Source organism: Oncorhynchus mykiss, chromosome 1 (genome assembly GCF_057628025.1).
Source record: "Oncorhynchus mykiss isolate SJ-2025 chromosome 1, ASM5762802v1, whole genome shotgun sequence".
Classification (NCBI taxonomy): domain Eukaryota; kingdom Metazoa; phylum Chordata; class Actinopteri; order Salmoniformes; family Salmonidae; genus Oncorhynchus; species Oncorhynchus mykiss.
In genome coordinates this window covers 63,823,718-63,967,896 of record NC_143022.1, presented here as the reverse complement: position 1 = coordinate 63,967,896, position 144,179 = coordinate 63,823,718, and the positions used below count along the sequence as shown (strand labels likewise).

The following is a 144,179-nucleotide window of genomic DNA, read 5'->3' as shown; positions in this document are numbered from 1 at the left end:
CACACCACTAGAGCGATATCTTCAACCACCAAATTTACATCCTGAGACAAGGCCGAGTATAGCCCACAAAGATCTGTAGTATAGCCAACCCAATCTGTAATCTGACTACAATATTTTTGCTGGTAATGAAACAAATTACAGTTAGTTTTTCGTAATACTTACTAGCGTTAGTGAGTTCAGTGTGTTGTAGCTAATTAGCTTTCTGTCTTTTAGCGCTAGCAAGCTTCATGCATTTACATGACCACTAACGCATTAGTGCTGCCTGCTATAATTATCGAGCTCAATGTGTTGTAGCTAATTAGCTTTCTCTCTGTTAGAGCTAGCAAGCTTCATACATTTACATGACAACTAACTCACCACTAAGAGTAGTGCTGCCTGGCTGCTCGTGTCAGCTAGCTCAATGTGTTGTAACAAATAAGTGTTCTGTTAACGCTAGCGAGCTTCATACATTTAACATTAAAGTAAACTCACGTAAACTCGTACATCGCCTTGTTCCGCACAATTGCCCTTATTTTAGCGCCCCAAAAACATAATACTTCCAGATCAACTGTAAAGTCAATACCATTGTAAAGCACAATTTCTCCCCTTTCCAACAAAATCAATTACATGACCTAAACGCTGCCCGTTTCTGCATAATTCAAGCAGGCAATGAGCCTCGTCGGGTCTTTTAAAAATGGCGGGTGGGGAAGCGAAACTAATGCGTGATAGTGAAAAGGAGAGATGTTGTCTGGGAAAATAGCTTTTTTTCACTCGATCTGTCCAAATCTGTTCAACAATCACCTTATCGCCTCTAAAATGTAAATAAAACTCTATAAAGAGTTTATATAATGTGTCATTACATACCTATTTGAAGGTTTGTGTCGAATTTGAATCGGGTTTTAAGGGCGGTGCTAAAGTGATCTTAGAAGTAAACAGCGGCTTTGAGAATGATGATCGCATGCATTGATGATGAAAAAAACATGACACGTCAAAATGTAACGGAGGGTCAGTTTTTTCAACTTCTCCAATACTATAGAGACATTACCATGTCGATCAACGCTTGAATAAAAACCTAGTTCACACCCCAGATTTTGACGTCAACACAGTCGCTACAGTCCCATTAGTTTTCTTTGTAGCCTTGTTTGAATGTTGCAGTTGCGCACATTTGTACGGAATGGGGTGAGTTTACGTTACCACTAACTCACTACTAACATGCAGAGCACACCGCTCGCGTCGCAAAATACATTTACACATACATGTTAACATTGCAACCATACTGCTCGCACGCGTCAACGAGCATCTGCGTAGCCAGGCGCAAAAAATAACTTGGTTCTATTTGGTACACTCGATGCGCTGCAACTCCATTCTCTCACATCTCTTCATTGGTTTTTAGGAGCATATACTGACGTGGGTGATTGAAAGATGAGTTGAGGTCCACAGTCCAGTTGGTTGTGGTAATGCACCTCAAAGTTGCTTGACAACCGCCACATGAACTCCAAAGAAGAAGAAGAAGGAGGAGAGAATACTAGAAACAAACTAGTTCTTTTGTTTTATCTGTGGATTAATTGTCAGAGTAAAGGACCTTGTGCATTTCAGGTAAAATAACAACCCAATGTTTACATCCCACGACAAATTAGCTAGCAACAGCAAGCTAGCTAGCTAATTTGCCATAAATGTTTAATGCTTTTCGACCTGTCCTCAAATGAATATAATAGGTTCAGTGTTTGTTTCAATATTTCAACCTGCGTGTTCTGATCGCGTCTGGTGTGGGTGGACAAAATCAACTTGCGCACATTGGTGCATGCGGACGCACGCACGCGTGCAGTCTGGTCAATATGTAAGAGTAGTGCTGCCTGCTAGTGTTAGCGAGCTTAATTTGTTTGAGTTTATTAGCTCTCTGTCTGTTAGCCCATAGCGAGCTTCATAGGTTCCTACCCACTGGGCACACACTGGTTGAATCAACATTGTTTCCACGTCATTTCAATGAAATTACATTAAAACCAACATGGAATAAATGCTGAATTGACATCTGTGCCCGGTGGGTACTAACTCATTAGCCTGTCTAGGCATACATGTGAGATGAAACGCTGCTGTAATCTGCACTAAAATCTGATAATCTAATCTCTTTGAACAATATTTACCCTTGAAAGATTTAACAGCCTTGAAGATGTTGTTGCCCTGCAAGGGTCAGAACTTCAGTTCACTTGACTCATAAGAACATGAATGCAATCACACACACACACACACTCCTCACACAGATGAGTAGCTTTTTCATTAAATTTTCATTTTTATCAAGTATAGATTAAAGTTGAAAGCTGTGTGTGTGTGTGTGTGTGTGTGTGTGTGTGTGTGTGTGTGTGTGTGTGTGTGTGTGTGTGTGTGTGTGTGTGTGTGTGTGTACAACAGTGTGTGACAGGAGGGGATAGGCCTCCACACTAGAACTTAATTTCCTCTCAAATGACCAGGGAAGCAGCACCTGTTATTACTGAGTTAGACACAGACACGGGCATGCAGGTCCACACACACACACACACACAAGTCTGTGGTGAATTTTCAAAACTCTTAGTACAATACTCCAAACTGGTTTCACTTGTAACGCAGGAAGTCTAATATTCAAAAGTTTTTATTGTGCATTCATTTTGTTTGTAGACATCTTTAACCACACAACCACTGATTATAAAACATATCTTTACTGTGAAATATAATGAGAACATTGGTTAAATCACTAAAACACAACATAATGATCTTGTCTCAATTTAGTTATTTTAACAACCAGTTAATCCAATAGCAAAAGAAAATAGGATACTGTAGATGTTTCAAAATTGCCATTTGAATGTATTATGTATGCTACAGTACTGTAAATTACAGCACATTACGATGTTTTCACATTAGACAATACACCCATTAAAATTGAGTAAACTTTACATTTCCATCATTTCTATCCCATGTGTGATCAAAGGTATGATCATTGTAGACATATTTCACAATGTAATCAATTTAAAGAAATTAAAGAAACATAATTTGTAGCGGGCACTAGTTTGCATCAAGCCTGTCTTGAGCATTTGGCTGGCCATAGGTACTCATCGAAATACATCTTCGATCTCTATTGTATTTTACAGTGTTGTATTGCACTTATGTATTGTAGTGGTCCTGTACGTGACTCAACTTTATATGTTTATACTTTACAGGTACATTTTCATTATGTAGTTCTCAAAATCTGTAGTCGACAAACCAGTTTAAAATCTATAGTTTACCAAACAGTTTAGAGATGACCAAATAAGAGCAGTCAGATTAAGTGATAGTAAAATGTATTTTAACAAATGAGAAGTGTCACACCCTGATCTGTTTCACCTGTCTTGTGCTTGTCTCCACCCCCCACCAGGTGTCTCCCATTTGTCCCCATTATCTCCTCTTGGTTCAGAGTCCAAGGCGATGGAGACGTTCATTGAGGACTCTCTGGCTGCAGGGGGTATCCGTCCTTCTGCCTCCCCCGCCGGCGCAGGGTTCTTCTTTGTGGAGAAGAAGGACAAAACCCTGCACCTGTGTATCAACAACCGAGGCCTAAGTGATATCTCAGTTAAAAACCATTATCTGCTTCCACTCAACGCCTCTGCTTTCGAGCCTCTCATTAGGGCTACGATCTTCTCCAAGTTGACCTCCAGAATGCCTACGGGATGGAGACAAGTGGAAGACCACCTTTAACACGGCTAGTGGTTCACTACGAATACCTGGTGATGCCACTCGCACTGACCAACGCTCTTGCTGTGTTACAGGCCCTGGTTAATGACATTTTCCGTGACATTTTGAACCGGTTTGTGTTCGTGTAACTCAATGACATCCTAATTTCCCCCCGCTCGGCTCAAGAACATGACCTCCATGTCCAACAGCGTCTTCTGGAGAACCAGCTGTTCGTCAAAGCTCCACCATCTCCTTCCTTGGATACATCATAGCTGCAGGCGACATACAGACTGATCCTGGATAGGTGAGAACGGTGGTGGATTGGCCGCAACCCAACTCAAGAGTGCAGCTGCAAAGCTTCCTGGGGTTCGCCAATTTCAAGCAACAATTCACTACATCCCCCATCCTAATCCATCCCGGCAGTTTGTGGTGGAGGTCGACACCTCGGATGTCAGATTGGGGTCTGCCATGTCCCAACGTTTGGCCCAAGACCCAAAAGCTGCATCCCCGCGCTTTCCTCTCCCATCGTCTCAACACCAGGGAAAGGAATTACGACGTGGGTAACCGAGAACTACTCATGGTGAAGATGGCATTAGAGGAGTGGAGGCACTGTTTGGAGGGGGTGGATCACCTATTCATAGTATGGACAGATCACAAGAACCTGGAATATCTCTGCACTGACAAGAGCCTCAATTCCAGGCATGCTCGATGGGCCCTGCTATTCACTCGATTCAACTTCACCATCTCATACCGAAAATGTGAAACCGGATGCTCCTTCACGCCTCTATAGCCCCGCTTCTACACCATTGAACCCCGAGACCATTCTCCCTACCCCTGTCTCACAGCTACACTCATCTGGGGTATAGAAAACCAGGTTCGTTCCCAGGGGGTGCAGCGTTCCCAGGGGGGGCCCGGCTAAATGGATGTTCGTCCCGGACTATGCCCGTTCCCGGGTTCTGGAATGGGCTCATTCCTCTCGACTGGCCTGACATCTTGGCTCCAGTCGGACCCTGGCATTTGAACGACAACGTTTTTGGTGGCCCACCTTTGTTCCTGACTTCTCCGCGTTTGTCACAGCCTGCACAGAGTGTGCCCGGAATGAAACTCTGCGACAAGCTCCGGCTGGCCTCCTTCAACCTCTTTCCATTCCTCATCGCCCCTGGTCTCATATATTCCTGGACTTCGTCACAGATCCCCCTCTATCAGATGGCAACATCTTATCCTCATGCCCATTTCAGTCCCCTTCCCAAGTTACCCTCAGCCAAGGAAACTGCCAAGCTCATGGTGCAACACGTCTTCCGGACCCATGGACTTCTGGTGGACATGAACTCCGACCGCGGTCCTCAGTTCTTGTCCCGGATATGTAGGGTGATCTGCACTCTCATTGGGGCATCGGCCTGGCTACCCTCCGATTTTCACCCCAATCTAACGGCCAGTCGGAGCAAGCCAATCAGGACCTGGAGATGACTCTTTTTTTTTTGCCTCGTCTCCACCAACCTCACCTCCTGGAGCCAGCAACTCGTGTGGGTGGAATACGCCCGAAACATCCTTCCCTGCTCGGCCACTGGTCTCTCACAGTTTTAGTGTGCCATGGGCTATCAGCCTCCGCTCTTTCCTGAGCAGGAGGAAGAGGTCAGCATACCCTCGGCCCAGATGTTTGTCCACTGCTGTCGCAGTACCTGAAAGAGAGCCCTCATCAAGACCATCTCCAGGTAACGGCGACAGGCCCGGCGGAAAAGTGTTGGGTCCCCGCTAGGAACATCCTGGACCCAGCCCTCATTGTTGAGTTCCGCCACCGGGACCCCAGTCAACCAGGTATGTGCCAGGGTACGATGCCAGGTGATGCCCCTAGAGAGGGGGGGAGGAGGAGGGGGGGGGTACTGTCACATCTGTCTTGTGCTTGTCTCCACCCCACCAGGTGTCTCTCATTTGCCCCATTATCTACTTTAAATGTATACCTGCGTTTTCTGTTTGGTCGTGTCCCATTAAGTCCTACCAGCATGTTCCCATTCCTATGCTCTAGTTTTAGTTTTTCCTAGTCTTCCCAGTTTTTTCTATTCTTCCCAGTTTTGACCATTCTGCTTGCCCTGACCTGACCCTGAGCCCCGACCCTGTTCTGTACCTTTCTGACACTGCCCTGGAATACTGACCTCTGCCTGCTCTGACCCTGAGCCTGCCAGCCTTTCTGTACCTTACTGAATCTGCCCTGGATTACTGACCTCTGTCTGCCCTTGACCTGTCGTTTGCCTGCCCACTGTTTTTCAATAAACATCTGTGATTCAAACTGTCTGCCTCTGGGTCTTATCCTGAGACCTTTGAGACCCCTTTCTTAAATAATTCCCTATTTCTTCTCAAATAAGTTACATTGAAAATAATTGAGGTTCCACACCTTGTTATTCGATTTTCAACATTGCAGAACCAAATTTATTTTTGTAAACTTAAGCTAACAATATTAATTTAGAAAATAAAGACATGCCATGGACAACATTATTGTCACCCAGGAGCTAGTACTTGGTTGTACAGCCTTTGGCCAAGTAAACTGCAGACAAATGCTTCTTGTAACCATCCATGAGCTTGCTACAGCTTTCTACTGGCAATTTGGCCAACTCTTTAGCAGCAAACTGCTCTAATTATTCAATGTTTGACTAGTGCCCTCCACCAACTGCTATCTTTATTTTCCAAAAACAAAATTGGTCTGTAAAGCCAAGTAACAAGGTGTGGTGACCAAAAGTATTTTTACATTTCAACTTATTTTTTGAAGAAATAGGGAATTATTTAAGAAATGTGCAGAGGTGCCAATTTATTTGGCCGCAACTGTGCCTGAAATATTTTGTTCTCTGAACCAAAATATATAGTTTGATGAAAAACCATATTCCTCCAGAGGAAATGAAACAATTTCGGGTAAAAAGTTATTATAAAGGCATTTCTAATTATAGAAAACATAAGTTGGGTGAGGTTCTGAACTTTATGCCTACCCGAGAACTTCAGCCTGGTAGGCATATCACAGTTCCTATCTTATGAAAGAGAAGCCAAACATCCCCATGACCTGCCATGACTTGCCTGTCTAATAAAGATCCTGTGGCTGTTGCTAAGAGGAGAGTAACGGGGGAGGATGAATATGAATCAATACTGCCACCTCCTGGATATTAAGTCTAACAACTCACAAACCTTTGAATACTCCTGGGGCTGTCTCAATTCTCTACTGTAACCTCCTCTTCTTATCTCCTTTCCTTTTGTCTTCACTGATTTGAAATCACAGTAGAGGTGAAAGAAATAAAGTTGCCTTCTCAGTGCAGAATCAGATTAAGGAAAGGAAACGGGGACTGCTGAGAAAGTTATCAGTAGTACTACTGAGAATCAATCATTTCTTCCATTTTGTTTTACTAGGCAAGTCAGTTAAGAACAAATTCTTATTTACAATGACGGCCTACCCCAGCCAAACTATTAATCCAGTCAATGCTGGGACAATTGTGCGGCCAGTTGTGATACAGCCTGGAATCGAACCAGGGTCTGTAATGATGCCTCTAGTACTGAGATGCAGTGCCCCTCGGGAGTGCCACTCGGGAGCCCCATCCTTCTCTCATAAATGAGAAAAATCCATACAATTCTCAGGCTTTTAACTGATCTGAAGCTGGGACTGGAATAGCACTATGTTGACCCTGCTCTGTCCTGAAGATGTCTGTTAGGGCTATTGATAGCTGCATTGTGTGCATGAACATAGCAATGCACAGTCAGAACCCAGAGTAGACAGAAAAACCTCAATCAAACTCTGAGATATCGCTTTAAGAACAGTTCGAATGGTTACAGATCGTGGAGGCCGATAGGAGAATTGGACAATGTCGACTGTAGAGATACAAAGTTTTTCTGTGCATCATGCTGTGGCAATCATTATAGGCATTTCACAAGACTCTAGTGATAATATAAACAATAGTGGTGAAATATACTTTGGCTGGCCCTATACTGAACTGTGTTTTCTTTTAATACTACCGAAATTATCTCAGCAACCATTCAATCTTGGTATTGTCGCTCTGGATTTTATACTAGTGTTACTGTAATTTAATTATACCAATGTGTTTTCATTAATTGAATTCCCTTAATCTATTTTATGAGAATTTGTAAGATTCTTGTTTGCATACAATAGACGGAGACCAGTCCTTTCAATGATAGGTAACAGAATTTATTCTCGGAGCGCGCTCCCACGTTACCATGAGCAACAGTTTATATACAATAACATGACGTCATTTCATTGCTTAAAAAAATGAATCTCCTCCTCTCGACCGAGACAAAGGGAACTTTAAAAGTTAATTCAAAATTAATTCTGACCCCCTAGCACATACACAGGACACACAACAAAACTGAATTAACTTTTGACTCCTCACCATTATCGATTACCACTTAGCTGACAGTTCTAACTAACAGAAAACCTAGGAATGCACTCACTGTCTTATCTTCAACACCCCAGAGCTCAGTTTCGTCGGTTCAACCATAGGTTAACGACCCTATCTGCTTACTTAACCCACAACCCATTCCTTTCTCCCTAGTTGGAATGGTGTTCATTAACTTGAATTACTCCTTGTCAGTGTCACACAATCCCTTCTTATGAACTCATATTGTTAATTAGATATAATAAAACAGAGTATAAGTTTACTTAGTTACAGTTCTATTTAAAATGAGGATATTGTTTATTAATTTATTCATAATATTTTTAACAACTAGGTTCTTAGGGACAAAGTCACAGATCATCTCTATCTCTCCCACTCTTTCACACCCTCTGTCTCTCACTCTCTCTCTCTCTCTCTCTACCGAACCCCGATATAGCTCCTGTCTCCATCATAAGAGCTCCCTGCCTGCTGTTGTTGTGGTGTGTTGTGGGCAGTGTCAATTCCAGAGTAGACTGCCTAATAAGGTAATTTGACCCGGATGATAACAGCTTTTCCTGCTTATAGGAACTTATTGTGCTATTGGTATCACAAGCATGGCTCACTAGGGATATGTTGTCTGAGTCGGTACAGCCACCGGGTTTCTTCATGTGTCGCGCTGACAGAAACAAACCTTATCTCTCTGGTAAGAAGATGCTCAAGTTCTTTTGTTAACCTGACTTAAAATTCCTTACAATCAAATCACATTATCTCCCAAGAGAATTCTCTTCGATTACAGTCACAGTCGTATATATCCCCCCCAAGCTGATACCTCAACAGCACTCAAGGAACTTCACTTGACTCTATGTAAACTGGAAACCATTTATCCTGAGGCAGCGTTTATTGTAGCTGGGTATTTTAACAAAGCTAATTTGAGAACAAGGCTACTTAAATTCTACCAGCATATTGACTGTAGCACCCGCGCGGGCAATACACTGGACCACTGCTACTCTAACTTCTGCGATGCATACAAGGCCCTCCCCCGCCCTCCCTTCGGCAAATCCAACCATGACTCCATCTTGCTTCTACAGTCCTATAGGCAGAAACTCAAACAGGATGTACCCGTGACTAGAACCATTCAACGCTGGTCTGACTAATCGGAATCCACGCTTCAAGATTGTTTTAATCACGCGGACTGGGAAATGTTCCGGGAAGCCTCAGAGAATAACATTTATTTATACACTAACTCAGTGAGTGAGTTTATAAGGAAGTGCATTAGATATGTTGTACCCACTGTGACCATTAAAACCTCCCCTAACCAGAAACCGTAGATAGATGGCGGAATTTGCGCAAAACTGAAAGTGTGATCCACTGCATTCAACCATGGAAAGATTTTGGGGAATATGGCCAAATATAAACAGTGTAGTTATTCCCTCTGCAAAGCAAATGATGGGGGTCACCTTGGGGTCATGATAGGGGCTGCACCTAATAATTGATTATGCTTATGTTGTATTAATAGAAGGGGAAGGCTATAAGACCCTCCTCCACTACATTTATAGGGTCCTGGACCACAGATTAGCAGTATATGCATTATAAGGTTTAATACTGTTCCACAGTTCTTTTCTAGTCTCTGCCTCTTATAAGAAACGGTCTGAGCAGATGTCTGAGCCACTGGAGTCAAAACAGGGTGTCTGTGAGAAAGCGCCTCAAGGCTAAAAGAGATACATAGACACAGACCCCTGCATGGGAGATAAGAGACAAGTCAGACGTGAATGGAATGGAAAATGGAAAACTACTGCTGAGCTCTTAGAAAACACTGGACTATTGTTCTCTCCTGCAAGTTTGTATAACTGTATATGCATGGGCTTGGTCTGATGAGTAGAAGGTGTTGATGTAGGCAGTTACATCACTAGGGGTTGAATGCAAGTATATTTAAGCAACTTTGACCTTTTTTATATTGCAGAACTTACTCTGAAACATACGTGCTGTGTTTCCGTTGTCAACTTCTGTCTGCAATTGCATTAATAAAGGTTTGATTTACTTAACGTCTTACAGCAACTGAGACGCCAGCGTCTCACCTAGCCAACAGGAAATGGAAGTGCGCAACGCCAAATGCTAATAGTACTTCGATAAAACTCAAACTTTCATTAAAACACACATGCAGGGTACTGAATGAAAGCTACACTCGTTGTGAATCTAGCCAACATGTCAGATTTTTTAAATGCTTTTCGGCGAAAGCATGAGAAGCTATTATCTGATCGCATGCAACACCCCGAAATACCTGAAGGGGACGTAAACAAAAGAATTAGCGTAGCCGGCGCTACACAAAACGCAGAAATAAAATATAAAACATTCATTACCTTTGATGAGCTTCTTTGTTGGCACTCCTATATGTCCCATAAACACCACAATTGGGTATTTTTTCCGATTAAATCCGTCCATGTATACCCAAAATGTCCATTTATATAGCCCGTCTGATCCAGGAAAAAACAGCTTTCCAAAACGCAACATCATTTTTTTAAATTAAAAAAGTTGCCTATAAACTTTGACAAAACACTTCAAACTACTTTTGTAACCCAACTTTAGATATTTGTAAACGTTAATAATCGATCACGGAGCGATCTGTATTCAATAGCAGCTACTCTTGAAATCATCGTCCATTGTCTCTCTCCCATAAGCCTCTTCCTGTATACTGGATGACAGGAAGGGTCTATTTCTCATTCCACCAAGGATTAAATCCAATGAAATTGCCAGTACTGGCGACATCGTGTGGAAGCTGTAGGAACTGTCAACTGGTCGCTATCTATTGTCTCTTGCCATAGACAATTCAGAGACTGGCGGATGAATCCTTTTTTTTTTGTGACCAGGTTTTTCTTGGGATCTTGCTTGCTGTTCACGTTCTGTTATAGTCACAGATATGATTTAACCAGTTTTAGAAACTTCAGAGTGTTTTCTATCCACACATACTAATCATATGCATATACTATATTTCTGGCATGAGTAGCAGGACGTTGAAATGTTGCGTGATTTTTAACAAAATGTTGAAAAAATTCAAGAGAGCTCTAACTGTATATGCATGGGCTTGGTCTGATGAGTAGAAGGTGTTGACGTAGGCAGTTACATCACTAGGGGTTGAATGCAAGTATATTAAAGCAACTTTGACCTTTTCTATATTGCAGAACTTACTCTGAAACATACGTGCTGTGTTTCCGTTGTCAACTTCTGTCTGCAATTGCATTAATAAAGGTTTGATTTACTTAAAGAAGATATTGTCTGATTGCTGATTTCACCCATAAGCCAATGATTGACAAGGAACAAGGAACCTACCCCGACACAATCAAACAAGCTAAATTCTCCAGGGTATGTTGTGGCATTTAGCTAGTGTGCTGTTAGCCTGCATCTCCCTATCTAGCATAGTGTTAGTTAGGACCGTTAGGACACATGGCCGAATCTGGACATGTGCTGATTAGTAAAAGTGCATTCAGTCAGCATGGCGTTAGATAGCACGTGGTCGGAATTGCATATGTGCTGATAAAAGCTGCTTGTTGGCTGGCTTGGAAATAGTTTGATAACCTGCATAATAGTACAAAGGAAATATGTTTGCTAGCCATGCTTCTAATTAGTATTGGTTTTTAAACCCTTCTTTTTTCCAAAATATATGATTTAAAAACGTAAGAATATTCTAAAGATTAATTAGCCTAGTGTTGCAAGTAGTAATGTTAGTATATATTTTGTTATTTCACAATTGTTAGTTTGGGTTTAATTAGATGTTATGTTAAACAAACCATGTTATGAAAATGAATTTCGCAGTTAGTGAACAGGTTTTCCTAGTCAGCACTTATATCTTGAATGTTTTATCAATTTCAGAATAATTTGTTAATAATTAACATATTAACTAATGTGAATAAAAAATGTTTATGCAAACATTCTTTTTTAGATTCTTGGAAATCCAAAAGCATTATTCCTTCAATGGATGAAGTGGAACTATAAGTACTGCAGATTTGACACATAAAGTCAACGCATCCTTACTGGACATTACAAATTGAAACATGGACATTATGCAAGAACCTGTCCATTACCATGTATCCATCAAGACTGTCTGTGCTCCTTTAAAACCGAAATAGCACTCAAGAAGCATTTGACTCAACACCGAAGAAATGTTCATGAAACAGTTACAGTTGAATAAAATGTGACCTCTGTAATTTTTCTGAGCCCTGTAATGTTAAGCAGTACTTTTCTCGTTTCGAGAAGTCGTTTCAACAATAAGGATTATATGCAAGAAGAGATTCAGAAAATAAGTCCTGAGTGGGTAACTGTTGATGCAGCAATGGGGACTACTTTCTCATTAAGAAGAAAGGAGATTGTGGAAGATGAGCCCCTTGTGATTGACATCAAATCTAGATGGCCAGCGCTGTTCACAGACAGACAAGTAAGTGCTTATTAAAATTTGCAAAAGATCCAATTATATTTTCTGTGATTGTTGAAAATAATAATATACCTAGTTTTTCATACAGTAGCTCAAGAGCTTGTCTCCCTTCCGACCTTTGTGCATGTGATTAGAGGACACAAGGAACTACATAACTTATTAATGTAATACGCTTTCCAAAAATGTATTCCTTTTATCTGTAGTGCTCTTAGGCTGGGTGTAAAAATCATTACTCTGACTGTTTATAGGTCACAAAAATGCGGGTCTCTATACAGTCTAAGCGTTTCACTCACATTTTCTGATGTCAATTATAGCTATAAACCATTGTTGTTTTCAAAGTATTTCTGTCATTTAGTTTCATAGCTTGACTCTGAATCCCTTAACTTGATTTAACAATGAGCACAGTGGCAGTCACACGCTGTCATAGATACATTTTAAATGATCCCAAATGAGACATAGCCAGTTTTCATGTTTCCTAGCTATGTATATTTTAATCACATGCGTTTTTCAGTGTTAGTTTCAGTTTAAACTGCAAAATCAAGATATATTTCCCACAAATCAGTATAAGTACTGTAGCTCCATTACCATGGTAACCCTTTGGTCTGAAAGTGGCAGCGAATCATTTTAATCACTTTCCTACATTAAATGCTTATAGTTTTTTTTAACAAGTGTTTGAGTTTTGTAGCAATGTTATTGGCTATTTTGCTTGATGGCCTTAGTGCCCTGGCAGATTAGGCACCCCCTTGTCCCTAAAATTCCTTCCCTGGTATGTTATGATCTTCAAACAGGTTGTTCTGGAGTTCATGAGACTGGTGTCTGTGGACCTCAAGAAGACATTTTAAGGACTGGACAGTCATCTTTCCAAGCTCCTTGATTTCTACCGGCCATGAGTGGTGGGGGGGATGGAGCTCAAACACCTTATGGACAGTCTTGACAAAGACGTAGGTTCAACTATATTGACATACAGTTATTTCCTATGTTTTGGTGTATTGATAATAGCTTATTTTGAGGATTTTTATTACAGTCAATGGGAAAATTCACAATGTAGAGTAAATGGTTTTACAGCACCTGTAAGTGTAATTACACTGTACTTTCAATGCAATTACATTTCAGCGGATATATCAAAATGTCAGTTATGTTATAAAGAAAAGTATCCTAACTACAATGTTCCTACACAGGAACAAGCAACTGAATGTAAAGTGAAGCACATTGATTACTCATGTGATTACTATGTTGCAACAATGTCAGACACCCAATACATTACTTGTATTTGTGATCAATGGAAGTCCATCTCAATCTAGGAAGAATGTTGGGACAGCACCTTTAAGTGTAATTACTATCTACTTTCAATATTATTAACCATTTTGCAGGGTATACCACTATTTAAATTTTTACAATGTCATTATAAAGAAAACCATTTTAACTACAATGTTTCTACACAGGAACAAGCAACTTAATGTACAATTAAACGCATTGTGAATTACTCAAGTAATTACTATGCAGTTGCAACTTAGGCAGACACCCAATATAGTACTTGTAGTTGTGATCAATGGGAATCCATCTCAATCTAGGAAAAACATTGTTTACAGCACCTTTAAGTGTAATTACTTTGTACTTTCAATATTATACACTTTTTCAGGGTATATAAAAATTTCAGCTATTACAATGTTGTTATAAAGAAAAATTGTAACTACAATGTTTCTACACAGCAACTTAATGTAAAGTGAAACGTACTATAAATTACTCATACAATTACTATGTACCTACTATGTTAGAGCTATGGCAGACACCCTATACAGTACTTGTAGTTGTGATCAAAGGGCATCCAACTCAATTTAAGAAAAAATGTTGTTACAGCACATTTAAGTGTAATTACTATATACTTTCAACATTAGTCAATATTTTGCAGGGTATATCGACACTTGTTATTAGAATGTAATTTTAAAGAAAAGCATCACAACTACAATGTTTCTACACAGGAACAAGCAACTTAACGTAAAGTGAAACTATGTGAAATTATGTAGTTACCACGTTACAACGTGACATTGATTGTAGTAGGTGAAGAATGGCAATACACTTTCTTGAGGGTTGGTGCATAGCCTGTTGATCAGACAGTGATATGTTTGGAAGCAATGGAATCCAGTCTCCCGTTTCATGTGATATCAAACATTTTTACATGGAGTGACCCAAAAAACACTAGCAACAACATGCTTGAAACATTAATTTGCTGTAGGATCGTAGTTCCAAAGACATCGTATTGGTTGATATTAATTAAAAGTTGAGATTCTGTTGGTTTTGACAAAATAGATCAAATCAAATCAAATTTTATTTGACACATACACATGGTTAGCAGATGTTAATGCGAGTGTAGCGAAATGCTTGTGCTTCTAGTTCCGACAATGCAGTAAAATTGTATGTAATGAAACCTAAGATGACCTGGGGTACTAATGTAAGAAATAACACGAAAAAAAAAAAAAAACTGCATAGTTTCCTAGGAACGCGAAGCGAGGCGGCCATCTCTGTCGGCGCCGGAAGTTACTCCAGATCTGGCAGGGGTTGCGTGCATTTAACGGTCTGGTATTGACCGGCAAAGTACCCGGCAAAGTACCCGGCACACAAATGCAACCACACTTGAAATTGGTTGGATATTTATATATATTTTCTTCCTAATAACAAATAGTTGGAATTGAATGTCCTTGGGGCACTGTGCAACAAACAACTCATCTGTAAGTATTCTATTCACATTGAAATGAAATGGAAAGGTCTCACTTATAACTCGGGTAGTTCATCACTGTGGGCTCTTTTTTGAAAGATAACATTGGCCCTACTGATGTGACAAACAATGTCTGATCTCACAGCTTGGAATGATCTTGACAAAACATTTCCTCTGGGGGGTGCATGCTAAGAGTGAAAATCTCACAGCTGATACGAATTGGATGTCTTTGAAGAGTTGAGAGAGTACACCTTATTGTCTTTACCCAATCAGCACATCCACTCAATAAAATGGAGATGCTTCTTCAAACTTTTTTTTTGGTCCGATTGCCCCTTAGCCTCCAGACCATTCCCTTTATTGTCTGCCAGGCTCTATTCCATGTGTTGCTTGTGACATCCTGTGTGAGGATCCACAGAGTTGTTTGTGTGGCTGACTGTCTGGTGATTGTAACCCAGCCTATTCAGAGACCTGACATACGCTCTCCACAAGTCACTCACAAGTCACTCAGAATGGTGGGACCTCTTCGCACATGTCGTCTGATGATAGAGATGAAGGTTTCCTGTGAACGGCTTTCCCACCATTTTAAGAACTGGGTGTCTGTTGTGTTTGACCTCCATCATCCCAAACACCCAACCCTGTCTTCTCCACGTTGGCCCCGTCCTTCCACGACTGTACTGAAAGATAGGAACATATTGCATACAAGTGCATATTGTTATTTTGTGACAGGGAGTTGGCCAGTGGTTAGTCACGCCTTGGAATGGCGGGCATCAGTATATCCATGGGAACTAGCGTAATGTCACTTATGACACAAGCTAAGGTCTGATGGGAAAGGTTGTATAATGTTGAAAGACCGGAAACATGATCCTAAGAAACATCACTGATTATGTGTCCGAGAGCACAGATATGTATGTATTCATCAAATAATTCAGTATATGAAATGGGTAAGCCCTCTATTTTTTTTTATCCATATCATTATATCTGCTGAGGAGTACTTTAAAAGGCAACTGATTACTTTAAGTTAAATATATCAACAAATGATCTCTCAGTTGCCAAGCCCAGATAATGAATGTTACTACAAAAAAAAATGTATAATGCTGTACCTTTCTCTTGTGAGAGAACTTGGATTAATCTATCACCACCAATCTCCGTAGAGAACTTGATCCAATTTGGAAACCCTTCCTCCTCTTGAACCTCCTCAGTGTTTTATTGCAGACCTTCAATAATGAGAGGTAAGACAAATGATAGTGAAAAGAGAAGACTTGAGTGCCCCAGGGAGGCATGGCCATCAACAGTTATAAGAGGGGCACCGAAATGAAATCTCACTTAGGGTTCTAAATCGTCTTGAGCTGAAACTGTGCCTGTCTCATGTGGAAATAAACTTTATTGGATGTTGTCACAAAATAACAGAGTTTGAGTTTGTCTGTTGTTGCTACTTGCACTTTGATGCACTGTAAACATTTTAATATTTGATAAAACACTCAGGTTATATTCAGTCAGCAAAACAGGCTTTTTAAAAATTAAAACAAATTGAGTAATAACTGACATATTGACTATCAGAATAGTTGTTAGTTGCAGCTCTAAAAACAGTACTCAAAACACATTTGTAACAGCTTTTACTTCATTTGCCTGAATAGTGTAGGCTCACAAGAATAATAAATTAGGGCAGCAACAGTGGTGCAAGACACCCCAGTCGAGCCTTTCCACAGAGGGTTCTACATGGAACTCAAAATGTCTCTACCTGGAACCAAAAAGGGTTATACTATGGGGACAGCTGAAGAACCCTTTTGGAACTCCTTTTTTCTAAGAGTGTATCTAGCTGTTGTTCTAATGCAATGTTCAAATTGCAGCCACAACATGATGAGCATGTAGTCAAGCATCTGAAGACCATCGAGGATTGGAAAGCCTGCTTTGGATGAGCAAGCTAGAACAACAACAACTAGCTATATCAGATAAACATGTTCAGGAAAAGCAGGGAGAGAGAACTAGTAGTAGTAACATTATTATTTGAAACCTCACATGCGCTTAATCTATATCTGTGTTATATTTAAGCAATAAGGCACCTCAGTGGTTTGTGGTATATGACCAATTAACCTTGGCTAAGGGCTGTTCTTAACCAAGACGCAATGTGGAGTGCCTGGATACAGCCCTTAGCCGTGGTGTATTGGCCACAAACCACCAAGGTGCCAAATTCCTATTAAAAACTGGTTACCAACGTAATTACAACAGTAAACAAGTAATATTGACTCATACCCGTGGTATATGGCCTGATACCATGGCTTGCTATCTTGCTAACTGTCTCATGTTGTACCGATCATCAACATGAACAAGACTGACTTCTGTTGAATTGTCAACTGGTCTAAATTTTGGATAAGAAGATGTTGCTGTTCAGAATGACATGTTTATGACTGTTGATGTTCACAGGAATCTCCACATGCTATGTTGAACGAGCACCACGGAGGAAGGGGGGGGGGGGGGGGAGGAAAACGGACAGCTTCTTTCAACCACCCCTTCACCAAGTCATACAATGTTTGCTTCATGAACAATCGTTACATCAGAAATAAATACAGAATTATTTTAGTTTATTCTGTTTCTAATGTTTTAGGGTCTATAGTATAACGTGTTGTTTTGAAGTGTTTATTAAATATCGATTCAGTCAAGACTCTCTTATTATTTTATGTTTGCTAAAATAATGTATGTTTTGTCCTGTTACTTTTTACCGACTGATACAGTCTGATTAGTTTCGAGGTAGACTACGATCGGGGAAATGTCTACTGTAAATGTCTACTACTCTTTTTTTAAATGTTGATGAATGAAATTATCACCGGTTTTTAATAGTTGGTTGCTACTGTCTGGTGAGGAAGTGGGCAATATGGAATACATTGGAGGAGGAAGGGAGAATTCATGAGAAATCAGAACTTGGACAATGTCATGGAATAAGTAGGTAAATGTACAGCCTATCAATGACAAAAGAAACAGTATAGAGGTAGCCTTAAGATACCATTAGATATTTGCATGTTATGTACTGGACAGATGACTAGCCAGCTCTTCTCAAAACATTGGATTACCAACTTGAGCAGTGACGTCTCAGTTTGCAACACATTTTCACATATACACTGAACAGAAACACAAATGCATCATGTAAAGTGTTGGTTTCATGAGCTGAAATAAAAGCTGCCAGACATTTTCCATACACACAAAAAGCTTATTTTGCTCAAAGTTTGCACCCTGGTCCTTCCTCCACATGTTTAATCCAGCCTTGGTGGTTTGGAAAGTATAGTGACTATTATTGCTTTAATTTATTTATCAAACAAATGGGGTTTTGGAAAAGTAGGTACTTTTCTCAAAACAATCAAATCTGGTGGATGAAAAGTGTCAGATTTTGTTTTCACATGGACTTAGAGCTTGATACTTCAGACAAGGCAAAGTTATGGATAGCTAATTAAAATAAAAAAAATACCTTTGTGCTTTTTTTCAATACATAAATGCTTAAAGAAAAACAGCAAAACGTTAGCTACCAAATAAGTTGTTCTTGGCAATTATCCAAAAACAACTACAAAAACGCCATTCCTTACCCAAGGTGTAATGAACGCATGTAAAAATGCCGATAACAAGTGTTCTAATCACCTGTAAAATGCACACTGAACAGGTGTAATGAACGCGTGTAAACATGACCATAACAAGCGTTCTAATCACCTGTAAATGCACACTGAACAGGTGTAATGAACGAGTGTAAACATGACAATAACAAGCATTCTAATCACCTGTAAATGCACACTGAACAGGTGTAATGAACGCGTGTAAACATGACCATAACAAGCGTTCTAATCACCTGTAAATGCACACTGAACAGGTGTAATGAACGAGTGTAAACATGACCATAACAAGCGTTCTAATCACCTGTAAATGCACACTGAACAGGTGTAATGAACGAGTGTAAACATGACAATAACAAGCGTTCTAATCACCTGTAAATGCACACTGAACAGGTGTAATGAACGCGTGTAAACATGACCATAACAAGTGTTCTAATCACCTGTAAATGCACACTGAACAGGTGTAATGAACGCGTGTAAACATGACCATAACAAGCATTCTAATCACCTGTAAATGCACACTGAACAGGTGTAATGAACGCGTGTAAACATGACTATAACAAGCGTTCTAATCACCTGTAAATGCACACTGAACAGGTGTAATGAACGAGTGTAAACATGACTATAACAAGCATTCTAATCACCTGTAAATGCACACTGAACAGGTGTAATGAACGCATGTAAACATGACCATAACAAGCATTCTAATCACCTGTAAATGCACACTGAACAGGTGTAATGAACGCGTGTAAACATGACCATAACAAGCGTTCTAATCACCTGTAAATGCACACTGAACAGGTGTAATGAACGAGTGTAAACATGACTATAACAAGCGTTCTATTCACCTGTAAATGCACACTGAACAGGTGTGCATATACCTTAGGGTGCTTTTTTAATCTTTTACTTTTAAATTGCTATTATTTTGTTGTTGTTTTATCCTCTTATGTTTCTTGTGTAGGAAATCATTCCTTTTTTATTTTCATTGTTTTTTCCTGTGAAGTGCATTGTGTTCATGTGTTCATGCATTGTGTTCACATTCATGTCTGAAATGTGCTATATAAATAAAGCCTGATTTGATTATTTATTCTGTTCCAGAATAAATGGGCTTTGGAATGACCTAGGTTCTTTTTCCACTGCAGCTTCCTCAACAGTTTATTAATTCCTTTGTAGAAACAATATTTTCATCCGGGCTTTGTGTCTTGGAAAGGGTAGTGACTATTAATACATTCATCTAATAATCAAACAGACGAGATTTTGGAAAAGTAGGTACTTTAGTCAAAACACCCCCATCTACTGGATGTATAGTGTCATTTGAATGAGTAGGAAATCACTATTCAAGACGAAGGCTGGAGGAACATGTTGTTACGATAAAATAATCAATACAAAATGGAAGGGATTTGTTTTCACATGGACATAGCTTGTTACTTCAGAGGCAAAAGTTTTGATGTATATAAATTAAAAAAGATAAACTGTATTCGTAGCATTGAGCTCTAGAATGGCATTTGTTTGTCATTACAGGGAGTCTGTGTAGCGCAGTCAGTCAGTCAGACCCATTTCTGATATCAATGACAGCAGAATTTTGTTGTATTGCTCATAGTAAAAAAAAAAAAACATTATGAATGAACATAATAAAAATAGCATGAACAAAGAAAATAAGAGCCAAATTATTATTTTTAAATTTTTGGGGGGCGGGGTGAATTAGCTTAATATTGCGGAAAGTTTGTTGCTTCCATCGATGTAATTGTCTGCATCATGTCCAATCCTCCATATCGTTTTTTGGTAAATATATATATATATCCATATACATTCACGAACAGTTGAAGTCGTAAGTTTACAAACACAAAAATACATTTAAACTCAGTTTTCACAATTCCTGACATTTAATCCCAGTAAAAAATCCCTGTCTAACGTCAGTTAGGATCACCACTTTATTTTTTAGAATGTGAAATGTCAGAATAATAGTAGAGTGATTTATTTCAGCTTTAATTTATTTCATCGCATTCCCAGTGGGTCAGAAGTTTACATACACTCAATTAGTATTTGGTAGCATTGCCTTTAAATTGTTTAAGTTGGCTCAAACGTTTTGGGGAGCCTTCCACAAGCTTCCCAATATGTCCACATCATTTTCCTCCCTCATGATACCATCTATTTTGTGAAGTGCACCAGTCCCTCCTGCAGCAAAGCACTCCCACAACATGATGCTGCCACCCCTGTGCTTCACGGTTGGGGTGGTGTTCGTCAGCTTGCAAGCCTCCCCCTTTTCCCTCCAAACACAACAACTGTCATTATGGCCAAAACGTTATATTTTTGTTTCATCAGACCAGAGGACATTTCTCCAAAAAGTTTGATCTTTGTCCCCATGTGCAGTTGCAAACCGTAGTCTGGCTTTTTTATGACGGTTTTGGAGCAGTGGCTTCCTCCTTGCTGAGCGGCCTTTCAGGTTATGTCGATATAGGACTCGTTTTACTGTGGATATAGATACTTTTGTACCTGTTTCCTCCAGCATCTTCACAAGGTCCTTTGCTGTTGTTCTGGGATTGATTTGCACTTTTCGCACCACACTACGTTCATCTCTAAGAGACAGAACGCGTCTCCTTCCTGAGCGGTATAATGGCTGTGTGGTCCCATGTTGTTTATACTTGCGTGCTATTGTTTGTACAGATGAACATGGTACTTTCAAAGCTTTTGGAAATTGCTCCCAAGGATGAACCAGATTTGTGGAGGTCTACAATTTTTTTTCTGAGGTCTTGGCTGATTTCTTTTGATTTTTCCATGTCAAGCAAATAGGCACTGAGTTTGAAGGTAGGCCTTGACATACATCCACAGGCACACCTCCAATTGAGTCAAATGATGCCAATTAGCCTATCAGAATCCATGACATAATTTTCTGTAGTTTTCCAAGCTGTTTAAAGGCACAGCCCTCAGCCCTCTCACCTCACCTCCCTGGTGCAGGGAGCTGGCTGGATGTACTGGTGCCCCCTGGTGGCCGTGAGTAGAGGTTGGCACCCCTCTCCGGGGGTCGGGCCCCCCTCCCTGGGTCAGCCTCAGCCCTCTCTGGCCCCTCCCCCATATCCCCTCTGGATCGAGATTCTAGACAGTCTCTGAGTTAGAGCATTAACATCACCTGTTAATGCACACTGAACAGGTGTAATGAATACTTATAAAAATGACCATAACAAGCATTCTAATCACCTGTAAATGCACACTGAACAGGTGTAATGAGCGTGTGTACAAATGATCATAACAAGCGTTCTAATCACCTGTGAATGCACACTGAATGGGTTTAATTAATGCATGTAAAAATGTAAAAATGACCACAACAAGCATTCTAATCGTCTGTAAATGCACACTGAACAGGTGTAAAGAACACGTGTACAAAAAAATGACATTTGACACTTGACAAAAGCAAGTGAAAAATTATAATTACAATTGTTAAGACGTGTTCCGGTTACGACGATTTGAACCTTTTGGCCTTCCATACTGTTGCCTGTAAAACTGTGCTGTGTGTAATCCAATTGAGTTCTTAGTGCCAGGGCGAGCTAATAATAGTGGTAATTTACAGAAAGAAAAAAATGTTTCGAAACACCGTAACATTCAAAGGCTGGATTGAGGCACTGGCAGGGAGTACAGTTTGGTGTCTGTAGCTCCTATTTACAGAGAGGACACCAATATAACATCCAATGATCGCAAGGATTATATTGGAGCGTTGTCGAAGAGGGTGAGGACATTACTAAAGGTTCGAGTTCTTCACATATCAAATACGACCAGGTAATACGCTGCCAGCATAAACATAATGTTTGTCTTTCCTTTTAATTCCTGAAGTGTAATTTGGCCTTTGACTATCCCAATAATGGACTAAAAGGAAGCTCCTTATAGTCCAAGGACATTACATGTTCTGTTTAAAGGCGAACTGGCTCTTGAAGCCAAAATAGCCAAATACTCCATCTAAACGTGAATCGATTCTCAATTGTGGTATTGTTCTAGAAATATAAATCCCTCAACTTCCATATCACATAAAAATAAAAGCAAAATACACACTTAATGTACAATGTTTTAACTGTGTTTAACACTGTTGCAGCCAACAGTACTTTTCGGTGACACTTTTGTTGCTTCTATCTTCCATTTACGCTCAGGTGTTCTTCTTCTTTGGAGTTTAACGGCAGTTGGCATCCAATATGTGGCATTACCGCCCCCAACTGGACTATAATATGAATCCATTATACCTTGTGATACAAAATGGAATCACAGGTGTTCGTAGATGCATATAGCACAGGCAGACCACTCTGTCTTCCGTCTGTTTTCTGTAAACTAGCCCTGTAACATGGCAACAAGTCTGTGTGGGAACCCTAACCCTACAAAGGTGTGTCAATTGAACCTTTTGTTTTTTGAAAATTATTTATCGCTGATATGAAAGATAACCCACTGGGCGTACACTGGTTGAATCCACGTCATTTCAATAAAATGTTGACCCAACTTGGAATAGACGTTGTGCCCACTGTGCCCAGTGGGAAGGTCCTTATTCTTCCAAAACCACACCACATGCGTTGCATGTTGATGTTCAGACCAAGCGTCGGGGCTCTTAATAAAACCCCCCGTGCAGAAGACGCCTTCGTCCAATGACTCTTATGTGTAATGTAATGGAACTGAGAGTCATGATCAAGGGCTAGTCCAGCATTTCCCAAACTCAGTCCTGGAGACCCCAAGGTGTGCACATTTTGTTTTCTTCCCCCTAGCACTACACAGCCGATTCAAATAATCCAAACTTGATGCTGAGTTGGTTATCTGAATCAGCTGTGTAGTGCTAGGGCAAAAACCTAAACGTGCACCCCTTGGGGTCCCGAATTAGATAATTGGATAGTTAGGGCCTGTTCTGTATCTCCGGTTGTAGCCCACTGTATCTCATTTTTAGATTAAAGTACTCCAAAACATTATAAGCTATATGTTGCCATGTCCATGTAGGCTACTTGCCAAATAAAATACAAAAAGGTAGGTTTACAGTTATGGGCTTATGGAGGCTACTCTACAACTACATACTGACTAGTGATGTTCAGTTCAGGAACGATTTGTTCTTTTTGAACAACTCTTCTTACTGACTTGAGAGTCGTGATTGGTTTTTCTGAGTGACTCGTTCATTTCAGTACTTTGTTGTTCTGACCTGCTGGCCACAATGAGTCCTACTGCAGTATTGACACACGCTCCTCCGGCTCAGCGGGTCCAGAGACGTGCTCCGACCAACAAAAGTCTGTCATATTCATTAGCGCAGGAAAATAGATAATTCTGCAGGCAATTTAAAGGAGAAAAATACATTCTTAGAACTGATCATTGATCGCATGGTGCAAGAATGAATTAAATGAATTGATTATTGAATGTTTTGATGGACAGCTTTATAGAACCAGCACATACACAGCCTCTGCTCAACAAACTCAAACTGCAATTCGCAAACTAGATTGTGCGTACCACCCTCACGACAGTCAAGCAATGCATTCTGCCAAATGTCGTTCACAATCTAGTCCGGTTGCGGCTACAACTAGACCTTGACCTTATTTGTATTCCTAGCAATCAACAAATGTACATTGTTTAAAGCACACTTTTACAAGTCTGTTACAAATGAGACCTTCAATAAGCCTTGTAGAAGTCTTGTAAGTCTTGTAGAATCATGACTCTTTTGAGTCTTCAGTTCATTGTTCTAAGGTGGTCCTGGACATTACTAACCCGAACGAACAAAATAAATCAAAAGATTTGTTCTATTGGCTGAACGAGTCAAAAGGATCTGAGTCAGTAAAAAGGGCCAAACTTCCCATGACTAATACTTACTTCCAGTATGTGGTTTTGTAGGTTATCCAGATACTCACCCTAAAGTGTTGAAAGAATGCATGAAAGTACATTTCTGCATCTGACTGCGATTTGATATTCCTCCTAATTTCTGACACACTAATTGAAAATATAATTCAAAGCATGTCTTTGTTATGCACATGAGGTACTGTCAGTGTCATTCTACTACAGTGAGAAGAGTATGGGTCATCTCTCCCGTTCCTAGAAGTTTATACAGCAGCCATTACTTCATGTCATTGTTTGTCATGATATGTGAGATTGTTGGCATGTACAGTGCCTTTGGCAAATGTTCAGACCCCTGGACTTTTTCCACATTTTGTTACAGTGCCTTGCGAAAGTATTCGGCCCCCTTGAACTTTGCGACCTTTTGCCACATTTCAGGCTTCAAACATAAAGATATAAAACTGTCTTTTTTTGTGAAGACTCAACAACAAGTGGGACACAATCATGAAGTGGAACGACATTTATTGGATATTTCAAACTTTTTTAACAAATCAAAAACTGAAAAATTGGGCGTGCAAAATTATTCAGCCCCCTTAAGTTAATACTTTGTAGCGCCACATTTTGCTGCGATTACAGCTGTAAGTCGCTTGGGGTATGTCTCTATCAGTTTTGCACATCGAGAGACTGAATTTTTTTCCCATTCCTCCTTGCAAAACAGCTCGAGCTCAGTGAGGTTGGATGGAGAGCATGTGTAACCCACGAAGATGGCTGCCTAAATATGGTTCCCAATCAGAGACAGCGATAAACAGCTGCCTCTAATTGAGAACCAATCTAGGCAACCATAGACATACATCAACACCTAGATGGTAAACAACCCCATAAACCTACAAAACCCCTAGACAGTACAAAAACACATACATCAAACTGACCTAACCAAAATATAAAAAGAAAACCAAGAATACTCAGGTCAGGGCGTGACAGTACCCCCCACAAAGGTGCGGACTCCGGCCGCAAAAACCTAATCTAAGGTGAGGGTCCGGAAAAGGCGCCTCTGGACTGAGGAGCGACTCTGGCAGCTCCGGACAGGAGGGAGAGTCTGGCGGCTCCGGACAGGAGGGCGACTCCGGCATCTGACAGATGGCTCTGGCAGGTCCTGGCTGACAGACGGCTCTGGCAGGTCCTGGCTGACAGACGGCTCTGGTAGGGCCTGGCTGACAGACGGCTCTGGCAGGTCCTGGCTGGCTGACGGCTCTGGCAGGTCCTGGCTAGCTGACGGCTCTGGCAGCTCCTGGCTGACTGACGGCTCTGGCAGCTCCTGGCTGGCTGACGGCTCTGGCAGCTCCTGGCTGGCTGACGGCTCTGGCAGGTCCTGGCTGACAGACCGCTCTGGCAGGTCCTGGCCGACAGACCGCTCTGGCAGGTCCTGGCTGCCAGACGGCTCTGGCAGGTCCTGGCTGACAGAGGAGGTGGCTCTGGCGGCTCAGGACAGACGGGAGAAGCTGGTGGCTCAGGACAGACGGAAGACTCTGGCGTCTCAGGATAGACGGGAGACTCTGGCGGCTCAGGACAGACGGGAGACTCTGGCGGCTCAGGACAGACGGGAGACTCTGGCGGCTCAGGACAGACGGGAGACTCTGGCGGCTCAGGACAGACGGGAGACTCTGGCGGCTCAGGACAGACGGGAGACTCTGCGGCTCAGGACAGACGGGAGACTCTGGCGGCTCAGGACAGACGGGAGACTCTGGCGGCTCAGGACAGACGGGAGACTCTGGCGGCTCAGGACAGACGGGAGACTCTGGCGGCTCAGGACAGACGGGAGACTCTGCGGCTCAGGACAGACGGGAGACTCTGGCGGCTCAGGACAGACGGGAGACTCTGGCGGCTCAGGACAGACGGGAGACTCTGGCGGCTCAGGACAGACGGGAGACTCTGGCGGCTCAGGACAGACGGGAGACTCTGGCGGCTCAGGACAGACGGGAGACTCTGGCGGCTCAGGACAGACGGGAGACTCTGGCGGCTCAGGACAGACGGGAGACTCTGGCGGCTCAGGACAGACGGGAGACTCTGGCGGCTCAGGACAGACGGGAGACTCTGGCGGCTCAGGACAGATGGGAGACTCTGGCGGCTCCGGACAGGAGGGCGACTCCGGCATCTGACAGATGGCTCTGGCAGGTCCTGGCTGAAAGACGGCTCTGGCAGGTCCTGGCTGACAGACGGCTCTGGTAGGGCCTGGCTGACAGACGGCTCTGGCAGGTCCTGGCTGGCTGACGGCTCTGGCAGGTCCTGGCTAGCTGACGGCTCTGGCAGCTCCTGGCTGACTGACGGCTCTGGCAGCTCCTGGCTGGCTGACGGCTCTGGTAGCTCCTGACTGGCTGACGGCTCTGGCAGGTCCTGGCTGACAGACCGCTCTGGCAGGTCCTGGCTGCCAGACGGCTCTGGCAGGTCCTGGCTGACAGAGGAGATGGCTCTGGCGGCTCAGGACAGACGGGAGAAGCTGGTGGCTCAGGACAGACGGGAGACTCTGGCGTCTCAGGATAGACGGGAGACTCTGGCGGCTCAGGACAGATGGGAGACTCTGGCGGCTCAGGACAGACGGGAGACTCTGGCGGCTCAGGACAGACGGGAGACTCTGGCGGCTCAGGACAGACGGGAGACTCTGGCGGCTCAGGACAGACGGGAGACTCTGGCGGCTCAGGACAGACGGGAGACTCTGGCGGCTCAGGACAGACGGGAGACTCTGGCGGCTCAGGACAGACGGGAGACTCTGGCGGCTCAGGACAGACGGGAGACTCTGGCGGCTCAGGACAGACGGGAGACTCTGCGGCTCAGGACAGACGGGGGACTCTGGCGGCTCAGGACAGACGGGAGACTCTGGCGGCTCAGGACAGACGGGAGACTCTGGCGGCTCAAGACAGACGGGAGACTCTGGCGGCTCAGGACAGACGGGAGACTCTGGCGGCTCAGGACAGACGGGAGACTCTGGCGGCTCAGGACAGACGGGAGACTCTGGCGGCTCAGGACAGACGGGAGACTCTGGCGGCTCAGGACAGACGGGAGACTCTGGCGGCTCAGGACAGACGGGAGACTCTGGCGGCTCAGGACAGACGGGAGACTCTGGCGGCTCAGGACAGACGGGAGACTCTGGCGGCTCAGGACAGATGGGAGACTCTGGCGGCTCAGGACAGATGGGAGACTCTGGCGGCTCAGAACAGACGGGAGACTCTGGCGGCTCAGGAGAGACGGGAGACTCTGGCAGCGCTGGGCAGGAGGAAGGCTCTGGCAGCGCTGGACAGGCGGGAGCAGCTGTAGGGATGAGACGGAGAGACAGCCTGGTGCGGGGGGCTGCCAGCTCAGGTGCGGGGATGTGGCACCGGATAGACCGAAACGTTAAGGCGCACTGGAGATCTTGAGCACCGAGCCTGCCCAACCTTACCTGGTTGAATGCTCCCCGTAGCCAGGCCAGTGCGGAGAGGTGGAATAGCCCGCACTGGGCTGTGCTGGCGAACCGAGGACACCATGCGTAAGGCTGGTGCCATGTATGCCGGGCCGAAGAGATGCACTGGAGACCAGATGCGTAGAGCCGACCTCATGGCACCTGGCTCGATGCCCGCTCTAACCTGGCCAATACGAGGTGCTGGAATGTACCGAACTGGGCTATACACACGCACCGGAGACACAGTGCGCTCCACCGCATAACACGGTGCCTGCCCAGTTGCTCTCTCTCCGGTAAGCACAGGAAGTTGGCGCAGGTCTCCTACCTGGCTTCACCACACTCCCCTTGTGACCCCCCCCCCCCCCCCCCCAAGATATTTTTTGGGCTGCCTCTCGGGCTTCCAGCCACGATGCCGTGCTGCCTCCTCATACCGGCGCCTCTCTGCTTTCGCTGCCTCCAGCTCTGCTTTGGGGCGGCGATATTCCCCTGGCTGTGCCCAGGGTCCTTTGCCGTCCAGAATCTCCTTTCAAGTCCATGAGTCCTGTGTTCTTTGCCGCTGCTGCTGCTGGCCGTTACCACGCTGCTTGGTCCATTGTTGGTGGGTTATTCTGTCACGATCGTCGTAGTGAGGAGACCAAAGCGCAGCGTGATGTGAATACATCTTTTTAATGAAAGACGAAAAAACACGAAGTACACTAAACAAACAAACAAAATAACAAGACGAACGTAACAGCTATCAAAACTGAGTGCAAACATGCAACATCACATACACAATAACCCACGAAATACCCAAAGAAGATGGCTGCCTAAATATGGTTCCTAATCAGAGACAATGATAAACAGCTGCCTCTAATTGAGAACCAATCTAGGCAACCATAGACATACATAAACACCTAGATGGTAAACAACCCCATAAACCTACAAAACCCCTAGACAGTTCAAAAACACATACATCACCCATGAAACACCCTGACCTAACCAAAATATATAAAGAAAACAAAGAATACTCAGGTCAGGGCGTGACAATCCTTGAGATGTTTTTACAACTTGGAGTCCACCTGTGTTGAATGAAATTGATTGGACCTGCTTTGGAAAGGCACACCCCTGTCTATTTAAGGTCCCACAGTTGACAGTGCATGTCAGAGCAAAAACCAAGCCATGAAGTCGAAAGAATTGTCTCTAGGGAGCTCCGAGACAGGATTGTGTCGAAGCACAGATCTGGGGAAGGGTACCAACAAATGTATGCAGCATTGAAGGTCCCCAAAAACACGGTGGCCTCCATCATTCTTAAAGTGAAGATGTTTGGAACTAAGAAGGCTCTTCCTGGAGCTGGCTTCCCGGCCAAACTGAGCAATCGGGGGAGCTCGGAGTTTGCCAAAAGGCACCTAAAGACTCTCAAACCATGATCTGATGAAACCTAGATTGAACTCTTTGGTCAGAATGCCAAGCGTCACGCCTGGAGGAAACCTGGCACCACCCCTACAGTGAATCATGGTGGTGGCAGCGTCATGCTGTGGGGATGTTTTTCAGCGGCAGAGACTGGGAGACTAGTCAGGATCGAGGCAAAGATGAACAGAACAAAGTACAGAGAGATCCTTGATGAAAACTTGTTCCAGGACCTCAGACTGGGTTGAAGGTTCGCCTTCCAACAGGACAATGACCCTAACAGAGCTTGAGAGGATCTGTAGAGTGGGAGAAACTTTCCAAATACAGGTGTGCCAAGTTTGTAGTGTCATACCTGTCGTGACGTGACTACCATTTATGCAATGAGGTCTATTCATCAAATAATTACATACCACATTCAATTATTATGCAATTAAATTAATCATATAACAATTAATTAAGCACCAGTCATTTGCTCCTATTTCAGTCTCATTCTGATCGTCATAATATCCTAGTCTCCATGATGAATTAGCTTACACAAATTTGCTTAATTAGTTATTTACTATCTAATGAAATAATCACACAGAAATACATATGTTAATTTCAGTATGTTAATTCTTTAGGAGTCCTTTATAAACATTCTGGGGGAAAAGGGGCATTTCCCACCTTTTGGTATAATGTCTGTGCTCACGGGGGTGTGGATACTGAATGGGTAAAACTTTACCTGAAAAACAATTCTCATTTCGAAGGCTAAAATCACATTTCATCTTCTCACAAATAGTTTCATATTTAATCATATAAGTAACACAACATTAATATGTAAATCTGATAACTGAGACGTATACATTTGTAGAGTTATCGTTGTTTGGTTACACCATCCTTAATAATATCACAATATCACATGCAAATTATTTGACATGATTATTGTTTAGAGCCCCACCAACCATTTCCCACATTATTTACGTTAGAAATATTGTTTCAATCTCCAACCTTTTGATGACATTCCATATTCAATACTACAGAGCCCAAAGACAGAGTTTCTGCAAGGTATTTACGATCCAGTTATTTACGACATCCCACTCCCCCCTTGCGGGAGAGAGGGCACTGTAGAGCTGACCCACTGTAACTCGATCCTTCAGATCCTCACAGGAGTCTCATGACATACCCAAAGCGCCTCAATGCTGTAATTGCTGCCAAAGGTGTTTCAACAAAGTACTGAGTAAAGGGTCTTTTTGCTTTCTCATTATGTGGTATTGTGTGTAAACTGATAAGGGGAAAAATTATGTAATCAATTTTAGAATAAGACGGTAACGTGAAAAAATACTTTCCTAAGGCACTGTATATCCAACAGTGCACGGTTTGAATCTGACACACTACTATTCTATCACATCCTCTCCTTCTACTTTTCCTGACAGTCTTTCACTGTATTCCTTACACATGACTGTGAATACAGATATGCATCTGTTGGTCACAGATACCTTAAAAAAACTATTTAGGGGCATGGATCAGAAAACCAGTGAGTATCTGGTGTGACCACCATTTGCCTGATGCAGCGCAACACATCTCCTTCGCATAGAGTTGATCAGTCTGTTTATTGTCCCACTCTTCCATGGCTGTGCGAAGTTGGTGGATATTGTTGGGAACTGGAACACGCTGTTGTTCACGTTGATCCAGAGCATCCCAAACATGCTCAATGATTGACATGTCTGTGAATATGCAGGTCATTTTCAGCTTCCATGAATTGTGTACAGATCCCCGCAACATGGAGCCGTGCATTATCATGCTTAAACATGAGGTGATGGTGGCGGATGAATGGCACGACAATGGGCCTTAGGATCTCATTGCGTATCTCTGTGCATTCAAATTGCCATTGATAAAATGCAATTGTGTTCGTTGTTTGTAGCGTATGCCTGTCCATACCATAACCTCACCGCCACCATGCAACCTTTTTTCACAACGTTGACATCAGCAAAACCACTCACCCACACAATGCCATGCACGCTGTCTGCCATCTGAAACCGTGATTAATCCGTGAAGAGCACACTTCTCCAGCATGCCAGTGGCCATCAAAGGTGAGCATTTACCCACTGAAGTTGGTTACAATGCTGAACTGCAGTCAGGTCAAGACCCTGGTGAGGATGATGAGCACGCAGATGAGCTTCCCTGAAACGTTTCTGACGGTTTGTGCAGAAAATCTTTGGTTTTGCAAACCCACAGTTTCATCAGCTGTCCGGTTGGCTGGTCTCAGACGATCTGCAGGTAAAGAAGCTGGATGTGGAGATCCTGGGCTGGCGTGGTTAAACTTGTTCTGAGGCCAGTTGAACGTACTGACAAATTCTCTAAAACAACATTGGAGGCTGCATATGGTAGAGAAATGAACATTCAATTTGCTGCAAACTGCTCTGGTTGACATTCTTGCAGTCGCCATGCCAATTTCATACTCCCTTAAAACTTATCTGTGGCATTGTGTTGTCACACATTTTAATGTAATGACTCTGCTGTTTAGTCAGCTTCTTAATATGCCACATCTGTCAGGTGGATGGACTATCTTTGCAAAGGAGAAATGCTCACTATCAGGGATGTAAACAAATTTGTGCACTCAATTTGAGAGAAGTGTGACTCATCACCTGGATTCGGGCTAATGTACCAACATTTGAATAGGTGTTTTTTACATTGGATAAAAGTAGAGACTCACCGCTACAAAATGGTATATTGTACACTGCATTTTTGAGGAACAAAGGGAAAGTAATTCTGCTTTGAAAGTTGATAAACTTGTAAACTTACTTTTGAGAAAATGGCCTTTGAATGTTTTGGTATGTAGTGAAGAGCTCCTCTTTCTCTAAAACCATTCAGCATCGTTCATACCCTCTTAAGATTTAGCCCCACAAATGTAGTTTCGCTCCTGCAGCGTTCAGAGCGCACACTTGACGCCCTGGCCAATGATTTGTTTACCACTGGATAAAATAAACAGTCTAACCAGGTCTGCTGGCAACAATTTCATTCGCTTTTTATCTGATGTTTACTGACACTGGATATAGTCAATGAGTGTTGTACACTTTAGCTTAAGACATGTAGCTAGCTAGGTAAATAATGAACCTATCTAGGTAAAAAATGTGTAAGATCACACATCATGTAACGTTAGCTAATGAGCCAGCCAGCTAACATTAGCTAATTAAACAACAATGAACATAGTGCAAATCATGTCGTGACTACCCTACATGAATCTGCAGGTAGTCAACTAACCAGGTTCAATGCTAGTTAGCTAACATTAGCCTCTAACTAGCAAAGCAAACGGCTCTGGGATATGAATAATACACGTAACGTTAGCTAGGGAGCCAGCCAGCTAACGTTAGCTAGCAAGCTGACAGTACACTTTAGCTTGAAATGAACCCACTTTCTGTCAAAATTAGAAACGTGTAAAATATGACAATGTAGCTAGCTATCTTACCCGTATTACCCATCTCCTTGTCACGGGTGCCATGCCATGGTTGCCCTTAGTTTGAAGACGTAATCCGGTGATACAGTTGAAGTTGGAAGTTTACATACATGAAGGGCACTTTTTGGCATTTGCTGTATGATCGATGAGAAACTCCATATTGCAAATGTACAATCCCTTAATAGACGTCCGCAAATGTTTGTCAAATGTTCGGATGGTGGCAGGCCGTGCACCGGGGCCAGATCTTCCGGTAAGTCATCGAACAAAGTCTCTCAGACATTCGGTTTCTGTTTTATAAAATGTTCAAATTCTGGTCATTTTTCCACTGTCCCGGTAAATTCCACCAGATGGCGAATGGAATCTTATTGCAAAATGTACAAAACATCACCAATCACGACATGGCCATTTCTCCTAAACGGAAAAGACTTTGAAGACGAAACTTGGTAAGCATAGGTTTGGACTAATGGGCTGTTAGCCCTGAAAAAGATGGCGTCGAGGCCTCAACGCTTTTTGAGTTAAGGCCATTTTTCTGGGATTAAAGGTCAAAAATGACAATAGAGCGCTAATTTGACTGCTTCACCCCAAAGTACATGAACCTATGAGGTCAGGAAAAAAAACGGACATTTATCTATCGTAATTTAAGATAAATCGTACAATGTGATGGTGATGCTCAAAACAATGTTGTTGTTTTTTCAAAAAGTTACGAATCCGTTAAGGTGGGTTTCGGAGCTCTGCGAGATTTCTGTGATTTTCTGAAATCACAAACACTCATTCAACCCTCTGTAAATCAGTCAGTTCTTAACGTAAAGACTTAAAACTCGAAATTCTGTAAGAGACTACCCCAAGGAGAATATGTGTTCTCTTTCAGCTTCCTGTGTCAACCGGAAGGGCCTTAAATTGGGGCATAGGGGCTGTTTCGAAGGGATAAAAAGGTCAGATCTTTTCAAAACTTCCTATGTGTGATTAGGCAACCCTCATGAACTGTAAATCAGTCATTTCTCCCAACAGATGTCAAAGAAAAGCTCTCTCTCTCTCTCTCTCTCTCACACACACACACACACACACGCACACACACACGCACACACAAAGAGCAGGGATGGAGTGACACAGTGTGGGGCTTAAAGACACACAGAGTCTGCAATGGCATTACCATAATCTCTAGGCTGTGCCGAGTTCAACGAGATGCCACGCATGACCGTAGCTCGCTCTGTGAAAAAAAGTAGGCCCATAATAAATCCTGGCCCTAAATTTCAGGTGCTTTTGGGTGACAGCGGGAGAACCGTTAGGGTTAGAAGCACAAGTCCTCCCGATCTGTGCAAGCCTAACCTTGACCATGTGGCATTAACCCTTAACAGTGAAAAGAAGGTGTTTACATCAAACAGTTTGCAATGACTTCTCTCCCCATAGGAATACATTGCCTGCTCCCATAAATTCAAACTGAAGCCTATGTGGGTTATGAATGCCTTATGAACCTCTTAGATAACAATTCATCATTCCACTATGAGGTCTACCTGTGTTGATTCTAAGCTTCCTGGAGCAACCGGAAGTGGTAAAATGAACCCTAAAGGTGTTTTGATGTACCAAACCTGCAGTTTGTGAAAATAGCTGCATTCAACCCAGTGTAAATCAGTCAATTCTTAACGGAAAGACTTTAAACTCGGGATTCTGTAAAACCCTACCCCAATAAGGATATGTGTTTACTTTATGCTTCCTGTGCCAACCGGAAGTCTCTTAAATTGGGGTCATAGGGGCTGTTTCAAATGGTTAAAGGAGTCAGATCTTTCCAAAACTTTCTATGTGTGATTAGGCAACCCTCATGAACTGTAAAACAGTCATTTCTCCCATCAGATTTCCAAGGAAAAGTCACACACACAACAAGGATGGAGTGACAGAGTGTGGGGCTTACAGCCACACAGAGCCTGGAATAGTTACCTTCGTTCGAACTATCAAAGAATAGTCAGACCTAGAGCTCTGAAACTTTGGAAACCTGTTCTAGAGCTCATGAGTGGTGAGTCATGTGGCTCTAGAAGGTTCTCAGACCAAGAAACAGCCTTGTACATTTTCAATGACTTCAATTCGTTTTGACCATCACGAAAATAACGACATTTAGATAAATCGCAAGATTAGGTGCATTGAAACCGCCTCAGACCATAGAGACGGACCCCAACGTTTGTAGGACCCCGTAGCAACGCCCAGAAAAAGTTGATTTTCAGCACTAATTAAGGTCATTGATCGGACACCGAATGACCTATTGAGCCGAAACTCGGGATTCGGTGTCACCTCAGCTAGGCCTACACATAATGTCAGAACTGGATCCGCAGCTAGAACGTAACTACGTGTTTTATGTTTTCGTTATGGTTTAAACCGAAGACGCTGTGAATTTTGGGCCTGCTCTGAAATATGTGATAGTTGGCTTCTAAACGAGTTGGAAAAAGTGGGTGTGGTGTCAGTTTATCAGTTTGGTGTCAGAATGATATCTAATTGACTGATGGACGGTGACTTGCTGGCTGACTTTTGTCCATTTGCAATATGTTTAAACAGTGATAGACCATCACCAAATTGACATTCTGAAATCAAAACCAACGAGCGATGGAGAGGAACCAGAATCACTGCCCCGCCATCCCGAGTTCATCGGGCCAGTCAATTTCGCATTCCTGTAGTTTTTTGAGCATGTCAAATTCGTGATGATAAATACCCATTGAAACATATTACAAATGGACAGCCGGGCGGGCGCCTGTTGATTGGAACGGGTTACCAGGAGCACCTTTTTTCAATGGTTTTAATACCGTTAGGGGGGTGCAAGGGGTCCACGGTTGGGTCGGGAGCACCCCCCACCCGTGCCTATCCAATAGGGGGTGCCCCTGGTCATTTTCAACATTTTTAAAAAAAATTGTAAAAAAACAACAGAATTCCACATCTATCATGTCACCATCGAGAGAAGGAGAGGAACCACTATCACTGCCCGGCCATCGGGCTAGTCAATTTAGCATTTCTGCAGTATTTTGGAGCATGTCAAAATCATGATGGTAAATGCCCATTGAAACATATCGCAAATGGACAGCCTGGTGATTGGAATGGGTTACCAGGAGCACATTTTTTAAAGGTTTTTTTTAAATGCCTTTAGGGGGGTGCAAGAGGTTTACGGTTGGGTAGGGAGCACCCCCCCCACCCGTGCCAATCCAATAGGGGGCGCCCCTGGTCATTTTGGACGTTTTTCAAAAAATTCTTAAAAAACTATTTCTCCCTCATCATACATGACAAATAGACCATCTAGGTTGATTCATGGCTTAACATAGTGGTATATATCATTTGGGCAGTATAAATGCCATTTGGACAAGGTTCACTGACTTTTGGGTTTGGAAACCGACTTCCTAGGATCGTACATGGCAAATGGACATAACATCCTGATTTGGCACTTTCAATATTTTCATATTGCATTTGAACATTTCTTATGGCATTTGGCAATGGTTGACTGACTTTTGACTTCCTATGAAATCATATTGCAAATGGACAAAACATATGCCATGTGGACAATTAAAAAAATATGACAATACAATGTGATAAAAGTATGTTCTTATACATGCATAATTGACAACAACAAAATGGTACAGAGAGCACTTTTTTAAGGAGGTCAGAAGTTTTTTTATTTTTATTTCAAATGTAAAAAATTTGAGCCTTGTGTCTTGGCTTGATGTCCATTTGCAATATGAAAATTTACTGTGGAGCGCGCTTGCCATCTATTGGATTTTTGCTATGTGACACTTGGCATTTGCCATATGGCATTTGCAATACGTTTTGAATGAAACAACGTCCATTTGAGTGCTATTGTACATCGTGTATATGTTTCGTACGGTGCCAATAAGTTCCCATTAATTTTTGTCAATTTCAGGGTGGTATTCCCTTACATACACTTAGGTTGGAGTCATTAAATCTCGTTTTTCAACCACTACACAAACTTATTTTTAACAAACTATAGTTTTGGCAAGTCAGTTAGGAAATCTACTTTGTGCATGACACAAGTAATTTTTTCAACAATTGTTTACAGACAGATTATTTCCCTTATAATTCACTGTATCACAATTCCAGTGGGTCAGAGGTTTACATACAGTAAGTTGACTGTGCCTTTAAACAGCTTGGAAAATTCCAGAAAAGTATGTCATGGCTGTAGAAGCTTCTGATAGGCTAATTGACAACATTTGAGTCAATTGGAGGTGTACCTGTGGATGTATTTCAAGGCCTACCTTCAAACTCAGTGCCTCTTTGCTTGACATCATGGGAAAATCAAAATAAATCAGCAAAGAAATTGTAGACCTCCACAAGTCTGGTTCATCCTTGGTAGCAATTTACAAACGCCTGAAGGTACCACATTCATCTGTTCAAACAATAGTATGCAAGTATAAACACCATGGGGCCACACAGCCGTCATACTGCTCAGGAAGGAGACGCGTTCTGTTCTGTTGTGAGATGAACATACTTTGGTGCGAAAAGTGCAAATCAATCCCAGAACAACAGCAAAGGACCTTGTGTAGATGCTGGAGGAAACGGGTACAAATGTAGCTATATCCACAGTAAAACGAGTCCTATATATTGACATAACCTGAAAGGCTGCTCAGCAAGGAAGAAGCCACCACTCCAAAACCGCCATAAAAAATCCAGACAAAGGTTTGCAACTGCACATGGGGACAAATATCATACTTTTTGGAGAAATGTCCTCTGGTTTGATGAAACAAAAATAGAACTGTTTGGCAATAATGACCATTGTTATGTTTGGAGGAAAAAGGGGGAGGCTTGCAAGCCGAAGAAGACCATCACAACCGTGAAGCTCAGGGGTGGCAGCATCATGTTGTATGGGTGCTTTGCTGCAGGAGGGACTGGTGCACTAAACAAAAGAGATGGCATCAAGTTGGAAAATTATGTAGATATATTGAAGCAACATCTCAAGACATCAGTCAGGAAGTTAAAGCTTGGTCGCAAATTGCTCTTCCAAATGGACAATGACCCCAAGCATACTTCCAAAGTTGTGGCAAAATGGTTTAAGGACAACAAAGTCAAGGTATTGGAGTGGCCATCACAAAGCCCTGACCTCAATCCCATAGAGAATTTGTGGGCAGAACTGAAAAAGCGTGTGCGGTCAAGGAGTCCTACAAACCTGACTCAGTTACACCAGCTCTGTCAGCAGGAATGAGGCAAAATTCACACAAATTATTGTGGGAAGCTTGTGGAAGGCTACCCGAAACGTTTGACCCAAGTTAAACAATTTAAAGGCAATGCTACCAAATACTAATTGAGTGTATGTAAACTTCTGACCCACTGGGAATGTGACGAAATAAATAAATGCTGAAATAAATAATTCTCTCTACTATTATTCTGACATTTCACATTCTTAAAATAAAGTGGTGGTCCTAACTGACGTTAGACAGAGAATTTGTACTAGGATTAAATGTCAGGAATTGTGAAAAACTGAGTTTAAATGTATTTGGCTAAGGTGTATTTAAACTTCCGACTTCAACTGTAGCTGTTTTCTCCATCTCTTTAGCTATCATACTAATTCCACAGATTTCAAAACTCGACCCTCAAAGTGGAGAGCAACACTTATGCAGCTCCACTACACAATACATTTTTTAAAGAGCCGCGTTCGATAGGATTACCAACACAGACTGACCAGCTCAAATAGACTGTAGCCTTCTACTGTATATGGCAGACCAATCCAAACTCCTTTCTCGGCATGTCCAGCCCACTCATTATCTCAGCCAATCATGGCTAGTTAGAAGGTTGCTGACTTTTTCTGTGGCTTAACCAACAAGGCTTGTAATTTAACAATTTTATTCGTATTTACAGATGGCATACAAGTTTGTTATTAAGGCACATGATAGTTCACATGTTCCAGAAGGTATTTCTGCCAAGAAGTCGTGACTTGCGACATACGCCTAGTTTCCTGAAACGAGCCACAAATAAGCTTTCTGTGCATATGGAACATTTCTGGGATATTTTATTTCAGCTCATGAAACATGGGACCACACTTTACATGTTGTGTTTTTTTTGTTCGGTGTAATAAACATATGGGGAGGAAGATGGTTCAGAGGTGTCACCCTCTGTTATCATATTCTCTATTCAGATTTTCTCTCTCCCTTTCGTCCATCCTTCTCAGTCAATCAGTCCATCGAAATGTATTAAGCTATACAGTTGAAGTCGAAAATTGGCAGTACGTCCAACTGGCTTTACAACTGCCAACCACCTGTTATGATTGGCTGGAATTGCTCCCCAGGGAGTGGGCCTGGCTCCCAAGTGAGTGAGCCTATGCCCTCCCAGTCCCATCCATGTGAAATCCATAGATTAGGGCCTAATGAATTTATTTCAATTGACTGGCACGAAGACCGCATTCAATGAGCTGTATACGAGCATAAGCAAACAGGAAAAAGCTCATCCAGAGACGGCGCTCCTAGTGGCCGAGTACTTTAATGCAGAGAAACTCAAATCCGTTTTCCCTCATTTCTATCAGATTGTTAAATGTGCAACCAGAGGGAAAAAACTCTAGACCACCTTTACTCCACACACAGAGACGCATACAAAGCTCTCCCTCCATTTGGAAAATCGGACCATAATTCTATCCTCCTGTTTCCTGCTTACAAGCAAAAACTAAAGCAGGAAGCACCAATGACTTGGTCAATAAGAAAGTGGTCAGATGAAGCAGATGCTAAGCTACAGGACAGTTTTGTTAGCACAGACTGGAATATGTTCAGGGATTCTTCCGATGGCATTGAGGAGAACACCACATCAGTCACTGACTTCATCAATAAGTGCATTGATGATGTCGTCCCCACAGTGACCGTACGTACATACACCAACCGGAAGCCATGGATTACATACAGGCAACATCCGCACTGAGATAAAGGGTAGAGCTCCCGCTTTCAAGGAGCGGGACTCTAACAAGCTTACAAGAAATCCCGCTTTGCCCTCCAACGAACCATCAATCAGGCAAAGCGTCAATGCAGGACTAAGATCGAATCATGTTACACCGGCTCTGACGCTCGTCGGATGTGCCAGGGATTGCAAACCATTACAGACTACAAAGTGAAGCACAGCCGAGAGCTGCCCAGTGACACAAACCTACCAGACGAGCTAAACTACTTCTATGCTCACTTAGAGGCAAATGATGCTTGACAGCACCAGCTGTTCTGGAATACTGAGTGATAACGCTCTCCGCAACCAATGTAAGACCTTTAAACAGGTCAACATTCACAAAGCCGCAGGGCCAGAATGATTACCAGGATGTGTACTGCTAGCATGCGCTGACCAACTGGCAAGTGTCTTAAATGACATTTTCAACCTCTCCCTATCTGAGTCCGTATGTTTTAAGCAGACCACCATAGTGCTTGTGCCCAGGAACACTAAGGTAACCTGCCTAAATGACTACCGACCTGTAGCACTCACATCTGTAGCCATGAAGTGCTTTGAAAGGCTGGTCATGGCTCACATCAACACCATTATCCCAGAAACCCTAGACCCACTTCAATTTGCATACCGCCCCAACAGATCCACAGATGATGCAATCTCTATTGCACTCCACACTGCCCTCTCCCACCTGAACAAAAGGAACAGCTATGTGAGAATGATATTCATTGACTACAGCTCAGCGTTCAACACCATAGTGCCCTCAAAGCTCATTAATAAGCTAAGGACCCTGGGATTAAACATCTCCCACCTGCAACTGGATCCTGGAGTTCCTGACGGGCCGCCCCCAGGTGGTAAGGGTAGGTAACAACACATCCGCCACGCTGATCCTCAACACAAGGGCACCTCAGGGGTGCTCAGCCCCCTCCTGTACTCCCTGTTCACTCATGACTGCATGGTCAGGCACAACTCCAACACCATCATTAAGTTTGAGATGAAACAACAGTGGTACGACGAGACAGCATATAAGGAGGAGGTCAGAGACCTGGCTGTGTGGAGCCAGGACAACAACCTCTCCCTCAACATGATCAAGACAAAGGAGATGATTGTGGACTACAGGAAAAGGAGGACTGAGCACACCCCCATTCTCTTCGAAGGGGCTGTAGTGGAGCAGGTTGAGAACTTCCAGTTCCTTGGTGGCCACATCACCAACAAACTGACATGGTCCAAGTACACCAAGACAGTTGTGAAGAGGGCACCACAAAACCTACTCCCCCTCAGGAGACTGAAAAGATTTGGCATGGGTACTCAGATCCTCAAAAGGTTCTACAGCTGCACCATCGAGAGCATCCTGATTGGTTGCATCATTACCCAGAATGGCACCTGCTCGGCCTCCAACTGCGAGGCACTACAGAAGGTAGTGCGAATGGCCCCGTACATCACTGGGGCCAAGCTCCATGCCATCTAAGACCTCTATAACAGGTGGTGTCAGAGGAAGGCCCTGAAAATTGTCAAGGACTCCAACCACCTAAGCCATAGACTGTTCTCTCTGCTACCACACAGCAAGTGATACCGGATACCTCTGTTATCATCTATGCATAGTCACTTTAATAACTCTACCTACATGTACATATTACCTCAACGAACCGGTGCCCCCCCACATTGATCCTGTACCGGTACCCCCCTGTATATAGTCTCGCTATTGTTAATTTACTGCTGCTCTGTTATGATATTGTGTTTAGAGGTAGGTGAAGGACTCAAGCGCAGGAGAGCAGTCCATTAGGCCAGTCCACAAACATATAGGTCAGGTACAATACCAAAATAAACGCCCTCGACAAAAGAGAAACCAGTTACTCACGGAAGGAGGAAAACAACGCTCCTAAACTTATACACACACTCGGTATAATACGTGAAAATAAATAAAGCGCAACCTCAACGAGCAACATGACACAAATAATCCCGCACAAACCTAAGCAGGCAACACAGAAATTAAAGCAAATGAAACCATTTGTGAAAAAAGCAAAGACAAAACAAACGGAAAAGGACAAAAGGATCAACGATGGCTAGTAGGCCGGCGATGCCAACCGCCGAGCACCGCCCGAACAGGGAGAGGAACCACCTTCGGTGGAAGTCGTGACATGCTCTTTAATTACTTGTTACTTTTATTTCTTATTCTCGTCCATATTTTTTTAAACTGAATTTTTGGTTAGGGGCTCATAAGTAAGCATTTCACTGTAAGGTCTACCTACACCTGTTGTATTCGGCACATGTGACTAATTACAATTGATTTGATTTGATCAAGTATGCAGACATTTGCGCATCTCTAGTCATAATAGGCCTTGCACTAACTTTTTCCCCCTGGCACATTTTCTATCTGGCGTCCGCATTGCCTTCATTGTTGTTTTCCTTACAAATAACTTTGGACATGTTTGCGTTCCTGTCAAAGTAAGTGTCTTATTTTCTGTGTATCGTGTTGCTGTTTCTCCATACCATATGTATGGAGCATAATGTATTTACTGTTTTATTAACATGTTTGGTAACAAATCATGCATAAAGAGTCTTGCATAGATGGTAATAGACACAGATGTGTGTAAAAAAGGTTGTACTGATTATGATGAGCTAATGCTAAGCTATTTGCCAGCTATGTGTGGCACCATTTTTGTTGACATCATACAAGGCATTCTGGTTGTTACGTAAGCGTCTGTCAGACCAAAGATTTTATAATAAAATGAGATGAAGGGACAACTTCTACTTTTTTGTGGACAACTTGGAACTCGGTCAAATCATGAGGTCGGAAAGTTGAAGCTCTAGAAAGAGGCCCAGGTTCCTGAGTTTGAATTCCGAGTTGGATGACCGTTCAAAACGATTTTTCCCAGTCGGAGCTAGTTTTTTTCCCAGAGTTCCCAGTTGTCTTGAACGCAGCATCAGATTGTAACTATGGTACTTCAGGGTAGCCAGCTCAGACCCCCCTTTCCAGAGGTTTTATTTTTATTTAGCTTACAAACTTGTTTGCCCCCCATTTAGTGATAAATATTTCCTGCATATCCCTCAACGATACCTTCCCCCATTTCTTCATCCCATGGACTTGAAAACCACCTACAAATGAAATATTATGGTTTATGGAATTTCTTTTTTTGGGGATGTGTTCTGTGTGATGTTTGGATCATCTTTTACAATTAAAGGTCAAATTAAGAAATAAAGTTGTAAATACCTTTATTTACTATCAGTACAAAACATTGTTTAGATGCTTTTCAGACAACAATGCTGTTTTAGACATGTTTGTTTCTTCATACGTTTTGTTGCTATTGTTCCAATCACATTTGCGATGGTACGCTGCAGGGAACACTCCACAATGATACCCTCAAACACCAAGTTAGGCATACCTAATTTCAAAATAGACCATCATCACTGTCTATCGTGAATGATATTTCTTAACGTTTTACCAGTGAAACTGAATCTGCATGCAAATAATTTGTGTGATTGGCATACCAAGAAGGAGAGTGATGGAGTGCTGCATCAGATAACTTGGCCTCCACAATCACCTGACCTCAACCCAATTGAGATGGTTTGGGATGAGTTGGACCGCAGAGTGAAGGAAAGCAGCCAACAAGTGCTTTTCCAGGTGAAGCTGGTTGAGAGAATGCCAATAGGGTGCAAAGCTGTCATCAAGGCAAAAGGTGGCTACTTTGAAGAATCTCAAATATAAAATATATTTTGATTTGTTTAAAACTTTTTTTGTTACTACATGATTCCATATGTGTTATTTCATAGTTTTGATGTCTTCACTATTATTCTAAAATGTAGAAAATAGTATGAATAAAGAAAAACCCTGCAATGAGTAGGTGTGTCTAAACTTTTGACTGGTACTGTATACATTATATCAATCAATCAATAATTAGTTTGTATGTATTTTTAGATATAGCAATATTGTACATGTGTATTAGTTTCGCCACCATCATTGTTGCAAAAAGAAATACAAGTACAAACATAACTTTAAACCACATATTATTTTAACAAAGCTGGTCCATTGACCAGCACAGCAATTGATAAAACAGGACCATGCTTGAAACACAAGTGGTTCTGAGCTTAATTCAATATTACACAGGTAAGCTAACAGTTACAGAAATCAGAAATGCAGACCGGCTCTAGCTAACTGAGATTCTTGTATTGATTTAATTTTAAAAAGCATGAAAGGGTAGCATAATGGGAGAATGTCTTATTGTGGTGTGTGAAGAATCCAATACTTGGCCTTGAATGCGGTACAAATCACATTATTGTGGAAGCACCTCTAAGACTATGAATTAGGTTGTTTGAGAAGGTTTGAATCCTAAGCAACCTGCCTACACATAGTTTGAAGTACAATACCAACATAGCAACTACAGTAAGTCAAAGCTGTGTGCTTGAAAACCTTGGTAGTGCATGGGTGGAATTTGTGGCGCTTGAGAATTTCCTTTATTTTTCGGCCTCTGACCTATGCCTATTCTCCCTTAAAACATACTTTGTTTTGTTTCCAATAGTCTTTTAGAGTCCAGTCCACCTGATCTGTGTGGCTCAAGGAAAGCTCATTATGTCCAGACAAACTGATTGTGGGCCACTGAGAGGATGATCTGTCACAGATCTCAACAGCTAACAACATCTAACTGATGAAATCCAATCACACTTCACTAAACACTAGTACTGGAAATGCTGTTTGGATGAGCTGGCACTAGGATGAGCGGGCTCTGTTTCTGAGCATTGGCTCAGGGACAGACCATACAGTAAAAGGCTCAGAGGAGAGAGTGTGGCTGAGATTTCAAATTAACAATTGGAGAGGTTTATTTTTGTTTAGTTGCAAATTCTTCCCTGTTATTTACAATGGTAAAAAATATATATATATATATATTGAATATCCTGGTTCGGACTTCCTTGTTTTATCTCCATCCCTGGATTTATTTATTATCTCAGTGGGGTGGCTGCACATCAGACAGTTATTCTTCACTGTCCTGTGCTGCTTAACTGCAGAGGTCTGCTTCAGTGGTGCTGAATCACTGCTATTGGCTGTTTGTTTACTTTTGCACCATCAGACCTCAGTGACAAAATCACCACAGATAGAGGGAACCCTAATTGTTAAAACTTACTGGAGGAACTGTGGAAACTCAGGATACTAACTGTAATGGCTAAAATGTTAATGTTATATGGAGGATATTTAGTAAACAGACACGAGGCCAGAGATGAATAAATATGTTGAGCAGTGCAAATTAAATCAGTCTTAAAGGCATTAGTTTTCTAGACTGATCCCTAGTTGATCACCTGCTCAGTTGTGTGTGTAGTGTGACAGACTGATTGATTGTTTGTTTGATTGATGTGTCTGTCTCCCAGTGTGTATGTGTGTGGTGTGTGTGCAGGATGAGCAGCACGTTTGTGACGCTAGCGGAAGTGTTGGAGTGTCGAGGAGGCCCTCTTCTGGAGGACGAGGTGTGGTCCCTCCTCCTGGGCACTGCAGAGTCCCTGGTCGACGTCTCATACAAAGGTACAGTAATACTACTGATGTACTTACTCACTGCCACTGAGGAATACTAAATACTACTCCTGGGCACACAGTACTGTTCTTTAAAATGACTAATGCTAATGTAGTAACTCAATATACACTGCTCAAAAAAATAAAGGGAACACTTAAACAACACAATGTAACTCCAAGTCAATCACACTTCTGTGAAATCAAACTGTCCACTTAGGAAGCAATACGGATTGACAATAAATTTCACATGCTGTTGTGCAAATGGAATAGACAACTGGTGGAAATTATAGGCAATTAGCAAGACACCCCCAATAAAGGAGTGGTTCTGCAGGTGGTGACCACAGACCACTTCTCAGTTCCTATGCTTCCTGGCTGATGTTTTGGTCACTTTTGAATACTGGCGGTGCTTTCACTCTAGTGGTAGCATGAGACGGAGTCTACAACCCACACAAGTGGCTCAGGTAGTGCAGCTCATCCAGGATGGCACATCAATGCGAGCTGTGGCAAGAAGGTTTGCTGTGTCTGTCAGCGTAGGGTCCAGAGCATGGAGGCGCTACCAGGAGACAGGCCAGTAGATCAGGAGACGTGGAGGAGGCCGTAGGAGGGCAACAACCCAGCAGCAGGACCGCTACCTCTGCCTTTGTGCAAGGAGGAGCAGGAGGAGCAGTGCCAGAGCCCTGCAAAATTACCTCCAGCAGGCCACAAATGTGCATGTGTCTGCTCAAACGGTCAGAAACAGACTCCATGAGTGTGGTATGAGGGTCCGACGTCCACAGGTGGGGGTTGTGCTTACAGCCCAACACCGTGCAGGACGTTTGGCATTTGCCAGAGAACACCAAGATTGCAAATTCGCCACTGGCGCCCTGTGCTCTTCACAGATGAAAGCAGGTTCACACTGAGCACATGTGACAGACGTGACAGAGTCTGGAGACGCCGTGGAGAACGTTCTGCTGCCTGCAACATCCTCCAGCATGACCGGATTGGCGGTGGGTCAGTCATGGTGTGGGGTGACATATCTTTGGGGGGGGCCGCAAAGCCCTCCATCTGCTCGCCAGAGGTAGCCTGACTGCCATTAGGTACCGAGATGAGATCCTCAGACCCCTTGTGAGACAATATGCTGGTGCGGTTGGCCCTGGGTTCCTCCTAATGCTAGACCTCATGTGGCTGGAGTGTGTCAGCAGTTCCTGCAAGAGGAAGGCATTGATGCTATGGACTGGCCCGCCCGTTCCCATGACCTGAATCCAATTGAGCACATCTGGGATATCATGTCTCACTCCGTCCACCAACGCCACGTTGCACCACAGACTGTCCAGGAGTTGGCGGATGCTTTAGTCCAGGTCTGGGAGGAGATCCCTCAGGAGACCATCTGCCACCTCATCAGAAGCATGCCCAGGCGTTGTAGGGAGGTCATACAGGCACGTGGAGGCCACACACACTACTGAGCCTCATTTTGACTTGTTTTAAGGACATTACATTCTTAAAATGGATCAGCCTGTACTGTGGTTTTCCACTTTAATTTTGAGTGTGACTCCAAATCCAGACCTCCATGGGTTGATACATTTGATTTCCATTGATAATTGTTGTGTGATTTTGTTGTCAGCACATTCAACTATGTAAAGAAAAAAGTATTTAATAAGAATATTTCATTCACTTAGATCTAGGATGTGTTATTTTAGTGTTCCCTTTATTTTTTGAGCAGTATACTATACATACTACTTCTTAATATTAATAATATACTAAGGGGATATGGATTTGTGGAGACACATGACTTATTTAGAGACATTTATCAGGTATTACATGTCATTTCCACAGTATGTATTTCTATTCACTTTTCAGGACATAACAGTATGTGTAGCATCATAAGCCCCACCTCCCTGCTGCTCTCGGCCACTGGAACACTGGCGTTTAAGAACTGCACCCTTTCAGATGAGGCATGCACCTTCACCGCGCCAGAGATGCTGCAAGGCCGTGCCTCCTCAACCAAACCTGCTATAGAGAAGGTTAGCATACACCCATTGTACCCAAGCCTCAGCTCCAATTAGACATTTCGTAGGCAAAGTCCTAAGGTCAGCTTACCCTCAACAAATCCTATCTATATATATCAGGTGTAAATGTAAACCTGACATTAGATTTGCCTCTATCACGATGTGGTTTCTGATGTTGACATTAGTAGCAGTTCTGCTGTTGAGCGGTGTAAGTGTGGATTATCTTGGTTCACTACAGACAGAGAGAGGATTTATGATGTAATCCATCTCTCACATGGCCTTGGGCCAGCACCACTAACTAAAAGCATTAGCACTGCTGCAGTAAGCTAAGTCCCTGCACTGAAGCTAATACACAAGGGGGCAGCACTAACATGCTGTGTGTGTGTGTGTGTGTGTGTGGGGGGGGGGGGGGGGGGTCCTGATGCAGTAGATGGCAGCACTAACACAGCAATGAGCATCAAGTAACTTGAAGCAAAGATAACACACACATATCGCCATCCAGTGGTGCTAGAGAGGAAATACATTTCCGTAAGTGCTGCCCTTGTGTAGACAATGCTTTGCCTCTGTAAACCAAAACACAATACACAAAGATACACCATCTGTGGTGTTAATGTGAATTGTTTTGGCATGCAGGTTTTTTTCCCAGAAGGATTTAATGTCTGACTCATATTGAGTGTCACACTCTAATCTCTCTGACTTCTACCAGATGCTGGTGTATTCACTTGGTATGACTCTCTACTGGTCTGTCGATTATCATCTACCTCAGAATCAGGTGGGTCCATACATTACCGTGGCCTTCAACATTAATTTACATCAACATTGAGAAACTTGTTGAACAAAAAAAACTTGTTGAACAACAACTCGTTCTCTCAAGACTTTCTCTCAAGCATGTTCAGTCCTTCAGTGATTCCGGGCAACCCCATCACACTTCTCTTTTTCCCTCCATTGATATTTATACCTGGAGAGTCATTGATACCCGATCTTTCATCTTTATTCTTGTCTCTCCCAGCCGGTCCAGTTGAGTGACCACCTTAACAGCCTGCTACTGAGCATGTGCGAGGACCTGGCCCACCGCAGGGTCAATCTCAACAGTATCTTGGAATCCTGTGAGTCTCAGCACAAAGCCTCTCTCCTGCCTCCGCCCAACAGAGTCATAGGACAACTGGTGGAGGATGTCTTTCACAAAGCTGTGAGTGTGTGTTGGGGGTGGCGGGGTGGCAGTGTGTGGGTGTGTCTGTCTGTCTGTGTAATGCTGCAATTTCACCAGTGGAATGCTTTTCTCTCAGGTGGACCATGGCTCTGTGCCAGAGCCCTTTGCCCCGCTGAGTGGGAGGAGTCAGATGGTCAGAGAGAGGCTTCATGGTAAGGACTGCCTCTAAATCCCTCACAGCAAACCAGGAACATTCCCCAGGACATTAGGCAACATTCCCCTTAAGTTGTAGTTAGTATGAAGAAAAAAATCATTAGTATAAATAACATCCCACAAACAGTCAAAGAATGCTTTGATCACCCAACATTTTTTTGAAGAAAATATTTGAAATTAAATATCCTTGGAATGTTCTCGTAACATTCACAAAATGTTGTTGACAACCTTTTTTTTTAAACTGCCACAGAACGTTCCCCTAAGAATCTTATTAGGATGCCATGGAATGTAATAACACAATGTTCCGGTAATGTTCTGCCACAACATAATGTGGGATCAATAGAAGTGGTTCTGAGGAAACATTACACGAACGTTCTGCTAACGTTGACGGATATGTTATTGTAAACACCCATACTAATAAGCAGGGACTATTACTTCAATGGTCTCATAAAGTTATAGTGTTACGTTACATGATGATGTAAAAACATTCCCAGAACATACTTCAGCAAATATATCTGGATTCAATTCAATTGGTTCTGAGAAAACATTACAGGAACGTTTTGCTAATGTTTATGGAGACATCATCCAAAACAACATGCATGGAACATTCCCGCAAGATTTTGTAATGTTATGACAGGATGTTCTAAAAACTCACTTTAAAGATAATGGAATTAGTTATAAAAACATTGCTTTAATGTTCTGCTAATATTAATCGTAGTGTAACCAGGGCTCTAAATAAAATGTTTAAAAAATCTATGGTAACAGTGGTGTGCCCGACCGAAAGTAAGGAGCTCAACATAAAATCTTGGAGCACAAGATACAGTATGTATATTTTTACATTGACTGAGATATATCATTTTTGTAAGCACATGTGGTGCTCTAGAAACTAATATTTTACCCTGTAAAACATCTGTTTATTATAAAAAGCTAAAATGTTGATACAAAAATCTGTCATTGAAATTAGTCCGTTGTGGAATAATAGTGCTTTTACACAATGAAGAAACCTAACGTTGAGATGCATTACATTGAAAGTGCTACACTGTTTCTTTAAGAGCATCACCGTTTGTGAGTGATGACCATGAAGCCTATCATGCAAGAGATCAGTCATTCATTCATCACTATGATCACTGATTTTCGAAATAAGGTATCCCTTTTTCTTTCGTTCTGCCTCCCCCCAAAAATAAAAAATATTTAGATATACTGGTAAAGTAACCAGGTTGTTAGCTAGCTAGCTAATGATGTAACATGACTGAACAATGTGTAAACAAATACCTGTGAGGGGTTTTGGAATGACCTTTGACATGGTTTATGAGCAATGCCTAAAAATGTACTTTTTGGTGTACCAGCCACTGTAGCAGGTAGATGAAAAAAGTATACGAGCCACTCAGAATTCTTACCAGCCAATACATTTATTCGCCATAATGAAACACACATAAAAAAATAGTGTTTTTGTTTTTCCAGGTTTTGGATTACTTTGGATACTTCCAGTTGTTTTCTCAGATTTGTACTATTATTCAGACTTTTGTAATAGAAAAACAACTCAATTTGATCTTCTAAATCCTTAACAATGCTTAAACCACATCAGTAGACCACTTTTGAGGTTTGGGGAAGATAATTGAGTATCATTTGAGCATGTCAAGAGACAGGTGTTTGTCTGGCTGTGTTTGTCTGGCTGTGTTTCTGTACTGCATGCACAATAGCATAGTTTGCAAAACAAAATACCACCCGATTGATACAAATCATCATGATATCCTATCATTCTGTCAGTTATCTTTGCAGTTAACATTTAATTTGGAACATTTTATGGGAAATCCTTTAGAAATTACTGTTTGGACATCGCCAACTGGCTACACAAAGTAGTAGACACAGGCATTCCCATGCAGTTACATCCTCACAAAGTTGAAAGAAATTCAAATCACTGATGTATTCTTTACACGTCGACTTTGAATTGAACTAATCTGCGCTAACTTTTTCTCTAAGGCACCTATCATTACATCAATTATTATCTGGGTGATTTTTTTCCCTGGTCGCACTGGTTGCTCCCAAAATAAAATGTCAGGTTGCACAGCAAAATATCTAGTAGCATTCGTGACCAAAATGGTCTCACTTTTGCCAAACTTTTGAACAATTTTCATTTCAATCTTCTTACATCATGATATTTTATTAGACTATTGTCAAAACATCGTTTTTTTTTAAAGAAAGTCAAATCAAGTAGATTTAAACCTGCGATCTGACATCTTCCAGCCCTTTAGGCTGCTTAGTGTGCAGCGCCAAAAGTATCCTAATGCTTCCAGTAGATTTCCCTTTACAATGAAATTGATAGAGGGACTGAACTTACCGATTCTGCCTGGGCTTTCTGCTGCTCATTAATTAAGAAACATTTGATTTGCATCTTGGGGGTGTGGTTCGATGTAGGTGTGTTCGCTACATCGTACCCTGACAGTTATTTGGGGTTCACAGCAAATCTGTGAACACCCATTGTTATTTTCTGAATTTTTATTTTTTCTTTCCTTAACATGGTAAAATAAGTCAAGTATTGGTAACTGTCTTTTCTAATTTGGCACACAAACTAGATGCATGAGTAACTTGTCCAAATAAATGGCACCAATGGCCTAAAGGGGGTTCTGTTATAAGCAGTCTCACTTAAACCTCATATCCGTCACCTGTTTGACATAGAGATATGAATTTTATTAAATGTTTTTAAATGTTTTTCAATTCATTTTTTAAAAAGGACCCATAAGGTAAATTTTTTGAAAACCTTTCAAAAACATATTGTGAACCACAAGTCCAAATAACACTTCGGTATATAGACCCATGGTACATGTTTTAACTTCTCAAACTAAGGGATTGGATAAGAGATATTATTATTGATCAGGAAATTGGATTTTACATGTCCATTTACATCCTTTGTAAATCCACTTCACAAAAGCCTATCAATGTGCAACTTTTTAGGGTCATCAATGACATTAAGTTTGGCATCGATATCTTTAAAAACACGGAAAGGATTAACAATTCACTTTGACTATGTAACGCTATTCCTTAAAATAATCAGAACAAATCTTCTCATAGCCTACAAGTCAGATGCACTCCAAATGTGTTATTTTGACTCATCACAATAGTCCCTAATGAGTTTGAGAAAGCAACGTTGATGCAATTGAAGATGGCCACACTATACCAGTAGATGCATATTAGCACATACGCTAATACGTTAAATTATGTTTTTGTCTTAACAAAAATCAGATTTTACGTATCCTTTTAAACCACTGTAAATCCACTCCACATTGGCCTATTACTTGAAACGTGTCATTGTTATCATGGACATCAATGAACCACAATAAATGTGGTTTTAAAAAACAAGGAAACTATTAACAACTGAATGATTACCTACTGCATTCAAAGATAACCAACTACAGCACAAGACTAAACTTTCTCATCTATGAAACATTTGATCCCATTAGTTTTCTGTTCCCAAAACTAGAATCAGTTACAGAGTGGACCAAGTTTTGTAGACCTTACCCTTTGCCAAAGTAATTTAAAAAAAACATTGTGCAAGGGTAAATTTTGTTATTGCAGAATAGGCGTTACCTAATGGAACTATGCAAATATATGCTAGAAAGTGCCAATAGCTTCTCCCTAGCTCGTGCTTGGCTCTGCCCTCCTAGCTTGTTTGATTGATTTGCTCCCATAGCAAACGACATGTTGTGGTCTAGTTTGAGTTAGTTAAAATAATCGTGTGCTTTATTTACAATAGCAAAGCTACACGCTGTTTATCAATGCCCAAATTCACCAGCTAGTAAGGCCAGGACAATACCAGTATTACGATACTTGTAAGTATCGTGGCTAGGAAACAAAAAACAAAGCGGATTTATCTTCTTTAGGAGAACAGCCCTATCATTATGTTGTCATCTATTTATCGTCTATCTAGTTGCATTTATTAATTTTCCAAGCTATAGCACATAATGATTTACCTGGATTTTTTTTTGCGATACTGGTATTGCCCCTGTTATGTTTTAAATGAACCGAGTAAAATCTCACGGACAATTATTCCCAATCTTCTGGGAGATATGTCAAGTGTTTTCTGTCTGTTATAAATGGGGGAGAGATTAGTGGCGTTGAAAGTGTATCCAGCATAACAACACTCTGAGTCACGTGTTGGTTAATCACTCTCTGCAGTAGATGTGATGCTATTATTACAGCAGACTTCCCTTCCGGTGGCATGGCCTCCTTTACACAGGGATCTGTGGCTATTCTTTCAAACGTTGTGCCTAATTTGATAAACCCATCACTGAAAAGTGGACACTATCTCTGCCACTCGCCATGATCTGGGCATGTGTGACGTTCAATTTAACGTCATGGTAGTCCCTATATTGTGCACCATTCGCTACATTCCCTCTCCTACGAGCAATCCCCTGTAACAATAAACATACATGAGTGGTATCATTCCCCAGAGATTCTATTGCCATTTCCTTAATTTATTAGCCACACAGATCTCAGCCCCAGTCAAATTCCATTCCATCTAACCCAAAACACGTTAGTCACTACCACTAATCCACGTCTATAGTTATAAACATACTAAAACATTCTCAAATCAATTAGTCAATTTCCACCAATCCCTCCTCTGGAACAAACATCACACTTATGTTCCACGACGCTTAGAAAACGTATCGACTTGAACAGGGAAGAGAGAAAATACATGTATATTATATCAAAAACCCCTTCATGGATGACCCAAGTGGGTTCTCTAATAACCTCCCTCTCGGAGGACACTAAAATCTAAGGTTTCTAGGGAGAAAAGCACTCCCTAGACCCAATACATTTGAGCAGTGCACCCTCCCCTCATGTTGTGCTCTCCTCACAGCATTGAAGCAGCTCTCTCTCTCTCTTTGTCCCCTTTCCAAATCATAATTAAAACATTTGATGAATTATCCAACCAAAATTTTTAAATGACAGTCCTTAGTGCTTTATGTTGAGTCTATCACTCGAATTCAAGCCCCTCAACTCAGCACACATTGTCATGGTTAGAGTGTGCATTTACAAACGGGACCATATATTACCGGTATTAAATGTTCTCATTACGGCCCTTGTTTGTCCCTGTTTACCTGTCGCGAGTGGCATATTAATGACAGATCTGTATCTCAATACATTTATTACCTAAATTACCATGAATTTCCTAGTGTGTAGACCTCCAAAAGCAACCTGATACTCCAAATAAATAGTTTAGGGCAACCCTAAATCAATGTACGGGCACAGTTGAACCCACCCCCCCCCCCCCCCCCCCCCCCCCTCACCCACCCCACCCCACATCTTCCAAGCACTCATCTTCTGCCGTATCTGCATTTTCTTCTTCAGATAGCGTTACAGTTCATCTTCCCAACGGCACATATGTAACTCATGCCTGTCACAGTTGATGGCCCATGATAATGTCCCGGTTTCAATATCTGGGAAATAATCCCATTTTCCCAAGCTCACAAGTCTCTCACCTGAGCCACCACCACTACCATGTTCTTGGTCAAATGATCCCTTCCATGCATCAAGACACCATGTGTGTTCACCTTTGCATTACTCAAGAAAGGACAGAGCAAAACAACAGTTTAAGACATTTCTGATTCTGGAAATCCAGACCATCTATTCACCACATGACAATGTATTACATTCCCAATATTCTTAATACCAAAATGTATCAGACAAATGTCAAAGACCATTACAACAAACTGCTGAAACAATTTTTCAAATTGGCTTATACTCCCTTATCATACTGGCGACCTCACCACAGAGTTACCAGGTCAAGGAGTTAGAGCGCTAACCCTTACAATACAGCAATACAACAATACAGCAAACCCAAGCTGATGAGATTTGTATCGAAACAAACGAAATGAACAAAAACAACAACAGTACACATTTCACCCAAGGTGGGGAAACCCTCAATCCATTTGGAGTAGCTGTCAACCATTATCCACATATATTTTATTTTTATGTTCTCTTTGCATATTTACCAAGGCCAGGGCCACAAGGAACTGGTAATTGCACCTTTGAACATATGACTCACATCGTGATTCAAAAACAAACACTGCCTATTAATTAAAAAATAAACAAATTAGAATAACACATCAAATTAGAATTACAACTCTTGATAACTCCATAAGGAAATAATTGTGTCCCATAAGGTAAAATAGAGACAGGTGTCCCTCATTCATATTATACTTAAATCTCAGATAACGTCTCGATCATTTCTAGTGAGGTTGATCAAGCTTCACCAGAAAGTCAGGACAAAGGTAATTCAACACCGTCAAGTATGTTCTTTCCCTTTTCTTCGGAAACCATTTAACAACATTTCAAACATTTCCATAATTCGGCGTACCCAGTTTAATACTTTATAAAACTGCAGAATTTCACTAACTGCTCTCTGAAGACAGTATTGGGAAACATTTCAAAGAGAGATAATGACACCCCATCCACTCCTGGAAGAGAAAGTGCACATTTTGTTAGTATTCACTATGCTAATCTTAATGAGCAAACCAAAAGTTTTAATTACAAACAAAACATGATAAGTCCACTGTCTCCCCTCCAATCGTTAATCATTGATTTTAATCCACACAAACATTTATGTATCCTTTACTTTGCATTTATCTTGCCACCAAGTCTAACGTATATGACTGGTCTCTCTTTTCCCCATGATTTTCAGTATCCAACGCACCTCAATGCCCATCATGTTCATGAACAAAAATGTTAAGTTAATTTTGGGTTTGGTAACCCAATGCTGTCGCTTGACAGAATTGCTTAATTAAAACTCCACCAACACTTACTCACCATATTAACTCCAATCTGATTTCTCGTGACCCCTCCTCCCTTTCGTCACTTCTATAAATCTATTTCAGAATAAGACTACATCAAATGTAAATAATAAGACTATATTAAAATGTCTCACAAGATAACACCCCCCCCCCCCCCCCCCCCCAAGGAGTGTTTGGCCTGTTAATTTTAAACCTTTTAGAGTCTAATCCCTTGGCATTTCGCATAGATTCTACAACCCCAAAATCGGCTTCACTTTCATCGCCATGTAAAGTGATCTGGATATTGTTACTGGTCCTATGTTTAAAGACAGTTAGCAGTCGTATCCCTCTTGATGCTGCCCCTGTTACCTTGCTAAATGTAACACTTTTCCCTGTCGTAAATGTAGCCTATTTCTCATCGTAAGGAATCAGTGATATTTGATCCCAGGCATCTATTAGAAAGTTGAGTGAGACGGGGCCTCCTACGTCTCCCTTCACATAGACACTGTCATCTATATGAACCACTATCGATCGAACCGAGGCCATACAACGCCATGTGAGAGTTTCCTGCCCCGTTGCTCTCAAGATTGTTTGCTGCTGGGGCTTTTTCAAAGATGCAAACGCTTACATCGCGGCATTCTCTCTGAATGCAGCGGGTGCAGAAGGCTCCATTACTATTTATCTGACCAACTGCCCCACATCTAACAGGGCTTTGATGATTTGCCCTTTCCTCCGTTTCTTTGTCTTGGGCCATTAAAACCACTGATAGTGACTTTCACTGTAGAGGCATTAACCCCTCGTTCGGCTGCAAAGTAATCGTAAGTCGATTTCACTCTCAAAGCATTGTGCTCTATTTCATCCCAATGAAAATGTTGGTCCACTACCTCCGCAACTGCCGTTTTGATAACAGGTTTCAAACCTGCCATCAAAACAGATGTACACATTCTATCAATGTACCCAGTCTTTTTGCAGCGGAGTACATCTACGAATTTTGGGTTTATCGGTTTGTCTTTTTTGTATTGAGCTTTTGCTTTTATTTTATGTTATTGTCACAATTGCATCTCAGAATTCTTTATTAGATTGGAATTTTCCGTCAGTTTGGCAGTACTTCCAGCCAGCCTCACATCCACAGACTGTGTGTAACCATGCAAGCCCAGGACCTCCACATCCGGCTGATTCACCTGCGGGACAGTCTGAGAACGGCCACCCTGACAGCTGATGAAACTGTGGGTTTCCACAACCGAATAATTTCTGCACAAACTGTCATAAACCGTCTCAGGGAAGCTCATCTGCATGCTCGTCGTCCTCATCAGGGTCTTGACCTGACTGCAGTTCAGCGTCGTAACCAACTTCAGTTGGCAAATTGTCCCCTTCAATGGCCACTGGCACAATGGAGAAGAAGTGTGCGCTACATGGATGAATGCCAGTTTCAGCTATACCGGGCAGATGGCGTCGTTTTGGTGAGCTGTTTGCTGATGTCAACAGAGTGCCCCATGGTGGCGGTGGGATTATGGTATAGGCAGGCATAAGTTACGGACAGAGAACACAATTGCATTTTATTGACGGCAATTTGAATGCACAGGGCTACCGTTAAAAGATCCTGAGGCCCATTGCCATGCCATTCATCCACTGCCATCACCTCATGTTTCAGCATGATAATGCACAGCCCCTGTACACAATTTCTGGTAGCTGAAAATGTCCCAGTACTTCCATGGCCTGCATACTCAGACATGTCACCCATTGAGCACGTTTGGGATGCTCTGGAGGTCGAACGATTATGATTTTTCAATGCCGATACCAATACCGATTATTGGAGGACCAAAAAAAGCTGATACCGATTTAAAGATATATATATATATACACACATACAGTTGTCGGACGTTTACACAGACCTTATCCAAATACATTTAAACTCAGTTTTTCACAATCCCTGACATTTAATCTGAGTAAAAATCCCCTGTTTTACGGCAGTTAGGATCACCAATCACCAATTTATTTTAAGAGAGAATGATTTATTGCAGCTTTTATTTCTTTCATCACATTCCCAGTAGGTCAGAAGCTTACATGCACTCAATTAATATTTGGTAGCATTGCCTTTAAATTGTTTAACTTGGGTAAAAATGTATCGGGTAGCCTTCCACAAGCTTCCCACAATAAGTTGGGTGGATTTTGGCCCATTCCTTCTTACAGAGCTGGTGTAACTGAGTCAGGTTTGTAGGCTTCCTTGTTCGTGCACGCTTTTTCAGTTCTGACCAGACATTTTCTATAGGATTGAGGTCAGGGTTTTGTGATGGCCACTCCAATTCCTTGACGTTGTTGTCCTTAAGCCATTTTGCCACAACTTTGGAAGTATGCTTGGGGTCATTGTCCATTTGGAAGACCCATTTGCGACCAAGCTTTAACTTCATGACTGATGTCTTGAGATGTTGCTTCAATATATCCACAATTTTCCTTCTCATGATGCCATCTATTTTGTGAAGTGCCCCAGTCCCTCTGGCAGTAAAGCACCCCCACATGCTTCACTGTTGGTATGGTGTTCTTCGGCTTGCAAGCCTCCCCCAAACACAACAATGGTCATTATGGCCAAACAGTTCTATTTTTGTTCATCAGAACAGAGGGCATTTCTCCAAAATGTATGATCTTTGTCCCCATGTGCAGTTGCAAATCATAGTCAGGCTTTTTTATGGCGATATTGGAGCAGTGGCTTCTTCCTTGCTGAGCTGGCTTTCAGGTTATGTCGATATAGGACTCATTTTTACTGTGGATATAGATACCTTTGTACCCGTTACCTCCAGCAACTTCACAAGGTCCTTTGCTGTTGTTCTGGGATTGATTTGTACTTTTCGCACCAAGGTACGTTCATCTCTAGGAGACAGAACGCGTTTCCTTCCTGAGCGGTATGACGGCTGCGTGGTCTCATGGTGTATATACACTTGCGTGTACCGATGAACGTGGTACCTTCAGGTGTTTGCTCCCAAGGAGGAATCAGACTTGTGGAGGTCTACAATGTTTTTCTGAGGTCATGGCTGACTTCTTTTGATTTTCCCATCATGTCAAGCAAAGAGGGACTGAGATTGAAGGTAGGCCTTGAAATACATCCACAGGTACACCTCCAATTGACTCAAATTATGCCAACTAGCCTATCAGAAGCTTCTAAAGCCACAACAATTGAAATTACCATTATTTCCAGATCCCAGACTGTAGCCTACCCATCAACTCAAGATGGAACTTTGTATCCAGTCACTGATTGTTATAATATCCTGCAAAATCCACCTGACCTCTGTTGACTGGTCTTCCCTGGCTGTCTGCAGGGACATTGTCACCATCTGATCCTGCTAAGACATGATGAGCATAGTGTTGTGTACTGACTGTGCACCATGACAGTGAAGCCTGTAGAGCCGTTTATACCATGTCAGTGTGAAAAGTAGGGAATTAGCTCAGGAAACTGACAGCTCAATAAAAGGTACATTGCTATACTGACTAATAAAACATTGTGCTGAAAAAAAGTCTGAATATTGGTCTTCAATCGTTTGGCCGCTGGTTTCATTGTTTGATTCAGGTCTAGTGTGATTGAGGCAAAAATAATAGCTAAAGTTAGCCAATGGTACATCATCAAATGGACTTCTGTTGAAATTGGACTAAACAAAGCATTTCCATACACACAACAGCTGCTACCTGACAGATACGCTAGCTATAGGCTAGCTATAGGCTAGCTAGAGCTGAACTGGCTGTGGTAGCTACTAGCTTGCTAAGTAGCTGCTAGTAGTTCATTTATTTCAGTCGAGAGGGGATAAAACATTAGATAACGTAACATTTCAGTTACACTACTAGCGCAGCACTTTAGTTCTGTCAAACAGCAGTTACCTTGCCAGCCAGATCAGTGCAACTAAAGAATAGCCAGTTTCTGCTCTGCTTGTTTTTACAACTTGGAGAAAAAGCGCAACACAGTCAGCAGCTGCATCTGTTCATCTCTCCCGTGTTGGTCCTATACGGCAGCTTTTCAGAAGCGTTGCCTTCACACAGCCTGTTGGCACGCTCTGTGATGTCTGTGTGCTCCTAAATCAAGCTGGCTAAAACTGGAAACCATCCTACCCAACCGCTCTGAGATGTTCGCATGGTCCTAAAGCACATTGGAGCCACGTTTTGTAACTGGAGGGGGGACAAACATGCAAATTCAGAAAGTAGGGGGGGGGGGGCATGTTCCTCCCCGTCGCCGGTGAAAGTTGTGCCCCTGGTAAAAACAGCTCTAGCTTAGTTTAGAAGACAGATGTTAATTTTTTACAGGATAAATACTGTTAAATTACTTTGATGCAGTCGTAGCAAAGATTTTCTATAACTAGTGAAAAACTGGAAACAGTACATCCCATAAAATCCCCCCTAATTAGACCCCCACACACCCCTCCTCGCCATGAGATACAGGCCTTTGAGTCTGGATCTGAGCACCTCCCCGATGATTTTTAGAATACAAAGACATTCTAACTGTTCTGGTCTGTCCCAGAAACCGATGGGATGGGCCTGAGCAAGAACACACATGGGTAAAGCAGTGTTTTGAAAATTAGTCATGCGCCTTGATACTCTCATTGGTTAGAAATGATACAATAGCTGATTACTTTGTTTTGTTCAATACCACTCATTTTGACATCACCTCAAACTACTTCAATGATGGAAGTCTCAGATTTCAGTACAGTATGTAGCGAACAATAGAGCAGCGGAATAATTCAGTTTGAGTCATCAGGCAAGGCTACTGTAAGAAGCTTCAACATTGCCAACATGTCGTAAGCTATTAAATAAGGACCTACCTGATGATACAGTGGGGAGAACAAGTATTTGATACACTGCCGATTTGGCAGGTTTTCCTACTAACAAAACATGTAGAGGTCTGTCATTTTTTATCATAGGTACACTTCAACTGTGAGAGACGGAATCTAAAACAAACATCCAGAAAATCACATTGTATGATTTTTAAGTAATTAATTTGCATTTTATTGCATGACATAAGTATTTGATCACCTACCAACCAGTAAGAATTCCGGCTCTCACAGACCTGTTAGTATTTCTTTAAGAATCCCTGTTCTCCACTCATTACCTGTATTAACTGCACCTGTTTGAACTCGTTACCTGTATAAAAGACACCTGTCCACACACTCAATCAAACAGACTCCAACCTCTCCACAATGGCCAAGACCAGGAAGCTGTGTAACGGCATCAGGGATAAAATTGCTGGGATGGGCTACAGGACAATAGGCAAGCAGCTTGGTGAGAAGGCAACAACTGTTGGAGCAATTATTAGAAAATGGAAGAAGTTCAAGATGACGGTCAATCACCCTCGGTCTGGGGCTCCATGCAAGATCTCACCTCGTGGGGCATCAATGATCATGAGGAAGGTGAGGGATCAGCCCAGAACTACACGGCAGGACCTGGTCAATGACCTGAAGAGAGCTGGGACCACAGTCTCAAAGAAAACCATTAGTAACACAGTACGCTGTCATGGATTAAAATCCTGCAGCGCCCCGAAGGTCCCCCTGCTCAAGCCAGCGCATGTCCAGGCCCATCTGAAGTTTGCCAATGACCATCTGGATGATCCAGAGGAGGAATGGGAGAAGGTCATGTGGTCTGATGAGACAAAAATATAGCTTTTTGGTCTAAACTCCACTTGCCGTGTTTGGAGGAAGAAGAAGGATGAGTACAACTTCATTCTTTGGGATGCTTTTCTGCAAAGGGGACAGGACGACTGCACCGTATTGAGGGGAGGATGGATGGGGCGCATGTATAGCGAGATCTTGGCCAACAACCTCCTTCCCTCAGTAAGAGTATTGAAGATGGGTCATGGCTGGGTCTTCCAGCATGACAACGACCCGAAACACACAGCCAGGGCAACTAAGGAGTGGCTCCATAAGAAGCATCTCAAGGTCCTGGAGTGGCCTAGCCAGTCTCCAGACCTGAACCCAATAGAAAATCTTTGGAGGGAGCTGAAAGTCCTTATTGCCCAGCGACAACCCCGAAACCTGAAGGATCTGGAGAAGGTCTGTATGGAGGAGTGGGCCAAAATCCCTGCTGCAGTGTGTGCAAATCTGGTCAAGAACTACAGGAAACATATGATCTCTGTAATTGCAAACAAAGGTTTCTGTACCAAATATTAAGTTCTGCTTTTCTGATGTATCAAATACTTATGTCATGCAATAAAATGCAAATGAATTACTTAAAAATCATACAATGTGATTTTCTGGATTTTTGTTTTAGATTCCGTCTCTCACAGTTGAAGTGTATCTATGATAAAAATGACAGACCTCTACATGCTTTGTAAGTAGGAAAAACTGCAAAATCGGCAGTGTATCAAATACTTGTTCTCCCTACTGTATGTGACCACTGTGTTGAAAAACAACTAGCTTTTTCTCTAATCTATTGATGATCAGATACTTCAGTTGTAACTGTGGCTCTGTAGCGCTCATGTCTTACAGTTGATAGACAACTTTTCCACTTTTTCAAACATGAACTCTTTCAAATGTTTACATTAGCCTATAAAAATCAAAAGGTTTTGCTGCATGGGCTCATTCCTTGTCTTGCTGTCAATTACACAGGCTGTGTGACCAATATCTTGGTCGACTCATGTCGGCATCTCTGTGCATCAGTGATGGGTTAGGCTAAATAAATACAACAGAATACAGTGCATTCCGAAAGTATTCAGACCCTTTTGACTTTTCCCCAAAAAACGTATGTTAGATATTATTCTAAAATGTATGAAATCGTTTTTTCCCCCACAATCTACACACAATACCCCATAATGATGATGCAAAAACAGGATTTTTGAATATTTTGCAAATGAAAAACTTAAATCACATTTACATAAGTATTCAGACCCTTTACTCAGTACTTACCGCGTCAAGTCTTCTTGGGTATGACGCTACAAGCTTGGCACACCTGTATTTGAGGAGTTTCTCCCATTATTCTCTACAGATCTTCTCAAGCTCTGTCAGGTTGGATGGGGAGCATTGCTGCACAGCTATTTTCAGATCTCTCCAGCGATGTTAGATCGGGTTCAAGTCCGGGCTCTGGGTAGGCCACTCAAAGACAAAGACTCCTCCCCAATCTGAGGTCCTGAGCGCTCTGGAGCAGGTTTCCATCAAGGATCCCTCTGTACTTTGCTCCATTCATCTCCTCCCAGTCCCTGCCAATGAAAAACATCCCCACAGCCTGATGCTGCCACCACCATGCTTCACTGTAGAGATGGTGCCAGGTTTCCACCAGGCGTGACGCTTGGCATTCAGGCCAAAGAGTTCAATCTTGGTTGCATCAGACCAGAGAATCATATTTCTTGGTCTGAGAGTCCATTAGGTGCCTTTTGGTAAACTCCAAGCGGGCTTTCATATGCCTTTTACTGAGGAGTGGTTTCAGTTTGGCCACTACCATAAAGGCCTGATTGGTGAAGTTCTGCAGATGGTAGTCCTTCTGGAAGGTCCTCCCATCACCACAGAGGAACCCTGGAGCTCTGTCCGAGTGACCATTAGGTTCTTAGTCACCTCCCTGACCAAGGCTCTTCTCCCCCGATTGCTCAGTTTGGCTGGGTGGCCAGCTCTAGGGAAAGGTTTGGTGGATCCAAACTTTTTCCATTTAAGAATGATGGAGGCCCCTGTGTTTATGGGACCTTCAATGCTGCAGACATTTTTTTGGTACCCTTCCCCAGATCTGTGCCTTGACACAATCCTGTTTCGGCGCTAACGGACAATTCCTTCAACCTCATGGCTTGGTTTTTGCGCTGACATGCACTGTCAACTGTGGGACCTTTTAAATAGACAGGTGTGTGCCTTTTCAAATCATGTCCAATCAATTGAATTTACCACTGGAGGACTCTAATCAAATTGTAAAAACAGCTCAAAGATGATCAATGGAAACAGGATGCACCGGAGCTCAATTTTGAGTCTCATAGCAAAGGGTCTGAATAATTATGTAATTAAGGTATTTGTGTTTTATATTTAGTTTATCAATTTGCAAAAAAATATAAACCCGTTTTCGCTTCGTCATTATGGGGTATTGTTTGTTGCTGATGAGGAAAACAATGTATTTAATACATTTTAGAATAAGGCTGTAACATAACAAAATGTGGAAAAAGTCAAGGGGCCTGAACGCTTTCCGCATGCAATTGTATGGGGAATTAAAAGAACAGTAACGAAGGAAACTAAAAAATCCTGGGCAGAGCATGCTCTGAGCACTTGGCAGAGCGGGACTGGAGCGAGAGAGAAAGCAGACGTTCCAACATTTTTTCAATCCGCTCCACGCTCCAGCCAAATTCTGCTCCTCTCCAGCTCCACTACTCCACTCACATCCTCTGATTCACATGGCACCAACGGAAACCCTTGTTTTTGTCTTCTGTTGCAAAACCTTTTGCTATGTATTAATGAACTGTCTTCATCTGGTGTTCTACCTGGTTTCACCTGGTATTTTGCTTGGTATTTCACATGGTGTTGTACCAGGTAAGCGTGATCGGTATCCTGACTACAGTGAGGGCAGCGCGGCTGGAGCGGAGAGCAGACGGTACTCTAACGACTCCACCAAGTCAGGTAAAATGCATGTGTTAAATGTTGAATCATGTTTGGTTGGAACAAAATAGTTTTTTGGTAGCACTTTAGTTTACAGTGCTGAAATAACAGGATATGGTAAAGTAACAGTAAACAGGGAAATAAGATGGCAACATCCAGGTAAGAATGCAGGAATAACCCATTAAGTTAGTATGTAGCTGCTAAATAATGATACATTTTCCTTGTTATGCAGAAAATGTGTTACTGAAAACTATCAATAAGAGGCTAATAAGCAGAAGCCATTTCACCTCTTCTTACCAGCACCATCCAGACTTATTAATGTACTTGAAACGATTACGAGGCCCATGCGTGTACAGATAGGATGCATAGGGTGTGTGAGTAGCTCCGTTTTGTACCTACAAAACTGTGGTTTATATGTAGAAACTAGACAAAAGTTTAAAAGCAAGCCTCTAAACGTGATCAATCAATATATCCCGAAGCAACTGGGAGAGTGTGAGCGATTAGGTTTGTACAACAGTGAAGCAAACAGTTGGTAAAACACCTCAGCGCACGAATCCAACAGACCATGGCCTCCTTCAAAAGAAAAGGAAAAGGCAAAGGGCAATTTGGAGACGCAAACCAACAAGCTGCGTTGGAATCGGTTGTCAAAAAAAGTAGATTTGCTCTATAATACAGTAGAGGCTATCATATCAGACAAGCAAAAACGTGTGCATGAATTTACAATAAATAAAAAAAATAGCCTTTTGGAAACAAAGTTGCAAACTTTAGAAGAGGGATTGGACCAGGAAGAGAACAGAATGAGATGTAACAGCATGAGTAGATTGTCCTTACCAGAAGAGAGGAAAGAGGAGACAGTCACTGGGGGAAAATGGGATCAATTCTCAACTGTTTCCCGGCAGTGTTGTAGGTATGGAAGGGAAAGCAAAGGATGGAATTCACAAGCACCGATAAAGCCTTAATCTAGCTGCAAGAAACTTTTCCACTCGAAGGCCTACAAAACATTAAGCATCCATGTGGAACGCTTTTGACACCTTTTAGAGTCTGGTTGTTCTGAGGGCATGTCAATAGGTGTTCCTAATGTTTGGTATGCTCAGTGCATGTCAATAACTGTTCTATGGATGGGTGTGTGTGTGCGCCCATGTGCATGCGTGCTCGTGTATATGAATGGATGTGTGAGGGAGGGTGAATATGAATAGGAAGGCAGGAGAGAATGGGTGTGTGGATGCATAAGGTATATGTTGTATGTGAATTAATGAGAATGGACGAGTATGTGGATGTATGAATGTGTGTAAATGTTTCTGAGAAGAGGGGAGGGTGGAAAAAGAGGGGAGGTTGGGACAGGCTTGGCTTGGGTGGGGGTGTGTAAAGGGGGGGGGGCAAGCTTGGCTTGGGAAAGATGGAAGGATTTATCTATACTACAATGTAATTTTATTTATTTTGCAAACCTGCTGTAAAATTAATAAGTTCTGGCCAAATTAGGACAGGTTGTCAAGCCATTATTATTATTTGTGTGTCGTTATAGCTAAACTCCAATGGTGGTTATTGGTGAGAGTGGCGATGGGCTTTATGCCAGGGATCGGGGGGGCAGGGAGCTGGTTGGGTATCAGACACTTCCGTGAAGTATGTGTGGTGCCTCCACTCATTTCACTTTGTTTTTTCAGTGGACCCACTCTACCTAAGTAGAGCCCCACCAGCCACTATACTTTAATTTAATTCACAAAGTATTATAAACTGACCGCACTAGTTAAGTGGCAGTCTTTCATGTATTTACAATGACATAATCCACAAAATGTTGGTACATTAGGAGAGGAGTTGGCGCTTAAAAGCCCTAAAAAGGAAAAGTGTCTCAAAGTACAAACTAGTATTTGATTTATGTTTTTGGTGTGTTCTTTGTTAAATGTTTGCTCAGCCTACATGTTCACGCATTCTATACAGTACCAGTTAAAGGTTTGGACATACCTACTCATTCAAGGGTTTTTCTTTATTTTTACAAAAAAAAAACATTGTACAATAATAGTGAGGACATCAAAACTAAGACATGGTGATAGGAACTAATAAGCTCAAATTTGGACTCATCAGACCAAGGACAGATTTCCACCAGTATAATGTCCATTGCCTGTGTTTCTTGGCCCAAGCAAGTCTTCTTCTTATTGGTGTCCTTTAGTAGTAGTTTCTTTGCAGCAATTTGACCATGAAGACCTGATTCACACAGTCCCCTCTGAACAGTTGATGTTGAGATGTGTCTGTTACTTGAACTCTGTGAAGCATTTATTTGGGCTACAATTTCTGAGGCTGGTAACTCTAATGAACTAATCCACTGCAGCAGAGGTAACTCTGGGTCTTCCTTTCCTGTGGCGGTCCTCATGAAAGCCAGTTTCATCATAGCGCTTGATGGTGTTTGCGACTGCAGCTGAAGAAACTTTCAAAGTTCTTGAAATGTTCCGTATTCACTGACCTTCATGTTTTAAAGTAATGATGGACTGTCGTTTATCTTTGATTATTTTTGAGCTGTTCTTGCCATAATCTGGACTTGGTCTTTTACCAAATAGGGTTATGTTCTGTATACCACCTCTACCTTGTCACAACACAACTGATTGGCTCAAATGCATTAAGAAGGAAAGAAATTCCACACATTAACTTTTAACAAGGCACATCTGTTAATTGAAATGCATTCCAGGTGACTAACTCATGAAGCTGGTTGAGAGAATGCCAAGAGTGTGCAAAGCTGTCATCAAGGCAAAGGGTGGCTACTTTGAAGAATCTCAAATATAAAATATGTTTTGATTTGTTTAACACTTTGTTGGTTACTACATGATTCCATGTGTTATTTCATAGTTTTAATGTCTTCACTATTATTCTACAATGTAGAAAATAGTAAAAATAAAGAAAAACCCTTGAATGAGTGACCAAACTTTCGACTGGTACTATTTGAATTAAACCAAAAATACTGCATTACGGGAGCAGCTCATTTTAAAGACACAAGATGCAACACCAATCAATCCAAACTCATCTCTCGGCATGTCCAGCCCACTCATTATGGCTAGCGGGAAGGTTGCTGACTTTTTTTGCTGTGGCTAAACCAACTAGGCTTGTAATTTAACAATTTTATTTGTATTTACAGATGACAAAGAAGTTTGATATTAAGGCACATGAAAGTTCAGATGTTCGAGGAGGCATTTCTGCCAAAAAACACATTTTGATAAAAAATATATATTTTACGTTCAAAAGGATCTCCTGTGAAGTCGTAACTTGCGACATACACCTAGTTTCCTGAATCGGGTCACATTTATGTAGTGATAAAATAAATGGATCCAAGTATGTTGGTAATTCATGTCATGTCCGACTACGGCTTGTCATGTGCTAGCTAACAGCAACAAACCCAGATGAGCTAAATGAAAACTTCCTGTAGAGATTACGTTAGCTATATTATAGCTCTAATGCATAATGTTTACTGTTAATGTTTTGGAATAAGATATATTTATTTGATTGTACAGTTGTAGTCTGAGGTTTACATACACTTAGGTTGGAGTCATTAAAACTCATTTTTCAACCACTCCACAAATGTATTGTTAACGAACTATAGTTTTACTACATCTACTTTGTGCATGACACAAGCAATTTTTCCAACAATTGTTTACTGTATCACAATTCCAATGAGGCAGAAGTTTACATACACTAAGTAGACTGTGCCTTTAAACAACTTGGAAATTCCAGAAAATGATATCATGACTTTAAAAACTTCTGATAGGCTGATAGGCATCATTTGAATCAATCGGAGGTGTACCTGTGGATGTATTTCAAGGCCTACCTTCAAACTAAAAGCGTCTTTGCTTGACATCATGGGAAAATCAAAGAAAATCAGCCAAGACCTTGGAAAGATAATTGTAGACCTCCACAAGTCTGGTTCATCCTTGGGAGCAATTTCCAAACGCCTGAAGGTACCACATTTATCTGTACAAACAATAGTACGCAAGTATAAACACCATGGGACCACGCAGCCATCATACGGCTCAGGAAGAGATGAACGTACTTTGGTGCAAAAAGTGAAAATGAATCCCAGAACAACAGCAAAGGACCTTGTGAAGATGTTTGGAGGAAACAGGTACAAAAGTATCTATATCCACAGTAAAACGAGTCCTATATTGACATAAACTGAAAGGCCGCTCAGCAAGGAAGAAGCCACTGCTTCAAAACCGCCATAAAAAAGCCAGACTACGGTTTGCAACTGCACATGGGGACAAAGATCGTACTTTTTGGAGAAATGTCCTCTGGTCTGATGAAACAAAAATAGAACTGTTTAGCCTTAATGACCATTGTTATGTTTGGAGGGAAAAGGGGGAGGCTTGCAAGCCGAGGAATACCATCCCAACCGTGAAGCATGGGGTGGCAGCATCATGTTCGTGGGGTGCTTTGCTGTAGGAGGGACTGGTGTACATAACAAAATAGATGGCATAATGAGAAGGAAAATTACGTGGATATATTGAAGCAACATCTCAAGACATCAGTCAGGAAGTTAAAGCTTGGTCACAAATTGGTCTTCCAAATGGACAATGACCCCAAGCATACTTCCAAAGTTGTGGCTAAATGGCTTAAGGACAACAAAGTCAAGGTATTGGAGTGGCCATCACAAAGCCCTGACCTCAATCCTATAGAACATTTGTGGGCAGAATCGAAAAAGTGTGTGCGAGCAAGGAGGCCTACAAACCTGACTCAGTTACACCAGCTATGTCAGGAGGAATGGGCCAATATTCACCCAACTTATTGTGGGAAGCTTGTGGAAGGCTACCCGGAACGTTTGACCCAAGTTAAACAATTTAAAGGCAATGCTACCAAATACTAATTGAGTGTATGTAAAATTCTGACCTATTACAAATGTGATGAAAGGAATAAAAGCTGAAATAAATAATTCTCTCTACTATTATTCTGACATTTCACATTCTTAAAATTAAGTGGTGATCCTAACTGACCTAAGACAGGGAATTTTTACTCTGATTAAATTTCAGGAATTGTGAAAAACTGAGTTTGAATGTATTTGGCTAAGGTGTATGTAAACTTACGACTTCAATTGTATGTAATGTGTACAACAACTATGTATTCATACTTTGACTCTTCCATATACATCGGATGTCCACCGCCCTCATATGACATCTGCTAAACTGTTTTATCTGGTTTTTCAATGACAGACGGAACAGACAAGGTTACCTTTGACTCTATATAACAAAGGCCAACAAAATCCAGTTCATTACATAGATTAAGGTTATTGAATATTTAAAGAGATTGTCAGCAGATGTGGTTTTTCTGCAAGAGTTACTTCAGAAAAGCAGAAATGTAATATTTAAGGATGAGCACGGTTGGAGAGGCCTATGCTGCCACCTACTGTAGTAACTGTAGAGGTGTAGGCAGTCTGATAAACAATACACCCTTTTCCCTTATGTCCCAGCACACGGACCAAGAAGGACGTTTTCTACATTTTTATTGTACCTTAACATGGTGAAAAATACACATTGATTTCATTGTATATCCCCCCCCATCCTCTAGTGTTTTTAGATATAATTCAAGCTATATAAGATCAAACACAGACTGGAACTAATATTTTAGCAGGTGACCTAAATCACACATTCAGCAAGTTAGACAGACATAGCAATAAAAAAAGGCAAATTCAAGGAGCCTCCAAAGAGGCTGAAAAATGTAATCTCTACAAATATTTTACAGGACACCTAGAGATGGACTTTTTTCCAACTACAAAAGACTGTTTTCTCAAAGTAAGAAAAGCACTTTAAAATGGAGTACATTTTTTTTTGATCTCCAACAATATACTGGGTTAAAAAATACATCATATCATTTGGACATCAGAGCAATGTTGAGGGAATTTTATTTGTGTCCGAAAAGGATACCCCATATGAACTTAAGATATAAAAAACCTTGCAGAAAGCCTATCCAACTGCCAATCTCTTACAAAACATATAAACTATTCTAACCAAGATCTCAAAAGAACTGATATTGGCACAAGATGGAGGGATTATTGGAACATAAGTAATGAATATTATACAGGAGTCAAAATGCACAAATTCTATAGCACAAGGCAGAGTAATATCTTAAGTGTCAAGCTAACAGGACTCAATGATTCATGCTTTCTGGGATTGCTATTAAGTTCAAAAGCTATGGGCGGAATTAGAAAGTTTGCTGTCAGAAGTTTTACTGTATAAATGTACTTTTAATCCGTCTACTTGCATCTTTCAAGACTTGTCAAATGAGGGTGCAGTGAGATACCCAATGGGTTGGTCTGTACTTTTTCTCATCAATCATTTTGAAAAAACATTAGCTTAAAAACTAGAAATCAATTGACCCTCCATCATTAAGACTGTGGATGAATCAAATGCATTATTATTTAAATATTTTAAAAAAGGGCTACAGAGAGAAAAATAATAGTGCAACAGGATGTCATATGGCATAGGGAAGTGGTCACCAACCGTTCCTGAGTCAAGATCACTTTCTGAGTCAAAATGCTCAGATTATTTTTTATACATGACTTAAAAAAGACAAGTTGTTTGCAACATTAACCAATTAAATCCAGTTCTGTAGCAATGAGGTTTGTGCAGTAGGCTATAGACACAAGAAATTATCACTTCAGAATGGCTGTGCTTAAATTACCCTGCCAATGTTGTTCTTCCCAGAACATTCTGAAAGTATATTTCAACATTTTAGGTATATGATCACACTGGTTATATATAGTTTGTAGTATTACTCGTGAGGCACCTTTACTGGACTGATGGCCTGCAACTGATGGTCAGTCTAAGGGGAGGGAGGGAGCAGCGGTGAGATTGCCTCTCATGCAACTCACAGACCCTCCTCTCTCTCCCTCCTCTGAGAAAAAGGGACACAGTCTTCCAGCTGATGGCAAAACTTAAGCTGCACCTCATGCACCAATTCATGTTACCCCTATGACCAGAGAAAGTGAAATATTCCTCGATATTAAAAAAGACACAAGCCGCTAATAATACAGAAAGTTTGACGAAACAGTTTGCTATACTCATTCGTAGCAGCTGCAGTTCTGGTTGTAGTGTGAGTGGAAGTAGGGAGAACGTGCATTTTATGCATTATAAAAGTGTTGAACAAAGTGTTGACAGTGCTGAATAACAACTTAAACATGAACTCACTCATAAAAACAGCAGCTCTTTCCTGTATTCGCTGAATCTGTTTAGTCATGGTTTTATTCTCACATTAAGAACTTTGCTGTGCGTTCAAGGCTTATTTTTAGTCTATGGTGCGAGGAAACTGTGCAGACACGGTGATCTGAGCATTCTGATTGGCCAACAGTAGGCCTATAAGTGCACTTGATTTGCTCTTTGGGCCTGCCGAGTAGGTGGAGCATGAAATGGTTCAAATGGGAACACTTTGCCTTCCCGGCGCTAGGGCTTCTGAATCAAACGCACCTGCCGCCAACAGCAATAAATAAATAAAACATAGAAATGCAAAGCTTTATTGTTGGATTTTTTTTACAGAAATGTTTGTTGATCAACTAGGAATGCCTTGTCAACCAGTTATAGATCACTGGCATAGTCTTACAACCATTACAAATTGAATGGGTGGAAACATGTGGGTCTGAGCATGCGTTGTCTTTTGTCTATGTATGGTTTGTATTGTTAGATTTTATTTTTATCTAAAAAATGGAAGAATGTACTTGGAACTTTTGTAGAAGCCCCAGAACTCATGCTGCACAACATTTCTATTGGCTATACAATTGCGTGAGAAAACAACATAGTTTTGATGGCCTGTATTAAAAAAGGGAAGGATCCCTCAGCTCTCGATAGGCTAGGCCTAATGTATTTATTTCTCAACTTTCCTAATATTAAGCACATTACTTCTCTTTACAACAGGAGTAAAGCCTACCTGGCTGGTAGGAAAATGAACCATGGGAAAGGCGTGATTCATGCGCTACTTAAGTGCATAGATGACATGTATATTTTTTCCCCTGCCCCTGTTTTGAGACTGGTGCATGATAGTGGTCCATTCTAAATCAAAACAAATTTCACACACAAAGTGCATTCGGAAAGTATTCAGACCTCTTGACTTGTTCCAAGTTTTGTTACGTTACAGCCTTATTTCTAAAATGGATTAAAAAAAATAATCCTCATCAACCTACACACGATACCCCATAATGACAAAGTGAAAACAGGTTTGTAGAAATGTTTGCACAAAAAGAAAAGATTACCTTTATTGACATTAGTATTCAGACCCTTTACTCAGTACTTTGCGGAAGCACCTTTGGAAGCGATTACAGCCTTGAGACGTCTTGGGTATGACGCTACAAGCTTGGCACACCTGTGTTTGGGGAGTTTCTCCCATTCTTCTCTGCAGATCCTCTCAAGCTTTGTCAGGTTGGATGGGGAGCGTTGCTGCACAGATATTTTCAGGTCTCCAGAGATGTTTGATCGGGTTCAATTCCAAGCTCTGGCTGGGCAACTCAAGAACATTCAGAGACTTGTCCCGAAGCCACTCCTCTGTTGTCTTGGCTGTGTGCTCAGGGTCATTGTCCTGTTGGAAGGTGAACCTTCGCCCCAGTCTGAGGTCCTGAGCACTCCAACATCTAGTGTGTTCCAACGTCTAGTGTAAAGCCTTCCCAGAATAGTGGAGGCTGTTCTAGCAGCAAAGGGGGAACCAACTCCATACTAATGGCTATAATTTTGGAATGGGATGTTCGATGAGCAGGAGTACTTTTGGTGATTGTAGTTTATCTTTAACAGGTTATTACTACATTCTTACCTGGCCGTTGCAGTTTTATTTACTGTTTACTATTACTTTCTGGATGTTACCGTTATTTCAGCACTGTAAACTAAAGCGCTACAGTTTTGGTTTTTCATGTTTAGTGACTCATGGGAAAAAAACTGTTATTTGTGTGACTTAATTCTGGATTTGCAGAGGAGTAGCTCGACAGCTCTGTGTTTTTCCTGATATTTGTTAATACTGTACATTTGTTGAAGGATGTTCTAGATGATCTTAAGCACTCCTAATGGTTAATTTGCTCTTTACAGTTAATGAGATAAATGTTGCTGTGGAATGTGGAAGCTGCTGACATGCATCCAGAGGGAAAGGTTCCTCTTCTTAGTGTAATATGTGTAAACTGTTGCTTGCAATAGGTATAACAGTATAATGTGTGGCATGTTTAAAATATTTAAGTATCTTTGAACTGAACAAATGTTTGTACTAGGCCTTTTTATTCCTAAAGTATCTGTTCTATCAGTGTCGTTTGGTATTTGTGTTACAGAAAGTTTACTTCACAAACCCTGGAGACAGAAAGCCAGGAGCTCGCCCACCCCTGCATACCCACCGAACATAGACCGGTATATATACCTGGAAATTGCTTACATAGCTAACGAAGCAGATGAACACACACACACACACACACACACACACACACACACACACACACACACACACACACACACACACACACACACACCTACCTGTGGGACTGACCTGTGTGTATCCTCAGACTTTAAACAACCAGATAGACTCTGGGAAATATGCACGCCCTCATCCGTTACTGTATCCTACAGTCTTTGGAAAAAAAGTGCTATCTAGAACCTAAAAGGGTCCTTTTGCTGACTCCATTGGAGAAATGTTTGACGAACCCTTTTTGCTAAGATTATACATGAAAATGGACAAAAATGAATGATTTTATGTTGTCTACAACGAACTTGATAATGAGCAACTAATGCTGTAAAAGTATTGGAAAATGTAACAAAAAAAAGTGTTCTGATTGTTTTGGAATAAGGCACAAGATTAAAGCCTGTTGTGAAGGAAATTTTACTTTGTGAAGAAACAGTCTTGAAAATATTAATCTTGTCTTTCCTTCGCGCTTCATAAAATGCGCCACCGCTTTTCATCGCAGATCCCAACTGGAAAGCTCCACAGGCAGAATCAAAGCAAGTAACGGCAAGAGAATCATAAAAGATGCATATGGGGCAAGAAGAGAGCCCCTGCTTGCAGCACCAAGTGGAGTTTCTTACACAGGGACACGAAGTCCATCTTAAATGAATCATTGTTTATTATCAGCGCGCTGGAGAGGTTCCAACCAACTCAATGCACCAAGTACACATGTTGATCAAGAGCTCTAATGGGGCAGTCCTGTTAGTCCCCTTAAATACTGGTTACAGACACGTTAAATAGGCATAGTTCATAGGGTTGGTTCTGACATGTATCTGGCACCGTCTCCAATCTTAACTTAACAAACATATTCTGGGTGTTCCACCAGATAGTCCTCAGGAGAAGGTCATGACTCAACCACCTCTCCCCCCACCCCTCATATCCTCACCAGACTTAGGCAGAAAACAAGGATTGTTTTTGACACCAAAGACCAGATTAACATTTCAAGACTGTTTCTACACAAAGTAAAATTTCCTTCACACGCTCTTTCTGAACTTTCTATATATATCTCTCACTACTTGTTGTCTTTGACTCTGAGCAACAATGACACTGTCTGAGTGTGTCACTCATCTCCCCTGTCCCCTTCTGCACATTGTCCTTGTTTATTTCTCTCTCTCGCTCTCTCTTTCTCTCCTTCCCTCTCTGACTATCTCTCTTTCTTTGAATCTCTCCATCTCTCTCTGATTATTTCTCCCCTGTCCTTCAAGACTGCCACAGGGTCTCAGACACAGAGAAAGTAGTAGTAGCTGGCTGTGCCAGAGCCCCTACATTGGCGTCCCCTCAAAGGGCGCACCCCAATCCCCCAGCCCCTCCATCACTTTCAGCGACTCCTCAGCCAGCCTCACCCAGAGGAAAGCCAAGGTAAGTCTGTCTGTCCATCCGTACCTACAGCCATACCTACATCCATCCGTCTGTCCGTTTGTCTATGATCTATCTATGACACCCTGTGATGTTGGCTGAGACCCATGGAGTTATTTGCTGGGCTCTGGGGGTAATAATGCACAAGAGCATGCATGACTCTAAATCATAGATTCTATAGACTGTGTACTTCTTATTATTCTCATAGTTTGTCCTATGAGGCATATGGCTCCTATACAGTTTAAGCTAGAATCCCAGTTTCTTAGATAATTTGATTGATTTGTATGTTACTCAAAGTACATTCAAGGTTTTTTACAGGAAAAATAGTTTTTCTTTGATAACTAGGATGTGTACATGCAGCAAAGTGTGTGTGGGGATGAAACGAAGATACAATAAACTAGGTTCAGTCAGCTTAGCCTGTGACGTCATGGCCCCAGTGAGATTGAGGTAGCTGTCACCTCCGATCCAGTTCTGGTTTATCAGACTTGACTTCAGACTGCAGTGCTGCTGAAGCATAGTGACGGTCACAACCAGGGTTGGTGCATCCTACACACAGACTGGAGAGTGTACGGACGTGTGTTAGTGAGTGTGTGTGTGTGTCTGTGTATTGTGGTGTTAGTATTGTTTCTGTGTGTAGCAATGTTATCATGGTGTGATTGTGTATCCGCATTGCTGTGTTTACATCGTGTTGTGTCTTGTCAGGCTCTTGGTCCCGAGTTTATCAGAATGGCTGACGAACCCCAGGTAGTTCTGGAGCTACCCGGATCCATAGTGGTAAGAACATTTACCACAATATTCATGATTTTTGTCCTTGAGTGCATATTTTTGTTGACTACAGATTGATTATCTTTTTTTTTTACCCTCCTTTCTGTTTGTGTGTCTGTTTGTGTGTCTCTCTCTCTCTCTCTCTCTCGCACTCTCTCTCTTTTTCTCTCACTCCTGCGTCTCATCCCTCTCTTCCCACCAGTCTAAGAAGGGCAGGTCTTGTTTGTCTCAGAGGGAGGTCATTGTGGTGTTGCCCAGTGGTCAGTCTGTATTGGTCAGATGTGACATGAAGTCCAGAGGGAGGGACGTGTTCGACATGGTGGTGGCTCACGCTAACCTGGTGGAGCACTTCTACTTCGGACTGGCCTACACAGACGGTAAGAAACTGACGATAGCTTTGTGTCTCATAAACATAGGATCTTAATTTGATCACTCTTTTGTTGCTGAGAAGTTTGCAGGGCATGCAAACTTGTAGTGTATTTAAGGTTTAAAAAGGCATCTAAAGTTTGTCATTTCTACTTTAAAATGTCAGACTTGATTTTCCCTAACTAAAAATGTATCGACCCCTACAAAAAAAATGTAAATTCATTATAATCCACATAATAATTCACATTTCCTGTTGCGGCAGTATTATTTTCCTGCTGTAGCAAGCTGGCTCAAATTAAGATGCTACATCTGTAAATATATCTTTCCTTTCATTTAGATGATGAATATTTCTTCTTGGACCACGAGACGAAAATCTCTAAAGTTGCTCCTGACAGTTGGAAGAAAGTAGTGTCGACCTCTTTTCTTGTTTTTCTAAGGATCAAGTTTTTTGTTGATGATATCTCCTTCATATTGTGAGTCTGCAATACTTTTTTTATTTAAAGTATCTGGAGATTTGGTGTCATGAACTGTTAGTGAAATTCAGTTATCAGTTTTTTCGTTAAAGAACTGTACATTGTTGTGGTGTTCCAAGACACAGAGTGACGCTTCACCAGTACTACTTGCAGCTGCGGAAGGACATCCTAGAGGACAGGTTGTACTGCAACGAGGAGACAGGCATGTTCCTGGCAGCTCTCGCTCTACAGGCTGAGTTTGGGGACTACATGTCTGAGGTAAACTGAGTGAAGCACTGTCTCAGATATTTTATTTTTAAATATTTTATTTTATGAAGTACATAATGGATTACGTTGTCCATAAAACCCTGAGAGATTGTATGGCTCTTAATCAGTCTTCCAGCCAGAGCAGTAGGTTTATGAGTAAGTAGTACATCTCACTGACAGACCTGCAACAGTGGTGTTAAATTATGTGGTAAAGGGTATTGATAGGATGAAGCACTAAGCTCTCCTCTATTGACTTATTGAAGGCTTTCGATACTGTTGACCACTCTTTATTTATTCAAAGATTTACTGCAATTGGTATATTTCTTCAGGTGTCATGTAATTGGTTCAACAATTACTTGACACACGGGACACTGTTTTTTTTTACGTCAGATTTCCTTGAATTTACGAAAGGTGTCCTACTAGGATACATTTAAGGTCCTGTACTTTTTACTGTATTGTCACGCCCTGACCTCAGTATTCTTTGTTTTCTTTATTGTTTTGGTTAGGTCAGGGTGTGACATGGGTGATGTATGTGTTTTTGTACTGTCTAGCGGTTTTGTAGGTTTATGGGGTTGTTTATCATCTAGGTGTTTATAATGTCTATGGTTGCCTAGATTGGTTCTCAATTAGAGGCAGGTGTTTATCGTTGTCTCTGATTGGGAACATATTAAGGCAGCCATCTTCTTTGGGTATTTCGTGGGTTATTGTCTATGTCTAGTTGCCTGTGTCTGCACTAGTATTATTATAGCTTCACTGTCGGTTTGTTATTTTTGTAGTTCGACACTAATCAATCTTTATTAAAATATATAAGATGTATTCATATCACGCTGCGCCTTGGTCTCCTCAATACGACAATCGTGACATGTCTATATGAACTATATTGGTTTATCTACAGAAAATGTTAACATGCAGATGACACTTTTGTGTATGCTATTGCCCTCGCGGTTGAGCTGCTTCTTTCAGTGCTTTACAGAAAGCCTTTGTTGAACTGAATTTGGTACTTAATGCAGGTAAAATCAAGTAAAAATGTATCTGATGGTATATGCATATGTAAACTCGATGGTTCCCTCATTGATCGTTTCCCCGCTTATAAATAGTAAATTGGGCTTATTTTATAGGAATAAGCCATGCCTTAAATGATAGAAAACAAATCAATCGGTCGACATTCATAGCCGTTATAGATTTTTGCAATATTGTCCTTATGAATGCCACTGCCACTGTATGGAAGCCATTGGATGCAGTTTATCATAGTACATTAAGCTTTATTACTGACAATAGGTTCCGTACACATCACTGCATTTTGTATCAGAAAGTAGGTTGGCCCCTCTTGTAGATCGATGCATGTCACTCTTTTTGTTTATAAAGCCCTGCTCCATAAACTTCTGCCGTACCTTACTTCATACGGATGTACGAGATACCAGACCGTCTCGGGGATGGCTAACTCTGGAGATCCCTTCGATCTCCACTGAGTTAGGTAAATCTGCTTTTAGTTTTTTTTTGCACCTTTAGTGAGTAAGGGGGCAGTTGAAATCGGTGAAGGGCCAACATTTTGGGGGGTTCTTCCATTGGAATTATATTGAATTATATTATATATATATTATATATTGAATTAGTATAGTGAGTTCTATTGGCTCCTGTATTTAACATTCGGCAAAAAGAGCTTGCTTTCCTCTTCGAATAGTCTATTGGTATGTGACATGCTAAAAACATGATGTCCAACAAGCTATTCTAGTCTACCTAAGGAGTATTTTTTAAGGATAGGCCAGCGGAGCACAGGTGCTTGCGTAGTGCGCAAGAGACATAAGTTAGAAGCTTATAATGCATAACCCATCATTAATTAAATAAACTAAATATAAGGCTAATACTGCATTGAATGTATTGCTTAAAAGAGGCAGGCTAGGACATATATATATATATATATATATATATATATATATATATATATATATATATATATATATATATATAGGGTATATATCAATCTATAATAGGATTATCTATTTTGGATGCAATTTGAATGGAGTTGATGGAGAGGGAGAAAGACTGCAAGAGATGATTGGTCTACATGTATTGTGAACTGCGCTCCATACTGAGATGGGCTGTCTGTCCCCACCCTGAGCGTTGATTCATCATGCAGAGACCGTAGAGAAGACAGATTTAGACACCGCATATAATTTAACAGTTCCATTTCACGCCATGCTGTTCATATAAATTATTTATTATAATTTATCGGTTCCTTGCAGTGATTTATCCCTGGAAAAGGGAGTGGTTTTGGGGGGTAAATCTTGGTAACCGGGTTCCCGTCATTCAACTCTGTTCAACAATAAACATAAAGTTAAAATGCAGAGACTCCGAGACCATTGAGTGCTTTTGAAGTGACGGGTTGGTGTGAAATCTGTAGCCCATCTCCACTTCGCTGTATCAACACAATGGATCCCGCCCTACATCCTAAAGCAAGGCCTATTTGGCAATGAACATAGGCTACAAGATACTATCGATAAGATAATTCACCTATTACAAACCGAGAGTGTGGTGCCTGGAAAACAACCTCTCGATCAATGTCAACAAAGAAGATGATCGTGGGACTTCAGGAAACAGCAGAGGGTACACCCCCCTATCTACATCGACGGGACCGCAGTGGAGAAGCTTCAAGTTCCTTGGCGTACACATCACTGACAAACTGAAATGGACCACCCACACAGACAGTGTGGTGAAGAAGGCGCAACAGAGCCTCTTCAACCTCAGGAGGCTGAAGAAATGTGGCTTGTCACCTAAAACCCTCACAAACTTTTTTTGAAAGCATCCTGTCGGGCTGTATCACTGCCTGGTACGGCAACTGCACCACCCGCAAGTGCAAGGCTCTCCAGAGGGTGGTGCGGTCTGCCCAAGGCATTACCGGGGGGCAAACTACCCGCCCTCCAGGACACCTACAGCACCCGATGTCACAGGAAGCCGAAAAGATAATCAAGGACATCAACCACCCAAGCCACTGCCTGTTCACCCCGCTATAATCTAGAAGGCGAGGTCAGTACAGGTGCAGCAAAGCTGGGACCAAGAGACTGTTAAACATCCATCACTAGCACATTAAAGGCTGCTGCCTATAGGCATAGACTAGAAATCACTGGCCACTTTAAGGAATGGAACACTAGTCACTTTAGTTATGTGTATATACTGTATGCTATACTATTCTACGGTATCTTAGTCACTTAATAATGTTTACATGTCTTGCATTACTCATCTCATATGGTATATACTGTATTCTATAATATTCTACGGTATCTTTGTCACTTAATGTTTATGTATCTGGCATTACTCATCTCATATGTATATACTGTATTCTATACTATTCTACTGTATCTTTGTCCATTCCGATCATATGTACAGTATATAGTCTTAATTAATTCCTACTTAGATTTCTGTGTATTGGGTATATGTTGTGTAATTTGTTAGGTATTACTGCACTGTCGGAGCTAGAAGCGCAAGCATTTCGCTACACCCGCAATAACATCTGCTAATCACCTGGATGTGACCGATTTTGATTTGATACACACAAACACACACACACTCCGAGGCGTGCTCTGTCCGTGGTGCTGATACAGCGCAGCGGAGATACAGATTTCACGCCAACCTGACACTCAATCATTTTAACTTTTTAGTTAATTTTATATAGGGGCATAAAAACTGAGGTGGCACAAGTTTCAACTGAGGGGTCTATGCCCCCTTTTCCAGCCTCGCGGAACTGGGTCTGTGCACCTTACTTGTGGAATAATCTCCTAGGCTCTCTAAAATTGAATCGAGGACCTTTTTACTGGAGAATGTGTTTGTTTTTATGATTGTGTTTTGCTTTTCGTGTATTGATGTGAATAGTGATGTGTATATTGATGATAATACAGGGCTCATCTGTAAAAGAGACCTTGGTCTCCACATGACAAAAATGAGCATTTCTTATTGGACAAGTCAAGGTAGTCCCTTCCTTGTTTCAGTGACTTTTCTTCCGTTTGGTACCTATGGAACACTACTACACTAGTGGAAGTATATGTCATTGACAGGCCTGTTATCTCTGTTCAGTTGTATGGCAGGAACTACTACCAGCTAGAGCAGTTTGTGTCTAAGAGGATGCTGGAGAAGATGGCTCTGCCCAATCTAAAGGAGGAGTTGCCACGGTTACATGCCAACAATGCCCAGATGCTGCCAGAGGAGGCAGAAACCGAGTACCTAAAAGTAGGCAAGAGGAGAGACAACACACATAAATATAGTATACAGTACTGTTTGCACACACACTCAGTACATTTACTGAATTGAAATAACCACTTTTTTCTAGAACTTTTATTTGACTTATAGGTGTCGAACATCTTCATTTTAACCTTGTTTAGCCCTGCAACATAAAAAAAATGGCCCGCTCTCACACTTGATTATTACTTCCAATAATATAAGCTTTGTAAATTAAAGGCAATTAAAATCAAGCTTCTATTATTGCAAATCATAATCAAGTGAGTGCTGGCCTTTTTTTTTATTTCATCTATTTTGGTTTCAAGCACTCTGTTTACTTGTCTACACAAGAATATTTTGAGTTGAGCACATTCTTCTCCTTTACTACGATTAACCTTGCAGCGTACTTGTTCTATCTCCCCGTCAGATCGCCCAGCAGCTTCCAGAGTATGGGATGGTGTTCCATCGGGTAGGCCGGGAGAAGAAGCCGGTGGTAGGGGAGCTGGTGCTGGGAGTCTGTGCCACAGGAATCATCGTCTATGAGCTGAAGAACCACCTCCGCACTGTCACACGGCGATTCCTCTGGAGGGAGACCGATACCATCTCCGCCAACGTGAGTACTACTGGAATACTAGGGCTGTACTACAACTACTATAGTACTTTACTAGTTCCATTGTAGACCAGATAGTAGATTTTCCACAAGAAATAAGGGTTCGTTGCAGAGGGATTGGGTTCTACCAATAATCTTTTTCATCTGAAGAACCATTTTTGGAAGACGAGGGTTCTTTGAAAAGTCAAAGGGTTCTACTTAGAACCTTTATCATCCGAAGAACCGTTTTTTCATAATTTCATAATTAATAAACATGATTTAAAATAAAATTAAAGTGTTATTTTTCTGTGATGTAAATAAAATGTAATATTGGAATGCAAACTCAAAATGTAATACATTTCAACTCTATATCTAACATGGTACAGGTGTTTATTTTAAATTCTCTAAGATCATAACCATGTGTTTAAGGTGAATACTTTTGTTTCAGGCTACCAAGAATACACTGTATGACCCTGATTTAGCCCACTGCAGTAAAAGGTTCAACTTTAGCCTTCTAGAGTTTAAAAAGATGTGACAATGTTTTAAACTGTACCTAATATGAGAACATTTGTGCACAGCAAATTGGCCAGTATTACCTAGTGTTGATTTTTCAGTGTAACAGAGGTAAATTAACACTCGGTGGTGTAAAAGAACCCCAGTGTTGGTGTGAAAACCAGAAGTGAGTGTGATTTGTGTAATTCTTTACTTTGTGTAGAGTAAAACACTCAGCCACACCCATCATTATTATATTTCCCAGCATGCTCTAAAGCATGCTCTACAGTTTGTTTCAATATCTGTGTTTTTGCATGTGCATTGGTTGATTGCTTGATCTGATGCAAAGATAAATAGCATACTTATTCTAAACTAATTGAATCTGTTAGTAGTTGACTTATTGCCCTCATTACGGAGATGGTTGTTCCAGTCAAGATGGTTTAGGTAGTCTCATTTATCAATCTTCCCCACCCTGGCAGTCATTCTGAATGCAGGTTGCGGGTGATTAAAAGGTTCAATTGTTGTATATCCTCACTCACTCTATTGGCTGGATGCCAATAAGAATTACACATCGTTTTGCAAGCTTGCATAACGTGACTAGAAGGTATGGTGTGGCCTGTAAACTAGGATTTTCAATATTAGGAAGGTGTTCTTAATGTTTTGTACAATAAGTGAATGTCTATTGTCATAAAGAGTTCAATTTTAAAGCCTGGTTGAACCTTTTATAGACGGTTCTAGGAAGAACCCTTTCAAGTGTAAAGGGTTCTCTGTAGAACCCTTTATAGAGGGTTCTAGGAAGAACCAATTACAGGGGTTCTAAGAAGAAACGAACATAGAGGGTTCTATGCAGAACCCTCTGCAAAAGGTTCTACCTAGCATTAAAAAGGGTTCCCCCATGGGGACAAACCCAAAACCCCTACATTGTTCTACTTAGCACCTTTTTTTTGTAAGGGTGGACTGTGCTTTCAGAAGGGTTTGCCATTAACAGCTCCAATGCTCTTGATTTAAAAGGCAACCCCCTGACAGTTGTCTCTCCTCCCCCAGCATCGTAAGCTGACCATAGAGTGTGGTGGTCCCAGTGGTAAGAAGCACAGCTTTGTAACAGAGAGTTCTAAGATTGCGCAGTACCTCCTTAGTCTCTGCTCCGGGCAGCACAAGTTCCACAGCGAGATGAGTTCCAGGCAACTCAGCCACAGCATCGCTCAAGGTACGGGGCTCTTAGAGCACACACAGGCAGGCACACACGCAAACACACACACACACACACACACACACACACACACACACACAATTACTTATTCATTATGATTATTTGTTGTCTTTCCAGATGAGAACATTGACAAGTACCAGTCTATTTGTCGGACCAGTGACTCCCGTATGAAGCGTCTTTCATGTTCTGAGGTTGTCCTGAACAGCGTAGAGTTACCATCCAACCTCGGCCACCGCGAGTCATTAAGTAAGTCGTGTGATGACATCACGGCGAAGGTGGAGGCGCGTCTAAGGCAACAGAGAGTGTTGAGGGAAATGAGCAGAGATCTACCCGAGCCATGCCCACTGTCAGAGATGAAGGAACAGCAGGCCTGGAGGTAACAGTACATAACACGATGTAACCCTACATAACACTGCATGCACTAAATAACACTACATAACAATGAACCTCATCATCTATAACATGATTTTCACTTGAGCTCAAAGGATCCTACATTCCATGGGGGTAACGCACCTCTGCCTCACCTCACCACTGCAATTTGTTTATTCATCCACAAAGGGAGAGACCATCTGCTTATTTACGTTGACTTTATCCCTTGACAATGATGACAATATTTGTGGTGACAAACTATGTGTCGTTGTGTTCTCGTACTCTAAAATGATTTCCAACAGTACAGATTGTTAGTGTAATGATGAACTTTGCAAACCCACGACTGTTGTGTTCCAGTACTCCAGAGCCCATCCCCAGAATCATGTCCAATCCCATGCTACAGAAACATGACTCCACAACCTCCTCTATACAAGGTGAGGACTGAGTACGCTATATACTCTTATCTGAAGAATTTACTATAACACTGCATATGCTTAACTCTCTGCATTAACTTAACTCTTAACTCTAATCTTGGCTTTTTTTTATGAATACACTTGGTATTATGTTTAACCCCTGACCTGTGGGTTATTTTATAGTAGACACTCCAACCAGGGGTTCTCCAGAGAGAGAGATCATCAGTCTGGTCCTAAGGAAAGACCCTAAACTGGGCTTTGGTGAGTAACAGGGTTTTAGGGGTGATTAGGAATTGAAGGGTGCATTTGTAGATTCGTTTTTTTTGCCATAGAAATACAATGACTCTGGTCCTCTGTCTCTCTCTTGTCTCTCTCTCTCTATATATATATTTTGTATCTATATCTCTTTTTTCTCAGGGTTTGTGATAGTGGGGGAGAACAACACAGGGAAACTGGACCTGGGAATCTTCATAGCCTCCATCGTACCTGACGGACCAGCAGACAGAGACGGCAGAATCAGACCAGGTACTGAACAGAGAGCAAAAACAAGTCTTTGGGTGTCAGACAAGATTACGTATCAAGTGAACATAGTTCAAACACACTGCCTTCAGGAAGTATTTTATTGTAATTTTTTTGTCAACGATCTACACTAAATATTCCGTAATGTTAAAGTGTAAGAAAAATTAGAACATTTGTTGAAAAGTCATGAAAAATAAAACACTAATATATCTTGATTAGATAAGTATTCAACCCCCTGAGTCAATACATGGTAGAATCACCTTTGGTTGCGATTACAGCTGTGAGTCTTTCTGGGTAATTCTCTTAAGAGCTTTCCACACCTGGATTGTGCAACATTTGCCCATTATTCTTAACCGAATACTTCAAGCACTGTCAAATTGGTTGTTGATCATTGCTAGACAACCATTTTCCGATCTTGCCATAGATTTTCAAGCAGATTTAAGTCTATACTGTAATTCGGCCACTCAGGAACATTCACTGTCTTCTTGGTAAACAACTCACAGTGTCTGGTGGAAAGCAGACTGGGCAAGGTTTTCCTCTGGGATTTTGCCTGTGCTTAGCTCCATTCCATTTCTTTTTTATCCTGAAACTCCCCCGTCCTTAACAATTACAAACATACCCATAACATGATGCAGCCACCACTATGCTTGAAAATATGAGTGGTACTCAGTAATGTGTTGTATTGGATTTGCCCCAAACATACAGTAACACTTTGTGTTCAGGACAAAAGGTGAATTGCTTTGCCACACTCCAGATACAGACTGTAACACAACAAAATATGGAAAGAATCTTTGGGGTGTGAATAGTTTCTGAAGGCACTGTACATATCATATTAGTATTTTCTTTTATCTTTGGTTGATGGTCAGACTGATATTGTGCTTTGATTGGTTGATTATGCAGGTGGTCGTCTGATTTCTCTAAATAAGATCAGTCTGGAGGGCGTGACGTTCACTGACGCAGCTGTCATCCTCCAGAACAGCCCTGATGAGGTGGAGCTCATCGTCTCACAGCCCAAATGTACGTAGAACCTATTACAACCCTTACACAACCCACCCAAATATACTCTTCATACTCTGTCATTGTCAAATCAAATGTTCAAATCAAATTTGATTCGTCACATGCGGCAAATACAACAGGTGCAGACCTTACAGTGAAATGCTTACCTACGAGACTCTGATCAACAATGCAGTTAAAAAAAATATGAGTAAGAAATGAAAGTAACAAGTAATTAAAGAGCAGCAGTAAAATAACAATAGCGAGACTATACACAGGGGGTACCGATACAGAGTCAATGTGCTGGAGCACCGGTTAGTTGAGGTAATATGTACATGTAGGTAGAGTTATTAAAGTGAGATGCTAACAACAGAGAGTAGCAGCGGTGTTAAAAAGGGGGGGGGGGGGGCAGCAAAGCAAGTAGTCTGGGTAGCCGTTTGATAAGATGTTCAGGAGTCTTATGGCTTGGTCCTGGAGGGCAGGAAGCTTGGCCCCAGTGATGTACTGGGCCGTACGCACTACCCTCTGTAGTGCCTTGCAGTCGGAGGCCGAGCAGTTGCCATACCAGGCAGTGATGCAAACAGTCGGGATGCTCTCGATGGTGCAGCTGTAGAACCTTTTGAGGATCTGAGGACCCATGCCAAATCTTTTCAGTCTCCTGTTGGGGAATTAGGTTTTGTTGTGTCCTCTTCACAGCTCTCTTCGTCATTTGTTTTTATTTCTAGACCTTATCTGGAAGATTGCTGCTTTTCTCACTTGTCTTTTGTGGTACTCAGCATAATTATATATTTTTTTATTTGGTTGATTAGCTTTTTTCACCCTCTTCCATTTGTCTATGTGTGTATTTCTGGGAAAGGGTAAGGGGGATACCTAGTCAGTTGTACAACAGAATGCATTCAACTGAAATGTGTCTTCCGCATTTAACCCCTCTGAATGTGCCTGAAGCTAGGTTTCCATCCAATTGGCGACAAATTTTCATTGCAATATTCTAAAATCTGCATAAAAACATAGTGCGACCTGTATGGTCGCAGTGGTGGGTAATATATGGGGCTTTGGTGACAAAACGGATGGCACTGTGATAGACTGCATCCAATTTGCTGACTAGAGTGTTTTGTAAATGACATCGCCAAAGTCAAGGATTGGCAGGATAGTCAGTTTTACGAGTGTATGTTTGGCAGCATGAGTGAAGGAGTCTTTATTTGTAAATAAGAAGCCGATTCTAGATTTAATTTTCGATGGGAGGTGCTTAATATGAGTCTGTAAGGAGAGTTTACAGTCTAGCCAGACACCTAGGTATTTATAGTTGTTCACATATTCTAAGTCAGAACCGTCCAGAGTAGTGATGCTAGTCATGCGGGCGGGTGCGGGCAGCGATCGGTTGAAGAGCATGCATTTAGTTTTACTAGCATTTTAAGAGCAGTTGGAGGCCACGGAAGGAGAGTTGTATTGCATTCAAGCTCGTTTGGAGGTTTGTTAACCCAGTGTCCAAAGAAGGGCCAGATGTATACAGAATGGTGTCGTCAGCGTAGCGGTTGATCAAAGAATCACCCGCAGCAAGAGCGACATCATTGATATGGTGATGTGGGTGCCGTCTTTTGCTCCATTCGTATTTGGGGAAACCATTGATGGCAAAGAAACCCCTCTTGACTTGCGATGGTGTATGGAAATGGAATGTTACAGTTTATTTAGATGATAATTGCATCCAAAACATTGGTTTATCAAGTGATGCCGATCGGCAAGTTTCACTTGAAAAGTGCCCTTTGTGGATAGCACTTGCCTTTTTAAAGTAAGCCTTAAATCCTCACAAAACTCCTATAACAGTTTTGGGAAACAATGTCTGATGAGCCAATCTGTACTTTTCACTTTCACAGTACCTATAATTTAACAAATGACTGTACTTTATATGGATTTTTATCATAACAAATGTACTGCTGTGGTGAAATGATATGGCTGTCAAGATAATGTTGCATGAATTCATGATGGAAATACAATGAAATCGAAATGATTTAATTATTACTCCCACAATTTGACATTTTCAACATATAGTATATTTTCCCCATTTTATGCTTGACAAGCAGCTCCCTTATTCCACCAGTTGACACTGTGCATATACATGGTCAAGGCTGTGCGTACATTTACGCACACTCTCAATCGAACATTGAAATTATCCCACGCATGGTTAACGCACAGATTTGTCCCTAGGCATGATTTATAAATGAGGCCCCTGGTTTGTTTCTTTCTCTCTCTCTCTCTCTCTCTCTCTCTCTCTCTTTCTTTATTTCTTTATACAGTAACTGTATATAGTACCAGTTGAAAGTTTGGACACACCTACTCATTTTTATAAATTATTTAAAACTATTTTCTACATTGTAGAATAATAGTGAAGACATCAAAACTATGAAATAACACAAATGGAATCATGTAGGAACCAAAAAAGTGTTAAACAAAACAAAATATATTTTAGATTTGAGATTCTTCAGAGTAGATCCATTGCCTTGATGACAGCATTGCACACGCTTGGCATTCTCTCAACCAGCTTCATGAGGTAGTCACCTGGAATCCATTTTAATTAACAGGTGTGCCTTGTTAAAAGTTGGGGTTGGGGTGGTATACAGAAGATAGCCCTATTTGGTAAAAGACCGAGTCCATATTATGGCAAGAACTGCTAAAAAAAATCAAAGATAAACGACAGTCCATCATTACTTTAAGACATGAAGGTCAATACAGTCAATACAGAACATTACAAGAACTTTGAATGTTTCTTCAAGTGCAGTCACAAAAAACATTAAGTGCTATGATGAAACTGACACTCATGAGGACCGCCAAAGGAAAGGCAGACCCAGAGTTACCCCTGCTGCAGAGGATTAGTTCATTAGAGTTACCAGCTTCAGAAATTGCAGTGCAAATAAATCCTTCACAGAATTTAAATTAACAGACACATCTCAACATCAACTGTTCAGAGAAGACTGTGTGAATCAGGCCTTCATGGTTGAATTGATGCAAAGAAACCACTACTTAAGGACACCAATAATAAGAAGAGACTTGCTTGGGCCAAGAAACATGAGCAATAGACATTAGACTGGTAGAAATCTGTCCTTTGGTCTGATTCCAAATGGTCTTAGTCTGAGTCCAAATTTGAGATTTTCGGTTCTAACCGCAGTGTCTTTGTGAGATGCATAGTATGTGAACAGATGATCTCTGCATGTGTGGTTCCGACCGTGATGCATGGAGGAGGTGTGATGATGATGTGAGCTTATTGAGAGAATGCCAAGAGTGTGCAAAAGCTGTCATCAAGGCAAAGGGTGGCTACGTTGAAGAATGTCAAATTCAAATGGCACTCGCACATCTGAGCTATCTTTTTTGCAGGTGCATGGTAACAGTTGAATAAAATGAGAAAGAAGAAGAAACCCGCACACTGCTCTTGGTAGTAACACTGCTCTGTAATAATAAGCTTCAGATTCATTCCAAGATGGCGTAGCAGTCAGACGTATTTGTCCTTCGTCTTGTCGTGTCCCATGTATACATATTTTATATATTTTTCTAAACCCTTACTTCAATATACTCTCCTGCAACCCGCCTCACCCAATGTGGTGTGGACCTGCTTTTTCTCTAAAGTATTTTTCTTTGCCTTTATTACTGGAATCTCTCCAACATAAACCAGCCAGCTAACTAGCCAGCTAACGGTCATCAGCTAACCTCTAGCTCGGAAAGCTCTCGCCAGTTTGTACAACGCGATTCAACCAGAGCATACCGGACCTATTATTCTCTCCATATGCCCGGATTCCTATCGCAAGCTCTGAACCTTCTCACCTTTTGACCTTTGCAGCTAACGTCCCCTGAATGCTCGCTGTCTAGAGCACAACAGACTGTTGGCCTACGAGGCCCATCGAATACATTCCGAAGCCACTAGCGGTCATCAGCTACCTTTATTCCGGACAACTCTCGCCATTCTGTACAGCGCGACTCAAACCAGAGCTAGTCGGACTTATTCTTCTCCATATCTCCGGATTCCTACCGCAAGCTCTGAACCTATTTTTTTAGATAAAAAAAAAATCCACCAGGCATTATCACAGCTAACGACCCCTGAACGCACAGCCGCTAATCTGCGGCCTGCTAGCTATCTAAAGCACATTGGACTGCTGGCTTAAAAGGCCCTTCGGACATATTTCTTCGGCCACTATACATAGTTTGCCAATTGGCCTGGTTTACCACACGGAGCCCTGCTGATCCGTCCGCTGATGTAACTGCACGAGGGGGCCACACTTTCCTCCATCGCGTCATCCTCTAAGGCCTTTCTGTTAGCCTGCTAGCCCCGTGCCGCTAGCTCAAGCAACGCACTGGACTTGTATGATCACCCAGCTACGCATGCCTTTCCCTAATGTCACCATGCCGTGTCGATTGCTGTTTTGTAACTATTGTTTTATTTCACTGTAGAGCCTCTAGCACTGCTCAACACGCCTCAGCTAACAATTTAGTTACACCTCCCACACACGCAGTGACATCACCTGGTTTAAATGCTATTTCTAGAGACAATATCTCTTTCATGATCACTATATGCACAGGTTTACCCCCACTGTATTCACATCTTAATATTCCTTTGTCTGTACATTATGCCTTGAATATATTCTATCTGCTCCTTTTACTCTCTGTTCTGAACGTACTAGGCATCTAGTTCTATTAGCCTTTAGCCGTACCCTTATCCTACTCCTCCTCTGTTCCTCTGGTGATGTAGAGGTTAATCCAGGCCCTGCAGTGTCTACCTCCACTCCCATCTCCCAGGCTCTCTCATTTGTTGACTTCTGCAACCGTAAAAGCCTTGGTTTCATGCATGTTAACATTAGAAGCCTCCTCCCTAAGTTTGTTTTATTCACTGCCCTAGCACACTCCACCAATCCGGAAGTCCTAGCCGTGTCTGAATCCTGGCTTAGGAAGACCACCAAAAACCTTGACATTTCCATTCCTAACAATAACATTTTCTGACAAGATAGAACTGCCAAAGGGGGCGGTATTGCAATTTACTGCAAAGATAACCTGCAGAGTTCTGTCTTACTATCCAGGTCTGTACCCAAACAATTTGAGCTTCTACTTCTAAAAATTAACCTTTCCAGAAACAAGTCTCTCACCGTTGCCGCTTGCTATAGACCACCCTCTGCCCCCAGCTGTGCCCTCGACACCATATGTGATTTGATTGCCCCCATCTATCTTCTGAGCTCGTGTTGCTAGGTGACCTAAACTGGGACATGCTTAACACCCCAGCCATCCTACAATCTAAGCTTGATGCCCTCAATCTCACACAACTTATTAATGAACCTACCAGATATAACCCCAAATCCGTAAACACAGGCACCCTCATAGATATCATCATCTCTAAAGTCTAAGATTACTGACCATTTTGAATCACATCGTACCTTCTCCGCTATGCAATCTGGTTTCCGAGCTGGTCATGGGTGCACTTCAGCCACGCTCAAGATCCTTAACAATATCATAACCGCCATCGATAAGAGACATTACTGTGCAGCTGTATTCATCGACCTGGCCAAGGCTTTCGACTCTGTCAATCACCACATTCTTATTTGCAGACTCAACAGCCTTCGTTTCTCAAATGATTGCCTCGCCTGGTTCACCAACTACTTCTCTGATAGAGCTCAGTGTGTCAAATTGGAGGGCCTGTTGTCCGGACCTCTGGCAGTCTCTATGGGTGTGCCACAGGGTTCAATTCTCGGGCCGACTCTCTTCTCTGTATACATCAATGATGTCGCTCTTGCTGCTGGTGATTCTCTGATCCACCTCTACGCAGACGACACCATTCTGTATACTTCTGGCCCTTCTTTGGACACTGTGTTAACTAACCTCCAGACGAGCTTCAATGCATACAACTCTCCTTCCGTGGCCTCCAACTGCTCTTAAATGCAAATAAAACTAAATGCATGCTATTCAACCGATCATTGCCCTCACCTGCCCGCCCATCCAGCATCACTACTCTGGACGGCTCTGACTTAGAATACGTGGATAACTACAAATACCTAGGTGTCTGGCTAGACTGTAAACTCTCCTTACAGACTCACATTAAAAGCATCTCCAATCAAAAATGATTTCGCAACAAAGCTTCCTTCATTCATGCTGCCAAACATACCCTCGTAAAACTGACCATCCTACCGATCCTTGACTTCGGCGATGTCATCTATAAAATAGCCTCCAACACTCTACTCAGCAAACTAGATGTAGTCTATTACAGTGCCATCCGTTTTGCCTACAAAGCCCCATACACTACTCACCACTGCGACCTATACGCTCTCGTTGGCTGGCCCTCACTTCATACTCGTCGCCAAACCCACTGGCTACAGGTTATCTACAAGTCTCTGCTAGGTAAAGCCCCGCCCTATCTCAGCTCGCTGGTCACCATAGCAGCACCCACTCGTAGCAAACGCTCCAGCAGGTATATCTCACTGGTCACTCCCAAAGCCAATTTCTCCTTTGGTCGCCTTTCCTTCCAGTTCTCTGCTGCCACTGACTGGAACGAACTGCAAAAATCACTGAAGCTGGAGATTCCCATCTCCCTCACTAGCTTTAAGAACCAGCTGTCAGAGCAGCTCACAGATCACTTCACCTGTTCATAGCCCATCTGTATACAGCCCATCTATCTACCTCATCCCCATCCTGTATTTATTTATTTTGCTCCTTTTGCACCACAGTATCTCTATTTGCACATCCATCTTTTGCACATCTACCATTCCAGTGTTTAATTGCCATATTGTAATTACTTCACCACCATGGCCTATTTATTGCCTTAACTCCCTTATTTGACCTAATTTTCTACTGTATTATTGACTGTATGTTTTGTTCATTCCATGTGTAACTCTGTGTTGTTGTATGTGTCGAACTGCTATGCTTTATCTTGGCCAGGTCGCAGTTGCAAATGAGAACATGTTCTCAACTAGCTTACCTGGTTAAATGAAGGTGGAAAAAACAAACAATGTATTCCACGGCCTTCGTCAGAGCTTTTGTGAGTTTTTATATTATCACCACGCATACAAATGGGGTTGGTTTCGAGGGAAAACAAATAAGTGCTACCAAATAAAACTATGTGCGTTTCATAAACATTCAAATAAACTGTGTACATAAAACGTATTAAACACATCTGTAAAACCACAATGAGGACATCGACCTACCAAGCAAGTTTTCAAAAATCTTTGGGTACAGTCAAGAAAAACGTCAGAGTAATCTGAAATGGGGGCATAATTCATATTCACATTTACAACATAACACACATAGGCATTTCATCATTAAGACCTTTAGGAAATAATGTCTGGAGGGTGAAAATCCCAAAACATTCTCTTTTGCTTAGAGTATTATTAATAGCTCCTCCCCTGTCTGATATCTTAACTTTCTCTATGCCACAAAATCGAAAGGTAGAAATGTCATGTTTCAGGTCATTAAAATGGATAATCCTTGTCGTTTCTCCTGATTGAAATTTTATGTTCACAAATTCTCTATTTGAGAGAATGCCGTGGAATTATTGTAATTTTAAATTTCTTCAAAACAAGTAAACTTTCTTGTTTGATTACTGCAGTAATGGCTCAGACTTTCCATGTTGGCGTTTTGGTGGCATTGTCTCTCTGTTTTTAACAAAGGGATTTTTAACTTCTCTATACTGCAGTGCAAGAGAGAGAAAGTTTACGACCTGTCATTAAGTCATAAAACCAGCCCAACTCCCCCTCTCCTGTGGGAGAGAGGGTGGTTTGTGCTATCTGTTGTACTGTGATCCTCACCGAGAGAGTCATGACAACATCATCTTTTTCACACGTTTCCAGCAACTAGGCCAGCTCAGTACGGCTTGGTTTGGCATGGCTCGTTACTGCTCATTAGTGTAAAAAGCACCTCTTTGTCCCTTCTCTCCCATGCAGATTCTCTGAGAGACAGTAAGACTTCTCTGGCCCCCAGTACCATGAGTCTGATGGTGGAGAGGGGCATTGGGTGCCAGACCACCCTGAGTGGAACAGAATTCCAACCAGCCATGGAGGAGCTGGAGGAAGCACTGGCTCTGTCCAACCTGGCCACACCTAAACATGGCAAGAGACTCCACATCCCTGTGGTCCGGATCCTGGATGCTCAGGTAATTCTGGTATATTAATAAATTTTTGTTATGGCGTTAAAGGCCCAATTCAGCCATTTTTATCTCCGTATAAAATCATTTATTGGTAACAATTAAGTAATAGTTTTTCATAAAACATTTCATTTTTTAAATGCTTTTTAGCAAAACAATGTTTCTCAGGCAGTAATTTAGCTAGGACTGTCTGGGAGTGGTCTGAGTGGGGAGGGACCTAATAGGAGGGATATGTAATCAGAAAACTAGCTGGTATTGGAGAGAGAGATTTGGATCTTTTTTTGTTATTGGTCTATTTACAGTGCCTTCAGAAAGGTTGATTTATTCCACATTTTGTTGTGTTATAGCCTGATTCTAAATGAATAAAAATAATGTTTACCCATCTACACACAATACCCCATAATGACAAAGTGAAAACATGTTTTTAGCAAATTTATTGAAAATGAAATACAGATATACGCTATATCTACAAAGGTACACTACCGTTCAAAAGTTTAGGGTCACTTGGAAATGTCCTTGTTTTTGAAAGAAAAACACTTTTTTTGTCCATTAAAATAACATCAAATTGATCAGAAATACAGTGTAGACACTGTTAATGTTGTAAATGACTATTGATCTGGAAACGGCTGATTTTTAATGGAATATCTATATAGGTGTACATTAGAATATCTACATCGGCATACAGGCGACTCCGTGATGCTGGCCTTCTAGGCAGAGTTGCAAAGAAAAAGCCATATCTCTGTCCAGTGTCTGTGTAATTTTGCCAGTCTGAGATATCGCTTTATCTTTGCAACTCTGCCTAGAACGTCAGAGTCGCCTCTTCACTGTTGACGTTGAGGCTGGTGTTTTGCGGGTACAATTTAATGAAGCTGCCAGTCAAACCAGACACTCTAATGTACTTGTCCTCTTGCTCAGTTGTGCACCGGGGCATCCCACGCCTCTTTCTCTTCTGGTTAGGGCCAGTTTGCACTATTTTGTGTAGAGAGTAGTAAACAGCTTTGTACGAGATCTTCAGTTTCTTGGCAACTTCTCGTATGGAATAGCCTTCATTTCTCAGAACAAGAATAGACTGAGTTTCAGAAGAAAGTTATTTGTTTCTGGCCATTTTGAGCCTGTAATCAAACCCACAAATGCTGATGTGCCAGATACTCAACTAGTCTAAATGTAAGGTTCTGCTTTTCTTTTCTTAGTCAACCTTGTGTTCTTTTTCTTTGTGTTCTGGAACGTAGCCCGTCTTTAATTTGTGTTCATTGATTTGACCTGTGTTCGTTTCTCACCTGGTCTCATCAACTCCCTATTTAGTTCAGTTTGAATGGTTGTGAGGCATTGTTTGTTTTTGCCTACCTGTGTTTGACTATTGCCAGCGACCACGATTCCTACCATCTGCGAAGCCTTAATAAACATCTGCTGCGTTCTGCGTGTGAACCTACACCTTTTTCTCCCTAAGTATTCATTACAGAATACCTTACCTAAAAACGGAATGGGTTTCAGCAGAGCTACAGTGGCGCCTAACCCAGCAAGAGGAGCTTATGGAGGAAATTTGACATATTCTCCGCCAGCCTATCCCTACTCCTCCGACGCCAGATATCGTAACCCATAGCCCTCCTTCATTGATACCCTTGCCTGGAAATTATGACGGTTCGCCTGGGAAATGTCAAGGATTTCTGATGCAATGCAGCAAATACATTGAGCACAACCCCACTAACTTCGCCATACCAGGGGCACCTGCTCCTGCTGACTCCATATTAGGGTGTGGTATTCTGTAAGGGGTGCGTAACTGGTGGCAGGGAAGTCAGACGCAGGAGAGCACAACTAGGTAATAGCCGAAGCAGTTTAATTCCAAAACCAACGGCATCAAGAAAAAAACAACTTGGGTACAAAACCCGAAACCCAACATGTACACAAGCACTTACAAACAAACAATGCCAAAAAAAGACATGGGGGGAACAGAGCGTTAAATACACAACACGTAATGAGGGAATGAAAACCAGGTGTGTGGGAAAACAAGACAAAACAAATGAAAAATGGAACGGCGATGACTAGAAGATCGGTGACGTCGATCTCCGACCACCGCGCAAGCAAGGAGAGGAACTGACCTCGGCAGAAGTCGTGACATTCTCTGTTAAAACTGGTCCCCTACAGCCCTCTTCATCCTCCAGTCTCTACCCGCAGTGCGCCCCCACCGTTGGGCGTCGAAGGGGAACCTACCTACGCCATACGGGCCATCCTTGATTGCCTGAGGTCGCATCCAGTCCACTCCCTAGTGGACTGGGAAGTTATGGGCCTGACGACCGGTCCTGGGTCCTTGACCAAGACATCCTCGACCCAAATATGATTCAGGCATTTCACCCTGATTGTCCCGCTCCCCGACCTCGGGGTCAACCCCTGAACAGACCCATTGGACATCAGCCTCGACGCAGAACGTCGGCTCAGTCCACGACCTCGTCAAACCAGCCTGCCGGAACTCGCCCCCGAGGTAGGCGTCCTCTGCTCCCCCGCCTGCTCCATCCTCCTGTGCCGTTGGGTCGTCAGGAGCCTCCCTTGTAAGCACTGTTTCTGTGTGTTCTGGAACGTAGCTCTGTCTTTCATTTTTGTTCATTGTTTTCACCTGTGTAAAGATTTAAATAAAGGTTTAAAAAAATCTGCCAAATCGGTGTCCAAAAATACAGATTTCCGATTGTTATGAAAACTTGAAATCGGTCCTAATTAATCGGCCATTCCGATTAATCGGTCGACCTCTAGTCAATACCAAATTCCAAATTGCCTCTAGAAGCAACGTCAGCACAAGAACTTAATGAAATGGGTTTCCATGGTTGAGTAGCCGCAAATAAGCCTAAGATCACAATGCCAAGCGTCAGCTGGAGTGGTGTAAAGCTTGGCGTAATTGGACTCTGGAGTAGTGGAAATGCGTTCTCTGGAGCGATGAATCATGCTTCACCATCTGGTTGTCCAATGGACAAATCTGTGTTTAGCAGATGCCAGAAGAAAGCTACCTGCCCAAATGCGTAGTGCCAACTGTAAAGCTTGGTGTAGGAGGAATAATTGTCTGGGATTTAGTTCCGGTGAAGTGAAATCTTAACGCTATTGCATACAATTACATTCTAAATGATTCTAGGCTTCCAACTTGGTGGCAACAGTTTAGGGAAGGCCCTTTATGGTTTCTGTTAGACAATGCCCAAGTGCACAAAGCGAGGTCCATACAGAAATGGTTTGTCAAGATTGGTGTGGAAGAACTTGACTGGCCTGCACAGAGCCCTGAACGCAACTATATCAAACACCTTTGGGATGAATTGGAATGCCAACTGGGAGCCAGGCCTAATCATTTCCCGACCTCACTAATGCTCTTGTGGCTGCTCTCGCAGCAATTTCCAACTTCTAGTGCAAAGCCTCCCCAGAAGAGTAGCAGAGAAGGGGGACCAACTCCATATTAATGCCCATGATTTTGGAAGGAGATGTTCAAACAAGCAGGTGTCCACATACTTTTGGTCATGTAGTGTATCTTATTTACATAAGTATTCACACCCCTGAGTCAATACGTGTCAGAATCACCTTTGGCAGCGATTACAGCTCTGAGTCTTTCTGGGTAAGTCTTTAAGAGCTTTGTTATTTTTCAAATTCTTCAAGCTCTCTCAAGTTGGTTGTTGATCATTGCTAGCCAGCCACTTTCAAGTCTTGCCATAGATTTTCTAGCTAATTTAATTCAAAATTAATCTAAAATGGAATAAACAGTTTTTCCCCCTCATCAATCTACACACAATACTCCATAATGTCAAAGCAAAAACAGGTTTTTAGAAATGTTTGCAAATGTATTAAAAATTAAAACTGATATCAAATTTACATAAGTATTCAGACCCTTTACTCAGTTCTTTGTTGACGCATCTTTGGCAGCGATTACAGCCTCGAGTCTTCTTGGGTATGACGCTACAAACTTGGCACACATGTATTTGGGGAGTTTCTCCCATTCTTCTCTGCAGATCCTCTCAAGCTCTGTCAGGTTGGATGGGGTGCGTTGCTACAAAGCTATTTTCAGATCTCCAGAGATGTTAGATCGGGTTAAAGTCCGGGCTCTTGCTGGACCAGTCTAGGACATTCAGAGACTTGTCCCAAAGCCACTCCAGTGTTGTCTTGGCTGTGTGCTTAGGGTCGTTGTCCTGTTGAAAAGTGAACCTTCGCCCCAGTCTGAGGTCCTAACCTGCTCCAGAGCGCTTTTCATCAAGGATCGCTCGGTACCTTTCTCTGTTCATCTTTCCCCTAGATCCTGACTAGTCTCCCAATCCCTGCCGCTGGAAAACATCCCCACAGCATGATGTTGCCACCACATTGTTTCAGCGTAGGGATGGTGCCAGATGTCCTGCAGACGTGACACTTGGCATTCAGGCCAAATAGTTCAATCTTGGTTTCGTCAGACCAGAAAATCTTGTTTCTCATGGTCTGAGTCCTTTAGGCACCTTTTGGCAAACTCCAAGCAGTCTGTCATGGGCCTCTTTCTGAGGAGTGGCTTCCTTATGGCCACTCTACCATGCAGAGATGGTTGTCCTTCAGGAATGTCCCATCTCCACAGAGGAACTCTGGAGCTCTGTCAGAGTGACCATCAGGTTCTTGGTTACCTCCCGACCAAGGCCATTCTCCCATGATTGTTTAGTTTGGCCGGGCTGCAAGCTCTAGGAAGAGTCTTGGTGGTTCTAAACTTCTTCCATTTAAGAATGGTGGCCACTGTGGTCTTAGGGATCTTCAATGCTGCAGAAATGTTCTCATACCCTTTCCCAGATCTGCGCCTCGACACAGTCCTGTCTCGGAGCTCTACGGACAATTCCTTCGACCTCATAGCTTGGTTTTAGCTCTGAAGTGCACTGGCCTCTGTGTTCTCAGTTCTTAACCTTCTAACAGTATTAAGCATGTGTTTGTAGGACTTGTAGTTTTGAAACTGAAATGTACTTAATGAGGGTAGTATACAATGTTATGCGTTGTTTAGAAAATGCCACCAGAGGGCGTCAGAGTTTGATGTTAAAGAGTCTGTGCACACTTTAATGGCATTTGACATGGTTATGATGCCAATCATTTCATTTAACTGTAATATTGTGACGCAGAGGTTGGTAAATTACATAACACCTGTTATAGCACCTGATATGTAGACTCTTACGTAGCATGTAATATCATATTTGTCATGCAGACTGTGTAATAGCAGTTGTTATTAACAGTTGACATTCAATCATATGACAACAGGATGAACAGTCATCTAGAACACCCATTATGACTAGTTTTATATAATCTTATGCTGTTACTCATAACAATTCAAAACTGCTTATGACAAATGCTATAATGTGTTATGTAGCTGTCATAAAGGCTTTATGCCTGGTTCCTCTAGGTTTCTTCCTAGGTTCTGGCCTTTCTAGGGAGTTTTAGCCACTGTGCTTCTACATCTGCATTGCTTGCTGTTTGGGGTTTTGGCTGGGTTTCTGTACAGCACTTTGTGACATCGGCTGATGTAAAAAGGGCTTTATAAATACATTTGATTGATTGATATGCATTCATAAGGACACCTAAAGTAAAGTGTTACAAAGTTCATCGTACTGACCAGGCAGTGTGCCATGGAACAGTTCTGTCGGCTGCCAAACTGCGTAGGATCTAGTTTCGGTGTGATGTCCCTCAGGATCCAGTGTGCAGAAAACTGTTCACAGTTGAGATGTTAATGAGATCGGCCTCAGTTATTCAATGTTTTGTGGGGTAGATTTCGGAATGGGGACAACAGTAGTCTCTTTCCATTGTCCAGGGATGATAACTTATGGACCTGTTGATGACGTCACAGAGAGGAACGCTGATCTCGCATGCAAACTCCTTCAATATTCTTGGAGGAATCATGTCTAGGCCAGGGGATTTATGACAGTTGATGGAGGCCAGTCTACTATACAGATCCCCCAATGAAATGGTGGGCAGTGAGGGGGCTGGCAGGAAAGGAGACAGAGCTGAATGTTTGAGGAGTGTAAATGACTAGGACATCTTGACAAACTTTGTGTTGATGGTGTTTGCGATTGCCGACAAGTGCTGGCGATGGATTCCAGGAAAGTTCTTTTAAAGTTCTTTCGGTCAGCTTATTTTGCTGTGTTGCACATGGATTTTACTCTACAGTCAAAAAAAGTTGTTTTTTTTGGGCCAAAAGTTTTGAGATCGACACAAATATTAATTTCGACAAAGTTTGCTGCTTCAGTGTCTTTTGATATTTTTGTCAGATGTTACTATGGAATACTGAAGTATAATTACAAACATTTCATAGGTGTCAAAGGCTTTTATTGACAATTATATGCAGTTGATGCATAGAGTCAATATTTGCAGTGTTGACCCTTCTTTTTCAAGACTGTTAGGAATTTTATGAATAATGACTACATTTAAATAGAACTATAACTAATTAAACTCTACCCTGTTTTACAATATCCGATTCATAATGTTAGTTCCTAGGAAAGAGGTTATGTAGCATGGATAAGGGGTAATTCGAAATGATAACCATTGTGTAGGAAGGAATGTGTGTGTGTGTCTTAAGTAAGCAAAGAGGTTCATTAACCTATGTGTGAACCGACTCAACTATAACTCTGTGGCGATAAAATAAGACAGCGAGAGCCTCTCCAGGATTTCCGTATCTGGAACTGTCTGCTAAGTAGTGATAAATTATGGTGAGACTTCAGGAGTTAATCCATATATAGTGTGTGTCATGAGTGTGCGCTAGTAGGTTGGAATTAACTTTTGAACCTGCTTTGTCCTGGTCAAGAGGAGGAGATACATTTTAAAAACCTATGACGTCATATGTGATATATAAGCTGTTGTACATGGTTCTATGGGCAGCGCGCTCCGAGAATAAATGCTATTGGCTTTTTTCCGGATGCCCCAAACAATAGGAATGGGGATTCATCAGAGAAAATAACTTTACCCCAGTCCTCAGCAGTCCAATCCCTGTACATTTTGCAGAATATAAGTCTGTCCCGGATGTTTTTCCTGGAGAGAAGTGCCTTATTTGCTGCCCTTCTTGACACCAGGCCATCCTCCAAAAGTCTTCACCTCACTGTGCGTGCAGATGCACTCACACCTGCCCGCTGCCATTCCTGAGCAAGCTCAGACTTCAAGTACGATGTCTTTATGTTGGTGACAATCATGTCAGGATGGCTTCACCTCTGGTGTTGTTCTGAACTACCTGACAGTTTATTATCCAAGGCAGATTCCATTGACACTGAGGCGGTTGAAGTTCCCAAGAGTTGTCCGATGTCTGGGTACTTAGTACGGAGCAGATCAGATGAGGATATTAGATGTTCAAAGAGTTCATCCTGATGTGGTGATTGTGGCGGTGAGTACACCACACAATGTAATAGCAGATATGTGCTGTGCGAGTCTCAGGTGTCTCACGTTCACCAACAAGCATTTCAGATGGTCGGTAACACTAATGAACAGTCTCTGATGTACAGTGCAACACATCCTACCTGGTTGATGCTTGTCTCAAAGATTAAGCCATGCAAGTCTAAGTGCACACGGACGGTACAGTGAAACTGTGAATGACTCATTCAATGGCTCAAAGATTAAGCCACGTAAGTCTTAGGGTGTTTCTCAATATGTATACTACCGTGCTCCGATCAATCAACTCTGAGCATATGCGGTCGGGAACATGAGTCCAAAACAGAACACTCGAAACGGAGCAAGGAGGGCACCTATCGGATGAGAACTCCATTTGTACACATTTTGAATAATGCATTGATGCAAGCTTCAAAGGAAAGTATGCACAGAAATATGACTCAACCACTTAAAAAAAAAACAATGCAACATTTCTTGAAAACAATGGCAGACATTATTTGAGCTGGAGCGAGAGAAAATAAACTCTGACGCAGAATTAAATGTTGCCCATTCACATCTCATACGTTGCCTGAAACGTTGTATCTTGATACATTCATAAATATGAACTGTGTTCATTTTGGCATGTTTAAGTCAATAGTGCAAACTAGCTAGCTAGCCACGAAAAATTGGTTGCCAGCTAGATTAATACGATTCACATATAGCTAGCTGGTAATTATGAAGTAAAAAGTTTGCTTTATGTATATCTTGTTTCATCTCTTTTGCCATTGCCCTGGCTGGAAGCAGGTTCAGTGAATGGGAATGTGCAGCGTGAGGGAATACGGTAGCAACGGAGTGCGAGTGCAATATCAAATGTAATATTTGATGCTTTCTCCGCACTCTCGTCCCCACAAGAACGTACTCAATAGAACACTCGTGGAGAACAAACTCTGAGCATGAAAGTGTAGAAGCACGGTTGTATGAGAAACACCCTTAAGTACACACGGCCGGTACAGTGAAAATGCGAATGGCTCATTAAGTCCATGATATAGCTATAGCCAAGCAGCTGTCGAAAGCTGTGTATGCTGGAAACCCTTGGGTGAAGAGGTCAAGTGAAGGGTTGTGTTGTTCATATGAATTTAGTGTGTTTTAACGCTATTGACAACCTTAACAGAATGGTTGTGTGGTATAGGATGTGATTATTTTTTTTTTGTCCCCGAGGGGAAATTCTTGGAAAATGCTACTTGTTCCAGAGACTTAATGGGATAATAGGTTAGCCGGTCATGTTCGTGGCTAATGGATAACTGGATTAAGGCTGGAGTTCAGGAAATTTGGAATACGTTTATTTGTACGACATTATTGTAAACGAGCTGTAGAATTCACGACGTGATAGCATTCTTGGCATTCGTTCATTTTCTCTCTCTTTCTCTCACACACCCCCCTACCCCTTACCACCTCCCCTATATCTCTCTCTGTCCCTCTCACTGTCTCCCCATTTTCCCCTCCTGTCTCTCTCTTTCTCTCCCTCTCCCTCCCCCTCCAGGAGGTGCGTTCCAGGTCTCCCTCTCTCTGCAGTCTGAGAGCCAGGGAACAGCTTGTGGTGGAGCTGAAGAAGGCCAACGGCAGCCTGGGTATAAGTGTAGCTGTGAGTAAATCTATATATGTTACAGTAGTGCTTCCCAACTCCACACCTTGGCCATGCCATAGAAACAGAATAACTAGAACGTGTACCCATGAGTGTTCCAGTGAAATTGCTTTGTCGCTTCTAGTAATTATATTCCTCATTTCCACCTATAATACTACTACTGTCTCAGTTACACCAATCTACAGTACACATTCTTCTATAGGGTGGAGGTTAGGGGTCAGGCTAGGGTTTAGGTTTAGGGGTCATGATCAAAACAATCCCTAGGTGCCTTTGCCTAGCCCCTACTCGCAGTCTCCTATACTTAATGCAGTATGTTATATGTTCTCTATAGGGGAGTCAACACCCGTGTTAGTTTTAGAGGCAGTAGTCTGAGGCTAGGGCCAGGGGTAGAAGCTATGATATAATATATACAGTACAGTATGGGATACAGTATGGGTTGTGCCCTACAGGGTGGAATGAACACCTGTGTTCGTTACGAGGGGATATACATCAAGAGTCTGGTGCCAGGGGCCGCTGCTGAGCAGGACGGGCGCATTCAGATAGGTAACCAAACATCACTACTCAACCAATACCAGACTAGCTTCACACATTCAAATAGGTAACCAGACATCACTAATCAATCATGTGCGTATGTATGACAGGTGACCGACTGCTGGAAGTTGATGGGTCCAACCTACGAGGTGTAACACACAAACAGGCCGTGGAGTGCCTGAAGAAGACTGGAGAGGTACGATGCACGCACACACTCCATCTTTCTTTAGTCTCGCCTCTCTTTAGTTCTCTCTCCTTCTCTCTTGGCAGTGGCAGGGCAAACCATATGTTTACAGCTGTTGTTATTTTAGCCTTTGCTAATAAGCTTTAGCCTCAGCCTTTAGGCTTGCTGACGTTAGCATGCTCTACACTGACACCTGGGCCACATCTCTAACATAGTGTTGACAGACAGCTTAGCTTAGCCCAGTCACCCCCTGTCTAATCACTGGGTTACGTAACTCCCAGATTCCAGGACAAAAACAAATAACATAACAAATCTAGCTATTTTCTCACATGACTTCACTAGCATAATGAGTCTCTAAACAGCACTGTCTTAACGCTTTCTCCCTATTGTCGGACAGAATTCTGTGATTTTAGCTGTTTTGTTTTTTCTGTGTGCATGATCATTGTGTGTGTATGAACGCTGTGTGTATGTTCACTGTGTGTGTGTGTGTGTGGTGTGTGTGTGTGTGTGTGTGTTAGGTGGTGAGTCTGCTTTTAGAGAGGGAGCCCCAGGTGGTGTTGGGGGCGGGAGCGAATCGCCCCCGCTCAGCTTCACAGAGCCAATCAGGAAGTCTCAGGAGAGACAGCTCCATGGAGATGACCTTGAGTGGCAAGACCAAGGACTACAGCTTTGTCACTGATGGTGAGAGGAGAGGGCACACACATACACAAACACAAAGGCACACAACCAGGCAGACACACACAGACTCCCCCGAGGTGGCTGTGACTTATCTGACAGCTACATTGTGTTGGCTGTCACAGACAGCCCCGACACACCCCCAGTCCCCTGAGAGCTGACACACTGATGCCTTATAGCTCAGTGTGTGTCTGCACGTGCGTGTGTGTCAGCACTGTGCGTATGCGTGCGTCCGTACATATGTACAGACCTCGGTCTTGGTTTTACTGTTTTACACACATTCCAGTCTGGTGGAGGGCTACAATGAAATGGAATGAGTTTAACAGCAGAAAATGCTTGTTGGAGCATGTAAATAATGATGTGAAGCTGAATCACCCTCCCCCTCTCTCAAACACTCTGAAAATAATGATGACCCTTTGCGCTCTTCTCAGACAACACTCTGGAGGTGCTGTTGAAGAAGAGCCTGTGTGGTTTGGGCTTCAGCTTCTACATCAGTGAGTTGAACAGTGGTTGTGACCAGGGCAGCAGTGTGGTGCGGATCAAAACCCTTTTCCAGGGTCAACCAGCCAAGGAGTCAGGACAGATCAGAGAAGGAGACGTCATATTGGCTGTTAATGGACAATGGGTTAAAGGCCTCAGCTACCAGGTACACAATGTCTTTCTTGTACAAATCTCTTTATCTTTGTCCTTCAAACCAGATATGAAGAATTGTGTCCTGTTGGTGAGTGTGAATGAGGTGGTTAGAGTTAGCGTTGTATTGAGATTAGGTTGTGAATGTCAGGGTTCGGTGTTAAATATTTTCATATGTTGGCGTGCCTTGCTGAATCTGAGAGGGGGGGGGGGGGTCTACCGATGAGGCGCAAGAGCGTCACCAATGGCGTTCTTTGTCTTTTTGTATGTTCCTTTAACGAATTATGATTTGGCGCACCGGCATCACAGATTATTTTGACAAGTGATGATTTCGTGGAGGTGGTGCTTAAGAGGAGGCGAGCGATTTTAACCAGAGAGTTTGGGTAGTTCCGTTCGTGTCATCTAGGTATCTAGCTAGTGCATGCAATATTTGGTTGTAGTTTCTGAAAAGAGGTTTAGTTTAGTGTTAGAATGCAGTGCGTCTCTCTGTATGTTAGCTCCGTGCTTTATTCAGCATTCTCTCTCTCTACCTCCTTTGCTCTCTGTGCCACATCGCAGTTAATCCCCTAATCTGATCTATCAGAAATGAACTCTGCACGTCTCACCTATGGCTCTGAACTATGGATTACACAGCGGTCGGACTGAGACGGCAGTGTCGTTAACATGCAAATTAGCTGTTGTCATGGGAATGCTTGGTGGCAAAGGGGTACTGCATGTGTCTGTGGCCCGCCAAAATAACCATACATATTTACGTTAGTGCACAAAGTACGTTGACAAATAAATGCAGCAGATACAGAGAACTCCCGACCAATATGCCCCTGCCCACCCCAGCAGACTGAACCACACACATACCCAAAAATTCCTTGTACTGACCCTTTTACCGCTCATCCACAGAGGGTGTTGTTCCTGCTCCGTGGGCCTCCGTCTGAGGTCCACCTGACTCTCTGCAGACCTGCTCTTGGAGTACTGTCTCAACTGGATGCTGACACACTGGTGAGTACACACACACACACACACACACTCACTCACACACAGAGAAAAACAGGCTCACAGATAAATAGACACATGCACCCACACACCTACACACACTGAGCACTGAGAATTGAGCACTGAGTGGTATCTCTCTCTTTAAATAGGTTCCTTTCTTGTCTCCAACCCGTGGGGTGAGGTCCAAGTCTCTAGACATCAGGCTAGGGGAAGATTATAGCCAGCTGCTCAAGCTACAGGCATACCAGAACCGTCAGTACAACCAGGAAAACCAGGCTCAGAAGGAGCCAATGCAGACATCACAAGCCCAGGACCAAGCCTCCAGGCAGGCCAGACAAACAGACAAGTCCCCTGAGCCCTCTGGAGGTCCGAAGACTCAACAGAGTCAGGATAGTCAAGACAGTGAGATGGACGCAGCTGAGAACCAGCCTTCCTCACCCTCTCCCTCACCCCCTTCCCCCATCTCCCTCGCCAGCAGAAGTGACGCAGGAGACAGTGAAGAGTTGTCGGTTGTGGACGAGGAAGGTTCCGAAGAAATGAGCTCGGCATCTGTCGGGGCCAAGACCAGTACTAGTCCCGTGTACACCAGGTAACGTTGATGTAACATTTTAAGTACAGAACTAATTTTTGATTGCTGCCTTTTAGAAACAGGTCGCTCTTGTAAAATAAATGTTTATTTTCAATGCGATTTACCTGTGTAATTAAAGGATCAATTAAATGCAAATAAATACAAAGACAAACACACACACACACACAACTGTTAATTAACCCTGTATGTACTTCCAGTGGCATCAGAGAAGAGGCGGACGGCAGTTTAACATACTGCCTTATGGGTGATGGAATAACCATTCTGTCTGATAAAGAGTACTTGACCATCAGTTCGACTTCGGACAGGCCCTCTAGCCTTACCTCAAACACCTCATGTACCCCCAGTGTGGCTCCACACACTACCTCTCATGCCTCCAGGACCAGATCCACCCCCCCCACTAGGGTCCGATCCACCACCCCCAAAAGTACTTCCATCCCCCACAGCTTGTCCTCGCAAACCACAAGCTCAACAAACCCCAATTTGTCATTGCAAACCACCTCTGTCCAGCAGACACCAGCTCAGCCCTCCTCTAAGCCTACATCCAGCCTTTCCTCTAGGATGTCTGACCTCAACATCAGCCACTCAGTGCATCCTCTCCAGCCCCAGCATGCTACACCTCCTCTTCCCAGCCTCTCCTCCCATACCTCCAACCCCAACTCCAGGATCTCTGATTGCAAACACAGCATCACCTCCGATCGTAAACACAGCATCACCTCCGATCGTAAACACAGCATCACCTTCGATCGTAAACACAGCATCACCTCCGATCGTAAACACAGCATCACATTCAAGACTACCAATGCCTCCAACATCACTCGTTCAGTCATCCAATACAATCCCCAGCCCCCTGACACATTGCCCCCCTCGCAACCCTCCGCACGCCACCCCTCTCCCCAGCCTCCCTTGTCCTCACTCTCTCCCCCCATTCAGGCTGCACCTCTCCCACACACACACCCTACCTGGAGACAGGAGACAGAAGGGGAGGAGGACGAAGATGAGGATGAGAATGAGGAGGATCCCAGAAAAGTGAGACTTAATGTCAAAGACATTACTTTTTTTTTTTTTTTTTTTGTTTACTCACATCCATAAAATCACTTTCCTAGATGCTGGATTAAAGAGGATAATGTAGAACAAAAAATATATCTGTCAGGAATATTTTCCTGACGCAGCCCTAGTTTTGGGTTGAAATGTTGTCCGATTAAACAACACTTTGGAAGGATATACCAGTGTGCAGATGAATTTTTTGTTCTAGTGACATGTGATTGAACTTTATTCATAGGGATCCCGAGTGGGGCAGCGGTCTGAATCTTGAACCAGGGACTGTAGACTCACTACAGCCCCTAGTTCTAATCCAGGTTGTATCACATCTGGCCGTGATTGGGACTCCCATAGGGAATCCCAATTGGCCCCGCGTCGCCGGTGTAGGCCGTCATTGTAAATAATATATTTTTTCTTAACTCACTTTCCTAGTTAAATTAAGTTGAATTTTAATTAAAAAATTATAAAAACAATGACAAAAAAATGAAATAGCACTTTTCACAACTGCGTTCACAAAAACCCAAGCCTAAACCCTAAAGAAAACAGCAGAGATAGAAAATAGAACAAAGGCCTGGACACTGTCTTTTGTGTTTTCCATCCAGGGCATGATGAAGGAATTTGAGATGTGTGTGGTTCTGACCAAGTCGTGGAGCGGTAGCTTTGGGTTCACCATCACACGCAGCAAACTGGATGCCTGCTACTACATTCAGGACATACTGGACAACCCTGCTAAGACGGACGGACGGCTAAGACCAGGGGACAGACTAGTCACGGTATGCACACACACATCGGCACACACACATGGACAAACACATACACATAGGCACACAGTATCTTTACCTGTCTCTCCCATATTCCCCACTCCCAGGTCAACGGCCAAGATATGACGAATGTGACGGATGAGGTTGCCATGTCGATCCTGAGGTCGTCTCCTAGGAGACTGAGTTTGATCCTGGGGAGGGCGGTGACCAACCTGATCGCTCCACCTTTTCCAGACAACCTGCAAGACATCATACTGCACAAGACACCGACTGGACAGCTTGGTAAAACACTGAATGGGAGCGTGACTATTAGTATTTATCAGATGGGAGAACTATAATATGGGAAGCCAGTGTGAGGGTCTGCGCTCAGGCTGCAATGTATGGTGACCGGTGCGTGGGAGAAAAAAATCTGTGTAGAACTACATAGGTACTCAAACCATGTAAAGGGAAAACCAAGGAGGTCGAGATGCAAAAATATACTTACATTTAATCCATCCTCAAACGGTTATTAAAAGATCCTCGTTGCGAAGTGCTAAACAAAGAAAGGAGCGTACGTTTCGGCTTCTATGCCTTCGTCGGTGCTGTACAAACTCATTAAGGAGGCACGGACTTAAGAAGACACACCTGCTGTGCGTAACAGATGCACAGGTGCAGGGAAAAGGTGCTCTGTTACAATTTCAACCTTTCTGTCTGTATTATATCGCTAATATCTGGATGGTGCTCATTAGGGCACGCCATAGCAAACACTTTGCAATGGAAAACATTCAGTTGTTTAGGTTGTATATCCTCTGGTTACTCTGTTTTCTTCTGTTTTTGTCCCCAATGAACACGTCTCTCAGGTATAAAGCTGACGGGTGGTATAGGCAGCAAATGGCAGGGGATCTACTGTCTGGAGGTGGTTCCTGGTTCACCTGCCTGTGAGGAAGGCAGCGTCCAACCAAACGACAGGATCCTGTACATCTGTGGCCGATGCACCATGGGAATGACTCTGGAGGACGCTGTCAAGGCCTGCGAGACTGCTCCGCGCAAAGTGAAACTTAAGGCCACCAGGTGTGTGGGGTTGCCTGAATGTGTGTGTGTGTTTTGTAGGAATGCATGCATTTTTTTTGTTAAATGATCCGTCTGTTTGCTTTCTTTCTTGTTTCTTGTAGAGATGACCAGCCTGTGACTCCCAAAGCCAAGAGTAATGGTGCGTATAAGATCATGTACTGAGATGCTTTAACCTCCCGGTGACCACTATGTTCAGTTCAGGACTCTCGGTGTATGTGACTGCTGGTTCACATAGAAACAGACACGAACTGAAACACTGGAATGTTGGCTAAGTGTTGCAATGGGTTAAGTTGATGGAATGAGAAGTTTGTAACCAGGCAGGTTGATGCCTCATTGACGAAGTAGATGCTATTCTCAGATCAATCATTACCAGGTTAGATAACCATATTACCTGAGACAGAAGCTTCATGGTTTGGTCTTTCAACATTACGGTGTGTGATTCTGTGTCCTGTCTGTCTGTGTCCAGGTCTCAGTGACCTGAGAGAGTGGAAGAAGGAGGAGCAAAGGGAATATTTCAGTGGGACCTCTCTCTCTCGCTAATATTTGTTATTGGTCTCTCTCCTCTCATCTCTTTGTCTGTGTTTGTAGCCGTAGCCCGGTGCTGACAGACAGTGTGTGTGTGTTTGTTGACGGACAGGGCCTGTGCTGCCACTGCAGGATTAATTATTACAGAGCATCTAAACCTCCACTGGGGTATTAGACCACACACACACACACTAGTTGTTTGTTGACTGTGAGGGGTGAGGTAGAGGGACAAGAGAGGGGCAGTCTGAAAGGCCAGTGTTGTCTACCTGTTCGAGAGGACACCTACGCACCAAAATGGCCACAGAGGAGAGAGGTCAACGTGAGTTCCTGTCCTGTTCTGAATATATCATCACCAGGGGGAATGTTTTACTTTTGTTTGACGTGGACAGCTTTTGCAGAGGCTTTTTTTTGTGTGACTGGAGGGATAGAACATTATCCAAGGTCAAACAGGAATGAATACGTGTTAGATTGATCTTGTTTGATCATACGTCTGTATTGGTTGTGGTACTTTTGCTTATGAATTATTGATGATGTATGTTTCTAATACTTGCAAGTTTTTTTTATTTTTTTATCTCTCAGTAGATTAAGTTACATTGAGCAGGATTCAGGAACATTGAGCAGGAGCTATCATTTACCTTACCTGCCACACTGGCCTTTTGGTTACATAATATAGCAAACCTTTTTTGTCCGTTGAAATGGAAATATTTTGTTCTGTCTCTCTGTTTGTCCTGTAGCTAAAGCCGTGCCCGAGACCACTGGGAAATTCAGACCACTTCTCTCTGTCACCTCCGATCAAGACGTAAGTGTTAGCTCTCACTCTCTGTCTCTCTATCTACCTATCACTCTCTCTCTTTTGCTGTCTCTCTTTCTCCAACTTTTCTTTCTCTTATCTATCATCTTTCTCCAACTTTTCTTTCTGTCTCTTTCTCCAACTTTTCTTTCTCTATCTATTTCTCTCTCTCTCTCTCTCTCTCTCTCTCTCTCTCTCTCTCTCTCTCTGATGACACAGGTTGAAACTAGAGTCATCTGTTCTCTCGGCTTGGGGCCTGTGTGGGCATTCTCACCTGATTCATGCATTAATATTTTACTGCTCAAACACTGCTTACCTCAGCCTGTGGCAGAGAATTGGGAATGTTCTTATAGCAGTCTGGATAAAAGTGTCTACTTAATTGGTACATTGTAATTGCAAGTATCGCGGGATAAGGGCTTCCTAACTAGAATTCTCACAGTAATTTGACTTAAGTGGAAGTTGGCATTCACCCCGATGACTGGATTTGTAACTTCCACCTCTCCCTCTCTCAGAGCTGTATCTTGCAAATATATGTGTGTAAACCAGAGAGAGGGGGTCTGGGCTTTGCTCTGATTGGAGGATGCAACGGAAGTACGCTCAGAGTGAAGGAGATATGCGCTGGAGGCATGGCGCAGCAGGATGGACAGCTCAGAGTGGGAGACATACTGCTCGAGGTACACACACGCTAAAGCCCTGCACAGGCATGCATTTTAAGCCCAAGGCCTACCCATGCCTGCGACATTCAGAACAGAAACTCTAAATCAGAAATAACTTCCTCCGTTAGTACAGTAAATCCATTAGTTGCTCCTCTCTGTCTGTCACTCGCTCACTGGTCACAGCTCGCTCTGCATGCGCTCTACTCATGGCTGCTTTGAGTCTGTGAGTATCCCATAGCAACGGCTCCACTTGGGCTGCTCTGCTCAATGAAGAGACATAAGTGAGCATTTAGCTGTTAGCTATTTTTTGTCACTCTAAACATTTTCTGTGAAATAATCTCTCCTGTCTTATATTTGACGAGGTTGAAGCACTTCGTTATGATCTTAGTCAGATATGACTGTACTGTGCAGCAGAGCACAAACAAAGGGTTCAGCTTCAAAATATTAGTGATAGACGATAGACGAGCCCTGCCTGTACCCTAGTTATTCGGGCTCTGGTCGGGTAGCAGAGCTCTAACGCACACGTGACTTATCAATGACTGATCCATCCATGACTGATGATGTGTCCAAACATGACTTTTAATACAGTTGAAGTCAGACTTTTACATACACCTTAGCCAAATACATTTAAACTCAGTTTTTCACAATTCCTGACATTTAATCCTAGTAAAATTCCCTGTTTTAGGACAGTTAGGATCACCACTTAATTTTAAGAATGTGAAATGTCAGAATAATAGTAGAGAGAATGATTTATTTCAGCTTTCATTTCTTTCATCACCCAGTGGATCAGAAGTTTACATCCACTCAATTAGTATTTGGTAGCTTTGCCTTTTTAAATCCCACAATAAGTTGGGTGAATTTTGGCCCATTCCTCCTGACATAGCTGGTGTAACTGAGTCAGGTTTGTAGGCCTCCTTGCTCTCACACGCTTTTTCAGTTCTGCCCACAAATGTTCTATAGGATTGAGGTCAGGGCTTTGTGATGGCCAACCCAATACCTTGACTTTGTTGTCCTTAAACCATTTTGCCGCAACTTTGGAAGTATGCTTGGGGTCGTTATCCACCCCCACAAAATGATGCTCCCACCCCCATGCTTCACAGTTGGGATGGTGTTCTTCGGCTTGCAAGCCTCCCCCTTTTTCCTCCAAACATAACGATGGTCATTATGGCCAATCAGTTCTATTTTGTTCATCAGACCAGAGGATATTTCTCCAAAAAGTACGAACTTTGTCCCCATGTGCAGTTGCAAACCATAGTCTGGCTTTTTTTATGGCAGTTCTGGCGCAGTGGCTTCTTCCTTGCTAAACGGCCTTTCAGGTTATGTAGATATAGGACTCGTTTTACTGTGGATATGGATACTTTTGTACCCGTTTCCTCCAGCATCTTCACAAGGTCCTTTGCTGTTGTTCTGGGAATTATTTGCACTTTTTAGCACCAAAGTACGTTCATCTCTAGGAGACAGAACGCGTCTCCTTCCCGTATGACGGCTGCGTAGTCCCATGATGTTTATACTTGCGTGCTATTGTTTGTACAGATGAAAATGGTACCTTCAGGCGTTTGGAAATTGCTCCCAAGGGTGAACCAGACTTGTGGAGGTCTACAATTTTTTTTCTGAGGTCTTGGCTGATTTCTTTTGATTTTCCCATGATGTTAAGCAAAGAGGCACAAAGTTTGAAGGTAGGCCTTGAAATACATCCACAGGTACACCTCTAATTGACTCAAATGATGTCAATTAGCCTATCAGAAGCTTCTAAAGCCATGACGGGTTTTTCCAAGCTGTTTTAAGGCACAGTCAAGTTAGTGTATGCAAAATTCTGACCCACTGGAATTGTGATACAGTGAATTATAAGTGAAATAATCTCTCTGCAAACAATTATTGGAAAAAAGACTTGTGTCATGCACAAAGTAGATGTCCTAACCGACTTGCCAGAACTATAGTTTGTTTTAACAAGACATTTTTGGAGTGGTTGAGAAAAAAAGTTTTAATGACCTAAGTGTATTTAAACTTCTGACTTCAACTGTATATTTGTACTAAATATGTGTCCTTGTTGTATTCAAATGTGTTCTAGGTGAATGGTATAATAGTATCAGGTCTGAGCCACTGTAAGGTGGTGGATATCCTCCGTCAGGCTGAGGGAAACATCCAACTCACAATCTGTAGAGACATACCAAGGGCCAACACAGCACCCTGCACTGATGTATCCTTCTCTATGGCCTTCCCTGGAGACAACATGGCCGTCTGTCCTGGATCCAATATGGCTTCCTGTCCTGGATCAAATATGGCCTCTTATCCTGGATCAAATATGGAACCTTGTCATGGATCAAATATGGCCTCCTGCCCTGAAGTCAACATGGCTACCAGCAATGGATCCAACATGGCTCCCTGCACTGGATCAAATGTGTCAGTCTTCATTGAAGCCCGTATGTCGGACAATGTCGAGCCATTCTCCAACCCTTCTGCATGTTCCTCACCTGATGTCCAGCAGGAGGACCTTCCCCCTGGTGAGATAGGGATAGTTAATCCAAAAGTAATATTTGTTTTGGGGTTTCATACTTAAAAAGTGTTATTTTTAGCTATGTTTAGCGAAGTAAATATTTCAATCTACAGGCCTAAATCCTAAACAAAATGTACTTAAAGGCCCAATGCAGCCATTTGTATCTCAATGTCAAATCATTTCTGGGTAACAATTAAGTACCTTACTATGATTATTTTTGACCATTTTAATTGAAAACGAACAAAAATACCTTCTTAACAAGAGCAATTTCTCAAGCTAAAATTGCTCGGACTTTCAGGGAGTGGTCTGAATGGGGAGGGGAAAACTGAAAACTAGTTCTTATTGGCAGATAGGTTTGTAACTCTTTCATATCAAATCAAATTTTATTGGTCACATACACATGTTTAGCAGATATTATTGCAAGTGTAGCGAAATGCTTGTGTTTCTAGCTCCAACAGTGCAGTAATATCTAACAAGTAATATCTAACGATTTCACAACAATACACAAAGTAAAGAAATGGAATTAAGAATTTACAAATATTTGGTCGAGCAATGTCGGAGCGGCATAGACTAAAATACAGTAGAATACAGTATGAGTAGAGCAAAATATGTAAACATTATTAAAGTGACTAGTGTTCCAAATTATTAAAGTGGCCATATATTTCAAGTCTATGTATATAGGGCAGTAGCCTCTAATATATTAACAAATTTACCGTCTGGTGATTTCACCAGGCAGGCCAAAACTCTATCCTACCAAAACAGGCTTAAATTTCAGGCGGCCTTTTCAAACGGCTCTTACACTAAAAGGGCATTAAAAAACTAAAAAGATATTTGTCCTCCGAAAAGGGGTGGTGGCGGGTGGGTTAATATATATTTTTTTAATAAATAAAGAATAGTAGCAGGGTAAATTTGATTCCGATGGCCATCAGGCTGCTGAACAGTGGGACATAGGACAAATGTTGGGCCCAATACATGGTCGGGCAGTAGACTGCCAGTTTTTCAAATTTTCATGTAAAAAAAAAAAAAAGTAGGGCATTACATTTGCACAATTTCACAGTATTATTCCAACCTCATACTGTGGAAATATATGTATAAAACCCAGGAAAATAACATTTTTGACTGCACTGGGCCTTCTAAATAATTGAGTCATACTGTATATAATTTTTTCCTGTGTATTTGATTACAGAGGGGACTTCAGATCCAGTACCTGATGTAGAGGAGGACATTACCCCACTTTCACCCCCCGATGCCTCCTATCACCCCTCACTCCGCCTGCGGACCCTCACAGAAGAGGACATGGCTGGACAGGTAACACACAACACTGTAGCATTGCAGTCTATCGTGAAAATAGGAGCCCCCATACTCACCTGTCACTTCTCTCTCTCTCTTTCTCTCTCTGGTGCGTGTGTAGGAGAGCTGTAACAGTAAACCCTCTCATCAAGCTTGCTGCCTGTCCAGCAAGAGTATGACTAACTTGCTCCATGAAGCCTCGGACAGGTAAGACTGATCTTATCATCCTCTCCTCTTTTCCTCCTCTCCATTTGTCTCTCATTAACAATCACACATTGTTGCCAGTAGGGGAGAGCGGGGTAAGGGGAACCAAAATAAAAATATATACAGTGCCTTCAGAAAGTATTCAGAACCCTTGACTTTTTCCACATTTTTTACGTTACAGCCTTATTCTTAACCAGATTAAATATTTTTTTCCCATCATCAATCTACACTCAATAGGCAAAAACAGGTTAGCGAATTGAGGATGCTTTTCCTATGGTTCATATTCATACCAGCCAGGTAGACTATACTCCTGTTGTAAAGAGAAGCAATGTGCTTAATTATAGGCAAGTTAAGTTAAGAAATAAATATAGTAAGCCTAAAGAAAGGTGATGGGATTCTCCTATTTTTATTAGAGGCCATCACTCTGTTTTCTCACACAATTGCATAGCCTATAGAAATGTTGCGCAACATGAGCTCATGGCCTCTCATGGAGTGTTTGATAAAATGTTTAATTACATTTGAATTGATGTCCGAGTGATTAGAAGGACAATAGTGTGCTGAGTAGCAGGCAGTTTGCAAGTTTGCTCGGCTACTACCAGACGGCGGTTTCAGACGACTGTGTGATCACTCTCTACGTAGCCAATGTGAGTAAGAATTTTAAACATTCACAAGGCCGTAGGGCCAGACGGATTACCAAGTCGTGTACTCTGAGCATGCGCTGATCAACTGGCAAGTGTCTTCACTGACATTTTCAACCTCTCCCTGACTGAGTCTGTAATACCAACATGTTTCAAGCAGACCACCATAGTCCCTCTCTCCAAGAACACTAAGGTAACCTGTCTAAATGTCTACCTACCTGTACCTCTCACATCTATAGCCATGAAGTGCTTTGAAAGGCTGGTCATGGCTCACATCAACACCATTATCCAAGAAACTCCAGACCCACTCCAATTTGCATACCGCCCCAACAGATCCACAGATGATGCAATCTCTATTGCACTCCATACTGCCCTTTCTCACTTGGACAAAAAGATCACCTATGTGAGAATGCTATTTATTGACTACAGCTCGGCGTTTAACACCATAGTGCCCTCAAAGCTCATCACTAAGCTAGGACCCTGGGACTAAACATCTCCCTCTGCATCTGGATCCTGGACTTCCTGATGGGCCGCTCCCAGGTGGTAAGGGTAGGTAACAACACATCCGCCACGCTGACCCTCAAAACAGGGTGCATGCTCAGTCCTGTCCTGTACTCCCTGTTCACTCATGACTGCATGGCCAGGCACGACTCCCAACACCATCATCAAGTTTGCCGATGACACAACAGTGGTAGGCCTGATCACCGACAATGATGAGACAACCTATAGGTAGGAGGTCAGAGATCTGGTTGTTTGGTGCCAGGACAACAACCTCTCTCTCAACGTGATAAAGATAAAGTAGATGATATGGACTACAGGAAAAGGAGGACCGAGCACACCCCCATTCTCATCGACGGGGCTACAGTGGAGCAGGTTTAGAGCTTCAGATTCCTTGGCGTCTACATCACCAACAAACTATCACGGTCCAAACACTCTTAAGACAGTCATGAAGAGGGCACAACAAAGCCTATTCCCCCTCAGGAGACTGAAAAGATTTGGCATCCTCAGATCCTCAAAAGGTTTCAGCCACACACATTGCTGACAGGTGTATAAAATCGAGTGCACTCTCATAGGATGACACCTTTCTAAATAGTCAGTTCATCAAATTTTTGTCCTGCTATAGCTGACCCGGTCATCTGTAAGTGTTGTTATTGTGAAGTGGAAACAACAGCTCAGCCGCGAAGAGGTAGGCCACACAAGTTCCCAGAATGGGACCACTAACTGCTGAAGCACGTAGCACTTATAAATCGTCTGTTCTCGGTTGCAACACTCACTATCGATTTCCAAACTGCCTCTGGAAGCAACGTCAGCATAAAAACTGTTCGTCTGGAGGTTCATGAAATGGGTTTCCATGGCCACGCAGCCGCACACAAGCCTAAGATCACCAAGCGCAATGCCATGCATCGGCTGGAGTGGTGTTAAGCTCGCCGCCTTTGGACTCTGGAGCAGTGGAAACAAGTCCTCTGGAGTGATGAATCACACTTTACCATCTGGCAGTCCGACGAACGAATCTGGGTTTGGCAGATGCCAGGAGAAGGCTACCTTCCCAAATGCATAGTGACAATTGTAAAGTTTGGTGAAGGAGGAATAATTGTCTGGGGCTGTTTTTCATGGTTTAGGCTAGGCCGCCTAGTGAAGGGAAATGTTAACACTACAGCATACAATGACATTCTAGACAATTTTGTGCTTCCAACTTTGTGGCAACGGTGTGATCAGTGTGGAAGAACTTGACTGACCTGCACAGAGCCCTGACCTCAAACCCATCGAACACCTTTGCGATGACTTGGAACGCCGACTGCGAGCCAGGCCTAATCGCCCAATATCAGTGCCCGACTTAACTAATGCTCTTCTGGCTGAATAGAAGCAAGTCCCTGCAGCAATGTTTCTACATTGAGTGGAACATTTTACCTGAGGAGTGGAGGATGTTATAGTAGCAAAGAGGGGACCAACTCCATATTAATGCCAATGATTTTGGAAGGAGATGTTCGGCGAGCAGGTGTCCATATACCACACCCCCATTTCATTGAACCTTCACGAACTGTCACTGGACAACATCTCCCACGTACCCCAAGGAAACTCAACTTACCCTGTCCCTATGTTCAACTTACCCCATACCCCTACGACCATGCTTCACAATAGGGATGGTGCCAGGTTTTCTCCAGATGTGACACTTGGCATTCAGGCCAAAGGGTTCAATCTTAGTTTCATCAGACCAGAGAATCTTGTTACTCGTGCCCTGAAAGTCTTTTAAGTGCATTTTGGCAAACTCAAAGTGGACTGGCATGTGCCTTTTACTGTGGAGTGGCTTCTGTCTGGCTACCATAAAGGTCTGATTGGTGGAGTGCTGCAGAGATGGTTGTTCTTCTGGAATCTTCTACCTTCTCCACAGGGGATTTCTGGAGCTCTGTCAGTGACTATTGGGTTCTTGGTCACCTCCCTGACCAAGGCTCTTCTGAACCGAATGCTCAGTTTGGCTGGGCAGTCAGCTCTGGGAAGAGTCTTGGTGGTTCCAAACCTCTTCCATTTAACCTCTACGGATCGGTCCATGTTTTTTTCTTTCTTTCTTTTTTCTTTTTACCAGATCTAATGTGTTAATTAATTAATTAATTAATTTCACATTTCCACAAACTGCAAAGTGTTTCCTTTCAGATGGTATCAAGAATATGCATGTCCTTGCTTCAAGTCCTGAGCTAGATTTGGGTATGTCATTTCAGGCGACATAAATTGAAAAAAAGGGTCAGATGGAGGCCACTGATTGAGGCCACTGTGTTCTTGAGGACCTTCAATGCTGCATACATGTTTTAGTCCCTTCCCCAGATCTGTGCCTCAACACAATCTTGTTTCTGAACTCCACGGACAATTCCTTTGACCTCGTGGCTTCATTTTTTTCTCTGACGTGGTGTCAACTGTGGGACCTTATACAGACAGGTGTGTGCCTTTCCAAATCATGTACAATAAATAGAATTTACCACAGGTGGAATCCAATCAAGTTGTAGAAACATCTCAAGGATTCTCATAGCAAATGGTCTCATAGCAAATGGAATTTCAGTTTAGTTTTTTTGTAATACATTTGCGAAAATTTGTAAAAACCTGTTTTCACTTTGTCATTATGAGGTATTGTGTAGATTGATGAGGATCATTTTTCATTTAACTTTTTGACGCTACCAATCCCTGTAGCGGGATAATTTTCGTCTGCAACCGCCGAATAGCATAGCGCAACAGTCAAATAATATTACTAGAAAATATTCATATTCATGAAATCACTAGTGCAATATTTTGAAACACAGCTTAGCCTTTTGTTAATCACCCTGTCGTCTCAGATTTTGAAATTATGCTTTACAGCGAAAGCAATCCAAGCGTTTGTGTAAGTTTATCGATAGCCTAGCATAGCATTATGTACACTTAGCATCAGGAAGCTTGGTCACGAAAATCAGAAAAGCAATCAAATTAACCGTTTACCTTTGATAATCTTCGGATTTTTTCACTCACAAGACTCCCAGTTACACAGCAAATGTTCCTTTTGTTCCATAAAGATTATTTTATACCCAAAATACCGACGTTTGTTTGTCGCGTTATGTTCAGAAATCCACAGGAAAGAGCAGTCACGACAACGCATACGGAAATTGCAAATAGTCTTCATAATGTCCACAGAAAAATGTCAAACGTTTTTTATAATCATTCCTCAGGTAGTTTTTAAAATATATATTCGATAATATATCAACCGAGTGTGTAGCTTTTTCCATAACAGCGGGAGGAACAATGGCTGCTTCACTCAATTGCGCACCATCTCACTCTGAGAGCCACCACCTCTCCACTTACGCAATGTGATCCTTCACGATCATTTTTCAAAATAAAAGCCTGAAACTATGTCTAAAGACTTGACACCTTAGGGAAGCCACAGAAAAAGGAATCTGGTTGAAATCCCTTTAAATGGAGGACAGGCACGCATAGGAACACAGAGGTTTCAAAATAAGAGGCACTTCCTGATTGGATTATCCTCAGGCTTTCGCCTGCAACATCAGTTCTGTTATACTCACAGACAATATGTTTACAGTTTTGGAAACTTTACATTGTTTTCTATCCTAATCTGTGAATTATATGCATATTCTAGCATCTGGTCATGAGAAATAGGCCGTTTACTTTGGGAACGTTATTTTTCCAAACATAAAAATAGTGCCCCTTAGCTTCAAGAGGTTAATGAATTGCAAAATAAGGTTGCAATGTTGAAAAAGTCAAGGAGTCTGAATAGTTTCCGAATGCACTGTACAGTTGAAGTCAGAAGTTTACATACACTTAGGTTGGAGTCATTAAAACTCGTTTTTCAACCACTCCACAAATTTATTGTTGACAAACTATAGTTTTGGCAAGTCGGTTAGGACATCTACTTTGTGCATGACACAAGTCATTTTTCCAACAATTGTTTACAGACAGATTATTTCACTTATAATTCACTAATAACTTATAATTCACTAATTCACTTATAATTCACAATTCCAGAAGTTTACATACACTAAGTTGACTGTGCCTTTTAAACAGCTTGAAAATTCCAGAAAATTACATAATGGCTTTAGAAGCTTCTGATAGGCTAATTGACATCATTTGAGTGAATTGGAAGTGTACCTGTGGATGTATATCAAGGCCTACCTTCAAACTCAGTGCCTCTTTGCTTGACATCATGGGAAAATCAAAGGAAATCAGACCTCAGAAAAAAATTGTAGACCTCCACAAGTCTGGTTCATCCTTGGGAGCAATTTCCAAACGCCTGAATGTACCATGTTCATCTGTATAAACAGTACGCAAGTATAAACACCATGGGACCATGCAGCCGTTATACTGCTCAGGAAGGAGACGAGTTCTGTCTACTTGAGATGAACGTACTTTGGTGCGAAAAGTGCAAATCAATCCCAGAACAACAGCAAAGGACCTTGTGAAGATGCTGGAGGAAACGGGTACAAAAGTATCTATATCCACAGTAAAATGAGTCCTATATTGACATAACCTGAAAGGCAGCTCAGCAAGGAAGAAGCCACTGCTCCATAACCGCCATAAAAAAAGCCAGACTACGGTTTGCAACTGCACATGGGGACAAAGATCATACTTTTTTGAGAAATGTCCTCTGGTCTGATGAACAGAAATGTAACTGTTTGGCCATAATGACCCTTGTTATGTTTGGAGGAAAAAGGGGGAGGCTTGCAAGCCGAAGAACACCATCCCAACTGTGAAGCATGGGGGTGGCAGCATCATGTTGTGGGGGTGTTTTGCTGCAGGATGGACTGGTGGACTTCACAGAATAGATGGCATCATGAGGCAGGAAAATTATGAGAATATATTGAAGCAACATCTCAAGACATCAGTCAGGAAGTTAAAGCTTGGTCGCAAATGGGTCTTCCAAATGGACATTGACCCCAAGCATACTTCCAAAGTTGTGGCAAAATGGCTTAAGGACAAAGTCAAGGTATTGAAGTGGCCATCACAAAGCCCTGACCTAAATCCTATAAAAAATCTATGGGAAGAACTGAAAAAGAGCGTGCGAGCAAGGAGGCCTACAAACCTGACTCAGTTACACCAGCTCTCAGGAGGAATGTGCCAACATTCACCCAACTTATTGTGGGAAGCTTGTGGAAGGTTACCCGGAACGTTTGACCCAAGTTAAACAATTTAAAGACAATGCTACCAAATACTAATTGAGTGTATGTAAACTTCTGACCCACTGGAAATGTTATGAAAGAAATAACTCCTGAATAAATCATTCTCTCTACTATTATTCTGACATTTCACATTCTGTGGTGATCGTAACTGGGATTTTTACTAGGATTAAATGTCAGGAATTGTGATAACTGAGTTTAAATGTATTTGGCTAAGGTGAATGTATAATTGTATAACTGTGTAATTCCACCATCACTCTCCAGCAACTAGGTCACTGGCTTTGCTCTGCTACACCTCACTTGTTAGGCCCAATCCATTTGACTTCTTCTCAGCTATCGCTCCTTACCATAGCTATCAATAGCTAATTTATTTGGCGAGTTTCCGATGATATGTGTGTGGCGGTCATTCATTTTACACCTGGCTTTTGGCTTGTTTACTGCATGCATGACTGGGTTCGAAGCAGCAAACATCTCAAATTTGACAAATCACATTACATCATGTGTGTTTGGGTGCTACGTAACATTTCTTCTAAACATAATCAGCGTAACAATTCGATTCACTTGACAACTGTATGTGATGAGTCAACAGAGTTAGTGCAAAAGGGTCAATGCAGATAGTCTGTGTAGCTATTGGCTAACTATTTAACTAACTATATTGTTAAAATACTGTAAATAAATGCAACATGTAAAGTGAAATAAAAGAGCACAGAAATGTTCCATGCTCACAAACGGCTTATTTCTCACACATTTTGTGCACAAATGTGTTTACATCCCTGTTAGTGAGCAAGGTAATCCATCCATTTGACAGGTGTGGCATGTCAAGAAGCTGATTAAATAGCATGGTCATTACACAGGTGCCACTTGTGCTGGGGATATTAAAAGGCCACTCTAAAATCAGCAGTTTGTCACACAGCACAATGCCACAGATTCAACGTGTACGACAGTGTGTTCCGGTTCCCTAGCAATATCAAGCAGCTTCGCACAGCCATTACATGTCGGTAACATTCCACACGCCACAATCAACAGCCTGATGAACTCTAAGTGAGGGAAATGTGTTGCTCTGCACAAGGAAAATGGTGGTCACACCAGATACTGACTGCGTTTCTGATGCACATCCATTATTTTTTTTCTAAATGTACAGTATCTGTGACCAACAGTATTCTCAGTCATGTGAAATCCGTAGATTAGGGCCTAATGAATATTGTATATTTCAATTGACTGATTTCCTTATGTGAACTGCAACTTAGTGAAATCTTAGAAATTGTTGCATGTTGTGTCTATATTTTTTGTTCAGTGTATGTACAGTAGCAGTCTTACGGCTTAGGGTAGAAGATGTTTGGGGTCCTGTTGGGCGGCAGGTAGCCTAGCATTTAAGAGTTGCAGTTGGGCCAGTAACCAAAAGGTTGCTGGTTTGAATCACTGAGCCGACTAGGTGAAAAATCTGTCTGTGACCTTGAGCAAAGCACTTAATCCTAATTGTTCTTGTAAATCTCTCTGGATAGATACGTCTGTTAAATTACTAAAATGTAATGTAAAATGTTCCAAGTGCATCGGTACGGCTTGCTGTGCAGTAGCACAGAGAATAGTCAATGACATGGGTGGCTTTGACAATTTTTAGGGCATTCCTCTGACACCTCCTGGTATAGAGGTCCTGGATGTCAGGGAGCTCAGACCCAGGGATGTACTGGGCCATGCATACTACCCTCTGTAGCGCTTTGCGGTCGGATGCCAAGCAGTTGCCATACCAAACGGTGAATCAGCCAGTCAAGATGCTCTCAATGTCGCAGCTGTAAAACGTTTTGAGCATCTTAGGGCCCATGTCAAATCTTTTCAGCCTCTTGAGGGGGAAGAGGTATTGTTGTGCCTTCTTCACGGCCGTGTTAGTGTGTGTGGACCATGATCATTTCTTAGTTACGTGGACACTGAGGAATTTGAAGCTCTCGACCTGTTCCACTATGGTGCCGTCAATGTGGATGGGGACATGCTCAGCCCTTCATTTGCTGCACTCTACAATCAGCTCCTTTGTCTTGCTGACGTTGATTGAGAGGTTGTTTTTCCTGGCACCACACTACCAGGTCCTCCCTATAGACTGTCTCAAAGTCGTCGGTGGTCAGGCCAACCACCATTGTGTCGTCAGCAAACTTAATGATGGTGTCAGTCGTGGGTGAACAATCGAGTACAGAAAGGGCCTAAGCACGCACCCCTGAGGGGCCCCCGTGTTGATGATCAGTGTGGCTGATGTGTTGTTGCCTACCCACACCCACTGGGGGCGGCCTGTCAGGAAGTCCAGGATCCAGTTGCAAAGGGAGTTTAGTGATGAGCTTGGAGGTCACTATGTTGTTGAACACTGAGTTATGGTCAATGAACAGCATTCTCGTGTAGGTGTTCGTTTTGTCCAGGTTGGAGAGGACAGTGTGGAGTGCAATAGAGATTACGTCATCTGTGGATCTGTTGGGGCGGTATGCGAATTGGAGTGGGTCTAGGGTGTCTGGGATGATGTTGATGTGAGCCATAACAAGCCTGTGTTTCATTGTTACAGATGTGAGTGTGTCGCGTAGAGTAGACCAGAAGGCTAAACTGCAAAACCTTACCTCTATCAAATAAAACGATGGAGGAGCCGCAAAAGTATACATTATGGGACAGCTAAAAACAATGCTGCCCCATCAACAGCAGACGACACCATTCTGTATACTTCTGGCCCTTCCTTGGACACTGTGCTATCTAACCTCCAAACGAGCTTCAATGCCATACAACACTCCTTCCGTGGCCTCCAACTGCTCTTAACCGCTAGTAAAACCAAATGCATGCTTTTCAACCGTTCGCTGCCTGCACCCGCATGCCCAACTAGCATCACGATGGTTCCGACCTAGAATATGTGAACATCTATAAGTACCTAGGTGTCTGGCTAGACTGTAAACTCTCCTTCCATACTCATATCAAACATCTCCAATCTAAAATCTAATCTAGAGTCGGCTTTCTATTCCGCAACAAAGCCTCCTTCACTCACGCCGCCAAACTTACCCTAGTAAAACTGACTATCCTACCGATCCTCGACTTCGGCGATGTCATCTACAAAATAGCTTCCAATACTCTACTCATCAAACAGTGCCATCCGTTTTGTTACTAAAGCACCTTATACCACCCACCACTGCGACCTGTATGCTCTAGTCGGCTGGCCCTCGCTACATATTCGTCGCCAGACCCACTGGCTCCAGGTCATCTACAAGTCCATGCTAGGTAAAGCTCCGCCTTATCTCAGTTTACTGGTCACGATGGCAACACCCACCCGTGGCACGCGCTCCAGCAGGTGTATCTCACTGTTCATCCCTAAAGCCAAATCCTCATTTGGCCGCCTTTCCTTCCAGTTCTCTGCTGCCTGTGACTGGAACTAATTGCAAAAATCGCTGAAGTTGGAGACTTTTATCTCCCTCACCAACTTTAAACATCTGCTATCTGAGTAGCTAACCGATCGCTGCAGCTGTTCATAGTCCATCGGTGAATAGCCCACCCAATTTACCTACCTCATCCCCATACTGTTTTTTTTTTTGCACACCAGTATCTCTACCTGCACATGACCATCTGATCATTTATCACTCCAGTGTTAATCTGCAAAATTGTAATTATTTGCCTACCTCCTCATGCCTTTTGCACACAATGTATATAGACTCTTTTTCTTTTTTTTCTTTTTTCTACTGTGTTATTGACTTGTTTATTGTTTACTCCATGTGTAACTCTGTTGTTGTCTGTTCACACTGCTATGCTTTATCTTGGCCAGGTCGCAGTTGTAAATGAGAACTTGTTCTCAACTAGCCTACCTGGTTAAATAAAGGTGAAAAAAAAGAAGAAAAAATAAATAAATAAATATAGCCCTATACAGTTTGTTGAGTGCGATCTTAGTGCCAGCATCGGTTTGTGGTGGTAAATAGACAGATAATAATAATATAGTTGAAAACTCTTGGTAAATAGTTTGGTCTGCAGCATTCTAATTTAGGCAAGAAAAAATACTTAAAGATTGCGAACTAGCTGTTGTTAAAAAAAGAGACACACACCTCCCCCTTAACCTTACCTGAAGCTGCCGTTCGGTCTTGACGATGCATAGAAAACCAGCTCGATGTATATAAGCCATGTCGTTGTTCAGCCACGACTGAAAAACACAGGATATTGCAGTTCTTCAGGCGCCATTGATTGGATAGTCTTCGATTGAAACTTGTCAAGTTTAGTGTACATTCATCATTAGAACGGAGGATAGAGGCAATTGTATTTACTCGCCGACGTAGACTCGTCAGGGAACCCTCTCGTCTGCCTCTCTTGTACCGTCGCTTTCAAACCCCATTAGGGCCTGGTCCAGAATGAGCAGTACATCCATAGACTCAAAATAGAAGATGTTTCCATGATACGTTAACTGCACTGTAAGCACTCTGTGTTCATATTGAAGTTGTGTTTCAGTTGTCCTCGGAGTACACTGTGTACATCTGTAGTGTCATACCACACTCAACGTTTCTGGAGTGTAGACTAACTTTGACCATAAGGAGGCAGCAAAGAGTCACCGATGAAACACAAACTTGTGCTGCCTATGATGATACTGTATAACCATATCACAATGGGATCTCCTGGTTGAATAGAGGTTGCCTTGATAGTTAGTATATCAGTAATGATATATCATAATATAATTATTGATAAATAATTTGATATCAGATACAGTATAGAAAAGCTGCTATTGCATCTTAGGTGCAAAAGGTGCACGGAAAATAGGCTCAGCATGATTTCAACCCCCTATGAAACACTATAAATGGTCTGGTCTGCCTCCCTACAGAAGAGTAGAAATGGTCTCATCCCTACCCCCTGATTCCCCCCCCCCCCCCCAGGAACCAAATCCCTGTGATGCCATTGGACGAAACCATGATTGGCAGCAAAAACAGCCAATCAGATGGCTGGAGCAGCGAGGATGAGGATGATGAGACATTTGAAGCTAAAGGTCAGGAGACCATGTCACACTTCCCAGGTACAGGGTCAGGGGAGGGTGGCCGGTTCAAATCCTACTCTGACAGGAAAATGTGTTTCCGTTGTGCCTTTGAGCAAGGCACTTACCCCTAAACTGCTCCAGAGCGCTGCACCATCGGCTATTATTTTTATAACACTGTTAAATTTGAAAACCTAACTACAGTGCATAGGTCCCATATTTATAATCATGAAGAACTTATTCCCCCTCCTCTTTCCAGGTCCACCTATAGTATCAGAAGAAGAGTTGGCCAGACTAGCCATGATCAGTCCAGCTAAGACCAGTCAATACGCTGGGTCGAGAGTAAAAGCCCTCATACAGATTCTACAACATCAACTAGACCAGCAAGAACTGGTCCGAGAGTTCATGGTGGGTAGACACTATGTGTTCCTCATTCATGCACATGCGCACACACACACACACACACGCATGAAAACACACACACACTTTTGAAGTATGTTAACCATGTCCTGTAACTTGGTCTGCCTTTTCAATAGCAGCAGGAAACATTTTCAGTTGGTGTTGTTTGTTTCAGGCCTTGGAGCATCTAAAGCCGTCTGATAACTGTCTAGTGGGGAAAGCTCCGGAGAACCGGGAGAAGAACCGCTATCGTGACATCCTGCCCTGTAAGTCCCTGTTAAACCGGTTGAACTACAGTCCCTTTCATGCCTCTGTGTAGTCTGCACTAGAACCATCTAATCTGGGCTGGAGAGGACAGCTGCGGGAAAAATTGACACAAGACGTTTTAATTCCGTAATTTTCCGGTTGTAAGATTGCAACCTAACGGTCCCTGTTTGAACCAGATAATGACGGCTTTTTCATGACGGTATCGAGACGTCATATTTTGTTTGTTATCTGGTCATATAATAGTTAATAAAGATAAAGACATATTTTTATGGTGGCTAAAAGACGCCAGCAACACGTCCTTATACAACCAGTAAACAACCTAAAGGGTATACTACAAAGCAGATTCAATGAGTTAGCCAGTATTTCTGTATTTTTAAGTGGTGTATCTTGAAAACTTTATTGCTGTCATGCAAAACATTTTGGGACTATATCAACAATGGACTCATGAAACAAATACCTAAATATGGTTTTGGGGTGGAATTTTCCTTTTAAATTTGATAAACAACCAGAAATAACGATTTTATTTTCTGTTTCAATGAGAAAGCTAAACATAGGAGTTCAGGGTTTTTGAGTCAATTAGACCATGTCCGTTTCAAACTCAAGGCCATCTTTCTAAAAAAAATTACATGTATTTCAGAATATTTTGACAAGTTAGCTGGTTAACTAATTTATGCTGCTTTGTAGTGTACACCTCTGAACATAACGATATAATAATGTCATTTCAACCAGTTTTGCTAGCTGGGCAGTGGTCACTCTAGTCTTATCCCTTATTTTATGAGTTCCCATATTTAGTATATTTCTTTCCTCTCTCACACTCTCACACACTCCAATTTCCGTGGTAATTTACTCTGGTGACTCTTACCCACTCTAGCTTGTGCCAATTGCTTTCTTGTTAACCGTGGAAACGTGGAAACGTTCGTAATGACCTCTCAGCAACACTCCGTTGTGGATTTAACTCAGTGTCTCCACACTTACATCACAAGAAAGAGAGGAAAGTTTACTTTTATTTTAGTGGGTGTGGATTTTTTTTGTGCGATTGAAAACGAACAAAAAAAAAGATTTAATACAGTTGAAATGTTTACAAATTAGATGTGCTGAAATGAAAGCATCCACACTCGGGTTATAGTGATATTATGTCTGCTCTCACAAACAATGTAAAGTATGTACAGATAAGTGTAATCTACAGTCAAGTGTTTAGATTTTAAATCTGTGGGCATCCTTCTCTTGACATGGTTGTTGTCACGTTCTCTTGCATAATTCAACAACAGTAATTCATTTGGCAGTCTAGACAGCCCAGGTGAGTGCAGATAGGGGTGTCGGCGGGGAAAGTCGGCGATGAGGGCCGGGTCTAGGATGTCTTTAGCGGGGACCCAGCACCTATCGTCCGGGCCATAACCCATATGTCGATCAGGTACTGGAAACCCCTGCCCCGTGGTCGAACACTCAGGAGGCGTCTCACCTTGTACTTGCTTCTCGTTTTCCAGCGTCTGTCCTCACACCCTCTGTCATTATTAAAGTAATCACCAATCACTTTAATAATGCCACTTTAATAATGTTTACATATCTGGCATTGCTCATCTCACATGTATATACTGTATTTTAAACCATCTATTGCATCTTGCTTATGCTTTCTCTGTCATTGCTCATCCATATATTTACATGTACATATTCTCATTCCAATTCTTAGATTTGTCGTGTATTGGGTAGTTGGTGTGGAATTGTTTTTGTTAGATGTTGCTGCACTGTCGGGAACCAGAAGCACAAGCATTTCGCTACACTCGCAATAGCATCTGCTAACCATGTGTATGTGACCAATAAGATTGGATTTGATTCTCTCTACTCCTGCTCTCTAGACGATAAGACGCGTGTTCCAGTGGGTGATAACCAGGACTATATTAACGCCAGTTATATCCGTATGGAGGTTGGCAGTGAGGAGTTCATCTATATCTCCTGCCAGGGTCCTCTGCCCTCCACCGTGCCCGACTTCTGGCAGATGGTCTGGGAGAACAGGTCTGTGCTGATTACTGTGTTGTGAAGTTCACATACAGTGCATGACATTAGTGTATACACAATCGTTTTTCGCCGGGCATCGTTTCGACAGAAGACGTTTTGCAGGGGAAAATTAGAAGTTCTTATTGTCCCATGTAGTCCCTCCCTGTTTCAGTCCGTTTTCTTCTGTTTGGTGCCTAATGAACACGACCTGTAACTAAAGTCCTATGGCATGAATAGTACAACATGGTTAACAACCCTCCTTCCCCATTCCCCAGGTCTGATGTGATAGCCATGATGACCCAGGAGGTGGAGAGAGGCAGGGTGAAGTGTCACTGCTACTGGCCAGAGAGGGTGAGCTGTCCCCTAGATACAGGGCGCTTCCAGCTCAGCCTGGAGAACCAGCAGATCAAGGAATACTTCCACATCAAGATCATCCGCATGGTGGAGAAAGAGGTGAGGGGGAAGGAGGGACGATCGAAAGAGGGGACAGCTCAAATACAATCCACTCACAGATGTGCCGGAGAGTATTCTAAAAAAGAAGGGAAAAAAATGTAAAGCATGAATTAGCATGAGTACAATGTGTCTATTTTTTGTGTCTACTAAATCCAGCGAAAGTCATTTTGAAGAATACACTATCTGTCATATCAATTACACTTTTCGTCAGCCACTGTCATCTCTGCTGTCTCTTAGAGGGTTTAGGCACTGGTCTCCTTTATGACAAAAACACATTTGTAAAATTTTTCAATTTGCAATTTGATTGGTTGATCAGTTGATTGACATCTGCTCCCTCCTCCTGTTCCAGTCTGGTGAGACCCACTTTGTCCGTCACCTGAAGTTTATCCGTTGGCCTGACCACGGTGTGCCGCGGAGTTCAGAGCAGCTGGTCAGATTTATCCGCTACCTCCGAGCAGTCCACCATAAAGGACCTGTCACTGTACACTGTAGTGCTGGGATAGGACGAACAGGAGTACTGATCTGCACCGATGTCATCCTGAGTCTCATAGAGAACGATCTCCCGGTGAGTTCGAACACATAGGTGCGCACCAATGATGTATACACACTAGATTGCTGATACTATGTATTGGCCAATGAGAGTCTTTGAAGCCACCATATTGGTACTCCTCAGAAGGAGCCAGTCCTCCATAGGAATTAATAGAATCTGCAGTATTTCAATTTAATGTTTTAATTTAATGTATTTCTTTGTTGTAGTGGAGACGTTAAAAGTATGCATTAAGATGTCTGTAATATAATATATTAGCAAACATAAATGTAGTCACAGGATCGGACCCTTTAAAAAAAATGTTTTTTCCTAAAAGGGCATACCCAAATCTTACTGACTGTAGCTCAGGACCTGGAGCAAGGCTATGCATATTCTTGATACCATTTGAAAGGAAACACTTTGAAGTTTGTGGAAATGTGAAATTAATGTAGGAGACTATAACACATTAGATCTGGTAAAAGATAATACAAAGAAACAAACATGCGTTTTCAAAAAAAAATAATCTTTGAAACGCAATAGAAAGGCCATTATCTCGCTTAGGAGTCTAGGTACAATTTAGCAATTTATTTTTATACTGATCCAATGAACCATTGCATTACTGTTCAAATGTTGTATCAAGTCGGCCCAAATGTGCCGAATTGGTAAATTGATACATTTTCAAGTACATAACTATGGAGAACATACATTTTTTATTACCATATCATTTTTGTAAGTTTACACAATTCCAGGAATTATATAAATTATGGATAATTGGCTTCACTAACCTTCACACATCTAGATGGGCGGGGGCACAGCAGGGGTTCAAACTGTAGAACCCAGTTCCTACATTTTAATATCAAAACAGATTTTATCAAGCAAAACTATGCTATGTTTTATTTCTGGGATCCTCAGGATAACAAATCAGAGCAAGACTACTGAATGTAAGAATAATATTTACCTTCAGAGGTGAATGTATCAAATCAGTTGCCGTGATAAAGGTTTTTTGTTGTTGTTCACTCTCCTCACTGTAATAGCTACTGTAAATTGGACAGTTAGATTAGATTAACAAGACTTTAAGCTTTCTGCCCATTTAAGACGTTTCTATGTCCTAGGAAATGTTCTTGTTACTTGCAATGTCATGCTAATCACATTAGCGCACGTTAGCCCAACAGTCCTGCAGGGGGGACACCGATCCCGCAAATCTCAATTCAACGGCTCAGACACAAGAGGTATGTGGCAGGGTCTACAGTCAATCACGGATCACAAAAAGAAAACCAGCCCCGTCACGGACCAGGATGTCTTGCTCCCAGGCAGACTAAATCACTTTTTTGCCCGCTTTGAGAACAATACAGTGCCACTGACACGGCCTGCAACCAAAACATGCGGCCTCTCCTTCACTGCAGCCGAGGTGAGTAAAACATTTAAACGTGTTAACCCTCGCAAGGCTGCAGACCCAGACGGCATCCCCAGCCGCGCCCTCAGAGCATGCGCAGACCAGTTGGCTGGTGTGTTTACGGACATATTCAATCAATCCCTATCCCAGTCTGCTGTTTCCACATGCTTCAAGAGGGCCACCATTGTTCCTGTTCCCAAGAAAGCTAAGGTAACTGAGCTAAACGACTACCGCCCCGTAGCACTCACGTCCGTCATCATGAAGTGCTTTGAGAGACTAGTCAAGGACCATATCACCTCCACCCTACCTGACACCCTAGACCCACTCCAATTTGCTTACCGCCCAAATAGGTCCACAGACGATGCAATCTCAACCACACTGCACACTGCCCTAACCCATCTGGACAAGAGGAATACCTATGTGAGAATGCTGTTCATCGACTACAGCTCGGCATTTAACACCATAGTACCCTCCAAGCTCGTCATCAAGCTCGAGACCCTGGGTCTCGACCCCGCCCTGTGCAACTGGGTACTGGACTTCCTGACGGGCCGCCCCCAGGTGGTGAGGGTAGGCAACAACATCTCCACCCCGCTGATCCTCAACACTGGGGTCCCATAAGGGTGCGTTCTGAGCCCTCTCCTGTACTCCCTGTTCACCCACGACTGCGTGGCCACGCACGCCTCCAACTCAATCATCAAGTTTGCGGACGACACAACAGTGGTAGGCTTGATTACCAACAACGACGAGACGGCCTACAGGGAGGAGGTGAGGGCCCTCGGAGTGTGGTGTCAGGAAAATAACCTCACACTCAACATCAACAAAATTAAGGAGATGATTGTGGACTTCAGGAAACAGCAGAGGGAACACCCCCCTATCCACATCGATGGAACAGTAGTGGAGAGGGTAGCAAGTTTTAAGTTCATCGGCATACACATCACAGACAAACTGAATTGGTCCACGCACACAGACAGCATCGTGAAGAAGGCGCAGCAGCGCCTCTTCAACCTCAGGAGGCTGAAGAAATTTGGCTTGTCACCAAAAGCACTCACAAACTTCTACAGATGCACAATCGAGAGCATCCTGGCGGGCTGTATCACCGCCTGGTACGGCAACTGCTCCGCCCACAACCGTAAGGCTCTCCAGAGGGTAGTGAGGTCTGCACAACGCATCACCGGGGGCAAACTACCTGCCCTCCAGGACACCTACACCACCCGATGTTACAGGAAGGCCATAAAAATCATCAAGGACAACAACCACCCGAGCCACTGCCTGTTCACCCCGCTATTATCCAGAAGGCGAGGTCAGTACAGGTGCATCAAAGCTGGGACCGAGAGACTGACTCAACTCCAGCCACTGTAATAATGGGAATTGATGGGAAATGATGTAAAATATATCACTAGCCACTTTAAACAATGCTACCTAATATAATGTTTACATACCCTACATTATTCATCTCATATGTATACGTATATACTGTACTCTATATCATCTACTGCATCTTTATGTAATACATGTATCACTAGCCACTTTAATTAACTATGCCACTTTGTTTACATACTCATCTCATATGTATATACTGTACTCGATACCATCTACTGTATCTTGCCTATGCCGCTCTGTACCATCACTCATTCATATATCTTTATGTACATATTCTTTATCCCCTTACACTTGTGTGTATAAGACAGTACTAGAAGCACAAGCATTTTGCTACACTCGCATTAACATCTGCTAACCATGTGTATGTGACAGCTAAAATTTGATTTGACTTTTTTTACAATGGCTTTCGAAACAGTGCCTCTGGTCAGTTTTCTAGTGTTTATATACATAATTGGTGCACACCCAGACACAAACACATGCATGCACACACTTACACACACTCCTTAACTCAAATAAGGATACAAACTATGCTTTTCACTTGGTGTTCTTAAAAGTCCTTCTACAGTGGGGGGGGGGGGGGGGGGGGGGGGGTATAGTCAGCCACCAATTGTGCAAGTCCTCCGACTTAAAGATGAGAGAGGCCTGTAATTTTCATCATAGGTACACTTCAACTATGACAGACAAAATTAGGAAAGAAAAAATCCAGAAAATCACATTGTAGGATTTTTAATGAATTTATTTGCAAATTATGGTGGAAAATAAGTATTTGGTCAATAACAAAAGTTTATCTCAATACTTTGTTATATACCCTTTGTTGGCAATGACAGAGGTCAAATGTTTTCTGTAAGTCTTCACAAGGTTTTCACACACTGTTGCTGGTATTTTGGCCCATTCCTCCATGCAGATCTCCTCTAGAGCAGTGATGTTTTGGAGCTGAACACGGACTTTCAACTCCCTCCAAGGATTTTCTATGGGGTTGAGATCTGGAGACTGGCTAGACCACTCCAGGACCTTGAAATGCTGCTTACGAAGCCACTCCTTCGTTGCCCGGGCGGTGTGTTTGGGATCATTGTCATGCTGAAAGACCCAGCCACGTTTCATCTTCAATGCCCTTGCTGATGGAAGGAGGTTTTCACTCAAAATCTCACGATACATGGCCCCATTCATTCTTTCCTTTACACGGATCAGTCGTCCTGGTCCTTTTGCAGAAAAACAGCCCCAAAGCATGATGTTTCCACCCCCATGCTTCACAGTAGGTATGGAGTTCTTTGGATGCAACTCAGCATTCTTTGTCCTCCAAACACGACGGGTTGAGTTTTTACCAAAAAGTTATATTTTGGTTTCATCTGACCATATGACATTCTCCCAATCTTCTTCTGGATCATCCAAATGCTCTCTAGCAAACTTCAGACGGGCCTGGACATGTACTGGCTTAAGCAAGGGGACACGTCTGGCACTGCAGGATTTGAGTCCCTGGCGGCGTAGTGTGTTACTGATGGTAGGCTTTGTTACTTTGGTCCTAGCTCTCTGCAGGTCATTCACCTGGTCCCCCCGTGTGGTTCTGGGATTTTTGCTCACCGTTGCGTGAAGCCCCAGATCGAGGGAGGTTATCAGTGGTCTTGTATGTCTTCCATTTCCTAATAATTGCTCCCACGGTTGATTTCTTCAAACCAAGCTGCTTACCTATTGCAGATTCAGTCTTCCCAGCCTGGTGCAGGTCTACAATGTTGTTTCTGGTGTCCTTTGACAGCTCTTTGGTCTTGGCCATAGTGGAGTTTGGAGTGTGACTGTTTGAGGTTGTGGACAGGTGTCTTTTATACTGATAACAAGTTCAAACAGGTGCCATTAATACAGGTAACGAGTGGAGGACAGAGGAGTCTCTTAAAGAAGTTGTTACAGGGCTGTGAGAGCCAGAAATCTTGCTTGTGACCAAATACTTATTTTCCACCATAATTATTGCAATTGCAATAATAATTGCAAATAAATTCATAAAAAATCCTACAATGTGATTTTCTGGATTTTTTTTCTCATTTTGTCTGTCATAGTTGAAGTGTACCTATGATGAAAATTACAGGCCTCTCATCTTTTTAAGTGGGAGAACCTGCACAATTGGTGGCTGACTAAATACTTTTTTTGCCCCACTGTTTATATCAGAACCTAACTCCTTGTTCTTCTCTCTCCACAGATCAACGTTAGTAACATTGTGAGGGAGATGAGACTGCAGCGATATGGCATGATTCAGACTAAGGTCAGTACAGTAGGCCTACCCTTATGAGGTTAGTGTCACGTGTCACAGGTAAAACTTTTGATTGAACAGGCTACCATCAATCAGGCTACCATTGATTGTTTGTCTATGGCTTCCATAATCCTATCCACTATTTGTTTACTACATAATCAAAAATGAAATATTCCACAAACCCACTTTGAGTGGTGGTTCTTTGGTTCTACTAACCTGTGGTGGGTTTCCCAAATCCTTCATAGCTAAAGTCTTGTCACTCAGCCACCGAGCCCTGAAAGAGTAACAATTCTAAAAATCTATGTTTGACGGTCAATCATCTATGCATGAATCATATATCATTTGTAAAGTAAAGCACTTTGCGGTTCGAGTGGCACGAGTCTGGATGATCGAAAGAAAGTATGTTCCCTGCCACCCAGAGAGTTAGAGCGACAGTGCATGAGTGTTTGGGTGTGTGTAGCAACATCTGCCTTGTCTCTGGTTATAGGAACAGTACCTGTTCTGCTACAAGGTATGGTTGGAGGTTCTACATCGCATCCTGCAGCTGCATGGTCAGCATTGGCAACCAGAGAGCCCCCGCAAACTTAATTCGAGCCCTCGTACACACAGTAACCGATGGCAACCTGAGAGCCCCCATGAAGATAATCAATTTGTTTGACCAGTTTTCTTTTCCCCCACCCGTTAGCTGATTTTGTTATGAACACTGTATATGTATGCGTTTTAGCCAATTCCTCTGTTCGTTTTATGTCATGCCAAAACATGACAGATGGGACGACCAGGCTACAGTATGTTTCTGCATGGTTTTGATATTTGGGTTTTGAATTTATTGATGGAGGTAGACATTTTTACTGTTGGTTATTTTGTGGGGGAGGGTTTGAGATGGCAGTGACTGATTAAAAACTTAATTGAAATGAGAGATACTGTGATTGCAGTATTGGTTTGAGTTAGATAAATTATTTGACAGCCATTAGGGGTTTAGTGACTTTGTCTTCTGTGTTAAGTTAGGAGTGTTTTGGTCGTGTGACTTTTAAAGGGTGTTACTATTTAATCATTCCACATTTTATTTTGAAGTTAATGTGTATATTTTGCATGTTATCAATTATAACCTAAATACATTTAATTGCACAACAGCACATCACTAATCAACGATGTCACTGCTCATTGCAATGCACAGGGTGAGGTGTATTATACCAAAATGTATATTAGAATATCTTTAAATATGTAGCTAATATATAGAGTTAATGAAATATTGTGTTTAAATATTGTGAAATAAGTGCATGTAAATCTTGTATGAGGTTTTGTCAATGACTGAAACCAGAAGTGAATAGAATCAAGTGCCTTGGAAAGACTTTGTTTCACCTTCGGAAACCTGAAAACCAGGTTTGATTGAACAGGACCCTGTGTGATTCTGTAAGGAATCTCTGTCCGATACTTTCACAGTTTTTTGTTCATGTTGTGTTGTCCCACAGCTTGGATTCACTGTATGTGAATTAGTGGTGAAACCATCTTCATTTTACAGTCTGTCTACAACCACTGAACAAGTGCTTCGGCGTTTTGAAATGTAATGGGCAGTCAAATGCACAAAAACGTATTGGATTTCTGAAAGCATTTCTCATCATTGTACAGTAACATCACTATTGTAGCTGCAGTTTCAGTAGCATGGTAGTATACCTCACTGTAACATACACTACCAGTACAGTGTAACCTTGGTCTGGTCACTATGTATTACCTCTGACTGTCATATAAAGCTGTTCTCAAATACATATTTGTTTCACATCGTGGTAAGAGACAGGATCAGGATTAGAAACAGATTTTCTTCATTTGATAGGTCATAGGTATTGTATATGACAAGGACTATTTACAAACTGACAGAACATGGAAAAGAGGGAGAGAAGAAAGGAGAGAGGTCTACCTACAGGGCTAACTGACAGAACATGGAAAAGAAAGAACGAGAGAGAAGCTTAACTGTGACTACATGGAGCCCTTCTCTTGTACAGAGTAAATTCTCTCTCCAGGTTTACTACATGATAAATAAATGTGTCTCACACGGGCTTTTGTGACTGCATGGAAAACCCACTGGGTGCACACTAGTTGAATCAATGTTGTTTCCATACACACACACTTCTTAAAACCTGAGACTGGGGAAAGCCCTGCATCAATGTCTCCCTCTCCCACTGTCAGGACTCCATACTTCACTCCTTCACTAAGTCCCTTCCTCATTCCCTCTCTCACCCTCTCTCCCTCCTTCACTCTCTACCTCAGATGTTGTTATAGTTGTGCTTTATTGTGTAATAGGCCTGACATGGGTTATTCAGGGTCCAGTCACTTTTAGGTTTATAGAGTTATATACATCCTAATAGCCTTTTATAGTTTTGTATAAATAGATATTTCCTTTTTTATAAAATGTGATCGCAGGAGTCTTGGCTGGAATGAAGAAATTAGTGAATTAATGAAATATTGTAATCCCTGGGCAGGGTCTGAGTGAGAGCTGGAACCTCTCTGGGAGGATCTCAATTGCATTGCCCTGATTCCTTGCGACCTCTGACCTCCAACGGGTTTTGAGAAGGAGAGAGGAGGCAAGGAATTTAGGAAATGCAATTTAGATGATCCTGTCCCCTGATCAAGTCTCACATCCTCCATATCCGTCACCAGCCACCATTCTAAACCACCACTGTGAATACTGCCCTCTCCTTTCTAACCACATGACACACAGGAGCGGATAAACACTGCTTTAGCTGTAAGGAGAAGAGAGAAGGAGGGGAGGAGAGGACAGACAGAGGTGAAAGAGAAGGAGTGGAGGAGAGGAGAGGACAGACGGTGGTGATGGAGAAGGAGTGGAGGAGAGGACGTACAGAGGTGATGGAGTGTGGAGGACATGGGGAGGTGGTAAAGTAATTAGTTGTGGTGTGTTCAGTGAGAGAACAGTAATTTATAGACCACGCGGGAATGTGTAGAAATGAACTCACTGACTTCCAGTAAATCCTCATTCTCTCGGTTGAGTTCACACAGCAACACACACACACACACGCCACCATGTTTTCTGTTAAGTAGATATATATATATGTTTTAATGACACACATGAGCTGCTGCATTACTCATCCCACACACATCTTGTTGGGCTTTAAAGAGCGTCTAACTGTTCTAGGTTGGTCTCGGACTCATCACCTGCGGGACACTGGGAATTTGAATTTTCTCATGACCACTGTGGACTCCTCATGGACAGTTATGGGAGGGGCTCAATCGTCTTGGAGCATACAGTACGAGTCAGTACATACCTCACTCACCACCACAACTTAGCAGTAGTTGGTGCCTGTGTGTGTGTGTGTGCACAAATGTGTGTTTGTATGTGTTATTCACATCCCTTGTGTGTGTTGACCCCCATGTCGTCTCTGGAGTGACAAAGTGACACTCACAGAACAACCATTCATGACAACACTGAATAAAACCACTTATTTTACAGACAGACTCAAAGGAACAAAGAAGTCAAGGGAAAATGATGAGAAGTCCCGCTTGTCGGTCAACTTATAATTGTCTTGGGACTGACTTAAGCGGGAGTAGCTGCTGTCATGTTCTGTGGTCATGTGGGGTTTTGAGTTACTGCCAGAAGTAAATAAAACACCATTTTATTTGTCACATGCTTCGCAGGTGTAGACTGACAGTGAAATGCTTACATACAGGTCCATTTCAAACATTGCAGAGTTAAAGATAAAACAGAAATAAATAGAAATAGTGACCCGAAGAATAAATACACAGTGAATTACGAATACAAATAAAGAGTAAAAATACCATGGCGATATATAGGGGAGTAGAAAATAACGTGGCTATGTACAGGGAGTACCAATACGGAGTCGATGTGCGGGGGTACGAGGTAATTGAGATAGCTATGTACTGTACATATAGGTAGGGGTAAAGTGACTAGGTAACAGGATAGATAATAAACAGTAGCAGTAGCGTGTGTGTGGCATCACAATGTGTGTGTGTCAGTGTAAGTATGTGTGAGTATGTGGGTAGAGTCAAGTGTGTGTGCATACAATCAGTGCAAGAGAGTTAGTGAAAAAAAGGGTCAATGCAGGAAGTCCGGGTAGCCATTTGTTTAGAAGTCTTATGGCTGTGTGAGGGTAGAAGCTGTTCATGGTCTTGTTGCTTCCAGACTTGTTGCATTGGTACTGCTTGCCGTGCAGTAGCAGAGAGAACAGTCTGTGGCTTGGGTGGATGGAGTCTTTGACAATTTTGGGGGCTTGGTATAGAGGTCCTGGATGGCTGGGAGTTCGGCCCTGTGATGTATTGGGGTGTACGCACTCCCCTCTGTAGCACCTTGTGGTCATACCAAGCTGTGATGCAGCCAGTCAAGATGCTCTCGATAGTGCAGCTGTAGAACTTTCTGAGGATCTGAGGGACCATGCCAAATCTTTTCAGCCTCCTGAGAGGGGAGAGGAGTTGTCGTGCCCTCTTCACGACTGTGTCGTGGTGTTTGGACCATGATAGCTCCTTAGTGATGTGCCTACCCTCACCACCTGGGGGCAGCCCGTCAAGAAGTTCAGGATCCAGTTAGAGGAATGGTCCTTAGCTTAGTGAGGAGCTTCAAGGGCACTATGGCGTTGAACGCTGAGCTGTAGTCAACAGCATTTTCACGTAGGTGATCCTTTTGTCCAAGTGTGAAAGGCTTGTGTGGAGTGCAATAGAGATTCCGTCATCTGTGGATCTGTTGGGGCAGTATGCAAATTGGAGTGGGTGATGGTGGTGTTGATGTGAGCCATGACCAGCCTTTTAAGCATTTCATGGCTACAGATGTGAGTGCTACGGGGCAGTAGTAATTTAGACAGGTTACATTGGCATTCTTGGGCACAGGGACCATGGTGGTCTGTTTGAAACATGTAGGTATTACAGCCTGGGTCAGGGAGAGGTTGAAAATGTCAGTGAAGACACTTGCATCTGGCTACCATCTTGCCTTGTGAACGTTAACCTGGGTCTTACTCACATCGCTACTGAGACCGTGATCACACAGTCGTCCTCTCACGCATGGTTCAGTGTTGATTGCCTCGAATAGAGCATAGAAGGCCTTTAGCTCATCTGTTAGGCTCGTGTCCCTGGGCAGCAGGTGGCTGGGTTTCCCTTTGTAATCTGTGATAGTTTGCAAGCCCTGCCACATCAGATGAGCATCAGAACCGGTTTAGTAGGATTTGATCTTGGTGCTGTATTGATGCTTTGCCTGTTTGATGGTTCATCGGAAGGAGTAGTGGGATTTCTTATAAGCATCAGGGGTAGTGTCCCAATCCTTGACAATGGCAGCACTAGCCTTTAGCTCAGTGCGGACGTTGCCTGTAATCCATGGATTCTGGTTAGGATATGTACGTACGGTCATTGTGGGGACAACATCGTCGATGCACTTATTAAAAAAGCCGGTGACTGATGTGGTAAACTTCTCAATGACATCGGATGAATCCCGGAACATGTTCCTGTCAGTGCTAGCAAAACAATCAAGTAGCTTAGCATCCACCTACCATCTCAGTATTGAGCACATCACTGGTGCTTGGAATCAGGAGGATAGAGTTTTGGTCAGATTTGCCAAATGGAGGGATGAGGGAGAGCTTTGTATTTTTCTGTGTCTGGAGTAAAGATGTTTTTATCCCTCTAGTTGCAGATATCCTGCATTAAAATCACCTATGAGTGCTGCCTCTGGCTGAGCAATTTTTTGTATTGGCTTATGGCCCTATACAGCTCGTTGAGCGTTGTCTTAGTGCCAGCATCGGTGTGTGGTGGTAAATAGACAGCTACGAAAAATGTAGATGAAAACTTAGTTGGTAAATGGCACGGTCTATAGCTTATCATGAGGTATTCTAACTCAGGCGTGCAGAACCTCGAGACTTCCTTGATATTAGGGACTGCGCACCAGCTGTTCTTAACAAAAAGACACACACCCCTGCACTTGAGTTTATGACACACTGCCGTTCTGTCCTTCCGATGCATAGAAAAAAAACAGCCAGAGTCGTTCAGCCACGACTCCATGAAGTGTAGGATATTACAGTTCTTCAGGTCCCGTTGGTAGAATCATCTCGAACGGAGCTTGTCTAGTTTGTTCAGCAGTGATTATACATTTGCCAATAGAACAGAAGGTCGTGGCAGTTTATTTACTCGCCGCCGTAGTTTCGTCAGGGTGCCCCACGTCGGCCTCTATAATGGCGTCTTTTCCTCTTCCGAGCGTCGGGGATTAGAGCCTGGTTTGGAACCTGTGCAGCCAACTCGATGAAGTAGAATTCTTTCATCCAAATCGAGGTTAGTAATCGCTGTTCTGATGTCCAGAAGCTCTTTTCGTCATAGGAAACAATGGCATTATGTACAAAGAAAGTTAACATTAGCGCAAAAAAAAACACACAATAGCTGATTGATCTGTGAAACGGCTGCAATACACCCCAGCGCCATTCTCTCCTGCTCTCTGTGCATGCTCCTCTTTCTTTCAGTTGGTGAGTGTTTTGAGGCTGTCAGTTGGTGTTTTTCACAAGAGTATTTTCTCATTGAGGGGTTGTTGTATTGTGAAAGCAGGAGTTACTATATCAGCAAAGGACAATTGCTGTCTTTGAGATCTACCTGTGAGATTGATGTAAATGAATAAGTTCTTCAAGAAGACAACGTTCTAAGAAATGGACAGGTGAAAGCATTACACCAGTGGACCTTCACTTAATTGCTTCCACCTATATTATGTTTCCAGATCAGTGCAGATAAAGGAGATGAAACCAGTAGAGGACACCACTGTAGACTATTGAGATGCAGCCCTGGGTCAATGGAAGGAAAGGTCTAAGAAGCAGATGTGAAGTAGCTAGTGTAGGGTTGGCTAGGCTATCATGCTGTGACATCATCTCCCCTGAGACTTGAAGTAGTGTGTCATTTCCTATCTACCAAAGCTGCTGTTTTCCTAGGGATATAATCCCGGGTCAGGCATACAAGTAGGATCTGCTTTACATCTACACTAAAGATACTGGATCTGAATACACCACTAGATGGGTTAAATACACCACTAGCAATCCGTTTCCACTAGCATTGCTACATGCTCCTGAAATGCTTCTACACAAACCATGCTGGGTGTAGGCAGGACTCAGCTTTCCCGTCCCCACTGATAGGCTCTTCTGTATCTGCTTGATTATAATTAGATGGCTGATATCTGAAGCGGACAGGGATACTGATGATGACGGACACTGATGAGGTAGAAACACTCATTGGGTTAACATGTGGTGCATTGACCCTGAAATAGAATACTAGTCAATGATGAGAAAATGTAGAGAAAGGTCTGCACTCTTAATATTGAGCCGATGAAAAGATCAATTGCGCTCGTTCACTATTCAATTTCATCTCATTCTCCACAATGCACCTCTCCTTACCATGGTCCCTTCACAGACACTGATTCATCTAATATCTTCCCGCCCATAGGGTTATTCATGATCATCAATCCCTATTCCTCCATAGAATAAGAATTATATTTCCATGAATCTGGCTATTCACCTCATCAGTCAGTCTTCTTCCAGTAACCCTAACGCACAGAGACCATCTATCCGTGTAATGACAGGGGTGGTATAAGGATGGTCTAGACATTAGTAGTGTGTGTGTGTGTGTGTGTGTGTGTGTGTGTGTGTGTGTGTGTGTGTGTGTGTGTGTGTGTGTGTGAGCATGCATGCATGTGTGCGTGTGCATCTGTGTGTGTGTAATTGCACACGTGTGTATGTGTGTGATTGAAAAACAGACTGAATCCAACATCTGTCCTCCAGGTCTTCGATGTGTCCTAATTAAGGAGCACTGAGTATCTCAATGGATGGGTTAACTTTACTGTAAACTCTATGTCAGTCTCTGTTCAATTAGACTGCTAGTCCTATTACGGATCTCAGATGTCCCTTCTCAGTTAAATAGATGGGATAACCATACTACCTCCCAAGATGGCGCCGACGGAGATGGCAGCGTCGCAACTAGCTCTTAGGAAACGTTGCAGTATTTCGTTTCTTTATGTACTATTTTTTACATTATTAGCTCAGGAAATGTTTTGTGTCATTACATACAGCCGGGAAGAACTATTGGATATTAGAGCGGCGGTAACTCACCAGAACTACCAGCATTACGACCAATAATATGAATTCCCTGGAGCAGATCCTTTGTTCACTCTCCCCAGAGCAATTGAACTTATTCCAGAGGCCGATCCAAAACATCGCCGGCGGAGGAGAGGCACTGAAGGCGGCCTGCTGGTTCGATTTAGGAGACATGCACACCGCCCACCGCTTCAGAGTATATTACTCGCTAATGTTCAGTCTTTGGATAACAAAGTTGATGAGCTTAGAGCAAGGACTTCTTTCCAGTTAGACATCGGGGCCTGTAACATAGTTTATTTCACAGAAACATGGCTCTATTGGGATACTCTGTCAGAGTCGGCAAAGCCAGCAGAATTCTGAGTACATCACGCAGACAGGAATAAATATCTCTCCGGGAAGCAGAAGGGGCGGAGGGGTGTGTTTCATGAATAACGACTCATGGTGTAATTTTAGGAACATACAGGAACTCAAGTCAATTTGTTCAACCGACCTAGAATACCTCACAATTTAATGCCAAACATTATATCCCAAAATAATTATCCTCCGTCATTTCCACGGCCGTTTACATCCCACCTCAAGCCGAACCCTCGACGGCCCTCAAAGAACTTCAATGGACTTTATGCAAACTGGAAACCACACATCCTGAGGCTGTATTTATTGTAGCTGGGGATTTCAACAAAGCAAATCTGGGGACTAGGCTGGCGAAGTTCTATCAACATATCGACTGCACTACTCGTGCTACTAAGACTCTCGACCATCGCTATTCAAACTTCTGGAATGCTTACAAGGCCCTCCCCTGCCCTCCTTTCAGCAAATCTGACCACGACTCCATCTTGCTCCTCCCGTCCTATAGGCAAAATCTCAAACAGGACGTGCCCGTGCTTCGTACTATTCAACGCTGGTCTGACCAATCCGAATCCACGCTTCAGGATTGTTATGATCACATGGACTGGGATATGTTCCGGGTATCTTGCGAAAATAATCTAGACGAATACACGGATACGGTGACTGAGTTTATAAGGGAGTGTATAGCAGATGTAGTACCCACTGTGACAATGAAAACCTACCCTAACCAGAAACCGTGGATAGATAGTAGCAATCGCGCGAAAATGAAAGCAAGAACCACCGCATTTAACCATGGCAAGGCGATTGGCAATATGGCAGAATTTAAACAGTGTAGTTATTCACTCCGCAAGGCAATCAAACAAGCTAAACGTCAGGATAGAGATAAAGTGGAGTCGCAATTCAACGGCTCGGACACAAGACATATGTGGCAGGGACTACAGACAATCACAGACTTCAACAGAAAAACCAGCCACGTCTTAGAGACCGACGTTTTGCTTCAAGACAGGCTAAACACATTCTTTGCACTTTGAGGATAACACAGTGCCACTGACGTAGCCTGCTACCAAGGACTGTGGGCTCTCCTTCTCCGTGGCCGACATGAGTAAAACATTTTAACCTGTTAACCCTCGCAAGGCCCAGACGGCATCCCTTAGCCGCGTCCTCAGAGC

General features: G+C 42.5%; 1 protein-coding gene and 1 pseudogene across 1 annotated transcript; one reads left to right on the top strand and one right to left on the bottom strand.

The window, feature by feature from the left end:
- Positions 1-5,255: 5,255 nt before the first annotated feature.
- Positions 5,256-15,924, bottom strand: LOC149985607 (uncharacterized; annotated as a pseudogene).
- Positions 15,925-45,053: 29,129 nt separating this feature from the next.
- On the top strand, positions 45,054-136,358 carry ptpn20 (protein tyrosine phosphatase non-receptor type 20). Its single transcript, XM_036981604.2, has 48 exons — positions 45,054-45,177; positions 47,002-47,165; positions 47,857-47,922; positions 48,160-48,339; positions 48,437-48,512; positions 63,752-63,838; positions 73,083-73,158; positions 74,452-74,605; positions 75,305-75,376; positions 75,570-75,744; positions 76,071-76,206; positions 76,326-76,464; positions 80,521-80,673; positions 81,089-81,274; positions 82,787-82,949; positions 83,070-83,328; positions 83,679-83,755; positions 83,918-83,995; positions 84,152-84,259; positions 85,154-85,274; positions 93,113-93,359; positions 102,202-102,303; positions 102,753-102,846; positions 102,945-103,030; positions 103,537-103,699; positions 104,125-104,339; positions 105,218-105,316; positions 105,460-105,899; positions 106,097-106,925; positions 107,540-107,710; positions 107,806-107,980; positions 108,538-108,806; positions 108,984-109,011; positions 109,215-109,265; positions 109,494-109,592; positions 110,008-110,072; positions 110,576-110,737; positions 112,788-113,220; positions 114,400-114,521; positions 114,625-114,710; positions 125,856-125,992; positions 126,210-126,358; positions 126,525-126,615; positions 128,470-128,626; positions 128,884-129,061; positions 129,411-129,626; positions 134,546-134,608; positions 135,084-136,358. Exons 1-48 carry the CDS (start codon positions 45,054-45,056, stop codon positions 135,252-135,254), a joined length of 7,692 nt encoding a protein of 2,563 aa, XP_036837499.2. The 3' UTR covers positions 135,255-136,358.
- Positions 136,359-144,179: the final 7,821 nt, after the last annotated feature.

Bases quoted from the DNA above. Each gene is read 5' to 3' on its own strand.
- ptpn20 (XM_036981604.2), top strand. From the start codon at position 45,054: ATGAGCAGCACGTTTGTGACGCTAGCGGAAGTGTTGGAGTGTCGAGGA. The intron at 47,923-48,159 runs GTGGGTCCATAC...TGTCTCTCCCAG, and splicing joins ATCATCTACCTCAGAATCAG to CCGGTCCAGTTGAGTGACCA. The intron at 93,360-102,201 runs GTAATTCTGGTA...CTCCCCCTCCAG, and splicing joins TCCGGATCCTGGATGCTCAG to GAGGTGCGTTCCAGGTCTCC.